This window comes from Hemicordylus capensis, chromosome 2 (genome assembly GCF_027244095.1).
Source record: "Hemicordylus capensis ecotype Gifberg chromosome 2, rHemCap1.1.pri, whole genome shotgun sequence".
NCBI lineage: Eukaryota > Metazoa > Chordata > Lepidosauria > Squamata > Cordylidae > Hemicordylus > Hemicordylus capensis.
The window spans coordinates 269,181-379,759 of NC_069658.1; the positions used below are offsets into that span (position 1 = coordinate 269,181).

General features: G+C 60.7%; 3 protein-coding genes across 4 annotated transcripts; 1 reads left to right on the forward strand and 2 right to left on the reverse strand.

Moving 5' to 3' along the window:
• Positions 1–4,917: 4,917 nt before the first annotated feature.
• Positions 4,918–83,489, reverse strand: TLN1 (talin 1). 2 transcript variants are annotated; one of them, XM_053289778.1, is made up of 57 exons: positions 83,416–83,489; positions 63,480–63,652; positions 54,159–54,256; positions 53,907–54,036; positions 53,548–53,700; positions 53,290–53,432; positions 52,965–53,092; positions 51,596–51,656; positions 51,136–51,240; positions 50,750–50,905; positions 50,475–50,576; positions 49,158–49,234; positions 48,712–48,892; positions 48,130–48,243; positions 47,661–47,978; positions 46,503–46,601; positions 46,312–46,362; positions 45,219–45,386; positions 44,636–44,930; positions 37,902–38,068; positions 37,334–37,462; positions 37,102–37,215; positions 36,269–36,382; positions 36,017–36,151; positions 35,631–35,759; positions 35,418–35,520; positions 30,412–30,620; positions 30,210–30,329; positions 29,206–29,403; positions 28,763–28,902; positions 28,511–28,604; positions 28,306–28,395; positions 28,065–28,187; positions 27,771–27,914; positions 27,057–27,218; positions 18,213–18,353; positions 17,942–18,123; positions 16,875–17,007; positions 16,456–16,557; positions 14,953–15,123; positions 14,648–14,797; positions 13,897–13,998; positions 13,670–13,789; positions 13,408–13,554; positions 12,946–13,112; positions 12,667–12,850; positions 12,439–12,564; positions 12,165–12,281; positions 11,889–12,074; positions 11,344–11,451; positions 9,734–9,839; positions 9,126–9,250; positions 7,430–7,555; positions 7,266–7,328; positions 6,787–6,969; positions 6,012–6,140; positions 4,918–5,872 (listed from the first exon to the last, which is right to left on the reverse strand). In XM_053289778.1, exons 2-57 carry the CDS (start codon positions 63,607–63,609, stop codon positions 5,741–5,743), a joined length of 7,680 nt encoding a protein of 2,559 aa, XP_053145753.1. In that variant the 5' UTR covers positions 63,610–63,652; positions 83,416–83,489; the 3' UTR covers positions 4,918–5,740. The 2 variants fall into 2 exon arrangements, with proteins under 2 accessions (XP_053145753.1, XP_053145754.1); XM_053289779.1 differs by lacking the exons at positions 46,312–46,362; positions 83,416–83,489.
• A 1,239-nt stretch (positions 83,490–84,728) lies between these two features.
• Positions 84,729–97,190, forward strand: CREB3 (cAMP responsive element binding protein 3). Its single transcript, XM_053302921.1, has 11 exons — positions 84,729–84,750; positions 85,253–85,776; positions 86,494–86,742; positions 86,854–87,172; positions 91,536–91,630; positions 91,755–91,847; positions 92,373–92,479; positions 92,702–92,770; positions 93,045–93,129; positions 93,303–93,387; positions 94,456–97,190. The coding sequence occupies exons 1-11, from the start codon at positions 84,729–84,731 to the stop codon at positions 94,842–94,844; spliced, it is 2,037 nt and encodes a 678-aa protein (XP_053158896.1). The 3' UTR covers positions 94,845–97,190.
• A 6,612-nt stretch (positions 97,191–103,802) lies between these two features.
• Positions 103,803–108,481, reverse strand: LOC128344528 (avidin-like). Its single transcript, XM_053294802.1, has 4 exons — positions 108,228–108,481; positions 107,734–107,944; positions 106,856–106,976; positions 103,803–104,140 (listed from the first exon to the last, which is right to left on the reverse strand). The coding sequence occupies exons 1-4, from the start codon at positions 108,348–108,350 to the stop codon at positions 104,107–104,109; spliced, it is 489 nt and encodes a 162-aa protein (XP_053150777.1). The 5' UTR covers positions 108,351–108,481; the 3' UTR covers positions 103,803–104,106.
• Between the last annotated feature and the right edge of the window lie 2,098 nt (positions 108,482–110,579).

A 110,579-nucleotide genomic window follows, 5' to 3' on the forward strand; every position in this document is an offset into this window, starting at 1 on the left:
TCCTGCTGATCTGCTGCAGCAGGCCTCAAGCCACCCCCTGGACCCCTGCCTCACCCCACCCCACCCCCCGCCCGCCCGCCCGCCACTGGGTAGTGGAGCTGCCTGCCTTCTCTGTAAGGCCCGGGGGGCTTCCTTGGCAAAGGGGTGGCTGTTGGAGGGCTGCCTCCCTCTCCCCCCCCCCCGCGGCACCTAGAGGGGCAGCTGCCAAGCCCTGGGCTCCGGGACGGCCTGGCAGGCGGGACTGGCCCAGATGCCCTTCCTCAGCACCCTGAGGCCCCCCTGGCAGAAAGGTGGTGCTTCCGACCCCACCTGCATCCTGCCTGCCAGGAGAGACGGGCCCCAGGAGCAAACCGCTGCTCCTCACTGCTGTGCTGCTGTGACATTGGTGGCCGAGATGGGGGCCCTGTGGGCTCATCCTGGCAAGGGTGTAGGAGAGGCCGAGGCAGTGGTGCCAAGAGGCCCGACGTGGCGGCATTCTCGTGGGGCTTGCAGACCTTCCCTGCATGGCTAATGGGGGGGGGTGACTCGGGGGGGGCATGGCGGGCAGGCTGCTCACCTGGCCCCAGGGTCCTTCAGTGCCACAGGATGCAAAGAGGCCTTCGAGACACCAAGCCCGGCCTGGCTCTCAGTTCATGGGCTGGGCCTCGTGTCCGGACTGCTTGTCCCACCCGTGTCCCAACTGTCTGCTGCTTCGCAAATGGTTTAGACAGAAAAGCGGCACAAACAGCACTTCAAGGAACAAGGAGGAGCAGCCATGCCTCTTGGCTTGCCTGCTGCCTGCCCCCAGAGCGACACCTGAGGCAGCTCATGGTTGGAGCCAGGCAGCGGGAGCGGGTTCCAAGCACGCCTCTTGCTGCCTGCAGTGCTTCCAGGGTCCTTCTGCCCTTGACACAGGCCCTGGTTCCGCCTGTGTGCTGCTGCTAGCCCCACCTGGACAGCTCTCCTCCTCGAGGGAGGTGGAGGGGGGACTGGGCCAGAGCACCCCCGCCCCATGACAAGCAAAAGAGGTGGGAAGATTTCTCGCCAACTCTTGGGTCTGCAGTGGCAGACACTTCCAGAGCTTTTGATCTCCCACCAGGAGATCGCCATTGCTTCTGGCTCCTGCTGCTGCCGGCCCAGGATGGCAAGGCTGAGTGAGTCACCCCTGCCAGGAAGGCCATCGGGGCCACCTCTCTTCTCTGCCCTTGTTCACCATGGCCTGGCCTGTGTGTGTGCCCAGCTGGGGCGCTTTGCAATGGGGGCAGGGAAGGCTCCAAGCAGCACCCCCTGCACTGCCTCAAGGCAGGGGCCCCGGGATGTCCAAGCACCTGCGGCCCACTGGTGGAGCTCGAGGCTGAGCCTCAGGCCTGTGTGTGTGTGTGTGTGTGTTGGCACTTAGGACCGGGCTGCCTGTTTCTCCAGCCACAGCCTGAGCTGCTGCCCCGCTGCCCCTCCCTCTGCTGGCTGGAGATGGCTGGGGACAGAGTTTCCCCCACCAGGTTAGCTGACTGGCCCAGAAGCAACCTCCCTCCTCTCCCCCGAGGAGTCCTGAAGTGGGGAGGAGAGGAGCCTTTTTAGGAGCCCTGAGTCATGCCGAAGGAAGCCCTCGATGACAGCCGCTGCTGGGCTTAGCCAGGCCCACTGAGCACTGATGGGACAGGCTGAGCCTGCCTGCCTGGCATTACAAGCCAGTGGTGATGTGCTCAGCATCAAGGCCAGCGGCCTTGCCGAGGGGGTGGCCCCCCTGCTGCTTGCTCATACTTAGGGGCACGTGGTCTTTCTCCCTTGAACATCCAGCACATTCTACCAAGGCAAGAACATCTGTGAGGACACCCACTCCAACGACACCCGAAGCACCAAGAGGAGGCCACGGAAGCCAGCAGGGCACACTCAGCCCTGCCATAGGAACCCCTTTCCTGAAGGGCAGGAGGGGGCCAGGGGGACCACCCTGGGGGGGGGCATGGGTGAGAGGCCCCAGTCTGGAGGATGCAGGCAGCGGCTGCAGAAGAGACAGTGCCGCCCCCGCCACCAGGCAGTGCCCTCAGCAGCCAGCAGGTGTTGGGTTCTGGGAGGGGGTCCTCTGGCCCAGGCTGGAGCTGGGCTGCAAAGGTCACAGCCGGGCCCCACGGAGGCTCCCTCGCTGCGCCAGCCCTGCGCCGGCTCCAGCCATTCGCCTCGTTGCCGCTGCAGCAGCTGGACCGACCCAGAGTCAGCTGGTCTGGAGGGCACTGAGGCCAGCCTGCCTGCAAGGACCAGCACCCACCTCTGCCTGCTTTGGAGCATGCGGTGGGGCACGCAGGCCTGCTGGTGGCTGGGGCTGGCGGAGTCCGTGGGGAAGCCCCTCCACCACCACCCCCGGAGATGCTCAGCTGCTGGGGACAAGTGGCAGCCTCTGCCCACAGCCACCTCTTGTGCCTCTGCAGATGGAGGAGCTCCCAAAGTCTGCTCGGGATGCAGAGAGGACCCGGTGGACCCTGGTGGGCCAGAGACCTCCTCGCGCCCCCTTTGAGCTCCAGGGCGCCGTTTGGGAAGCACCCCAGTGGCACTGCCCGGCGCCCCTTCGAGCCGCGCCAGCCGAGGGCCTCGCCTGTGCGCAGCAGCCCCGCCGACGCAGCGCTGCGCGGCCCCCCCTTCTTTGCTTGCAGGCTGCTGCCTCGGCCGTGCCCTCCGCTGCGCGATGATGGGCCAGGAACAGGTGTGGGGCAGGGGCAGGGGGCGCCTTTCCCACCGGCCGCCTGCCTGTCAGGTTGCTCCCTGGGGGCTATTTCTGGCTCCGGGCTGGCAGCTGGGGATTAGGGGGGCCTCGGCACGCCAAGAACGTCGCCCTCGGAGCCTCGCGTGCTCTCGCCGCCTGCCGCTCCCGGGCCCACCACACTCAGGAGGGGGAAATGGGGCAGGCGCCTCCCTCCCTCCCTCGCTCCGGGCTGGCTGCCGCTGCTGCCGCGATCCTGGGGCGAGCTCTCTGGGGCGGCGGCGGCGGCGGCCACAGCGGCAGGGAGAAGCCGGGCCCGCCCCCGGGATGGCGCAGCAGAGGCGCCTCCAGACGGGCTCGCCGTGCCCCCCCCCACCCCGGTGGTGGCTGCTCTCCTGCGGCGCCCTCCTCGCCTGCCGCGCGGGCGCGGACCCTCCCGGCTCCTGCGGTCTCTCCAAAGAAGGCCGGAGCAGTCGCGCTGGCTAGACCCCCCCCCCTCCTCACTGGGGCGGTTCGTGCGCGCAGAAGGTGCCGCCTGGCAAGGGGAGGGTCACGTGTCCTTCCGCCCCCGCCCCCCCGCGGTGCCACCAGCCTGCGGCCAATCTCCTTCGGAAAGCGGGTGTGGGCCGGGTGGGGCTGCTGGTCCAGCCCCCCCGAGGAGAGCCTCCGTGTTGGGCATCTCGGGGAGAGGCGCCGGGGTGAGAAGCGGGCGGGCGGGCGGGCGGGGGGTCTTCGGCTGCACTGCAGTATCCCCGGGGCGCAGCTGCGGCCTCTGCGCTTGTCAGGCGAGACAGCCGCTTGGCCCAATGCGCACCGACCTCCTGGTTGGCAGGGTGCCCCCCCCCCCGCGATGGCAGGGCCCGGCAGCAGAAGGGAGAAGAAGCGGGGCAGCGAGGGGAAGGGGGGCCCTCTTCACCCCTCTGCCTGCCTGGCGGCCCCTCGAAGTGAGGGAGATCATGCAGAAAATGGGGAGCGGGGCCCCCCGTCCATGGGGAGACGCCTCCGGGCAGGGCTGCTGCCTGCCCGCCCGCCCGCCCGAGCCTCCTCGCCGTGGCCCGAGAGGCTCCCGGGACTGGGGGGGGGGGGCTCGGCCACCCTAGGACGGGCTCCTCCTCCCCCCACACAGGGCCTGCTGAGGCTGAGGCTCCCGCCGGCCGGCGGGCCTTGCAGGCAGTTGGGCGCTCCGCGAAGGGAGCCCGGTGAGGTCTCCGCGTGAGATTCGGCCTGGCATCCCTGCAAGAGCCTCCGAGGTGCGGCCCGCCCGACAGGGTGCCTCAGCCGGGCCGCCCAGGGGGGCTGGTGCCGCGCCCAGTGGCTCCCAAGGCGGGCTCACACAGCCGGGGAAGCCCCCTCGCCGACTGCACACCATGCAGTCCGGGGGGGGGCAGCGCCACACAACACGTGCCTGGGGAAGACCAGCCCTCACGTATGGAAGGCAGGCTTGGGAGAGGGCCAGCCGCCGATTCTGGCCGGGCTCAAACCAACCCCAAATTTCACAGCTCCTCTGCACACCCCCGACTTTGGCAGAAGACCTCACGAGAGATGCAGCTTTCGATGCAGAGAAGGGGCAGCGATGGCCCACAGGGGACCTTGATGGAGGGAGGGTAGGCTGCCAACCAGGGAGTCCCCCTCCGGAGAGTCAGGCCAGCCTTTTAGGGGGGGCAGGGCCTGGGTCTCTCTGTGACCCACCCTGGTGGGACCAACTGAGGGGCAGGTCCAAGACGGGAGAGCAGGAAGGGGGCCGGGCGGGTCAGGGGCCACTGGTCTGCCTCATCGACAACCATCCCCGTCTCCGCTGGGGGGTGATCCTAAAACTCCCCAACCCGTCTCTATGGCAGCAATGGAGAGAAAGCAGGCAGCCTGCCACGGGGTGCAGTTCAGGGCAACCACCCCCTGCACGCTCTGGCCAGACGAAACCTGGAACTTGGGTCACAGCAGGGAGCCACCCAGGGGGCCTTGCGGAAGAGGGCAGCCAGGGCCACCCAGAGGAAGGCAGGAAGCCCCCCCCCCCCAGGAAGGCCCCTCCTGCTGCGGGAGGAGCTTGCCCAGGTGCCCAGAGCCTGGGTGGGGCCCCGAAGGACAGACCTCTCCTCCTCCTCCTCCTCCATCCCACCAGCTGAAGGGCTGCCAAGGGTGAGGGGGCTGCAGGGGGAGAGGGGGCAAAGCCTCTCCCCCAGGGGACCCGCCCCTTCCTCAGCCCCATTGCGAGAGGGAGCCCCCCTTGTTCTGCCAGAGACACACAGACGTTGCAGGGAAACCAGTTTATTGGAGCCAAGCCTGTTCCAGGAAGGCCGGGTGCTGAGCCCTCCCTGCCTGCCTGGGGTTCCCTGACGAGAGTTTGCACAGGCAGCGGCTTAATCGTGTATCAAAATTACAAAAGGTGAGAAGCCACAGCGAGCGAGCGAGTGAGCGGGGGGGGGGGGGAGCCTGCTTCCAGGTGAGGCTGGCGGTGGCAGGAGCAGGAGCAGGCACCCAGGCAGGGCGGTTCTGGGCCCGGTGCAGGAAGGCACTTGGGAATAATAAGAAGGAGCAGCAGCAGCAGCAGCAGGGGTGGGGTGGGGGGGGAGGAGACCCGCAGGAAGGAGGGGATCTCCCCCCAGGACCTGTGGAGGAGGACTGCCCCCCCCAGTCCGGAGTGGGGGTGCTCAGCCCCGCTCCATTAAGGCACGAGAGACCTGAGAGGAAGGACCCCCCCCCGCCCACTCACTGCCAAAAGCAGCCACTTTCCTCGGGGGGGGGGGCACCGACCCCTCCAGAGCCCCCTCGGAGCAGAACAGGCTGTAGGGCTAAGGCACAAGGAAGTTTCCTGACAGGAAGGGGAAGGGGGGGCTTTTGCCCCAGGCCCAGCTGCGCCCCCTCCCCAGAAAGGCCACCCAGAGCGTGGAGTGGGGGCTGCAGGAGCTCCCCCCCCGTGCAGTGAGCAGGAGTTGCTGATGCAGCAGCAGCAGGCGGTGGCGGGCAGGCCTCTGCAGACGGGAGGAGGCCTGGCCTGTCCGTGCTCGGGAAGGGCGGGCCTTAAATAAGGAAGCGGGTGGCGGCGGCGGCGGCAGCGGCAGCCGGGCCGGTGGCTCAGTTCTGCCCTTCGTCCCGCAACTCCGAGGGCAGGAACTTGTACTGCTGCTGCCGGATCATGGCCAGCTTCTTGCGCGCCTCCTCCAGCTCCCGCTCTTTGCGCAGCATCTCTTCCTGGGCGGCAATGATCTGGGGGAAGAAGCGGGGCAGTCAGAGAGACGGGGCGGGATGGGCCAGCGCCCTCCCTCTGCTGCCGGCGTGAGGAGCCGGAGCGCTCACGCCTGCAAGCGGCACTGCCCTGACCCGGCCGGCCGGCCAGCCGCCTCACCTGGGCAATCCCGCCAACCATCTTCTCCTTCACGACCACCGTCTCGTTCTCGTGGTCTTGGAAGGCGGCTGCTTTCTGGGCGGCCTTCACGAGATTGTCCGATGCCCTCTTGACAGCGTTGCCAGCAGCCTGCAGCAGCAGGAGGAGGAGGGAGAGCATGTGCCCACTGGAACGGGCAGGGCGGCCAGCGGCTGAACAGGCAGGCGGGAGCGCCAGGGCATGGCTGGCCTCAGGAGCCCTTCCCAGAGGTGGGCAGAGAGGGAGCTGGGCCTCCCCAAGGCACCAGCCACACAGGAGGGGACAGGTGGCAGAGGACCGCCCCAGGGCAGGGTCTGGAGCCCCAGGCCTCGGGCAAGCCGGGGCAGCTGCCTGCTTCTGCAACGGACGGGGCCCCTGGCGGCTGATTCGGGGCCCAGGCCACAGCTGCCCAATCCGGCGGGGCCCCTTTGTCATGCCGGACCGTGCTGGAGCCTGGGCGGCACCACCTCCCGGTGGCAGCAGCAGCCACAGAGGACCCTGTGCCAGGCGGAAGCCGCTTCCCCCTCCCGACCGGGCCCTGTGGGCATCAGAGGGGCACCGTGCAAGGGCTGACAGGGGGGTTGTGGCAGGCGGAGCAGTGCTCGTGGAGGCAGCCAGCATTCTGTACTGGGGTGCGTGTGTGGGAGGGGGAGACGCCCCTCCACGTCTGGAAAGCTCATGGGCAGGATCTGGGCTCAGGCGCCCCCGGCAAGGCAAGGGGGCAAGGCAGGGGGGCCAGGGGCCACCGCTCACTCACCTGCAAGCGCTTCATGGCCTCGGAGTCCTGGTCAGCCTTGACCTTGCAGGCCACCAGCAGCTGTGCCGTGGAGGCCGCCACCTGCTTGGCTGAGGAGATGAGCTTCTCCTCGCTGGCGTGGCCCTGGACGGCCGCGTTGGCTGCTTCGCACAGGTTGTTGGTAGCCGCTGCGACCATCCGGGCCTGGGGTGGCAAAGAGGATGAAGGCAGGGAAGGCTCAGCCCCAGCCCCGGACACAGCCGGCCGGCAGGAGGGCCCAGCGGAGCCTTGCCCCGGGGCCCGAGTGAGCGCCAGCCCTCTCCCCTGGCTGGCCGCCGGCCCTTGCGGCAAGGGCTGCCCCTGCCACGTCTCAAGGGGCCACAGCAACCGGGCCTCCCCGGGGCGCTCAGAGCTGGGCCAGGACCGTGGCTCCCCGGCCGAGAACCGCCACTCCCACAAGGCGCCTCTCTGCTCCGTTAGCAAAGCCCTCCCATACTCACGGCAGAAATGAGGCCTTGGGACCACTGCCCGTCGTCCAGGGCGTTGGCTGGGATGGCCCCCACCTGGCCAAAGGAGAGAGGAGGAGGAGGAGGAGGAGGAGGGGTGAGGCCTGGGCCCGGGGAGGCCCGAGGGGCTGCCCCCACCGGCCCGGCCCAGGCCTCACCTTCCCCTGGGCCACCAGCTCTCTCTGGGCTGCAGAGGCTGCCTTCACCAGGGCACTGGTCGCTGCCGCGATGGACTTGGCGGCCTCCAGGATCTGCTCCTCGAAGTTGAGGCTCTCGTCAGCTTGCTGGAAGGAAGGCGGGCAGAGATCACCACCTCGCCAGGGAAGGGCACCGCCCTCCGCCTGGGTCTCCCCCCCCGCCTTGTCCCGGGCACTGTGGGGGGGCCTCTGAGCCGCGGCCCCCCCCCACTCCCCTTCTCCAGAACGGCTCCAGCAGAGTCATGGCTGACGCCCGGCGTGGGAGGCCTTGGCCGGCTTGCTTAGTTGCCGGGGGGGGGGTCGGGGGGGTCCGAATGGCCGTCCTTCTGGACCGCCATCTCCCAAGTGGGCCTTGGAGGCTTCTCCAGACCATTTTGTAGCCCCCAGCCCAGAAGGGCTTGCTCCAAGCCCAGCCACAGGAAGCCATGGATGGACACAGACGTCACACCCAGTTATTCCGTCTGGCAGGGCCAAACGGGCACCAGTCAACGAAACACAGTTTATTCCATCCAGCCACCATCCGGACCCCAATCCTGCAAGGGGTTAGTCCAGCTGGATGGTCACAATCCTGACCTCATGTGGGGTCCAAACCTGCAGTCTTGGCTTAGGCTTGGTGGGCTGGCCTCCTCCCACCCACGCAGGGCTTTTGCCCAGAGGAGCTGGGCAACACAGGCCGGGCCTCTTGCTGGCCCTGGCCCCCAACCCTGGGGCCGTCCCTCCACTCTCGGCCGGGCCTAAGTGGCGCTCAGAGGATGCCTCTCCCTTCCTGGCCAACATGGAGGCTTGGCGCATGGAGACCAACACCCTCCCCCAAACCTCCGTTTTAACGACCTCCACGGCAGGTGGCAGAGAGAGCTTCTGGCAGGCTGGCAGCCAGGTGTGTGTGTGGGGGGGGGGAAGGGGTGCCCTGCCCCTTCCTTGGTGTGCAGGAGGCATCCCGGCAGAGGCAAAGGTGGCAGGTGGCATCACCCACGCACCAGACCTGCGAGCCGGGGGGGGGGGAGGGGGGTGCGTTTCCCTGGGGAACCGGCGGCAGAAGAAGAGCAGCAGCAGCAGAGCCCCCAGCAAGCGCCTGATGCCCAAGAAGCCCTGGAGAGGAGAAGGGAGAAACGGCGCCAGCAACACCACGCCAGCCCCCCCCCCCGGAGTCTCCGGGTCCGGTGCTCCTGCCCCAGGCTGGGAGAGGGCTGGCGCCTCCCCGCGAGAGGCTTCTGCCAGCACGCAACGCCTCCCCGAGGGGCCCAGGGCGAGCAGCAGCTGCTCCAGCTCCAGGATGTCCCGAGGCCGGCAGGAGGGGCTGGGCCTGGGGGGGAAACGGGGGCAAAGGGGCCTGGCCTCTCCCTGCAGGTGCCCCCGCCCTGCTGAGACACCAGGAAGTCCTGAAAGCAGATGCAGATACAGCTGTCCAATGGGGGGGGGAGAGACAGAGAGGGCGGGAGTCCTGGCCCCCTCCTGCCTCCCCCCGCCCCCCCCCCCGCGCCATCCCAATGAGCAAGCAGGGAGGACAGTCAGTCCGGCAGCCACTGGGCAGCCCTGGGACTCATGCACTTCCAGCGGGGAGGAAGCAGGACAGAGCCGAGGAGGGCGGGTGGGCGGGCAGGCAGGCAGGCAGGCAGGCGGGCAGGGCCCCCAGGGCCGTCTGGGGAGGAGAGCCCACCTTGGGCTTGGCCCGCGGCTTCAGCTGCTCCAGCTTCTTGGCCGCAGCCTCAATGGCAGCAGCTGCCCCCAGAAGCTCGTTCTCTGCGATGACGGTGGGGTCCTCGGGGTCCACCCATTCGGTTCCTGGGGGGGGGGGAGAGACGTGAGGAGGGGGGAGGCAGAGCCCTCCTCTGATAGGAAGCTGCCCTAGACTGAGTCCGACCCCATTGGTCCCTCTGGCTCAGGATGGTCTACCCAGGCGGGCAGCAGAGGCTTCTCCCAGGTGGCAGGCAGGAATGTCTCTCCTCTCCGCCCCGTCTGGGAGATGCTGCCGCCAGGGAGGGAACCGGGAACCTCCTTCTGCTCTTCCCAGAGTGGCGGCCCCATCCATCCCCTGAGGGGGGGAATCTCTTGCAGGGCTGCTCACACTTCTACTCTCCCCTTCAGATGCCACCAGGGTGGGCCCTGCTTAGCTCAGGGGACGGGCCCTGCTGGCTGCCACCAGACCAGCTCTCCTCCCCGACTTCCCCCCTGCCTAGGGATGTGCCCAGTGGGCAAGCAAGGCCGCCACAGATGCTGCTGCCAGCCCCCTGCCCCTACCCTGCGTGGGCACCCCCCCCCCGCTACCTTTCATGGCCTCAGCAGCCTGGATGAGTTCCGTCACCGAGCCGGCCACGCGCTTGGAGAACCCGGCCAGCTGCTGCTTCAGCTCATGGCTTGGCTTCTGCAGGATCTGGAGCAGGAGCAGGAGAAAGGGGCAAGGGCCCAGCCTGAGCACGCCAGCCGCAAGCCGGGTGCCCGGCCAAGGTGCCCCTCAGAGGCTCCCCAGGGAATCAGAGAAGAGGGCGCAGGAGGGAGGGAGGGAGGGAGCAGGAGAGGCAGCCAGCAGAGGGCCGGGGAGTGGGGGCGCTGGGGAGGGGCCCGGAGGCCCTTCACGGGGGGGGGGAGGCCCCTGAGCTCCAGCAGCTGCCCAGCATGGGGAGCTTGGCAAACCGCCTCCCTGGCAGCTGCTCCAGATGCCGCTGGAAGCCCACAGGCAGGAGTTGAAAGGGACATGTCCGCTCCCCTGCAACTGGGACTCAGAGGCATCCTGCCTTGGAGGCTGGAGGTGGCCTGTAGCCCTCTGACTAGTAGCCGTTGATAGACCTCTCCTCCGTGAAGTCATCCAAACCCCTCTTAAAGCCATCCAGGTTGTTGGCTGCCACCACATCTTGTGGCAGAGAATTCCACAAGCCGATTATGTGTTGTGTGAAAAAGTACTTCTGTTTATTGGTCCTAGATTTCCTGGCAATCAATTTCATGGAGTGACCCCTGGTTCTAGTGTTGTGTGAGAGGGAAAAGAATCTCTCTCTCTCCACTTTCTCCACACCATGCATGATTTTATAGACCTCTATCATCATGTCTCCCCGCAGTTGTCTTTTTTCTAAAGTAAAGAGCCCCAGGTGTTGTAGCCTGGCCTCATAAGGAAGGTGCTCCAGGCCCCTGATCATCTTGGTTGCCCTCTTCGGCACCTTCTCCAGTTCTACAATATTCTTTTCTAGATGTGGTGGTGACCAGAATTGTACGCAGTACTCCAGGTGTGGCCACACCATCGTTTTGTATAAGGGCCTACGAGGCTGGAGGTGGCCTCTAGCCCTCCGACTAGTAGCCGTCAAAGGCTCTTGGCCTTCTCTAGCCGAGGGCTCTGCATGCTCTGCTCTCACTGCGAATGGGGAGCCTGCATGTGTGTGCATAACCGGGGAGCTTCTCTGGGCCAAGTTCTCAGCCACCTCCCTAACCCTGCAGCCCTGCTTCTTCAGCCCAACTCCTCCCTCCTAGGCGGGGAGGCCACGGCCAGGCAAAGGCGCCCCCCCATCGGGTGAAAGGTTAGCCACTCTGCAGCCGGACCAGGCCTCCAGCTGCTCTAGCCCCCACCCCACCCCCAAGGCACAGCACTGCACACCTGCACAGGCAAACGCGCACCTCCATGCAGGTGAGTCTGCTGCCCGGGCCTGGCACTCCCCGAGGCCTCCTTTCCCCTCCGTGTCCAGGCCCCCCCCCCTGTGCACACACACAGCACCTGGCACACACTCCCATGCAGGACACGCCATACTCACCGGCTGCCCAGGGGAGAGAAGGAGAGAGAGAGAGAGAGAGGTGAGGAGGGGGAGGGGGGCTGCTTGGGGGCACGAGGAGGCAGGCCGGCCAGGCCCCAAGGCTCAGGCCACGGGGCGGGGGGGGGGGGGACGGGCACTCACCACCAGCACCTGCTCCAAGAGCTCCAAGTAGCCATCGGCGCACTCCCTGCCGAAGTGCAGGGCCCGGTGCCGGACCTCGGCGCTCACCTCCGGGTGGTAGGCAGCCTCCTGGAGACCCCCAAGGGGCGAGAGCGGGGGGGGGCTCAGCAGCAGCAGGGCCAGGGGCAGCCCTCCTAGCCCCACCTCTGGGGCTGACAGAGGCCCCCGGGCTGGCTGGAGCCAGGGAGAGCCACCAGGGCCCGGCTCGGAAGGAGGCCGCTTCCTCCGCCCCCAGGAGGTTCCCAAGCCCAGGCCAGGTCCGGACAGGCACAGCCTGGCCCCCCAACCCAGCCCCACTTGGAAGGCTCCTGCACGGCAGGGCCCGCCCTGAACACAGGAGACACACCCACGGCTGAGCTCTGTGGGGCCCAAGTTCCGCTGCTCCCCAGGGCAGCCCACGGACGTGCCCCAAAGGGCTGAGTTGGGCCTGACTGCCCCTTTGCCCGCCCCTCAAGCCCCCCGGGCGCTGCAGGTGGGCTCCTCTGCGCCCCTCCCCGGCCCCACACCTTGCAAGAGCGCAGCATGTCTGCAATGGCCCGGCGGCTCAGGTTGGCCGTGGCAATCACGTCCTCCTGCCGACAGGAGTTGCCGGCGGCCACGGCCTTGGCTGTTGCCATGGTGATGCCTTTCGTCATGCGGATAAAGTCCTCCGGCGTCGAGGTCTTGGCTGGGGGCACCTGGGAGCTGAACACCTGCAGGAGACCGCGGGGGGGGGGGGCGGGGGAGTCAGGCCAGCGGGCCGGGGGAGCCGGCCGGCAACTTCCAGTCCCCCTCACACTCACCGCAAGCTCCTGGCGGATGTGCTCGATGGTGGCCTCCAGGGCCCGGGTCCCCTTGGTGGCCTCGTCCTCCACGGCCTTCACCGTCTTCAGTAGCGACGTGACGTTGGTGACCATCACCTGCCAAGCAACCAGCCCAAGAGCAGCTCAGCCTCGCGGGTAGGGCGGGGGCCGGGTCACTGCCCGCCGGAGGGGCAGCTGTTCCTTCCGGCCCGGGCGCAGTGGGCTCCCCGGGGCCCTCGGTCTGGCTTCCCCCCACCCAGCCCGATGCCCGCACCTTGGCCGAATTCTTCAGCTGGTAGACAGCAGGGTCATCCCCCGACTTGCCGGCCGCCGCCTTGGTAGCACCGATCAGGTCACCGAGCGCTTTGGCCACGTCCTTCACGGCATTGATCAGAACCACCTGGGGGCAAAGCAGAGGAGAGGCGAGGAGAGGCGAGGCTGGGTGGCGAGGCCAGGAGGGAGCCCGGCGGGGGGACAAGCGCAGAGCCGCGGCGGTCCTGACCTGAGTCTCGGGGTCCTCGGAGCCCAAACTAGCAGCTCCCAGTTTCACCACCTCAGCCAGGCGGGTGATGGTGGTGACGGAGGACTGGGCGGCTTGCGCCAGCTTCTCCTGGCTGGCGGTGGCATTCTGCACCAGCACCTTCGTATCCTCCACCAGTGCCTTGGCCGTCTTCAGGATGCCCTCTCTGCCAAGGAAGGGAGACGCACAGGTGGGCACAGGAGGCAGCCGGGCGCTGCCAGCCTGCCCCCCCTGGCCCCTCAGGACTGCTGGGGCCGGTACCTGTGGTCAGCAAAGGTCTCTGCATTTTCACGGTTGAGGGTCCCAGCTGTGGCAAACATGATGGTGGTGTCCAAGTCCGCAATGATGCCAGAGACGGCACTGGCTGCTGTGATGCAGGCCTGGGTGCCCCGGTTGCCAGCCTGGAGGGCTGCCAGCACATGAGAGACCTGGGAGTGGGGGGTGGAGAGAGAGAGAGAGAGAGAGAGAGAGAGAGAGAGAGAGAGCCCCCCCCCCACACACTTGGCTTCCAGTCTCCCAGGCCTGTCCTTTGGGCAGGCAACTGGGAGGGGGAGACCAAGCTTTTGAGGTCTCTTCAAGTCAATTCTAGGCCCCCCTCCAAGTGCACACAGGGCACACTTCTAGCCCGTCTTCCGTAGTGAAACGTTAAGGAGGCCCCCGCACACGCGGACCCGCCCACAGCCCCACAGCCCCCTTGAGCCGGGCTCCGGCCCCGGCAGGTACCTTCTCGGAGACTCTGCGGGCGCACTCGATCAGCTCCTTCTTGGTGTAGGCATCGCTGGGGCTGCACTGCAGCGCTCCGGCCTTGGTGACCAAGGCGGCACAGCCGTGGCCCAGTTCCTGCACCCGGTTCTTGATGTGGGAGCCAATCTGGGGGCAAAGGCTGGCTTGGGACCGGAGTGGGGGGAGCCACCCCAGCCCTCCCCACAAGGCCCGCAGCGCCCCCCCAGAGCGCCCCCTCCTGCGCCCGCCCCAGCTTGCTCACCTCCTCGTTCTCGGCAGTGATGGCGGCTGGCTTGGCCTCTTGGGCCAACTGGCCGTACTCACTGGTGAGCTGGCTGGCCAGAGAGCCCAGCTCGTCCGGATTGGTGGTAGACTTGGTGACCTGCAAAGCGGGGAGGGGAGGGACGGGGCAGTGAGCAGGGGCGAGGCGGGCCCCAAGGCCTCCCTCCTAGCCCTGCTCCCAGCCCCACAGCCCCCCTCCCCACTCACCATCTCCTGGACCGTCACAGCGATGGCCTTGGCAGTCTTCACCATGGTGGTCTGGTAATCCACAAAGGTGCCCTCCGGCTCTCCCACTGGGCCCTCATCCAGCTGCACGGAGAGAAGATTGCTCCCATGGGCGCCCACTTCCCTCCCCAGCAACCCACCAGAAGAGGGGAGGGGCCGCAAGGCACAGCCTCCCCCCCCCTCCGCCCCCCAGCCCCACTGCTGGCCCTAGGAGCAGCAGGGGCCTCTGCTCCCCCCGCTCTGCTCGGCTGCACCTGCACCAGCCACCAGCCACCCCCTGACTCGTCTGCCCAGCTCCTGGACGTTGCTGGGGTCACCCCTGTGAACGGAGCCAAGAGGCACCTGTTTCAATTCTCTTTGTTGAGTGGGGGAGAGCAATTGGCCCTCTCCGTCCCCAGGACAGCACCACCCCTCCAGTGGCTGTTGCCTGTCATGTGTTTCTTTTTAAGACTTTGAGCCCTACTCTGGGGCCAGGGAGCCAATCTTATTGACTCATTTATGAGTATCCATGTAAGCTGCTTTGGTTGAAAAGCAGCATATAAATATCTGTGGCCTTCGTATCCGTGTGGCCTGTGTAGGACCGCCCAGGCATGAAGCACCCGACACCCACGGGTGTCACCGCAAGGGAGAGGAGCACCCGCCATGCCCACAGAGCCCCCTTGGGAGCCCCTGGCTGCACCCCCGCCCCCCTCCCTTGGGAGGCCGGCCTTGCCCGCGCTGGCTGCCCACTCACCTGGCTGATGGCTTGCGTGATGGAGTCCACCATGCCCCCCACGACCCCTGCAGCGCTGGCGGCCTCGTTCAGCGTGGCGCTGAGGTCCTCCACAGCCTCCCGCATCATCTGTGCGGCCTCCTCCAGAGCCTCCTGGGTGTGAGCCGCTTGCTGTGGAGAGAGGCAGGCGTCGCGTCCTGGCAGGAGGCCGCCCAGCACCCCAGCAAGCCTCCCCCCCAGCGCTGAGGGGCAGCACACGTGCTCCTTGCGGCTCCACGCCCCCCCCCCGAGACACAGGTGCCCCTCCTTCCTCCCCCGGCCGGCACCTTGGGGTTGCCCCCGGCCTCCTTGGCCGTGTAGAGCATCTGCAAGGCAGACTCCGCCAGGGTCTTGGTCTGGTCCAGGAGGTTCATCTGCTGCTGGTGGTTGAGCATCTTGGAGGCGGTGCCCACGGCTGCCAGCACCAGGGGCTCAAAGTACTGCGCCAGCTGCGAGACCTGCCAGGCGAGAAGGAGGGCTGAGCTCCCCAGAGCGGCTCTCTGCAGGAGGCTGGAGCTGCTGGCAGCCCTTGGCCGAGGGGCCCCAGGAGACGCTGCGGCCAGCCGGGCCCTGCTCACCACGCCCCTTGGGAAGCCAGCGCTCTGGGGCGACTAGACCAAGCACAGGCCGCCCACCGTGTCTTGTGCCAGCTGAGCGACAGGCAGACACCCAGAGGGTGGAGCTCCCCCCAGCACTCGGGGACTGGAACTCGTGCAGCTGAAGGTGCAGGCGGAAGAGCAGCAGGTGCCGCGTCCATCCGTAGATGCTAGCTCAAGTGGCCCCTACTGAACGTCTGCCTGGCGCACACAACTCCTCCCTCACAGGAGTGCAACGCTGGCGGGTGGGAAAAGCCAGGCAGGAGCCCTGAGGCCGAGCACTTGTGAGGTAAAATGAAATAAAATTAGAATATGCACAACACAACAGTACTGGAGTTATTTGTACGAATGCTGCCACGGTTAGGGACAGAGACAGGTTTCTCGTCTCACAGCACCCCGCACACCCGCTTTCCGTCGCTTCTTTCCCTCAGGGGGGCACACAGATACTCTTCCCTGCGCACTTTCGGGTTGTGTGCTCTAAACCACGGCCGGAAAGGTCATTCTTTGAGCTCACCGGCCAGGCCTCGAAGGGAGACCGGCACTCGTGAGGGGTGGGGTGTGTGGGGGGTGGGGGGGAGAAGAACCGACAACTCTCGGGTGGGAGCTGAATCGCTTCGTCTGGTGAGGAGTCCATGAGGACTCGAATGTACGTTAAGCTCTATTTAGAGCTGCTCGTGGTTGATGGCGTTTGTACTGCGGCCGGTCTCTGGCCATCGTGACCTCAGGGAGGCCTCCCTTCGGAGTCCAGGGCCGTGGGGAGGCCACCGGCACGGCCAGCCACAGAACTCCCCTCTGCTCAGAGCGGAAGGCCGGGGCCAGAGCCCAAGGCGGCCCTGAGGCCTGCGAGGTGGACGGGAGGCCGAGGGGGAGGCAGGGGGCGGGCTGCTGCCCACCGGGCTCGCTCTCGGGGTCCGAGCCAGGGGCCACCCCACTCGCCTCCTTCCCCAGAGGTGGCTGCGGCTTCTCCTTGCTGCCGTGCCACGGGCAGAGCAGGCCTGGGGCCCACACGCTCCTCTGAGACAGCAGGCCCAGCCAGGGCCGTCCTCTGGCAGACCTCCCCCCCCCCACCCGGGGATGGCGCCTGCCTCCCAGCCTCAGTCAAGCCCCTCGCAAGGGAGCCACAGGCCTCCTCTGGGGCCACCCCCAGCACTTGGGCTCCTCTCCCTCCTCCCCTGCCCCACACCGCCCTGTCACCTTGTGCCCAAGCTGGGAGGCCTCGGCTCGAGCGGCACCGGCCACCGGCTCAATGAGGTTGCTGATCTCCTGTACAGCCATGATCATCTGGTTGTGCAAGGCCTGGAGAGGGAGGGAGGGAGGGAGGGAGGGAGGGAGGGGGAGGTGGTCTCTTGGTCTGTGGGGAGCCACCTGCCAGCCCACCCGGCAGCACCCAGCAGCTCCGAGCCCGGGAGGACCCCCCTCTGTACAGGGGCACGGAGGGGGAGGGGGTGCCCCACACGAGAGCCCTCCCGCCTCGACGGAGCTGCTTTCAAGCGGAAGCCGGCGGGCTGCACAGGAGGGCCGCGACCCATCCATCCTGCAGGCGCTGGGCCCTGCTTCGGCGCCCAGGAGGCTCCCTTGGTCAGCCCCAGGCTGCCTGCCTGGCACACACTCACCTCCTGAGAGATGCCCTCGCGGGGGGCCAGCTGCTGGCTGATGGCTGCCAGGGAGGCCTGGTCCACGTCCCGGATGCATTTGGCCAGCACGTCAATGGCCTCGTCGCACTCCTGCTGGCCAGGCGCCTTGTCCCTGAGGAAGAAGCCCCCGCTGTGAGCTGGCTGCGCTCCCCCCCCTGCCCCCCAGCAGCCTCTCCTCCTCCTCCTCCTCCCACCCTCCTTGCAGCCTGCTCAGCCCCTCCGCCAAGAGGGAGGCACATCAGACGCCGCATCTGCCCAGCGGCCACATTCCAGCCGCCAAGCCCCAGCCCAGGCGGGACCCAGAGGCCGCTCCTGCGTCCCGGCAACCCAAGCCAGCAGTTTGGACTCTCTGGGCGCCCGCTGGGCCTCGCTTATTCCACACTCTCTGCTGTGAAGCACAAGTCACTCGGGCTTCGCGGTCCTGCGGAGGGGCCAGGAGCAGGGCGGCCGTAGGGCAGAGGCCGAGCCCCCTGCCCCCCTTTCCCGGGGAGTCCCAGGCAAGAGGGGAGGGCGTGGGGCCCCCTCTCCTCCGGCGGCTGCTGCGGCTCCCTCCCTTCGCTGCCTCGGGGCCTGGGGGTGGCCCATCGCCGGCCTCCCTGGGAACTTGCCCCTCTGGGGGATCCCGACAGCCCACCCTGTGCCCAGCTCCGCCGGGGGGGGGGGGACGACCACGCAGAGGACTGAGTGCCCAGCTCAGCTGTGGCCAAGGTGGCGCTGGAGGGAATCCTGCCGGGGGGGGGGGGCGGCGGCGGCTGGGGGCAGCCCTCCCAGGCTACCGAGCCTGTTCTCCCCCCCAGAGCCTCCTCCTCCGCCTCCTCCTCCTCCCCCCCTTCTGGGCTGGGTCCCAGCAGCACTCCCCGCCCCGCCCCGCCCCGCCCTGCCCCTTGCGCACACAGCTGCCTCCTCTCCAGGCAGCCCAGTCCCAGCCGCCACGGACCGGCCACAGGATCCGCCCCTCGGCCCCAGCAGCCGGGAGCGAGCGGACAGCCCTCCGAGGCACCGCTGCGGGAGGAGACGCGGGCTCCGTCCCCACGGCCCCCGCTCACCTCATGTTGGTGATGAGCTTCTTGATGGAGTCCGAGACGGTGCGGGAGTGCCCGGCCAGCACCGACCACTTGGGCGGGTCCTTGGGGTTGACGGCCAGGGAGCGAGCAGTCTGGATGAGGCCCGAAGAGCTCTCCAGCATGGTCTTGGCCGAGGAGAGAATGGGCTCCATGGCCCTGCGCCCCTGCAAAGGCAACGGCCGGTCCTGGTGAGCCCGGAGGGGCAGCCCCCCGCGCGAGCAGAAATCCCACCTTCTGCAGGCCCCCCGCTCACCTCGGGGCTTATCTGGGCAGGAACGGTGGCAAATTCAGGGTTGGCGGCAAAGGCAGTCAGGTTGTCCACGGCCTCAATGAGGGGGGCTGTGGCTTCCCGGCAGCGCTCACGGTTGTCTGGGGTGAAGGCCCCATCCAGAGCCTGCAGGGAGGGAGAGAGACACGCCGCCTGCCTTGAGCTCCCTCCACCCCACCGACGGACCCCGCAGGCCAAGGCCCCTAAGCAGGGCAGAGCCCGAGAGGCGGCACCCAGAGGAGGGACGGCCACCTCCCGAGGTAGCCCATTCAGCCCAGCTGCTGCGGTGCAAAACCAAGCGGCCGTCGCAAGAACTCAGCGCCCTCCTCCTACCGCCAGCCATCTCTTGCTCTTGGCAAGAAGCTTTCCCACTTGAACGTGGTGCTCATTGGGCAAGGTGTGGGGAGAGCGTGGGGGCAGCCCTGGATGGATCTGGATCCGGGACGGAAGCTGCCTCGGTTGCCCTGGTGGATGACCCACGCCGGGAGACGGACAGGGGGAGAGCAGCTCTGTTGATTCTTCTCCTGGACCTCTCAGCAGCTTTCGATACCATGGGCCACAGTATCCATCTGGGGTGTCTCTCCGGGTTGGGACTCGGGGGCACAGTCAGACGGTGGCTCCACTCCCACCTGGAGGGTGGTACTCAGAAGGTGGTGCTGGGCTGCGGTGCCACCCATATGCTGATGATATCCAGCTCTACCTAACTTTTAAGTCAGCAGCCAACAGGGAGGCAGTGGATGCTCTGAACCATGGTTTGGAGGCTGTTTTGGACTGGATGGGGGCACACAAGCTGAAACTTAATCCAGAGAAAACCGAAGTGCTCTGGGTCGGTAAAACTGATCATCTGAGTAAGGAGGTAAATCTGGTCTTAGATGGGGTCACACTCCCCCTGAAAGACAATGTCCGCAGCTTTGGGGTATTTCTGGACCCGACGCTGTCCTTGGAGGCGGTGTGCAGAGGTGCTTTTTACCAGCTACGGCCCAACTTGGAGAAGTCGGACCTGACCTCAGTCACTCATGCTTTGACAATGTCTAGATTGGACTACTGCAATGCACTCGACATGGTGCTGCACTTGAAGACAAGAAGCTGGTTTTGACCTTTAAAGCTCTTAATGGTTTAGGCCCTGGATATCTGATGGACCGCCTGCTCCCAAAGGTTTCTGCCCACTTGACAAGATCATCAGAGGGGGCTCTGCTTCATGTGCAGACAGTGAGAGCGGCTTGGCTGTCGTGCACACAGGACGGGGCCTTCTCAGTCATTGCCCCCAGCCTTTGGAATGCTCTCCCAGCTGGCATCCGCTCCTCAGCCACCATCACAGCTTTTAGAAAACAGGTAAAGACGTGGCTCTTCACCTAGGCTTTTAAATCAGAGTATAGTAGTTGCTGCTGCTGTTTTGTGTTTTATGTATAACTAATTTTATATAGGTTTTTATACTTTTAAATATGGCCGACCAGCTCCAGGCAGTCTTGGAGGAAACTGATTATCTAGACGCATTTCAAACTGGCTTTAGAGCTGGCTATGGGGTTGAGACAGCCTGAGTCGGCCTGATGGATGACCTTTACCGGGGGAATCGACAGAGGGAGTGTGACTCTGCTGGTTCTTCTGGATCTCTCGGCAGCGTTCGATACCATTGACCATGGTATCCTTCTGGATCGCCTGGGGGATTTGAGGATAGGTTGCACTGCCTTGCAGTGGTTCCGTTCCTATCTCTCGGGTAGATTCCAGATGGTGGAGCTTGGTGACAGTTGCTCCTCAAAACAGGAGCTGTTATATGGAGTCCCTCAGGGCTCCATTCTGTCACCAGTGCTTTTTAACATCTACATGAAACCGCTGGGTGAGGTCATCAGGAGGTTTGGTGCTGGGTGTTATCAGTATGCTGATGACACCCAAATCTACTTCTCCTTTTCATCTTCAGGAAATGGCACTCATTCTCTAAATGCCTGCCTACAGGCAGTAATGGGCTGGATGAGGGAGAACAAATTGAAGCTGAATCCAAGCAAGACGGAGGTGCTCATTGTGGGGGCTCAGAATCTGAGGGGTGAGTTAGATCTTCCTGTGCTGGATGGGGTTACACTCCCCCAGAAGGAGCAAGTGCGCAGCTTGGGAGTACTCCTGGACCCAGGTCTCACCCTGGTATCTCATGTGGAGGCCATGGCCAGGAGTGCTTTCTATCAGCTTCGGCTGATTCAACAGCTGCACCCATTCCTTGAAGAGGATGACCTCAAAACAGTGGTGCATCAGCTGGTAACCTCAAGGCTTGAATACTGCAATGCGCTCTACGTGGGGCTGCCTTTGTACATAGTTCAGAAACATCAGTTAGTTCAAAATGTGGCAGCAAGATTGATCTCTGGGGCAACCCGGAGAGACCATATTATGCCTGTTTTGAAACAGTTACACTGGCTGCCGATATGTTTCCGGGCAAAATACAAAGTGCTGGTTATTACCTTTAAAGCCCTGAACGGCTTAGGTCCGAGTTATCTAAGAGAGCGCTTTCTTTTACATGATCTCCACCGCACGTTAAGATCATCTGAGGAGGTCCGTCTCCACTTGCCACCGGTTTGTTTGGTGGCGACTCAGAGGTGGGCCTTCTCTGTAGCTGCTCCCAGGCTGTGGAATGCACTCCCAGCAGAAATTTGTGATCTTAATTCCTTACTGAACTTCAAGAGAGCCCTTAAAACCCATCTGTTTGGCCTGGCCTTTCAGGGTTTTTAATTAGTTTTAATTGTTTTAATGTTAACCTGGTTTACAGGGTTTTAATTGTTCTGATAGTTTAATTATTTTTTAAGATGTTTTTAAATTGGTGTTCATATTTATATTTGTTTTAATTGTTATTGGTTTTAATGGTTTTTTTAAAATTGTAAACCACCCTGAGCCATTTTGGAAGGACGGTATAAAAATTGAATAAATAAATAAATAAATAAATAAAATAGATTTTTTTTATTTTTAAAAGCTGTACTTTATCTTTTAATTGTGCATTGTTTTCATTATATTATAAACCACTTTGAGATTATTTTAATGAAAAGTGGTATAGAGATTGAAGAACAAAAGTCTGGTTGACAAATAATAATTCTTTGTTGTTTTCAAATAATTATATTAAAATATGGAATACAGTAAAAATTGACTTGCAAAGATGTTCTAGAATGAACTTATCTTTAATGGGAAGAATTTCAGTTGTGAAAATGAATGTTTTACCTAAAATGCTGTTTCTTTTTCAGACTATTCCTATAATTAATACTTTAACTTGTTTTAAGCAATGGCAAAAGGACATAACTAAATTTGTTTGGCAGGGTAAAAGACCAAGAATTAACTTTAAAAATTTAACAGATGCTAAAGAAAGAGGTGGTCTTACCCTGCCAGACTTAAGGTTGTATTTTGATGCTGTCTGTTTGACGTGGTTAAAAGAATGGATAACATTAAGAAATCCTAGAATACTTGAGCTGGAAGGATTTGATAGAAGGTTCGGATGGCATTCATATTTGTGGTATGACAAAAGTAAAATACATAAAGATTTTCTGAATCACTATGTAAGAAGGAGTTTAATGAGAGTGTGGGTAAAATATAAAAAATGGCCGGAACCTAAAACTCCGTTATGGTTATCCCCGATTGAAGCTTTAGTGCATAAAGAGATAAATATGCAATCGCAATGGGGTACTTGTAGGGATTTGTTGTGTTTTCAAGAAAAGGGCTGTAAGTTAAAAAATCTAATTGAAGTACAAAATCTGGTTGGTAATTGGTTTCAGTACCATCAGTTAAATGAAGTTTTTAAGAAGGATTTCAAACTTGGATTTGAGGATCAAATGTCGAGATTTGAGAAGGAGTTATGTGAAAACGATGAAAAACTAGTGCCTAAGATGTATAGGCTGTTGCTTTTGGAAGAGACAAGAGATGAAGTGGTCAAAACGACTATGATAAAATGGGCTCAAGATGTGGGTCATAATATAGATATGGCAGCTTGGGAAAAATTATGGAAAACTGATTTAAAGTTCACTGCATGTTACACTTTAAAAGAAAATTATTATAAGATCATGTACAGGTGGTATTTGACGCCTAAAATTTTTTCGATAATGTATAAAAATGTTTCAAACAAATGTTGGAAATGTGGACATTGTGAAGGAACTTTTTTTCATATGTGGTTGTCTTGTAGGAAGGTAAAGGCCTTTTGGGACATGATACATAATGAGTTAAAAAAAATTTTTTTAAATGACATTTCCTAAGAGCCCAGAATCCTTCCTGTTGGGAATAACGCAAGGAGAGTTTTCCACAAGCAATTTAACATTCTTCATGTATGCAACTACGGCGGCCAGAATAGTATATGCACAGAAATGGAAGGACAATGAACTGCCCACAAAAGAAGATTGGCTGATAAAAATTTTGGAATATGCGGAGATAGCAAAACTTACAGTACTGATAAGAGATCAAAATTTGGAAGCTTTTAAAGAAGATTGGAAACCATTCTTACTGTACCTAAAGAACTATTTTCCTAATATTGATTTTTCAACAGGGTTTGAAATTTAGTAATATTAGCAGGTTGAGTAGACTAAAATCGAGTTTGGTAAGATATAGGTTGTATGTTTTGAATTATTATAGCAAGGGTTAATTGTATAGTTAGTGATTCACGCGGATTGGTGAGCTGGAAGTCAATTTTTGTTTAATTGAATGTAATGAGATGTTCAAGATATTGTTAAAATCAATAAAAAAAATTTAAAAATGTAATTTTAAGTGTGGTTTCAGCTTGGTCTTAACTTGTTTAACTTCATTAGTCTTATTTTACACAGTATCTGTTCTAATAATGTTGTGAGCCACCCCCAAGCAGTAATGTCCTGGAGGATGGGGTAGAACTATTCTAAGTAAATAGATGGCTAAATATTGCTTCTGGCAAAGGGAAAAGAAAACCCAGCTGGACATCTATCACAGCGGAGGTCTTTGCTCCTGGCTGGAAGAAGCCACTGGCCTCATTAATTACTCACCTATTAAGCCTCCTCTGATGCCTGGGGTACTAACCGGTGAGTTTGCTCTCTCGCCAGCAGAGGGAGCTCTGGGCCGCCTCTTCTACTTCCAGCTGTGCGCCTGGAGGGCCTTAAGCACAGGATTGCAAGGGAGACCGGCTGGGACTCCAGAATCACCGCACCCAAATTGTGGCCTTTGATAAAAGGCCCAAGATCGGCACTTGGTCTATAGAAGGGCACAAGACGGAACAGGCTCCTTGTTTTAAAGACCGGGAGGCGGTCCGGCATTCCACTGGCACTAGGAAGACCCCTGGGGACTGAGTGGCACTATCCTGAAGTTTCTCTGGACAAGAGGTGGCCGTTATAGACCCACAGTGCTTAAATGGCAGCCCAGCTAGGCCCCTTTCCCAATCTTGCCCCACTGGAGCGTGTGCAATCAAAGTTCCTAAGAGCATCCTTCAAGTTCCAAGATGCGTCTCGAAGGCCACCTTGCCACTGGAGACAGGCTGGATGAAAGTGGAGGCCAGGGTCTGGATTAGGGGTGTGCACGGAACCGCCACACTGCGGTCCGGCACTGGGGTGGGGGGTAGCTTTAAGAGCGGCGGGAGGGTTTACTTACCGCCGCTTTCCTGCTCTGGTGCCGTAAAGTTATGAGTAATTGGGACGGCAGGATACCTCCCTACCGCCCCTTCCCCAATGTTGCTATAAAAAAAAAAATCCAAGTAGTCCTCTGAGTCTCTGACATGCGCCCGCGCAAAGGACTCCTGGGAGGTTTTTTTAGAGCAACGTCGGGGAAGGGGCGGCAGGGAGGTATCCTGCCGCCCCAATTACTCGTAACTTTATGGCGCCAGAGCAGGAAAGCGGTGGGAGGGGTAAGTAAACTCTTAAAGCTACCCCCCCACCCCCGAACCAAACCACCCAGGTCCGGACCGGTCCGGGCCCATCCCTAGTCTGGATGACCACACTTAACTCTTGGCTTAGATGACCTCTCTGTCCCTTAGGCCTTGCCGCCCCTCTAGCCCTGAGTGATGACTTCCAATCCAGCTGGAAACAGTCAATGAGGACTAAAATATTGTCCCTGGGCCTATCCCCCCCCCCTTAGTTAACATGGGCTACAATTCGACCAAGGCTCTTATCAAGCAGCGTATTACAGACACAGAACGCCAGTCTGATATAGGCAAGGCCCCAGATTTCCTCATCAGTGAAGGACTCGGGGATACGGCCTCTCCGGTGGCAACTGGAAGCCCCGAAACACAGGCGGGCCTTTGCGCTGGCGCGTTGCCATGTTCTTCCCCCAGCCGTGCTTGAGGGATGATATAGGGAGATCCCACTCTCGGAACGTCAAGGCCCCTGCGACTCAGGGCAAGCTGAAACCACCGGGCACGTCCTCCTCCAGGGTTGGTACTACAGGGACATCTGTGCCACCCTCATTCTACTGTCGTTATTTAATTAATTTATTTAAGAAATGAATGTAATGTAATTTATTTATTTCTGTATGTAAACAGCTTTGGGAACTTTGGCTGAAAAGCCGTATACAGATATTTGTCATGTTGTACTGTATTATATGTATCCTGATCATACGGACCAATTTCACACCTCTTGACTGCTTTCTGATCGCAACGCCGCCGCCACTTAGCAGCGTTGTCAGGTTCTGCACGGCAGCAATTAAAATCCAGCGGATGATGACTTCTTGCTCGTGCCAGAACCTAAGGGGTATACTCGTGGGTCAAATGGGCCGTAACCCAAAGTTTGGCTTTAAAAAAGCCAAACCTGCCAACCTTGGCGCCGCCGCCCAACTTTAGGGTCTACCTCAAGCACACCTTCGCCTGCTGCCTCCGAGTGCTTCATGGCAGCCCGGAGCTCCTGCAGATCTCCTGGCCCTACGGGGCTTTTTATCTTGCCCTAAATTGATAAAACTCTTACTATGCCTATAGTTGCCCTTGTATGATTTTATATGTCCTTTTATGCCTCCACATTTTTCATATAACTTTTAAATGCATTCCTGCTTCCCTCTTTTATGGCTTTTTAAAAAAAAATGATGTTTTTATGATGCCTTTTTATAAATATTTGGACCCATTTTTTTTTACCATTCTTAACTACAATGTTCAGGTCTCAGCCATTAAAAGACATTTAGCTTGCGGTCTCGCTTTGTTTTAGACAGCCATCATTTTATTTTAAATTTTACTTCTATTTCTGATTTTTATAGTCTTTTAGAATAGTCCTTCAGTATATTGCACACCCCATGGCTTTTAATATCTACTTTTATCTTTTATAAGTAATATGTAATTACCCCTTATACTTTATGCTGGTCTATGACCATAATAAAGCCACCTAATGGTGCAGCAGGGAAATAACAATAATAACAAGCCAGAGGTTGCCGGTTCAAATCCCTGCTGGAAACACCTCTATTGGGCACCAGCAAGCAATATAGGAAGGTGCTGAAAGGCATCACCTCATACTGCGTGGGAGGAGGCCATGGTCAACCCCTCCTGTATTCTACCAAAGACAACCACACAGGGCTCTGTGGGTACCAGGAGTCGGCACTGACTCAACAGCACACTTGACCTTACTTTATGACCGTAATAAGGAGTGATTTGATTTGATCACTTTTAGCTGCTCTTTGCTAGAATGAGAGGATTACCTTCCTTGGAGGCCTTCAGGAGAGTGTGAAAGACCCGCCTTTTAGCCTGACTTTTAATCATCTCTAGTTTTAATTTTGATTTTAATCTGGCTTAAAAGTGTTTTTATTTTGTTTTATGATTTATGATGCGTTTTCGATTTTAATGTCAGGCCTCCCTGAGCCACTCTAGGAAGGGTGGCATACAAGTCAAACACACACACACACCCCTCTCTGACACACACAGATTGCCCGACTGCGTGGAGGAGGCCGGAGTTCCACTTTGCAAAGGAGGTTCCAACCTTTCCACAGTGGGAGCTCCATCAATGGGAGTGGAGGGTGAAAAGCAAACACCCTCGTGGGCTGCACGAAAAGAGGTCACAAGAAGCCATCACTCCACTCTACTCTGGTCGAGCCTCACTTGGACTCCTTGATAATAAGCTGGAAAAAGTTCCGGGGAGGGCAGCTGAGGTGGAGACAACTCTGGCAGTCCTATGAGGAGTGAATGCTTGAGCTTGCTGCTCGGGACTTGTAGCCTCCAGAAGGGGGGACTCGGGGGGGGGGGCAGGAGAGATCTGGAGGGCAGTCACACAGGAGGAGGAGGAGGAGGAGGAGCAGCGGGCTGGTTCTCGGGGGCGCCTGGGGACAGGAGGAGAGCTGATGGGTGGAAGGGGCCCGGAAGCTGCTTTGGGCTGGAGGGGAGGAGGGACTCCTGCTGCGTGTAAGAGCTGCTCGGCAGGGGAGCAGTGCGCTGCACACCGTGGCGGGCTGGGCTCTCCTCCTCCAGAGGTTTCCAAACAGAGGCTGGCTGGCTGGCCGGCCCTCTGCCAGGGATACGGCCACCCCTCCCAGCCCCAGGCAGGGCCAGAAGCAGTGTCCCCTCTAAGGTGTGCGTACACTCACAGATCCGTTTCTGGATGTCCGCTCAGTTAGTTTTAGACCCCGCTCAGGTTGAATCAAGAAAACCCCCCTCTGAATGCAGGGCCTTGATGCTGCCATTCCGCAGAGAGATGAAAAGAAGGAGAGAGACCCTGGCCAGAAGGGCCTCCATCCCCCCTCGGAGGCTCTCTCATGCTGCCAGCAGATGCCTCGCTCTTTGGCCTCAAGCGCGGGGGTGGCGCGGACAGGACAGCCCCAGTGAGGCTGACTCTCGACCTCCCCCCCCCCGCTCTTCTGTGAGGAGTCCCGGGGCGGAGGGGAGGGGAGGGGAGGGGAGGGGGGGCGGAGACCTCCACCCGCCCCAGGGCCCTGCTCCTCGCTCGGTACCTTGATGGTCTTGACCAGGTTGGCAGTGCTGTTAGCCACCTCCTTGGCAGACTGGACAAACTGCCGCTTGGCAACCGGGTTGGCCGTGCGGGAAGAGGCCAGGCGGCAGGTGTTGCAGAGGGCAGAGGTGTGCTTCGCCACGATGGTAGCAGCCGACAGGACCTGCGGGAGGCAGGCACGGGCGTGGGCGGGAGGCAGGCACGGGCGTGGGGGGGAGGCAGGCACGGGCGTGGGGGGGAGGCAGGCACGGGCGTGGGGGGGAGGCAGGCACGGGCGTGGGGGGGAGGCAGGCACGGGCGTGGGGGGGAGGCAGGCACGGGCGTGGGGGGGAGGCAGGCACGGGCGTGGGGGGGAGGCAGGCCCACGCTGCGGAGGCTCTTGCTCTCCACCCCAAGCCTCGCCACCGAGGGGAAGGAGACCGCCCCCCCTTCTCCTTTCCCGCGGGAAACCAATCTGACCTGCCCGCCAGAGCCTGCTGCCGCTGCTGGCTGGTCTGCAGGGGCCCCTGCCTAGCCTGAAGGCCACCTTGAGTCCCTGGAGGGCCGGCTTCTGCCCTTCTGCTGCCGGTCTCCATCAGGCCAAGGAGACCTCCTGCTTGCCCCATGCTCTGGGACTGACGGAGCTGCCACCTCTGCCCCACACCAGGAGGCTTCCCCTGGGCTGCCCCCCGCCCTCCCAGCACCGGTCCTGCCTGCTCCGGCCACTGGAGCTTACCTGGGACTGTGTGCAGGCCGGGTCAGTCAGGTTTTGACAGGCCATCTGGATGGCTTGGTTGGCCCTTGCGAACTGGGTGGGGTCCACCAGGCCTTGCTGCCCTGCCTGGCTGTTGGGATCGGAGACACCAACCAAGTAGGCGGCCTGGAAGCAAAGGCAAAGCAGAGAGAAGGTGGAAGCATCCCGGCGGGGGCGGGGGGGGAGCACAGCCAGGCGGGGGGAGGTTGCTCCCCCCCTCCCCCAGGAGCGCTGCCCTGGCCAAGGCCACAGGGGCCTTCGGCGGGGGCTCCTCACCTGGGCAGCTGCTTCTGTGAAGCCACAGAGGGCCTTGGAGGCGGTGCTGATCGACTCGCCAAACTCCGGCAGCTTGCTGTTCTTGGCGTTCTGAGAAATGCCAGCCATGGCCTCACCCAGGACCTGCAGGGGACAGCAAGGCAGGCGCTAGTGGGCAGCCGAGAGCCACCCCCCACCCCCGGCAGGAGCCTGGTCCCGGGGGCCGCCACAGGGGCCCTGCCGCCCCGACCCCCCCCCTCACCTTGGAGTTCTCCATCACGCTGTCCAGGCAGTTGAAGTACGACATGTCATTGACCGCCTGGGTGGGGTTCTCCAGCAGCTCTCGCACCGTCTGGGGAGCAAAGAGGAAAGGCCACTGCCGCCGGCGCTCGGCTCGCAGCCCCCGCCACGGCCTTCCCCCGCCGGGCAATTCCCGCGACCCTCCCCTGCTGCCCCAGGGAGCTCACCTCCAGCTCCCGCAGAGCATTGTCGCACTCCTTCTGGCCGGGGGCCTGCTGGGTGCACATGGTGATCAGCTGGTTGATGCTGTCGGTCACAGCCCTGCACAGCAGAGAGAGGCCGGAGGTCAGCCCCGCCTCGCCCCCCAGGGAGAGCGGCCAGAGGGGGCTGCTGCAGGCTGCCGTGCTCCGCCCCAGACGCGGGGGCCAGGTCCAGAATGGGAGCCCCCACCCCCCCCACCCCTGCCGGGGGGGCCCTACCGGGCAGCAGCTGCCAGCTGGTTCTTGAGGCTGGGGGCTGCAGGGTCAGCCGAAAGCGCCTTGGCGGCCAGCAGCAGCTTGCTGGAGGACATGGAGATGCTCTTCAGGTTGGACACCACCTGCGCCTGGGCTTCCTTGGACTGCGGAGAGAAGGGGCCACAGAGGTCTAGCCTAGCCTCGCCTCCCTTCCCTGGGGCAAATACTTGCCTAGAGTTGGCAAACAGGAAGACGCACGAGCCGAGATGAACGGGACGGAGAGGAGTTGCAGGCCAGCCCCAGAGCCCCCACCCTGCAGGCAGAAGCTCCGGGCAGCCTCTCCAGCGGAAGGATCCGCGCGCAAGGGAAGGGAAGGGAAGGGCCCCCCTCTGCCCAAGGGCCACCAAAGCCCGGCCGGACCGGGGAGAAGGCAGCGCCCGGGCCCCCTCCCCCTCCCCCGCTCTTACCGGAGACTGGCCGGCCATCTCGACGCCAGCCTGCAGGAACTCGTGGAAGTCTTGGCCAAACTTGCCAGAGGCCTTGGCCAGGTCCTGCGGGGTGCCCCGGGAAGCCTGCACCAGCTCCGTGGCCGCCTGGTTCAGGCCGGCGGCTGCCCGGTTCAGGTGACTCTGCGCCTCCTGGAAATTCTTGCTGCTGGGTGGGAACTAGAAGCAAACCACGAGAGAGGGTCAGGTGGCAGGCAGGCCCCGTGCCCAAGAGCCCCCGTGGCAGCCTCTGCCTCTCTGGCCACAGTTGCAATGGGGCGGCGGCTGGAGGGGGGAGACCACGCCGCTCTCCCTGCCTCCCGCTTCCTCCAGCCTTGACAGCCTCCCCCAGTTCCCACTGTACAAGCCTCGGGGCATCCATCCCCGTGTGCAGACTCCCCACACAAAGGGCAACCGAGTCTGCTGTGGACAGGGGGCGGGGGCGGGGGCGGGGGCGGGGGCAGGGGCAGCCCAAACGAAGCCCAGAACAGCCTCCCAACCCGCCCAGTGACCAGAGCCCCTGGCAGCCCATCTCTGCTCTGCGCCAGCCTGAAACTCCCTCCAGACCCGGAGGGGCCAAGCCACGCGGGGCAGGAGGAGACGGGAGCCTCCCACACAGAGCACCGCAGTGGCCACCGAGCACGGCCTCAGGCTGCACAGCTCAGGGCCGCCTTCTCGGGGCTGCTCGATTCCAGCTCAGATGAGGAGGGGACTGCTGGCCTTTGTGAAACACTCGGCAGGAGGAAAGGGGGAGCCGGCGGGCCTCATGCCAGCCAGGGCCCGGCCCCCATGGCGCTGGTCCAGTGGAGGGACTCGGCCCAGGACCTTTGGCCGCACAGGGTCCTCGCCCAGCCTTAGCTGGCCTCTGGCTCCAGCGGCACCCTCGAGCCGGGTCTCTGCCCAGCCAGGCAGCTCCTGCTCCCGCCCCCCCCCCCCGCATCAGCCTGGGGGCTCCCCACCCCACCCCACCCCCGGAGGAGACTCACGGAGCCCGCCAGGAGCCTCTTGCTGGCCTCGCCAACAGTGCGGATGGCGGCGTCCACGTCCCGTTGCCCAGGCAGACAGTTCACGCAGCGGTTCAGGGCCTGCGACACGGCCTTCGCCACCTGCCGGGGGAGGGCAGAGCCAGTCAGCGTGCCCCTCCTCAGGGAGTGCAGCCCCCCCCTTCCCCAGGAAGGGGCCCCTCACCTGCGCCAGGCGCTGCTGGTTCTCGGGGTCGCCCGGCTTGGCCACTGCCCTGCGGGCCTCCTCAATCAGGTTGCCGGCCTTGTCCATCACGTCGCCGGCACACTCCAGCATGGCCGCCTGCACCAGAGGCTCTTCCGTGTTGGCTGCCACCCCGCGGGCAGCCTGGCTGAGAGAACGCAGGGCGTGCGCCACGTCGCGGGCAGCAATCCCTGCAGGTCGCCAGAGGAGGAATCAGTGGCCGGGGGGGGGGGGCGGCCTGCAGAAGCACCGGCTCCCCCTAGCCCAGAGAATACGCTCCGCTTCCCCAGCAGGTGGCAAGTGAGCCCCTGCCAACTGGGCCAAGAGGCACCTTCTTTGAACGTGGCGATTCTCCTGATTGAGCAGAGGGAGAGCCACTGGCCCTCTCCCCCCCAGCCCAGCATCCCTCCAGGGACCGTTGCTGGTGTCTGTCTGGTGTTTCTTTTTAGACTGTGAGCCCTTTAGGGACAGGGAGCCCTCTGGTTTATTTGTTGTTTCTCTGTGTAAACCGCCCAGAGCCATTTCTGGAAGGGCGGTATAGAAACTGAATGAATAAATAAATAAGAAGTGGGGGGATGGGGGAGGAACTGTACCTGGTGGCATGTGGGAGGGCGAAGCTCTGCCATCAGGCCAGGAGGCAGCCTGTCCCTGGGTGAGGACGGCCCCCAAACCTTCCCCTCGGGGACTCATCATGCCTAGGCTGCAGGGAAGAGGGGACCTGCACACCTGCCACCATGCTGCCCAGCACAACGGAAGTGTCCTTTCCACACAAACAAGGGAGAGGCTCTCGCACACATGCACGAGTTGGAAGCCGACTCTGGGAAGAGCAGACGCAGCTCGAGGGGGTGAGCAAGCTTTTCTAAACAGAACACCATCTAGCTTTCCCCCCCTTCAAACTAACTAACAGGAAGAAGAGAGATTTTGAGGGGCTGGTTTCTCTTTAAGGGATAAGTCCTAGTCTCTCTCTCTGTGTGTGTGATTTGCCAGGGCTAGCATTTGCCAGGTCTAGCAAACTCCAGTGTTTTTGTTTGTCCCTGCCTGGAGGGAGTGGAGTCAGCTAGGGCTGGAGGAGGCCCCACATTCCTTTGACCCACATCCTGTGTCTCAGTTGGAAGCCTACTCTCTACATAAGAGGTGAAAGCCCGAGAGCATAGCCAACAGGGATAGCAAACAGGATGTTGGAGTTTTGCAGGAGTTAGGCGGGAAGTGTGTGTGGGAGCCTGGAACAAGCCCCGGTGATCACAAGGAGCCTGGTGGAGAAGAAAACCTAAGTGCAAATCCCTCCCTAATATTTTAGAGAAAGGCTGACTGGATAGTTAAATGGCTGACCATTACAGCTAAGACCTATCCTTCTAATAAGCTTTCTCAGAAGCTTGTGCCAGCTGGACAAAGAGTCAAAAGAAAGATAGCAGACACCAGGGAAGAGATTCAGCATATAGGTGCTTATATGCCAATGCCAGAAGCCTCCAAGCCCGGATGGGTGAGCTGGAGTGCTTGGTTGCTAACACAGAAATAGATATAGTGGGCATAACAGAAACATGGTGGAACAGTGAGAACCTGTGGGACACTGTTATCCCTGGATATAAACGCTATAGAAAGGACAGGGAGGGGCGCCTTGGAGGTGGAGTAGCACTGTAAGTTAAAGAAGGGATAGAATCTCACAAGCTAGAAAACTTAGGTGGACTGGAGTCCTCCACAGAAACCCTGTGGGTGACAATACAAGGCCGGAAAGGGAACGTGCTACTGGGAACGTGCTATCGCCCTCCTGATCAAAACGCTGACAGTGACTAGGAGTTGCAGCAGGAAGTCAGAGATGTGTCAAGGAGAGGCAGGGCTGTAATAATGGGTGACTTCAATTACCCACACATAGACTGGGTAAATTCACAGTCAGGTCATGACAAAGAGGTCAAATTTCTAGATAGGCTGAATGATCGTGCCCTAGAACAATTGGTCATGGAACCAACCAGAGAGAAGGCGACCTTGGACTTAATCCTGAGTGGCACCCAGGACCTGGTGCGTGATGTCAGTGTCATTGACCCTTTAGGGAACAGTGACCACAGTGCCATCAAATTCAGCATACATGCGGGGAAAGAATCACCAAGGATGTCTAACACAGACATTTTGAATTTCAGAAGAGGAAACTTCTCCAAAATGAGGAGTATGGTGAAAAGGAAGCTGAAAGGGAAAATCAGGAGAGTCACTTCGCTCCAGAATGCATGGAGTTCACTCAAAACCACAATACTAGAAGCCTGGTTAGACTGTATACCCAAAAGGAAGAAAGGTACCACTAAGTCCAGGAGGATGCCAGCATGGCTAACAGGTATCGTCAGGGAAGCCATAAAAGGGAAGAAGACTTCCTTCCAAAATGGAAAAAGAAATGCAAGGTGACAATAAGGGAGGCAAAAGGAAAGTGTGAAGAACATTTAGCTAAAACTATCAAGGGGAATAACAAAAACTTCTTTAAATACATCAGAAGCAGGAAACCTGCCAGGGAGGTGGTTGGACCTTTAGACAATGAGGAAGTGAAAGGGATTATTAAGGAGGATATGGAGGTTGCAGAGAAGCTAAATGGGTTTTTTGAGTCTGTCTTCACGGCAGAGGATACTGAGCATATACCTGTTCCAGGCTTTTTAGGGATGGAGGCTAAAGAACTGAGTCAGATAGAAGCGACAAAAGAAAATGATCTAAACTGTCTGGAAAAACTGAAAACTAACAAATCACCAGGGCCGGATGGCATCCATCCAAGAGTCCTCAAAGAACTCAAATGTGAAATTGACGGCCTCCTTGCTAAAATATTTAACTTATCCCTGCAATCAGGCTCTGTACCAGAGAACTGGAAAGTAGCAAATCTAACACCGATTATCAAAAAGGGATCCTGGGACGATTCGCAAAATTACAGGCCAGTTAGCTTAATGTCTGTTCCAGGCAAATTGATGGAAAGCATCCTCAAGGATCTATATATATAATTCTCCTGAGTGTGCCAGGGAAAATACGTCCCAGCAGCCCAGCTAATTGCCTGGCACACCCAGGAGGAAGAGAATTGGCTGGCTGCGAGGCATGGCCGCTGGCGGGCCCGGCCTGGCAATGGGTAGTGGCCGCAGGCCCGGCCACGGCGAAGACGTGGCGGGCCCAGCCGAGGGCCGAGGTGGTGAGGCAGCTGGGTGGGCGGTGGGCGGCCAGCCCCGATACTGGGTCAGAAGGTGGGGGTGGGGGGGAGAGGTGGCTGGCCTGCCGCTGGCCGCAAAGACTGGCAAGCGGCAGCAGCGGGCACGGCAGGCCGCAGAGGCGGCACTTGGTGTGGTGGGCCCTCGGCCAGGCCAGGAGGAGCCAGTGGGAGACTGGGGTGGGAGGGAACCCGCTGGCGGGACTTTCCTGTTTGCCACCCGGGAGGAGGAGCGGTGGCGGCGGCCTGGTAGGTAGAACCTTTAAAAATGCAGGGGGAGGGGGGCAGGGGGGAGGGCAAGAGGGAGTGGGGCATGGGGGTGGGAGGGAGGGGAAGAGAGGCAAGAGTGTGGGGCGGGAGGGAGGGAGGGAGAGTGGGGCAGGAGGGAGAAGGGAACAGCCAGCCCCAAAGAGCGCACAGATGCTCTGTGCGGGTTGGCTAGTAAAATTCTAAAGCACCTAGAAGAACAAGTCCTGCTAGGAAAGAACCAGCATGGCTTCTGCAAAGGTAAATCTTGCCTGACCAACCTTTTGGAGTTCTTTGAGAGTGTCAACAAGTGTGTGGATCAAGGTGATCCAGTTGACACAGTATACCTGGACTTCCAAAAAGCTTTTGACAAAGTTCCTCATCAACGACTCCTGAGGAAACTTAGCAGTCATGGGATAAGGGGACAAGTACATGTGTGGATTGCTAACTGGTTGAAAGACAGGAAACAGAGGGTAGGGATCAATGGAGAGTTTTCGCAATGGAGGGAAGTTAGAAGTGGGGTCCCCCAGGGGTCTGTACTGGGACCGGTGCTTTTTAATTTATTCATAAATGCTCTAGAAGCAGGGGTAAGCAGCGAGGTGGCCAAATTTGCAGATGATACCAAACTCTTCCGGGTAGTAAAATCCAAAGCTGATTGTGAGCAGCTCCAAAAGGATCTCTCCAAACTGGGGGAGTGGGCGACAAAATGGCAAATGCAGTTCAATGTTGGCAAGTGTCAAGTGATGCACATTGGGACAAAGAACCCCAACTTCAAGTATACACTGATGAGATCTGAGGTGAACGTCCTGCCCTGGAGCGAGCATGGGATGATAACCCAGGGAGTTGTCCTCACACAGCAGCCTAGAATGGGGTGGTGGTGGACAGCTCATTGAAATGGTCAACTCAATGTGTGGCAGCTGTGAAAAAGGCCAATTCCATGCTAGGGATCATTAGGAAAGGGATTGGAAATAAAATGGCAAATATTATAATGCCCTTATACAAAACTATGGTGCGGCCACACCTGGAGTACTGCGTACAATTCTGGTCGCCACATCTTAAGAAGGACATTGTTGAACTGGAGAAGGTACAGATGAGGGCAACCAAGATGATCAGGGGCCTAGAGCACCTTCCTTACACGGCAAGGCTACAACACCTGGGGCTCTTTAGTTTAGAAAAAAGACGACTGCGGGGAGACATGATAGAGGTCTATAAGGTCATGCATGGTGTGGAGAAAGTGGAGAGAGAGAAATTCTTTTCCCTCTCACACAACACTAGAACCAGGGGTCACTCCATGAAATTGATTGCCAGGAGGTCTAGGACCAACAAACGGAAGTACTTTCCCACACAACGCATAATCCACTTGAGGAGAGTGGGCATGCCCTCAACTCCTGCCCAGCAGCATCTGGTGGGCCACTGTGTGAAACAGCATGCTGGACTAGATGGGCTTCCTTGGGCCTGATCCAGCAGGGCTGTTCTTATGTGTGTGTACACACACACACACACACACACACACACACACACACACACACACACACACACACAGCTGCTGCCAGGAACTAGGAGGAGGACCACCAAGTACCTGTGTAGTTCTCGTTGCCCTGGGCCACCTCTCCCAACAGCTGGGCAATGGCAGAGCTGACAGCCTTGGTGCTGTTCCCCAGGTCCTGGGCACATTTCTCCATCTGTGACAGAGGCGAAGGCAGGGTCAGAGGCTGCCCCCTGCAGGAGGAGTCCTCCAGCCCCCCCAGCCCCCTCTCCTGCTCCACGGCCATCCCTCCGGCCCGCCACTCACCGTCTCCCCTGGAAGCGGCTGCAGTTTGCCGTCCCGGGCCGCTGCCTTGGCTTCCTGCAAGTCTCTCTCCAGGCTCTGCACCAAGCTGAGGGCCGAGTCGATCTCCAAGGGCCCACAGGCCTCTTGCGCCTGCCCAGAGAGAGGAGAAGGTCACCCCAGCCCCGTCGCCAGGCGTCTCCTGTGCAGCCCAGACTGCACCTGTGGGATGAGCTGCCAGGCTCCCGCAGAGGGGCCTCTCAGCAGGCATCAGCCGGGCTGGCCACCAGGTGGCGTCTGCTTGCCCGGACCCCCGTTGCTGGGGAGGCTCAGAGACTCCCATAGGGCTGGCCACGGTGGATGGGGCTCCACGGGCCGGTGGACCTGACCCTCCCGGCGTGACTTTGTACCTTCTGGGCCGCAGTGCGCAGTTCGGCCAGGGCCGCGGCCAGGTTCTTGGCACACTGGCTGAGCTGCATGGCAGAAGCCTGGTCCGAGATGGTGGGCACCGTGGCCTTGGCAGCAGCCACCATCTTCCCGCCGGGCTGCAGGAGGGGAAGAAGCAAGAGCCATGAAGGGCAGCTGGGCGGCAGGCCAGGAGCCCGGCAGGCCGCTGGGCTCCGCTCCACCTTTGCGGGGGGCTCAGCAAGGCCTCTCCTTACCTGCAGGAAGTTCTGGCTGGCAGCAATGAGGGACAGTTGGGCACTGGGGCTGTCGGGCTGGGACTGGCTGCCACGGACGCCTTGCACCAGCATCGGGATCTGCTCGGCCACCACCTGGAGCAGGAGCAGGAGCAGGAGCAGGAGCAGGAGCAGGAGGGGGGCTGGGCCTGCCGCCCCAGACACGCTCACCCACATCTCCACCTCAAGCTTCCTGGGGCCTGGAGGGCGTCCGCAGGCCAGCGGCTCAGGGCACTGCTCCTCTGCAGCCCTCGGGAGCTGGAGGCCTCGCTGCCCAGATGCCCTCCAGACCGCCCGCCTCCCTCCCTCCTGGAGGCCTCTCTTGCTCCAAGCAGCACACAAGCTCGGCCTGGCCGGGCTTCGGGGGGCAGCTCTTCTGCCAGGGCAGGCAGCGAGGCTCCCCACTCAGCCAGCAGACACGCAGGACCTCGGCACCGGGGCTGCAGCCATGTCCCCAGAGGACGGCCACGGGCCCTGCTGCTGCTGCTGCCGCTGCTGCCGCCGCCTCCGGGTCCCAGTGCCAACCGGCCTCCTGCTCCTGGAGCCGGGGACGGCCAGCCAGTGTCCCCTCGGAGAGGGCTGCATCTCCAGCGGCCACAGCAGCCAGCCAGCCGCAGGGCAGGCCCTGCACTCTTCCGTCTTGGAGCAAGGCCCAGCTGCTTGTGCTCCTCGGCCACAGAGAGGGCGTGCCAGCGAGGGAGCCTGGGCCATGGGCCAGAGGGGAGGACCACCTCTGCTGAGGCCCGGGGCACTCCCCCACTGCGGGGCAAAGGGGCTAGTGGGGCAGAACAGCAGGCCCAGCCCCAGCGGCTTACCTTGCAGCTCTGCACCAGCTGCTGCTGAGCCGAAGGGTTCTTGTTGGCCGTGGCGGCGTGGTGGGCAGCGGCCACGGTCTGGGTGGCCGCCGCGGCCGCCTGCTTGGCTGCGTGCTGGGAAGGAGAAGAGGAGGCGGGTGAGGGCAGGCAGGCGCTTGCTCTCAGCCCGGCCCGCCACCGGGAAGGGAGCGGGCAAGGCCCCAGCCCACCCCAGCTGCCCCCAGACACTCACTTCCAGCCTGTGGACCAGCTTCTTCTTGATGGCGTTCTGGGCGGCGGCGTTGGTGGCCATGCGGAGCCCCTCGGCTGCCTCCCGCAGGCGCTGCTGCTGCTCCTCGCTGTCTGGGTGGGCTGCAGCCCCCTGCAGGGGAAGGCCAGGGATGCTGGCACAGCAGCCTCTGCTCTGCCGGGCACGCGGCCACCTCCACCCCACTGCGGAGGTCCCTGGCTAGGGGGACGCTTCCCAGTGGCCCCAGAGCGCCCCCCCACCCCCCGCAGAAGGCCCCAGGCTCCGTCCCAGGAAGGCTGAGGAAGCCTCTTCTCCTCCAAGAAGCCCGGAAAGGAGGCGCCAGTCAGGACTGAGCGGAATGAACCGGCAGCAGCTTCCGAGGGCTGGTCTCTTTCCCCACTCCGGTGGAGGGGGAGGGATGGATCCGGGGGTGGGGGGTGAGGGGAGGGATGGATCCGGGGGTGGGGGGTGAGGGGGGGGGATCCGGGGGTGAGGGGTGGGGTGGGGGATGGATCCGGGGGGGGCAGGCCCTACCTGCCACTGACCCCATGTCCCCGCCACAATGCCTGACCTTGGCTGCCTCCACCATCTTGGCCGTGGCATCTGCCAGAATCTTGGCGGCACTCAGCAGCTTGCGCGAGTTCTCCAGGTCTGTCTCCCCTTCGGCATCTGCCTTGATGGCATTCACCAGGTCGGAGGTGGCCTGGGCTAAAATGCGAGCCTGACGTACCATTTCCCCTGAAAGAGGAGAGCCCGTGCTGAGGAGGACACCCAGCTCGGCTCGCCCTTCGCGGTGCCAGTCCTGAATGAGGCCGAATCAACTTAACCCAGTTAAGACAAGGGGCAGTTATGACTGTGGGAGGATATGCCTGTGCGGGAGGGAGAGGGCCACACGGCCAGAAAAGCGAAACTTCATGGAGTCATGCTTAGGTCTGAGTAGCAAAGCAGAGGGATGCCACAAGGAACTGGACAGGAGACGCCCTGAGAGCGTGGCCTGCAGCAGCCGCCGGTGACCCGAAGGGCATTCCCTGGACGACCCGACTACTCCGGCAGGGGGTGGGGAGCGCCGGCTGCCGACTGATTGGACGCTGGCAGCCACACGCTTGTCTCAGGAGCATCGCCACAAGCTACAAAGCAACTGCTGCTGAAACACATTCGGTGGCTTTTTAGAAAACGTGGCTATTTTAGTGTATCGGAATATAGAAGTGTCGGAGAATCCGCCAGGCAGAGCTGCCCCCACAGGGAAGCGCAGGGAGCTCCAGGGTTTGTCCTGATCAGGCGGGGGAGGAAAGAGACCCCGACACACCCACATGGAGGCACGGTCCCTGGCCGCCCCGCAAAAGACCACGAGGCCTCGCAGGAACAGGAGCAGCTCTTGCGAGATCTGCTGACGGGATCTGGTGAGATTTGACCCGGTTGCTAGGGGCTCTCGAAGGGAGCGGAAGGAGCCCTGGAACTCCGGCTGAGCAGTGGGGGTAGCCAGGCTGGGGCAGGGCAGGGCAGGGCAGGGCGGGGCGGGGCGGGGGGACGGAACACGCCCTGCCCGGAAGCTCCCCCCGGCGGGAATCTCCGAGGCCAGCAGAGGGCCAGACAGCCAGCCTGAGCAGGTGCTAAGAAGGGCTTGATCTCTGGAGTGATACAGCAAGGAACATGGGCACTCTCCGTGAAGGCTTCTTCCTGCTGGTGTAGAAGAGGTCACCCAAGCTTGGGGATTACGTGTCCCACAATGCTCCAAGAGGCAGGAAGTATGACTGGCTGAAGATCCTTTGCCCAGAGTCTGTGGGCGGATCCTCCCAGTCCCTTAAACAGCTCGAGCTTCAGAAAATTAGCCTAACAATACTATCATGTGGCTAACAGAAGATCATACACCCAGTGAGAGCAAGACAGACAACAGAGGGGCAGCCAGTCCCAGCAAGGAGCTCCTTGAGGCTTGCCCTCCATAAAGAGAGAACGTTTCGTGGGGGAAAGGCGGGCAGGAAGAACAAGAGGTGCCTGGCCTGCCCCTCCCCCCCAGCATGCCAGATCCAGCCAAAGTTTCCTCTCTCGGGTGGGCCTTCAGTGACCTCTCCTACACCAGCAAGGGGACACCTTCACAGTGAGTACCAATGTTCCTCGGCTGGATCTATCATCGGCCGGGGGGGGGGGGCTGTCAGGGCAGGACTCTCTGCAGGACCCTGCGCCCAACACTGCCCTAGTGGCTGCGTGCTCCTCCAGCTTATAGTGTCTTGAGAAGGCAAAAGGAGAGCTCCAGGTGGCTGCCTTGCAGATCTCCTCCAACGAAGCTGGCGCAGAGAGTGCTGCTGAGGTGGCCGCTGACCTAGTCGCATGCGCAGTGATCTGGCCCAGTACTGGAAGTTGTTGGGCCTCGTAAGCTACCACAACGCAGGAGTGCACCCAGCGTGCGAGAATGGCTGCTGATACCTTCATCCCCATCTCGGAAGTGCTGAAGTTCACGAACAGGGCGTCCGACTTGCAAAAATCCTTGGTCCTATCGAGGTGCCCCTTAAGGGCCCTCCTGACGCCCAACCTGTGCCACTCCTCCTCTGGCGGGTGTTTTGGGTCTGGGCAAAAGGATGGCAAGTAAATGTCCGCTGATCTACAGAAGGCCGAGTTCACCTCTGGTATGAAGGAGGGCTCCGGTAGGGTAGGAGTCTGACCGAGTCCTTCGAGAACATGCACAGGCTGGCCTTTATCGATTGGGCCTGTAGCTCCGACACCCTTGGCGCTGAAGTGACGGCCGCCAGCAACGCCACCTTCCAGGGCAGGGTCTTGAGGGGGATAGTGGCTCGAATGGCGGGAACTGCACGCCCCTGAGAACGATACGTAGGTCCCAAGAGGGGAAGCAATGGCAGACTGGGGGAAACAGTTGGGTTGCCTCCCTCAGGAACTTTCGAAGAAGCAAGTGGGTGCTTGGCTAGGGAAGAGCATCTGAACCAGGCAAGCTGCCGGGTGTTTCAGTGTGCCCGCTTTCAAACCCTGCGACAGACCTTCCTGGAGAAACTCCAATAAGTCACCCAGCTTGCACTTTTCCAGCCGTTTGGAACGTCTAGCAGCCCAGCGTAGAAGCCTCTGCCAGGTCGACTGGTGTATCCAACTGGCCAAAGCTTTTCTCGGTGCCAGAATGGTATCTGTCACCCTTGAGGACGGCTTTTCTCTGCAGAAGGGCCCTCTCAGCCTCCACGCAATTAACGGCAACCAGTCCAGATCTGGATGGAGAACCGGGCCTTGGGCGAGCGGCCCCGCTTTGGCCAGCGCGACTATCTCAGAGCACCACGGTCTCTTGGGCCAGAAGGGAGCGATTCCAATCAGGTACACCCAGGAGGACTGCAGTTTCCTCAGACAGCGAGATAGCAGTGGCACAGGAGGAAACGCGTACAGTAGATATGGTGCTGACAGGGCATCCGTGGCTTCCACCCTGAACACCGAGTAGAGTAGAACCTGTGTAGTCTGGCATTCTGTGGCAAGGCAAAGAGGTCTATCAGGGGCATCCCCAGGCGATCAGTGACCCACCTGAACACCTGTGGGTGCAGACTCCATTCTGACGGGTTGATCTCTTGGCGGCCCAGCCAATCCGCCTGGATATCGCCTACGCCCCGCACGTGGTGAGCCAATATGGACTGGAGGAGCCTCTCCGACCAGGATAGCAGCTCCACTGTCTGTTGATGCAGGGACCAAGACCGCGTCCCCCCTTGGCGGTTTATGTGTGCCTTTGCTGACGTGTCATCCATGCACACCAGTACATTCTTGTCCTCCAGGACCGGATGGGAGTGCTTCAGGGCTAGGAGGATAGCCCACAACTCCAGCCAGCTGATGCTGTGAAGTGCCTTCTCCACTGACCAGCGGCCCTGTGCTGACTTGTTCCCACAGTGCGCCCCCCATCCTGCCAGGCTCGCGCCCATGGTCATGAGGATCCTGTCTGGTTCCAGGAGCAGCTTTCCCTTGTGGAGGTTCTCCAGTTGAGACCACCATAGGATGGACTCACGTAGGCCTTCCGAAATTGCCAGGCGCCTGTCCCGCCTGAGGGCAATGCTGATCTGGAAGGAGAGCAGCTCCCACTGGAGGTGACGCAGGTGGAATCTTGCCCAAAGGACTGAATCCATGGCTGCCCCCATGAGCCCCGTAGCCTTGCCGCCTTCAGTGTGCCTGTGGTTCTCTTCAACACGACCTCCCTTGCCAGGGATGAGAGGACCTCCATCCTGTCCTGTGGATGGAACAGCCTGCACCCCCCAGTGTCCAGAATCACCCCGAGGTGGCGAAGCCTGCGCTTCGGGGTGAGGTGGCTCTTCCCTTCGTTGATCAGGAAGCCGTGGGCACAGAGGGTCTTCTGTAGAGCCTCCTGGAAGCTTGCTCAGATCAGCAAATCGTCCAGATAGCAATATAGGTGCACCCCCTCCATCCGCAGTTGTGCTACCAGTGGGATCAGGGTCTTGGTGAAGATGCGGGGTGCCAAGGATAGTCCAAAGGGTGGCGCCCTGTACTGGAAGTGCTCCCCCATGTAGCAGAAGCGCAGGAGGTGGCAACTGCTGGGATGTATGGGTATGTGGAGGTGTGCATCTTGAAGGTCTATTGATGCCAAGTAGTCCCCGGCCTGAAGAGTTTCGGCAATGAAGCGGAACGTTTCCATTCTGAATCTCTTAACCACATACCTGTTGACGGGCCGAAGGTTTAGGACCGCCCTTGCTGAACCATCCTTCTTCGGAACAGTGAAGATGACTGAGTACATGCCCCGGCCCTTCTGACACTCGGGGACCAGCTCTATGGCATCTGTTTCCGATAGGTGCTGAATAGCGGCAGTCCGTGAGTGGCACATTAAGCATCTCCAGGGTCCCTTCGTCAAAATTATAGTTTATTAGCCACTGCTGACATCTTCTTGGTCGCAGAGATAGAGGCCCATTCCTCCTTAATGGCATTGGTGAAGCCCTCCAGCATCACTCCCTTTGTCTGGGAAACCTTGGGTGAGGGGTGGACCAAGACCCCCCAGAGACTGGTGGGCCCTGCTCAGCCAGTGGCAGCTTGAGGTCTAGCGCCTCAGTCGATTGTTTGATAAGGGGCTGGGTGTCTTCCATCAGTGTCAGCCTCCGAGCATGGGCAGTGTGCATGGAGTCTACATGCAACTCATGCTCCCCAGGACAATGAATCATTAGTGGGCTCCCCGAAGTCAGAAGGGACCCCATCCCCAATGGGGTGGAGAGAGTCCTATGAGGACCTCCCCCCCCCATTCCCTAACAGGATGTGCTATCTCCTCATAGTGGCCTCCTCCTCAGATTCCAATGAGAAGGCAGATGCCCCGGTCCCCCTGCAGGGACGGGTTGGCTTGGTTTTAAGGGCAGTAGCCAGTGATTTTTGTACTGTGGCCTGAATCCAGCCCATCCAGGTGGCTGGATCAGGGGGCCCTCAAGGTTCCCCGTGGGGGTGGATCCATAGGGGTCTGCGTCCTTGGGTAGTGCCTCCGCCAGCTAAGAACATTAGAATAGCCCTGCTGGGTCAGGCCCAGAGAAGCCCATCTAGTCCAGCACCCTGTTTCGCACAGTGGCCCACCAGATGCCGCTGGAAGCCACAGGCAGGAGTTGAGGACATGCCCTCCCTCCTGCTGTTGCTCCTCTGCAACTGCTACTCAGAGGCATCCTGCCTTGGAGGCTGGAGGTGGCCTGTAGCCCTCCAACTAGTAGCCAATGATAGACCTCTCCTCCATGAAGCTGGGTCGGATCTAGGCCACCCCCAGCCCCCGCAGGGCCCAATCCTACTGCCTCTAGGTCTTCTTGGCCCTCAAGGTGCATGTCCCGCCTCCACTGGCCATTCAACTCCTCTCCCAGCTGCAGCTCCTTGCCCCGCCCTCCATTTGGGCCCATGAGGCCCGGCGCCCCAGCCCAGCCAGTCTCCTCACTGGGGAGCAGAACTCTCCTGTGGCGCTTTGGGCCGTCGGCGAGAGGGCGGGCAAGGGGGGAGCACCGCCACCACTGCTTCTTTGGGGCTGCTGGGGGCACAGCTGCCTCCACGACCACTGCGGAGGCTGCTGGGCACCCACGCTCCCTGTTCTGCTGCCGCCGCTTTTTTTGTTCGGGGCCCTGGGCCAGTTAGGGTTAGGGGGGGAGCCGCGGCACCAGTCACGCCTGGTCTCCCGGTGCCAGGAGGACCCTCCCGGGCGGCCGCCATCTTCTCCGCTCTCCTCTTGCCTTCCCACGACTTTGCCAGGAAGAGGCGGCAATGCTTGGTGCGCACTCTGAAGGCCAGGAGGGGCCGGCTGGGCTAAAGGGAAATGCGGAGGAAGACGAGAGGCGGAAGAGACGGAGCGCGGGCAAAGGCGGAGGGACAGAGGAGGCTGGGTGGCTGCTGTTGCTTTGAAGACATCGGTTAGAAATGACGTGTCGAGAAGGGAGTTCAAAGGGCTGATGACAAGAGAGGCGAAAAACAGAGGGAGGACTGAGGTGGTCCGAAACTGCACGAAGGGAAGGAAGCGGGCAGAGCGCGATGCGACCTCTTTGGCGCAAGGCAGGAAGCAGGACTGGGCGGATGCGCCTACAGGCTCTGGGTTAGGGATCTTCAGCCAATAATACTTCCTGCCTCTCGGAGCATTGTGAGACATCTAATCCCCACACTTGGGTGACCCCCTGCTCCAGCCGAGAACCCTATTCCAGTTACTCTTCCACCTTGGGGGTCTCCGCAGGGTCCCACCCTCTGGCACCCAGGTTCCTAGCTTGGGGGAGGCTCCCGGGCTCCCAGGGACTGGCTGTGGCCCTCGGCTCTGCTCGTGCCCGTTCTGCGGCCCACTGCCGTTCGCGCTTGGGTCTGCCCCAGCTCCAACTACGGCCACAGCCTGCCTTGGAAGGAGGCCGGGAAACTTCAGCAGGGCTTGGCGGGCTGCTGTGTGCCTGGAACAGCCCCTGCCCTGAAGGCCTGTCCGTGCCTGGACCCAGGTCAAAGGGCTGGCCTTAGCTTTGACGCTCGAGGTGCCGCCCGTCCAAAGCCCTGCCCAAACCAACCTCCGGGCTTCCACGGGCCTCTGGAGTCAAGAGCTGCTGACTCTCTGCCCAGGCAGACCTTATCAGCCAGCTGCGGCCAGAGGTAGCCACAGGCTTGATGGGGAAGGAAGGGCCAGAGCAGCTGTCGGCCTCCAGCACCGGCTTCGCCTGCAGAAGGTCCAGACTCTGACGGGAAAGCACCCCCTGCCAGCCAGGGCCAACCGTGTGGGGCTAGAAGGGCGGACTCAGCGGAGGGCAGCTGGGGGTGCCCCGAGCCCCTCCCCTGGCCCCAGCCTCGGCACTCCCTCCTCCTCCTCCTCCCCCTCCTCCGGGGCCAGGCGCTCACCAGCATCGCCCATGGAGCTGAAGATGTTCTCGGTGACATTGAGGATGGTATCCGTGGCTTGGTCGTAGCGGCCGATGGGCTGCCCCCCCGTGGCATGCCGCTTGATGTGCTCCAGCAGGTCGTTGAGGGCCTGAGTCACGGCTGTGGCCGCCACCCCCACTTGCTTCAGCAGCTGCTCCTCGGAGGTCGCGGCCTGAGAGGCATCCACGCAGCTCTCCACAGACTTGGCCACCAGCTTGCCGGCCTCAATGAGCTGTTCCTGGCACACGGGCGAGCTGATGGTGGGGGCCACCACCTGCCAGGAGGGAGGGAGGGAGGCCGCGGGTCAAGCTCCACCGCAGGCCTTGCCCGCCTGCCCACCCAAAGCCCGGCCGGGAAGGCCCCCTTCTCACAGGGCCTCCTGAGGGCAGAGAGCCTCGGCCCCAGCGCTTGCCAAGTGAGGGGCCCAACAGGCGCAGCCGCCGTGCCCACTCCCAAGGCAGCCTGGCCCAGAAAGGGGCGGCAGGGCCCAATCCCGGCCAAGCGGGCCTCTGCCTCGGCGCCTGAGCTGGACACAGAGGCCGAGAGGAGTGCTGCCACTTACCTTGGTGCAAGCCACCAGCTGGGAGGTGGAGAGCGCGCACTGGGTGGCAGCCGCGATCACCTGGGTCTGCAGCACCGAGTCCTCTGTCTTCTGGGCCACGTTCTTGGCCTTCAAGACCAAGGCGGCAGCAGCACTGGCTACCGCTTTGGCCAGCTGCATCAGCATGTCCTGGGTGGGGGGAGGGCGGGGGTCAGGACATCGCCTCCGTGGGCTGCAAGGCCACTGGGAGCTGGAGGAGAGGGGCTCCCGGCTCCCCCCTCCAGCCCCCCTCCCCACCCCAGACACGCCCCCCTCGTGCTCTCCCAGCACCATCCGCTCCGCTGAGCTCCAGCCAGACCCAGAGGGCTGCTCCCTTGGAGCCAGCCAGCTGCATCCTTGCTCCCCCCAGAGAGAGAGAGAGAGAGAGTGTCCCGCAAGCCCCCAACAACCAGCCTCAATCACAGGCTCAGAGCGAGGTCTGCACACCAAGCCCGTCACCAGGATCAAGCACCAAGAGCCAAGGCGTCCAGGGTGGGGTGGGGTGGGGTGGGGTGGGGTAGGGTGTGGGGGGCGGGAGCCGGTTTGGGTTAGGGTTGCTGCTGCTGCTGCTGCTGCTGCCGCTGCCTCCCCCCCCCCCGGCTAGCAAGTGCCCCAGGGGCGGGGGGTTGGCGACGGCCAGTGAGACCAGCCGCTGAATGCAATTGCTTGGAGGCTGGAATGGGATCTTCCGAGGCCCCCCCCCCACCTGGGACCCTGTTGGACTCCCGGGGCAGAGTTCCCCGGGACAGGGATTCCCAGCGGATGTGGACGGCTGCGTTCCTCATCCCCAGCCAAAGGTCACTGCAGCGGGGGCTGCAGTCAGCACCAGCTGGGAATCCCTGTCCCAGGCCACCCAGCCACGGAGACAGAGAGCCGAGAGGGCCTTTCCACCAGAGCCAGGCCACAGACGGGCCGCGGCGGGCAGAGCAGCAGCAGCAGCAGCAGCGGGAGTGGAGCACGAGACCGGCTCAGGGAAGCCCGCGAGAGAGAAAGCGTTGCCTCCGGCCAGCCCCTGATTGGAGACCCAGACCAGGCTCGATCCAGGGGGACTCAGCCCCTTGCGTGGCCCTTTTACCGTCTTTGGGTCAGGGGCGGGCAGGGTCCGGGAACGCCAGTGCTCCACCATCTGCACATGAATCCGCAACACAAGAGGAGACGTTACGAGCCCACCCTGGCCGTCCCGCGCCAGAGCCCTCTCCGGAGGCTCTTCTGCGGGAGGAGGCCTGCCTGCCTGCCTGCCGCTCTGGGGCAGGAGGAGAAACTCACCTGGAAACGGGGGTCAGTGTCGCTCTCCCCAATCTGCTGCAGCAGCTCTCCGCTGGTCTGCCCCACGGTGCCTGCCGCTTGCAACAAGCTCTGCCGTGGCTGGAAGACACAGCACAGGAGCCCGCTCAGTCCCTGCCCAGGTGCACTCCCAGGAAGGCCGAGGAAGCGGCCTCCGACCGAGTCCGACCGCTGCTCCAGTTGGCTCAGAGCTGTCTACCCAGGCTGGCAGAGGCTTCTCCAAGGCTCCAGTCCTCAGCCCTCTCTTGGAGCTGCTGCCGCCGCCGCCGCCAGGGAGGGAACCTGGGCCCTTGGGCATGCGAGCAGGCAGGCGCTCGTCTTCCCAGAGCTATGGCCGCGTCTCCTAAGGGGGGTCTCTTACAGGGCTCGCAAGCAGTCTCCCATCCAAAGGCAAAGCAGGGCAGACCTGGCTTAGCCAAGGGGACCATCCAGGACCAGCTCTCCTCCCAGACCTTTGGACAGCGCCCCCAATCCCCGGCCATCTGCTCTCCTGCTCCCAGACTGGCCACCCCGTCACCCATCAGCCACTGCTGCTGCCGCCAAGAACCCAATCCCAGCTCCCAGTGGCGGGTCTCAGGATACCTCCTCGTTCCCCACCCCCCACCTCGAGCTAAAGCGGGGCCTGGGGGGCTGACAGCTAAGCAGAGCCCGTCAAGGCGTGGCAGCCCCCAAGTCGTCGCTGCCGCCTGGCACTCGACTGGTGCGCGAAGTCCTGGCAGGCCGCGTCCCTCCCTCGGAGGCGTGCGCATGGGCGGTCTGCTCAGGTCATTTCCGGTCTCGCTCGGGCTGACTGGGGAAGGCCCCACTCCAGCGGGGAGCGCACACACTGCCTGGAACTGGCCACCCAGAACAGTCATACGGCACCCCTGACAGATGGGAGGCTGGTTTCTGGTGCAGCTTCACCCCCCCCCGAATCCGTGAGATCCTGACCCGGGGTGGGGGGGGGCTGGGAGTGGCGAGAGCGGAGGGGAGCCAGCCAGCCGCCGGGGAGGGAGCCGTTCTTCCGACGCACCCGGAGGGGGCCAGGGAGGCTCTGCTGGGACTTGCCAGGGAACCGGGGCCAGGGGCGCCCCTCCCGTGCCAGCCCGTCTGGGACCCGGTGGGGCTGGGCAGGGGGCAGGCGTCCGGCCCCTCCCTCACCTCCGCGCTGGCAGGCTGCGCCGTCTTCAGCAGCTCCGAGACGGCCCCGGCCAGGTTCTTGGCTGCTTGGAGGAGCTGCCGCCCGTTGCTGCCCTCGTCCTCCATGAGGGCCGCCAGCAGCTTGACGCCCTTGGACATCTCCGTCAGGTTGGAGGAGATGGTGGTGACGGCGCAGCCCACGGCCGTGTAGTCCGTCTCGGCCGGATCCCCCGCCGTCAAGTTCACCACGGAGGCGGTGCCTGCGGTGATGGCGTCCACCTGGGAGTGGATCTCGTGCTTCGACTCGTCCATCTTGTTCTTGCGCCACGCCTTGGAGGCCTGAGGAGGGAGGGAGGGAGGGAGGGAGGGAGGGAGGGAGAGGAGGGGGCCGGTGACGGCGGGACTCCACTCCAGGCCCCCACCCCACCCCCAGGACTCTTTCTGCCCCCCCCACTCCCCACCCCCCCCCCGCCCCACCACTCTCACTCACCGCATCCTGGCCCAGGGGAGGCAGCGTCTCAAAGTCCTCCAGGTTGGACTGGGCAGCGTGCACGGCCTGCATGCTGGAGTTGATGGTGCCCGTCAGAGCCTGCTGGGCAGACGTCTGCAAGACAAGGGGGAGGAGATGGGCTGGGAGCTGGCCGGGCGGCCCCAAGGCCCGGGGGAGGCAGGAGCCAGAGGACGCCCCGTGGGTGGGCGGACGCTGAACATGACACACAGCCTGAGCCTCACCTCATGCTGAAGCAACTCCGAGAGGAGGAGACGCCCGAGGAGTTGCCAGAAGCAGAGGCCCAGGAACCCCCGAGGGTGCCCCCGGGCAGAACTGTGGGGGCCCCAGCCCATGCGCCACTCCTGAGGCATAACCTTCAGGGGCCCAAGAAACACCTCCCCACCCAGAACCAGGGAGGGAGGCAGGGAGGGAGGGAGGGGGCAGCAGAGGGGCCCTCAGCGGCTGATGCAGACCAGCCCTTCCACTCCCGCCAGGTGACATGCGGGCACCCCCTGCCTGCCCCAGGGCAGTCCAGCCCTTGGCTCGGGCATGCGGAGCGGAGCGAGGGCTTCGGCGCCTTACCAGCGGGGGCATGTGTCCACGGTGCATCTGACCACTGGTGACCTGCTGCTGGGCCTGGGGCATGGTGCCCATCTGGAAGTTCTCAGGCCCGCCAGCGCCCGGGCGGATGATGGCCGGAAGAGCCACTGAGCCGTGCTCCATCTTGTTCACCTGGTTGAACTGCTGCTGCAGAACGGTCGACCTACAAGGCAAGGGGGGTGGGGGGGGGCAGGAAGCACCTCCAGCACTGTGGAAACCGGCCGCTCTGCCGGCTGAGGCCAGCCCCCCCCCCGCCCCCCGGCAGGCTTCCCTCTGCAATGCCTCTTCCTTGGCCGTCTGGCCCTCAGGGCTCCCAGCCTCCTCGGACCCAGCAGCACGGACCAGGAATGCCACCACAACTCTGGCTCCAGAGGGTGCAGGGCACGGGTGTGCCCCCAAAGGCCGGCCCTCCCTCCCACCGTCCTTACTTTTTGGGGGACACGGAGTCTTCAAGCATGGTGGATTCCTCATCTCCCTCCAAGCCAAAATGGTCTTTGCTCTTTTTCTGTCGGTCAAAGAGTCAGGCAGTCAGCAACTCCATTGCTCAAGGGGACCAGGCCCAGCGCGCCTTCCCAGACCCTTTTGCCGGCTCAGTCCCTGGGGAGGGGCAACACCCCAAGGAGAAGGCAACTCGCCTCCCTGCTGTTGTGCGGGTCACAGCACACAAGCGCGTGTGCAGCCTTGCAAGGGAGGGACTTGTCTTGGGCCTGCCGGCCCACATTATCGTAAATTGTTGGGGGGGGGGGCGGACAGAGGGAGTGCCGATTCAATTTGCAGATCACACAAAGGTGAAGGGTCGCTCATACCTGAGAAGACAGAATCAAGACTCAATCTGAGCTGGAGAGCCTAGACTACTGGGCCAAACCAACAAGATGACGTTCAGGATAGACCAGGGTCAAGTCTGGCATCTCAGAAAGTCAAACGCACAAGTACAGGGTGGGAAGAGCTGCCCTGGCAGCAGCCCTGTGGAAAGGACCGAGGTGTCTTCGTGGTCTACCAGCTGAAGAGGAGCCAGCCACGTGGTGCAGCGGCTCAAAGGGCGAATGCAGGCTTAGGCTGCATTAAACCAAGGCATTAACCGGGTCCAGATCACAAGCAGCAACGATCCCACTTCATGCTGCGCTGATCAGAGCTCGCTTAGAAAACTGAGCCCGGCGTTTTAGGAAAGGCATGGATAAACCGGAGTGGGCGCAGGGGAGGGTGACAAAGACGGCGCCTGGGTCTGGAAGCCACGTCCTGGGAGGAGCGGCTGAAGGGCGGGGTCCATTTCAGCTGGAGAAGAGAAAACTAAGGGGAGGCACGAGAGCCCTCTTCCAATATCTGAAGGAGGGTCACGCCGAAGAGGGAGGAGGCCCGTCCACTGTGGCTCCCGAGGGCAGGGCGAGAGCTGGCACGCCAAGGGAGCCGGCCCAGGCTGGACAGCCAAGCGGCCAGAGCTGTTGCGCGGCAGCAGAGCAGCCTGCCTTGTGCAGGGCCGGGCCCCCCTTTGCTGGAGGGCCCCAACCAGAGGCCGGTTAGGGTTAGGTGGAGGCCAGGGATGCTGGAGCAGCGGGTGGGCTAGAACACACTCATGCTGGGCTCCTGCTATTGGCCTCAGGGCCAGACCAAAGTGCCCCCTTTCTAGCGGTCTCCCTTCCCCTCGGGCTGGTCCTGGGCATCCAGCCCGCTCACCCCGCGGAGGCAGCCATGGCCTTCCATGCCCAGCTCACGCGGCCGCCCACCCAAAACAAAAGAAAAGCCAGCACCTTCTTCAGGATGATGTCAATGTAGCCAGCAATGAGCTGGGCAATCTGCTCCCCTTCCGTGGTCTGCACAGAGTAGTAGCCGTCCTGGTAATCTCCAAAATCCTGCGGGGGCAAAGCAAAGGTGGACGGTGCAGAGAGAGGAGGGGGGAGAGGTGGCCCCGGCAGCCGGCCCCAGGACAGCCCCTCTTCTCCCCACTCCCCGGAGGTGGTGGGGCAGGCCTGCAGCCAGGCCAGTCACTGGGGGGTGGGGGGCGCCGCGAGGGGCCGGGGATTACCAGGGTGAAGCTCTTGGGGGAGGCCGCCCAGCGCTTGATGTTGGTGAGGTTCCACTCCTGAATGACCTCCTTGGTCTTCTCATCCACACGCATCACACATTCCTTGGTGATGCCCAGCAGGCGCGGGACCAGCTTGTTCTTCCCCTTCATCTTCTCCTAGAGGCCACAGCGGCGGAAGCGGGGAGGGGTCACGCGGGGGGCCATCCCAGGGCTGGCCCACCCCCAGGCCCGGCCGCAAGCCGCGGGCTCCGTCACTCCAGGCCGCAGGCACTCGCGAGCAGCAAGGGGCAGCGTCCGCTCAGAGGCGGCTTCCCAGACCAGCGCGGGGGGGGGGAGGCGGTCCCCGCGGACAGGCCAGCCAAGGCAGGGCAGGGATCCCCGCTCACCTTGACTAAGAAGAAGGAGACCCCGTAGGTCTTCAGAGAGCGGGCGAGTTTCACATAGCGAACTTTGGCCTCAATCTCGCTCATGTTGCCGCAATTCTTGTGGGCCTGAGAGGAAACCCAAAGGCCAGTTACTGCCCCGCCCAGGCCCCCGGCTCCCCCAGGGACAGCCCTCCAGCCCCTCAGCCCCCGTCCCAGCTTGCTGAACCCAAGGCTCTTCTCCCTGCTAGGCTGCTGCTGCTGCTGCACAGGGAGGGGCCCCAGTCTTGGCATTTCTAGGCCGACGCATGGAAAACTCAAGCCACCCCCCACCCCCCACCCCCCCGGGTGAACCAGTCCTCGGGCTCCTGCCCCAGCCACCACCCAGGCGGAGGAGAAGAGCCAGGCCAGGCGAGGGGGCAGGAGGCGGCGGCAGCTTGTGGGCCCCGCGGGGAGGGAGGCCATCTCCCCATCTCCTACTCACCATGAAAATCTTGCGCTCACCCTTCTGTTTGATGTATTCCTTGGGCAGAAAATCCTTCAGGCTGTAAAAGGGGAAGGAGATGAGCAGGAGCGACCCACAAAAAGGGGGAAGCCCCCAAGCCGAGATCCCTTGGGGACCACCCAGCTCGGCTCAACTGCCAACATAAAGGGCCTGCAAAGCCCAGCCCGCTCCCTCCGTGGGCAGGCGGCACGAGCCAGGCTGTCGGTCATTTTTGTATCCCGCCCAAAGTGCAAGTCTCTGGGCGGCTTACCACAAATACAAAGGTTAACCGATTACAACAATTCAAAGTATAAAAGGTGAGAACTATTAAAAATCAAACGGTTACAACAGTAGCTAAATTAAAAGCCTGGGTGAACAAATGTGTCTGAACTGCCTTTTTAAACGCTGTCGGAGTTGGGGAGGCTCTTATTTCAGCAGGGAGCCCAATCTCAAGCCTCCGGGCAGCAGCGGAGGGGGCCCGTCCCCGAGTAGCCGCCAGACGAGCCGCCGGCAACGGGAGACGAACCTCTCCCGATGATCTCAATGGATGGCCTGGTCCACAGCGGCTCATCACTCTGCCAGGCCTTGGCAAATGTCCTTTGGACCTAGGTGTCAGCCTGAAAACTGAGCAGCCAGCCAGCCAGCCAGCGGACCCTTGAGAAAGCTACTGGGGAACGGGCTTCTCTCGGCCCCTTTTGCAAGCAGCCTTCTTGGCTGCCGGGGACAAAGACACTCTGCCTCGGAAGAGTCTCGCGGAGGTGCCACAGTGAAAGAATATGAAGGCGCACAGCAGTGTTCCTTCCCAGGCGTGCGCACGCTCACAAGTTTCCCTCCGTTCATTTAAGAGCCCGCTCAGGGGGAATCAGGAAGGCCCCGTTCTGGATGCACGTGGAGCGCGCACACCCTGCCTGGATCCTGCTGCCGCCCAGAACAACACTCGTTCTGCACAGAGGTGGGAAAAGGTAGAGGGACGACTGGCCCGGAGGCTCCCTGGGGCTCTCCAAGCCCGGCACTCAGCACCCGTAAGGAGAGCTGGTCTTGTGGAAGCAAGCAGGAATGGTCCCCTGCGCTAAGCAGAGTCCACTATGGTTTGCACTTCAAGGGGAGACAACATGGGTGAGCACTGCACGCTATTCCCCTTAAGGGATGGGAAGAGCATCCCGGTTCCCTGTTCCCTCCCTGGCAGCAGCATCTCCAACTTAGGGCTGAGAGAGAGACTCCTGACCCAGGGTCTGGCTCCGTCTACAGCAGCTTGCTCTGAGGCTCTCCACCCACCCCCCCTCCCCACTGCTGCTCTGCAAGGGACAGAGCACCCCCCTCCCGCCCTCCCTCCCTCCCCCGGGTCCTCTGCAGAGGCTGCCACACTCACTCCAGGAAGCCGGGCTTGTGCTTCTGCTCGTTGTGAGGGCCAAACTGGATCTGGCACTGGTACCCAGCAAACTCACAGGCCTTGTCGAAGGAGACGGGGTGGGAGCCGTTCAGGATGTCGTCACGGGCCTGCGGGCGAGAAGGGCCAGCGGAGTCAGCAGACACCCCTCCCTCCCTCCCAGGGCTCTGGGGGACAGAGAAAGGCCGCCGGCGGTGGCGGCGGCGGCAGCAGGGGCTCCCCTCCGGACCAGCCCCAGGCCAGCTTGCGAGCCAGCCTCTTCTTCCCGCCAGGGCCCCCCCCCCAGACCCGCGTGGGCGGGGCACACCTGGACATAGAGGAGGTTGAGCTGCACAGGGTCCCGGGAGTCCACATTCTGGTCAGAGTAGAAGAACTTGCGCCGGAGGAGGAGCGTCTCGCTGTCGTCGATGCCCTGCTCACGCAGTGTGCGCCCGTGGTCCAGCCAGTTCACTGCCCGAGGAGGAGGAGGAGGAGGAGCGCTCAGCGGGCCCGCCCATGCGGTGAGGAGGAGGAGCCCGAGGGCCGGCCCTCCCCGCCCCCGGGGCCTGGCTCCTGCCACACTCACGCTCATCGTCTGTGTGCAGCTTCTGCTTCAGCTTCTCCATCTTCTTCTCGTCCCGCAGGAGGGTCTTGTCCTTCTTGAGGGTGCCCGTCTGCTCCTCCTTCTTCTCCTCCACTATCTCCCTTACCAGAGAGTATTCATCATAGTTGGTGATGCCTGCAGGACAAGAAGCCCCCTTGCCACGAGGGGCAGGAGGAGCAGAAAGCAGTGGCTGCAAAGTCACGGGAGGGAAGCAGGGAGGGAGGGAGGGCTGCCGCCAGCCTGGAGCCAAGCATCCCTCCCGCGGCTGCTGGTGGGAGAGAGCGCGCCCCCCTCTCCCCACCCTCCCTCCCTCCCGACACAGACGCTTCAGCGCCCCTCACCAATTCGGGCACAAATGGTCATGAGGATGTCTGTGACCGTCTTGGAGTCGTCCACCATGACGGTCTTGACGGTGCCGTCCAACATGCGGATCTTGAGGGGCCGCTGCTTCTTCTTGTACTCCATGGTGTCCTGAGGGGGGGCAAGAGCGATGAGGAGGAACAGCCCCACTGCCAACCACAAGCCAGCCGGGGCCAGGCAGGCAGGCAGGCAGGCACCCAGAACGCAGTGGGCCATGCCCACGGCGGACGTACCCCATTGCGGAGCATGTAGTAGTCCAGAGCCTTCCCAGCTTCCAGCCAGATCCCTTTCTTTGGGTCTTCGTCCGACAGGAACAGGCCAAAGTCGTTTGCTGAAAAACAGCAGAAGCTCACTGACTGACTGACTGAGCGAATGACTGGCTTGGCCGCCCTTGCGGGAGGTCACGCGAAAAGGCCAGCAGCCCACGAGGCCCCAGAAACAAATCCCAAGGCCTGAGAAGCCTGGCAGGCGGCTGCCGGCAGGCATCGCGCCCAACCCAGGAAGGCCCCGTTCTTCCCTCCGGCGTGGGAAGCTGGACGCCGCGCACAGGCCAGTCGGTGGGGGTGCCGCGGCCCCGTCCCTGGCTGGCTACAAGCAGCCACGCCGCCTCGCTGGCTGTCCGCCTTCTCCCTCCTCCCTCGGCTCCAGCGCGAGACCTGCCTCTTGCCCCCGTTGGCTCGCTCGGGGGACACACCAAGCCCCAGCGAAATGTCTTGCCCTCTCCCTGACTCGAGACCGGCCACTGCGAGGGCACAGCAGCCTCGAGACGTTCGGTGTTTCTGCCCGTGAAAGAAGACTGCCTGCACCCACCCACCCACCCCCCGTCACGGCAGGCGGCAGCAGCAGCAGCAGCAGCAGGGTGCGACTCCCCTGCCCAGACGCTCCCCTCGGGCTCCCTGCCAAAGGCCGTCTGAGAGGCAGCAGGAGAGGGCCCCCAGGAGAGGTGGGTGATGTAAAGCTACAGAGCTCCCTATTTCCAGGCAGCTTTCCTTGGGACGGGCTCTCCAACCTTTTTGATACTGGGGCCCCCTAAAATAATATATAAAGCTACATCACCCACCACACACCCACCCAGCCCATGATTAAAGCCATTGGCTGACCAGAAATGTGGAAGTCAACACACCAGAAAGAAAGAAACAACCAAATACAGTAAACACAATCCATTTAAAAACTTGTTTAAAGTCAGTATTAAACGTCAAATTTAAAATTCCTGAGTGAACAGAAAGGTCTCTACCCGGTGTCTGAAAGAAGCAAGTGATGAAGCCAGGCAAACCTCAGCGGGGAGGCTGTTCCATACACGGGGTGCTGCTGCCACCAAAAAGGCCCTCTCCCTAGCAGCCACCTGCCTCCCTTCGCTTGGCAGAGGCACTCCCAAGAAGAGCTTGAGGTCTGGGTCAGGACATATGGGGCAAGGCTGTCTCTCGGGTAATCCGCTCCCCAGCCATTGAGAGCTTGAAAGGTGAAAGGAACACCCCCACTTTGTCAGTCACAAGCTCAGCCATTGATCTGATCAGGCCGAGAGAAAGACCTTCACCTCTTCAATGGGCAGGACTGAGTTTTCCAAGCCTGGGCTTTATGTCTGAGCCTGCCCATTTAACTTCAGGCACCATCTGCTCTTCGTAGCAGCCACTGCTGAAAACTCTGATGCACACAAGTAGGAACTAAGCAAAGGGAGTCAGTATTCTCATAGTGCTCTCACAATTTGTTGGGCTCGGCTTGCACACCAGTCCAAAACTCAGGAAGAGACAAGAGAGGCCTTGGCTTCTCCAAGGCACGGGGAGGCGGGCAGGGAGACAGGAGCTGGAAACTACCCGCCCCATCACTGCTCACACAGCCGAGGCACTTATCTGGCCACTGCTAGATGATCTCTAGCGAGTCTCTCTCTCTCTCGAGGGAACTCTCCCCCGGCCCACCAGCCCAAGGAGGGCCTCTCCTTGGCTTTGTGAGCGGCCCAGGAGGCGGGTGGTGGCCTCGGTCGCTGCCTGCCTCCCATCTCATCCCCAACTGTCTTCACCCCTCAGAGAGGTCAGGTACGGTTCCCGCCCTCCTGATACCTGACTCCCCTTTCAGTTGTTTGGGGCCACCTGGGGAGTCCCACCCCCCACCCCCAGTCTAGGCAGTTTACAAAAATGAAAAGGGAGACCAGCTCACAACCCTGCCTGGGCCCACGCTGTGCCCTCTGGGAGCGCCCCAAGAGGAGCCCCGCTGCCAGGAGCGGCCAAGAACGGGCACCTGGTTTGGGCCCAGTGAAGCCCTTTGCACCAACAGCTTGCTGGTTTCAGAACTGAGGTGGGAAAGGAGCACTGGTCACTCACCGTGAAGGCTCCTTCTGGCTGCCGGTGTTGAGGACCTCTCACGTGGGTTATCCTTGCCCGCACGCTCCAGAGGCAGGACAACCAATTAAGCAAAGCCTTTTAAAAGTGGGGAAGGATGACCCCTCCCAGTTTTGTTTAGTCTAGCTGAGCTGCTAAGGAAGGTATAAGAAAAGAGTATAGCTAATCAGGCCCCTCAGGAAGAAAATACAGAGAGTGCAGAACCAGTAGGCGTAGACGATCTGGGTGGGTCGAGAGGTCCTCAACACCGGCAGCCAGAAGAAGCTTTCACGGTGAGTGACCAATGCTCCTTTCTCGGCTGCCGGGTGAGGACCTCTCACGTGGGACATGCCACAGCGGAAGACCCTGCGTGGGAGCGTCGTAGGCTACTGGGGCGGAAGAACCTGCTGAAGTACCCTCCTGCCAAATGCAGCTTGGGCTGATTTGAAGAGGTCTAGTTTATAGTGTCGTGTGAATGTGGACGGGCACGACCAGGTAGCCGCTCTGCATACTTTGTCCAGTGGTGCACTGGTCGAAAAGGCTGCAGACGTGGCGGCAGAGCATGTAGAGTGAGCGGTGAGTCTGAGAGGAGGAGGAAGAATGTGTTGCACCTCATAGGCCAACGCAATACATGCCTTGATCCACCGAGCCAGAGTTGATGAGGAAACCGGGCGGCCCATGGAGGCCGGGAGAAAGGACACAAAAAGGGATTCAGAGGACCTGAACGAAGCAGTCCTGGAAACGTAGGTCTTTAGGCATCGACGTACATCGAGTTTGTGCCATTGTTTTTCCTTCCATTAGAAGGGTTAGGGCAGAAAGACGGGAGCAGAACATCCTGGGATCTATGGAAGATCGAAGGGACCTTAGGTAGGAAGGACGGGTCGGGAATTAGACGAACGGAGTCCTGAGAGAAAATGCATAGCTGCGGATTGGCAGAGAGGGCTTTGAGTTCTGAGATCTGACGTGCGGAGGTGATTGCCACTAGGAAGATTAGTTTGTACGACAGGATCCGGAGCGGAATGGATTTTATCGGTTCAAAAGGTGGAGTGTGGAGGACTCGCAGCACTTTGTGGAGCTCCCAGGATGGGAACTTGTGGACCACAGGTGGGGAGGAAAGAATGGCGCCCTTCAGGAAGCGACGGAGGTGAGTCTGAGACTGAGAATCACGCTGAACGGAGGGAGAGAGAAGGGGAAGGAGTGCAGCCGCATGTCTCTTAATAGTATTCGCTTTGAGGCCTTTGTCTAGGCTGTCCTGAAGGAAATGGAGTAGTTCTGGCATCCGACATCCGAGTAGTTCTGGCATCCGTTGGGAGGAGTGCCAATCTTGTTGCACCAGCGGAGGAATACCCTCCAAGTAGATTGGTAAATGCGGTTGGTAGAGGCCTGGCGAGAGGCCAATATCGTAGACAGGACTTTTTGCGTGTAGCCTCTCTTGCTCAGTCGGAGCCGCTTAGCCTCCAGGCGGCAAGCTGGAACCACGTGGGATCTTGGTGGAAGAGTGGGCTGAGGAGGTCTGGGGCGGGAGGCAGGAACCAGGGACCTTCCACGGCGAAATGGAGTAACTCTCTAACCAGGGGCGCCTCGGCCAGAAGGGAGCCACTAGGATTACTTGTGCGTGGAGAAGGTGGACACGGCGGAGAAATCTGCTGAGGAGAGGTATTGGAGGAAAGACATAGAGGAGCTCCCTGGGCCAGGCAGACGAAAGTGAGTCCACTGCCTCCACTGCGGAGCACGGGAACCGGGAGAATAATCTTGGGAACTGGGAGTTCGCTGGGGATGCAAAGAGATCCACTGAGGGATGGCCTAGGCGGCGAGAGAGCTGAAGGAAGATCTCAGGTTTGAGTCCCCATTCTACCGGGTGAAACTCTTGTCTGCTGAGCCAGTCGGCCTGGGTATTCAGAGAGCCGCTGATGTGATGGGCCAGGATCGACGTAAGGTGTGCTTCCGCCCAAGATAGGAGAAGGACCGCCTCTGCATGAAGAGATTTGGATCTGGTGCCCCCTTGGCGGTTCACATGGGCCTTGGAGGTTGTGTTGTCTGTTCAAATCAAGATGTCATGATGTTGAAATCTGGTGCTTGAAGGCTAGGAGCACCAGGCAAATGGCCCAGAGCGCAAGCCAATTGATACTGTGATTGGCTTCGGATGGGGACCAGGAGCCCTGGGCCGAGAGATTGAGCACCCCAGCCCAAGAGGCTGGCATCGATCGTGATGATGAAGCGGGGAGGGTCCAGGAAGGGCCGCCCCTTGGTCAGGTTGGAGTCCAGAAGCCACCAGTTCAGAGAGACGTACTGGTGGGGGGAGTTCCACTCTCTTGCAACTCCGCAGGGCAATGGCGGCCTGACATGGAAGCAGGAACCATTGGAGGGAGAGGAGGTGAAGGCAAGCCCAGGGAACAGCTTCCAGGGAGGAGACAATCAGATCTAGGAGTTGTGCCAGGGAGAGCAGTTGAGTTTACTTGGAACAAAGGATTTGGTGAATCAGCAATTGGATCTTGGTGATCCTGTCCTGGGGAAGGAAGAGGCGATCTGAGAGGGTGTCTATGACCACCCCAAGATGCTGTAGTCTGTTGGAGAGAGTCAGATTGCTTTTGGAGGTGTTCACCAGGAAGCCGTGTGCATCGAGGGTGGAGAGGGCGCGGTCCAGGTCTGTTTGGGCTGACTGAAGGGAGGGTGACTGGATCAATATGTCGTCCAAGTACCAAAAGATCCTTATCTTCTAGAGGCGCATATGTGCTAGTAGAGGAGCGAGGATCTTTGTAAATATTCAGGGGGCGGAGGAGAGACTGAATGGAAGGGCGGTGTATTGGTAGTGGGAGCCATTGTAGGAGAAACGAAGAAAACGGCAATGATCTGGATGAATTGGGATGTGCAGGTATGCCTCTGTCAGGTCGACTGAGGCTAGAAAGTCCCCGTGGTGTAAGACCTCTGAGATGGAACTGACCATCTCCATGCGGAATCTGTGACATTTGACGAATTTGTTCAAAAATGTTAGATCGAGGAGAGCGTGCAGTGAGCCGGTTGGGTTAGGGTTAGGGTGACGGTGGGGACGGTGAATAAGATGGAATAAATGCCGTGTCCCTTTGGAACCCGTTCTATGGCTGAGATGTGAAGGAGGTGGAGTATTGCCTGCAGCAGAGCTGAGTGTCTGCGGTGACACCGGGACCGAGGGGTTGGAAGGAAGCGACTTCTGGGACATGAAGTGAATTCGATCTTGCACCCGTTTTTGATGGAGTCCGGTACCCAACAATTGGTGCGCTGGTTCGAGGGACGGAGTTTGAAGCAGTTCATCCAACCACAGGAGGGCTGCCCTGGAAAGAATGGAGGCAGCAACAGAGGCCTTGATGGAGATCGATATGGCGTCAGTGTTCTTGCGCAACTGCGCTTCCAATTTTCTTTCTGTGGGGTCCGTAAGGGAAGACTCCCCATCTCTTGCCAGAATGGCCCCAGAGGTAAGGGCGGCCACTGGGCCATCGACTGAGGGGGTCTGAAAAAGGGCTGTTGCTGAAGGAATGAAAGCATACTGCTTAGAGACGATAGCCGCCGTTTTCTTGGAGGAAGCGGGGGCTTGCCATTCTTGTTTCACTACCTCTGAAAAAGTCTCAGGAAGAGGAAAAAGAGGTTGGTTAGACGCAGCAGTAGGAAGCACCAAAGATTCTCTAGAAGATGGAAGAGCTTCCTTAGGAAGGTCTGAATGAAGGCCCAAAGTGTGCAGGGCTTTCAGGAGGAGCTGAGAAAACTCTTCGGGCGGCAGGAGCCTGCAGGAGGATTGGGATGAATCCGGTTGCTGGTCACTTGCCCTCTTCGCTGGGGGCAGGGTCCTGAATAGGGATTCCTGAACCCGAGGCGGGTGGTAGTTGAGATGAAGGCCTGGCCAAAGGGGCCTGTAGTGGTAAAGTGGGAGGGAGTTCCACCAGCACTTCCGAGGGGGGGAGGCGAGGGTCCAGGGAATCATAGCCAGCGATAGCAGAAGAGTGTGGATTAGAATGGCGGTGGCCACGTTTAGATGTTCTTTTGGATTTTTTTCCTTGCTACGTTTGGATGCCCTCTTTTTCCTTTTAGACCTGTGGGACCGCTTAGGATTGCCATGGGTCTCTGATGAGGAAGAGGAAGAATCCCCAGAAGAAGAGGAAAACGTCTCTTTGCATTTGCACTTTTTATGCTTTGCCTGTTGGGGCTTGAGGCTCTCCAGTGATGCATGCATTGCCTCTACAAACCAGGCTTGCCAGGCCATGGGCATGTCTTGGGGAAGGTCTAGGCTCACTGGGGCAGAAGGAGCGGAGGGGAGCCTAGCAGGATTGGATGGGCCCGGGAGAGGGCAGCCATGAGGCACAGGACTCACCGGTCTGGCTGGATGGTGGCTGTTGGCCTCCTCCTGAGTAGGTGTAGCCGCTGACTGGTTGACGGTCGCTGCTGAGGCCTGCCGCACGGGAAGGATCAGCAGGAGAGAGTCAGACTGGCCCACTGCTACTGGGCCGGCTGGCCGCATCGTGGAGGGGCCGCCTGCCGAGGAGCCCAGGACGCTGGCGATAGAGGAGGCGGGCAGCAGCATCTCCCTCTCCAGCGGCCCCGGGGGGGGGGGGCGGCGGGGGGCTCAGCTGGGTGGCGGACGGCCTCGGCGTCTGAGGAGGAAGCCTCCTCCAGCTCCACAATCTCGGCTACCTGAAGAGCGGGGTCGGGGGAGAGCGGGCGAAAGCACTTCTGCGTCCTGGTGAGGGACGTGAGCTGAGCTTCTGCAGCGCTCCTCGGAGCTCCGTGGCCGTCCCACCCCAAAAGAGAGGCCGGCGCCAGCCGTGGGGGCTGCGGCGGATCCAAAGGCCCGGCATGGACTTGAGGGACCCGGATGGTCCGTTTCGGCTGCGTTTGCCGAGTTTTCTTTGCCTTGTGCACGCGAACATGCACAATGCCCGGATCGCTCTGCTCCATAAGAAAGGGGAGGAGGAGAGGGAGGGGGGAGACCGAAGAGTAGAGGTCTGAAAGAATAAAGCCTTTCCTTTTTTCTTTTAATAGATTAGACAAGAAATACAGGCAGAATGGACAAGGTGGGAATGGAGAGACCGAGGAAAGAAATAAGGGAGAAAAACGCTCGGCTGAAGAGACGCAAGGAAGAAGCAGCTAGCTAGGAACGAGCTTCTCTGGAGCGAGGCAGGACAAAGAGAACCGGGAGGGGTCCTCCTTCCCCGCCTTCTAACGGCTTCGCTGAATTGATCGTCCTGCCTCTGGAGCGTGCGGGCCAGGATGACCCACGTGGGAGGGCCTCGCCCGGCAGCCGAGGAGAGCCCTTTGCTGAGGCTTCTCTTCTCCAAGACTTCCGGGGGTCCTGCTGCAAACACCTGCCTGGAACCGCAACTCCGCCCGCTGACCGTTAAGTGGGGGTGTGTGTGTGTCTCCAAGTAAGACCGCTGCTGCTGATCTCTCTCGAGTCCCGCAGCCTCTTCAGCAAGGCCAGCCGGGCCTTGGGTAAAGCATGCTGGCCCAGCAGCTAAGAGCAGCGCCTCCCTCACAAGAGGGCCAGGGTACACATGCTCCCTGGCCAGGCGCTCAACGCAGCCGGGCTACTGCTGGCCAAAGCCTCGGGAGCCTTCAGGGCCGCAGCCTGGCCACACGGAGGGGCACAAACAGGCCCCTGCACACCGGGTTCGGCTGCAGCTCCCCACAGGGAAGGGGAAGGCAGCGTCTTGGCCACGGCACTGCCCGCTCCCACCGGAGGCAGGAGGCCTGGGACTGGAGCAAGCTCCCGGCCGGAGCAGCCTGCCCTGAGGGCTGGGCGCTGGAGAACCTGCACGCTGCTGCCCCATGTGGCAGCCAGTGGGACGGCGGCAGCCTTGCCAGGCAGGGAGTCCGCAGGCCCTGGACGGACCCCGGCCAGCCAGGCAGCTCGCTGGCTCCTTCCAGGACGGGACGGAGATAAAAGGCGGCTTCCTGCCGGTGCCTCCGTCTCCAGCTCTCCCTGGCCTGTGCGCCTCCATCCAGCTCTGCTTGCCTCCGCTGGTCTGGACTGATTCTCCGCTGGTCAGAGTTGACCTTTGGCTCCCACGCTGACCCAGCTCCCCCCCCCCCCCCGATCCTGCTTTGACTGCTCGGCTCTGGCCCGGCCTCGACTCCCAGCTCCCGGCCCGCTCCCCAGTCCTGGTCCTCAGGCCGAGAGCCCGCCTCCTCCTCCTCCCCCCCCCCCCGGCTGCCCACTGCCCAAGGCTGACACACCCGGGCAGCCCCACTCTGGCCCACCTCGCTGGCCACCCCCCCAGGTGCAGCAGCTGCTACTCTCTCGGCGGTCCTTTGCTCTCCACAGGCAGTTCTCCAGCAGGAGCAGAGGAGAGAACTCTCTACAGACCCAGGGCAATGCAGCCAGCAGCAGCAGCAGCAGCGCCCAGCTGATTCCCTGGGGGGCTGCCACCCACCCCTCTTGCTCCAGGCAGGCCCCTGCAGCCTTGCCAGCAGAGAGTGGCACAGAGCAGGTGGAGTCAGGCCAGACACCAGCTGCCCCTCTCCTGTCTTGCGACTCACAAGGGGGCAGGAGCCAGGCCTCTCTTGGACTGGGGCTGCCCCACAGGGCTAGGGCTCCCTGCAGAGCAGGTGTGCTCCTGGCGGACAGAGCTGCGTCTGCGGGGGCAGCGCCGAGCGCTTCAGCATGCCTCCCGCTGCGGCCGGAGGGCCAGAGAGCTGCTCCGTGGGCAGTGCCCTGTGGGGCTGGGAGCGGCGGCAGCAGCAGCAAGAGGCCCCTTTCCGGCAGAGGAGTCCTTCCCTCCCCTGGTCCTGGGAAGCCTGCCTGCACCCCCTGGGAGCAGCGCTGAGGGGAAGAGCATCCCCCGTGTGTGGAGAAGTGGCCCCCAGCGCACGGGGGGGGGGCAGGGGGGCTCCTCTGCTCCGCCCCGGAATTGCAGCGTTCCCTTAACTCCCCGCTGGGCTTCCCTTCCGGCTGGTGGAAGAGCGAAGAGACGCAACAAGGCCAATCAGTTCCAGGTAGCGATCCGGGCTTTTCAAGCAACGTGCCACACAAGCTGGGGCTGGAGTCTGAAGGGAGCACAAAGAACTCCCCCCCCCCGCCAACTCAGGCCTGATCCAGCGGCAGCCACAGGGCTGGCTTCAACCTCCACCCCCAGCAGGCACTTCTGGCTTCCAGGGACAGGCGCATGTGGGAAAGTGAAGCAGGCACGTCAGGCGGGGGAGAGGCCCCGCGCGGCTGGCCCGCCTCACAGGGAAGGAGGCCTGAGAGGGGTGCCCTCCCGCCGGCCATGCACTTACGCTGGCCCATCTGTGCCTCGGGCACTCGCTCCCGGATGATCCGGCAGGCATCGTACACCATGGTGGAGGGCTCAAACTGCATCGTCTTCACCACGTTGCCGATGCTGATCTTGAGCGATAAGGCAACCATGGCGGCGGCGGCGGCGGCTGAGGAGTCCCCTCTCCTGATGCACCTGCGGAGAGAGACAAGACATCGCATCATGACTGGGAATCTGGCGGGGGGGGGAAGGGGGAGGCAGGACACGGTCCCCAGGACTGGGTGCTCCTCAGTCTTCTCACTGCCTGCCACCATGTGTAGAGATGAACCACTGGCCACAAGGAAAGAGGCCGCCATCCTCCCCAGAAGGGCCCCGACCCCCATCCTCTGAGGCTCTCCCGTTGCAGGGGGGGGTCCATCACCCTCCCAAGCGGCTTGGATGTCCCTCGTGCAGCCGCCTGAGCTCTGCTGAGACAAGAGCTGCTGCTGCCTGTTCCAGCAAAAGGGCGTCTTCACCTGTCCAAGCAGAATCCGGCCTCCACGGCTGGGGAATAACTGGGGCTGCTTACAAGACTGCATCTGATGGACAGCAGCATCAAGCGGGTTTCAGAGAGCAGGAGGGAGGCTCCACAGCGGTTGGTAGCGCTCTGAGACCGGGGGGGGGGCCTTTCCAATATACCCTCCATGTCAGTGGCTATTGGTCTCTGGTGGCTATGGGCCAGCTCCAGCCTCAGAGGCAAGACGTCCCTCAATCCCGTTTGCGGGGGGGGGGGTGCGCATGCCCCTGCCTCTTGCCTGTGTGTGAGGCCTCCTTGGGGCTGATCCCACGTGGCAAAGGCAAGGCAGGCCGCCAGCCGCAGCCCCCGCAGCTGAGAAGGGCCCAGCTCTGGCCCTGGCGCGCCACGCCCCCTCCCGTATCGGCCGGCCGCAGCACTTCCCTCCCCGCCACTCAATGTGCTGGGCCAGCCTCTCCTTCAGGAGGGCGCCAGGGCAGGCCCCGAGGCAGCAGGGCGGGGGGGGGGGTGGCCAGTGGCAGCAGGGCAACCTCCGGGCTGCGCCAGGAAAAAACCCTCCAAGGCCACGGGGGGGGGGCAGGGGGGGCCCTCGTGACAGCCCTCCCCCCCACCAGAGGAAGGCCGTGGGCAGGGAGCCTCTGCTGATAAGCGCAAAGAGAAGCATGTTAAAAATACACCCCAGGGCGGGGCGGCTGATGACACAGAAGCCACAGGAGGGAAGTCCCAGGCCACCCCTGCTTAGCCGATGCCGCCTGGCCGGCCAGCTTAGGTCCCCTGCTCAACTCTCAGCAGCTTTCCTTCTTTCAGGGCATCCCTTTGCCCTCCTGGACTCCTGCTTCTGTGAAATGGATCCCACTCACGAGCACGTGGGCCCCAGTTTACGCCCGGGAGTCTTGGGGTGCGTCTCGGCACCCACACCCCCTGCCCGGTCACCTCAAAGACAGCAAGTGGCCAGGAATCCACCCCCACTTCCCAGGGCCAGGCGAGAGGGGTCACCTGTATCCAAAACAGACCTGCAAGCCCCCCCCCCAAGAGGCCCTCCAGGCAGGGGGGCCGGCCAAGGAGTGCCCTGGCTGCAGGGATGCCTGGCCTGGCGCTGACCGTGTGGCAGACGCCATGTCGTGAAGGGGGGAGGCAGCAGGGAATCCTGGCCCCCGAGAGCGAGAGGCAGGCTAGGAAAACCGCGAGGACGTGGGGCTGGGCCGGGCCATTGCTGTAAGTGGGCCCCAGGCGCTCTGTGTGGGGTGGGCAACTGAAGCCCACGATCCTCTCTCCAACGCTGCACCGCGAGGCGCTCCGGATCCGTGGCACAGCCTTCGCCGCCCGCCGGTCCCCAGCTCCAAGAGACAGCCAGGCCTGGCCCAGAGCAGGGCCCTGCCTCCGTGGCTTCCCCAGCCCAGCCCCAGCAAGCGTCCCCTTGCTCTCCGCAGTGCATCCCCAGCTGGGCACCCCCCGCGGCCGGGCAGGCTGGCAAGGGGGAGCCCCCAGGCAAAGGAGCTGCAGGCCCCCACCCCCCGAAGCCTGGGGAAGGCGGCATCCGGCCCGCTCAGCTGGGCTCCTGGGCGCCTGCCCCCTCCTCGGCACCCCAGCCACACCTTCCTGCCCAGCTGCTGCTGCTGCTGCTGCTGCTGCTCTTCGTATCCTGTCCAGAGGCAGCTGCTTCTAGAGCGGCGGCGGCAGGGCTGGGAGCTCCTTCCACTCCAAAGGCAGGGAAGAGCCCTCGAGCAGCCCTCACTCCCGCCCCCGAGTCAGGCAAGCTATTTTGACGCGTTTCCGGTGGCAGAACCACACACACACACACACACACACACACACACACACACACACACACACACACAGAGACAGCCCTTCTGGGCTTCCGGCTATTGATTTCCCAGCCCCTTGCAGAGTCACTTCCTCCCCCCCCCAGCTCCCTCCTCTTGGCCGTTCTGCTGACCCCCTTTCACAGGGGCGCTGGACTGTGCCGTGGCCCCACTGACAGCTCACAGGCCAAGGGAGATTTCCGTTGCCAAAGGGCCACATTCTGGCCTTCAGGCCATCCCAGGGGCACTGGGGACGTCCCAGAAGAGGGGGCATCTCCGTTCCCTGCTCCCTTGCCCCGGCAGGCAACTCGGATGTCCTGGCCACCTGGGCAAAGGCCCATGGCGTCAAGGGGAGCAAGCCGCCCAAGGGCCCCTGAGACACACAGAAGCTGGCCTCCCAACACATGCCCGCCCGCCCCACACGGCCTTTGCCCCACAGACTGACATGGCTCCTCTTGTGCAGCCAGAGCAAGAACCAAATGGCCGGCCCAAAGCCGCCTCCCTCTCCGCCATTCACACCGATTGGTTCTCGTCCTCCCCGGGAAGGAAAAGGGTCTTCTCTTCTCCGAGCCCCCCTTAATATCAGAGAATGGCTGCCACGAGAAGAGAGTCTGCGGCAGAGGCAGGAAGGGAAGAGGCAGCAGGAGACCTCGTGAGAGGGGTGCGCTAGGGAGCCGAGCAGAAGAGGCCTTCTCAGTGGCGCAAGAGGCCCGGAGGTCTCCAACGGGGGAGTCTCTGCGCCACTTCTACGGGCTGAGGGGCCTCTCGGACACCCTCACAGGCCTCAGCCACCTGCCTCGACGGATGTGGGCAAGCGGTGGCCAGCCCCCCCCCCCGCCGAGAGCAACTCTCCTGGAGAACAGGAGGCCACACCTCAGAGTATGGCGGGGAGGAGGGGGCCGGAGGGGAGAGAAGCTCCAGCCGCGGGCCGGGCCCGTCTCCCTCCTGTCCATCTGGCCAGTCCCAGCAAGGGCTCTCCCGCTCCCCCCCCTCCAGCTAGCACAGGCACCTGCTGTCCCCCCCCCGCCCACTGACCCACAAGAGCAGTTAACATTGCTCTCCTCCAGACAGGGCCGAGGGGGGCACTCCCCGAGGAAGGAAGGCAAAGGGGACAGGCCTCTTCTTTCCGGCTCGCCCTTGCCTTTTTGGAAGGGGACACACACACACACACACGCACACACACACACACACACACACACCTCCCTCCCACTGAACAGGACAAGTCCCTGTGAGTTCCAGAGCTCCTCTCTGCTCTGGCCGTAGGGGGGTGGAGACGGACTTGTGTGCTCTCCAGTGGCCAGTGCCCCAAAGGCGGGGGCGGGAGGCCAGGGCTTGGCTCCCCTCCGTTGCCGCCGCCTCCCCCCCCCCCCGCCGCGGAGACATTCCTGGGCCGCATTCCTGGAGAGTTCGGCAATGCTCCTGCTTGCAGCAGCACATTCAGAGGCCCTGGCTTCCCATTGGCTGGCAGCGCATGGCGGTGCGGACAAGGCATGAGGCGTCGCCGACCTTTTGGTTCCGCCAGAAGCATGTCTGGGAAGGAGGGAGGGGAGGGCAAGCAGAAGCCGGCGGGAGCTGGTGGCATTTGCAGGCCAGGGCAGTCCCGGAGGACCAGGAGCCCCAGCCCCCCCTCCCCCCCCTTTCCAGGCCCCACACAATTCCAGGCACTGGCCTGTCGCGCCCTCTCGGGACGGCGCTGCCACCACTGCAGACACACACCACCCGCCGCTGCCCCCTCTCAGCCCAGCCACCAGCCTCCTGGCCTGGAAGCCGCCCACAACTGCTCAAGCCCAGAGCCGACAGACAACATCGCCGCTAATGCACTCGCTGCCTAGGGCTGTAGCCTGCAAGCCACCCTGAGGGGCAAGGAGGCCACAGCCTGCCCCCCTGGCCCCACAGGCAGATTCCAGCCTCACCAACAGGAAGCCCAGCAAGAAGCGCTCTCCTGCCCCTCGCCGGTATCAAAACAAGCCAGGCAGACCTTGCAAGAGGAGAAGGGGCGGAGAGGGAGAAGGGAGAGACCCCACACGTGCCCCAAGATCCGCTTCTCCCATCCTCGACCAAGAAATGCACTGGAGGGAGACACAAGACCAGCTTCACTGGGGGAGACCCTGGTGGGTCCATCCCATCTGGTCTCCTCTGGGAAGCCCACAAGGGAGGCGATGGCGTCCCCGTTGTCTGTCCCCAGAGGGATACTATCTCAGGACATGGAGTCCCCATGTTAAGCTCTTAGGTGCTTTCATGTGCTTTCTCCACTAGGACTTGGCCAAAGCGCTCTCAACTCGTCGGAAGCGCTGGCTGGTCCTCTTCCCTGCCTTCTCCACGGTTGCAGTAACTCTCCCTTTGCCATCATCCAAGCCCCCCGATCACCAGAAGAACATCTCCTTCCCCCTCTAATGCACACTAGGAACAGGCCAAAGCAGCAGAACTATCCCACCCAGCAGGCAGCGTCCAGAGCCCGCATCCTTCAGAGGGGGGGGGTCATCTGTTGGAGAACTGGCATTGCGTCCTGGCTCAGCTTCTTGTGAGGCCACAAGGGCCCACGCCCCATGGAGTGTCCTCCAGGCAGAGGGGCTTAGGAACCCCGCCCCCCAATTGCAGTCCCCACGGGGAAAGAGGAGGCCTGGCCAGCTCTTCAGAACGGATGTGACCAGGTAAGGCCATCAATGACCTGGAGTTAGGGACAAAGGTGGCCAAGCGTACAAACTACTCAGGGCCGTAAAATCAAGACAGACAGAGAAGACTTCCAAAAGCACCTCTCCAAACTGGGAGGGTGGGCAGAACAGGACACTATGGGCCTATCCCAAAGGGTCTCGGGACCGACGCACATTGCAGGTCACACGCTTGATCTGGTCATTCACTCTGATCAGGGTGGTGTTCCATGGGTGGGGACTCCCCCTGGGAGAACACTGCTCATGACACCAGAAAAGCATCTCTCCCCCGCCCCACCTTGTATGGTGGTCATCTGTTGACGGATGGGTTGTGCATCCAACTTGCTCGTTGGAAGGCAGGACTGAGCTCAAACTGAGGCTAGCTTCCTGGCACCAGAGGGCCCAGCCCCTGCCTTGGTCGAGCTTGCAGGTCTGAGAAATGGCTCCTGTGCTCCATTGGTATGTTCAGGCTAACCTTTCAGTGTTTTCTCTCTCCTCTGCCGCCTTCTTTCCCTTTCCCCACCTCTCCTATTGTGCATGGGCGGAAAGGGATCCATTTTACTTTATTTGCAACAACGCTAAATGCTTTTTTTGTTCCTCAATTGGGCTCACTGGACTTTCTGTTTTGATTTCCCTTGTTTTGTTAGTATATACTGGGCTTTCTTCCTCATGGAGCTTGCCCATATGGGGGAAGTGCTACAAGGTTCCCTCTCTGAGGGACTTCAATTGGAGAAAAGAGGCAGGCCTCTTAAACAAAAATGACCCCACTCAGCCTCGGTGCCCTGCCCGCCACCCACTTCATCTACAGCCGATCTGGGATGGTCAGTGGCCACAGCACCACCAGCAGCAACCCCCAGGAAAGCCTCTAGGAAGGCCAAGCATTGCGAGGGCACGCCTCACTCAAAAAAGAATCCTAAAGTGTCCTCAGTAAGGCTGAGTGAGCAGCTGCTCATACGGGGGATTTGCAACCAACACCAGCTTCAACGACTACCACCTTCCCACAAGGAGACTGGTGGTCCATGAGACTTCCGCTCCAGCTAGCGCCCTAACAGCGCAAAAGTCAATGATTCCTGGGTCTCCCCTGGCAGGAGATGTGGCTCAGCTATGTAAATCCCTGAACCTCAGCCTCAAACTCCTACTAAGGAAATAATGCTGCCGCCTGGAGACAGCACAGAAGTGGAAAATCCAGACGACAGTCTTCCCGCCCATTCTCGTCTGTCCCTCAATCCAACAGATGACAATGACTCTCTCCCGGTAGGTGGCAGGCTTCTACACTTTGCTCCCCACTAGAGGACCATGACCCAAGACCACTGGGTATTGGCCACAGTCTCTAGCAGTTATTCCCTCGATTTCATAAGCACGCCTCAGGACCATTGTCTCCCCCAGGTCCCCAAATCCAGAAAAACATCTCCAGATGAATAAGGAAATCCTTCATCTTCTCCAGATTCACGTGATCGAAACAGTTCCCTTGACAGAAAGATGGCACTATCTTGTTTTTGGTGCCAAAGAGGGGCAGTTCCTGGAGGGCTGTGCTAGACTGCAAACGTCTCAATAAGTTCATCCGGAAGTACAGGTTCCATATGGAGTCGTTGCACACAATCAAGGAAGCGATATGCCTCAGGGATTATCTGGCATCTGTGGACCTCTCCGAAGTGTATCTTCACATCCCTATTTTACCGAATCACAGACATTTCCTCCAATTTGCTTACAACCACCACTACCAGTATCGGGTGTTGCCATCTGGCCTGTCATCGACGCCGCACGTTTTCACCAAAACCACAGAGGCGCTGATAGCAGATTTGCGCCTTTGGGGACTGCACGTCCACCCGTACCTAGATGATCTCCTCATCTGATCCCCATCTTCTCCTGAAGCCCAGTGGGACCTCCGTCTCACCCTCAACTGCCTTCACAACCATGGGTTTCTTATGAACTGGGCCAAAAGTCATCTCTACTTATGCCAGTCTCTTCAACATCTTGGGGCACTGTTTGACACAGCACAGGCACCTGTCTCTCTCCTTGCAGAATGCAGAGAAAGGATCATATCGCTTCTCCTCCCACTCCTGGACCAGCACTCTGTGGACCTGATGCTCCTGTCACAAATTCTGGGCTCCGTGATCATGTGCCTGGAGTGCACACCATGGGCCAGATGGCACACCCATCCGCTCCAGTGGCTGATTCTTCCATTCCAGGACCTGATCATGTCACACATTCACAGGAAGATTCCCCTCCCACTGAAGATCCGCCAGTCATTCCATTGGTGGCTATCTCCGGCTCTTTGCAGGGGCCTTCCTCTGGTGGATCCTGATCAGATTGTGATCACCACAGATGCCAGCCTGGTGGGCTGGGGAGCCCACCACAAGGAAGCGGAGAAGGGCGAAGTGAGCGACACAAAGCTCCAGCCAATTGATATTGTGCTGAGCCTCGTCTGGGGTCCAGTGACCTGTGCATACTGTGGACCCCATCGCTGGACCCTGGAGGAGGCTCAGCACAATATCAATTGGCTGGAACTTCGTGCCACTTGCCTCACTCTTCTCTACTTCCTTCCTGCAGTCACGGGCTGAAGTGCTAATCCACACGGACACTGTCAGTGCCAAGTTTCGTATAAACCACCAGGGTAGCACCAGGTCTTACACCCTGATACGAAAGTCAGACCTACTCTTCCAATGGGTGGAAACTCACATTGCCTCAATCACAACAGAACATCTCAGCAGCATTGTCAGTCTCCAAACAGACTGACTCAGCTGTCAGACAGCAGACCCGGCTGAATGGTCTCCTCATCCGGAGGTCTTTCTCGACCTAACAGCCCATCTGGGAGTTCCCAAAGTCGATCTCTTCATCTCCGCAGCAAATCACCAGCTTCCACGCTTCTTCACTCAATTCCTTACACTCCGTGCGGAAGCAACAAGCAACGCTGACAGCCTCCAGGCCTTCTGTACACCTTTCCCCCAATGGTGATCATCCCCAAAGTAATCAGAAAGTTGGTCTTGGAGAGGGCAGAACTGATCCTCATCGCCCCACACTGGCCCCACAGGCCATGGTTTTCTGACCTCGTGACACTTTCAGTCCAACCACCACCTTGGCATCTACCACTCAGGAGATATCTTCTCCCTCAGGGTCCTATCCTCCACCCCAACCCAGAGTGGCTCTGCCTCTGCATGTGGAAATTGAGCACTCGAAGTTAGCTAGCAAGGGCTACTCCTTGGCGTTCCAAGACCCTATCTTGGCGGCCCGCCATCCGTCTACTACACATATCTATCAGGCAACTTGGGCAGCCTTCTCAAGCTATGGCCACAGAAAATGTCTTGATCTGCGGTCCACCAGCATAGCAGAGATACTCTTTTCTAGAGGCCGGGCTGGATCTCCACCCAGCACGCTTCAACGCTAGACTTCAGCTCTCTCATCTATCTGAATCTCTCCTTGGAGGACATCTTTACCCTGCATCCACATATTCAAGCCTTCCTTAGAGGTGCTTCTTACCAAGCTCCTCCTCCCGTTCCTTGCTTCCTGTCCTGGAATCTGAACAAAGTCCTCAGAGCCTTGACTGGGGAGCCCTTTGAACATATCCCTCTCAAGTTCCTATCTTACAAAGTCCTCTTCCTGGTCGCAATCACATCAGTGCACAGGGTTTCCGAATTAAGTGCCCTCTCCATATTTAAGGAGCTCTGCATTTTTCAGGCAGACTCAGTAGCAAAACCTGGACCCTGTCTTTCTCTCTAAAGTCAATCCCACCTTTCATAGGTGTGGCATACTCTTGATGTTCGCCTGTCTCTGATGTACCAGGGACCTTAGCCATTCTGACTCGTTCTTTGTTTCTTTCCTTCTGCAGAACTAGGGTCAACAAGTCCACTCTGGCTGGTGGATTCGCTCGTGTATCACGCTTGCCTACAAATTCCTTTGTTTCCCGACCTCAATGGGTATTACTAAGCACTCCACTAAAAGCACTTCCACTTCTGCAGCATTCTCTTCCAATGCTCCTCTTCTGGATATCTGTAGGGCCACATGGTCCTCCATTACTCCCTTTATCTGCCACTATAAGATTGCTTTCTTCCAATCTGATCAGGCAGCCTTTGGGCGCCGGGTACTGCAACAGGTCATCTAAATCCATCCTTCCCACTTGACAGTCAACACTTGGGCACATCCCGTCAGTCAACAGACAACCTCCATATGGGGCAGGAAGGAACAATGGACTCATCATGAAGGGTTCTTCTCCCCCCAACATATGGAGATCATTCAACCCTCCCTCGGATGTATACAGTTCTTGGGGCTGAGCCTAGAGTTCTGGATGGCCCCAGCTCCCAGGGTATTACAGTTTTGTAAGTTGGTTTATTCCTACTGTGTTCTCTTCTCTGTTCTTTGGGTGTGAATGCCATTTTGCCTTCCTCCCCGCCTGCCCCCCACCCCCATGTATGCATGACTCTTCGCCAGCAGCATCTGGTGGGCCACTGTGCAAAACAGGATGCTGGACTAGATGGGCCTCCTTGGGCCTGATCCAGCAGGGCTGTTCTTATGTTTGCATGAGTCCCGGAACTGGGGCTGGGTGCCCTCTGGTGCCAGGAAGCCAGCCTCAGTTTGAATTCAGTCATGCCTTTCAACAAACAAGTTGGATGCACAATCGGTCAGTCAATGGATGACCTCCATATGCAGAGGGAGAACCCTTCACAGTAAGTCCAATGTTCCTTCTTGACCAGGGCAGGAACTGGGGCAAGTCACAAGGGGAGCCCCAACTGCATCCAGGCAAGAGCAAATGCTGGCAGCTCGCTGCATGGGGACAGCTGTGGGAGAGGGGAGAACCAAAGCCACACTCGCCTTTTTCATGACTGGCCAGTAATAGCCATGCCAGAAGCAAAAGCAGCCTGCCTCAAGCCCATAACCGCCCGACCCATGCAGCAGCTCCCTGAGCACCCAGCCGCAAGAGCAGACCAAAGACAGACACGCCATGGATGTCTTGCTGTGTCCTCCTCCTGAAAGCCCCTTTCCTTCACTCGTGGGCAAGGGGACGCGGGCGTGAGCCGTGGATCTCCCTCCCACGGGAAAAGGCAGGGAGGGCTCCCGACAAGCCTGTAGGAGCGCGCCAGGGAGGGGCCAGTCGCCTGGCTCTCGCCCCACATGGCTCCCCTTGTGCTCCAGCCATCCCACCTATCGCTCACCCCCTGCTCTAACTCTAACCTCTAAGTTCCCTCTCAGGCGTCTGCACACTCACAAGTTTTGTGATGTCCACTCAGTTCATTTTAGTTCCCACTGAAACGGAATCAGGAAGGCCCCATTTTAACGCACTGCCTTGATACTTCCGCTCAGAACAAAACTCATTCTGCACACAGATGAAAAAGACTAGAGGAAACTCTGACCCCAACCCTATCAAAATTTAATAAGAGTTGCTACTGGAAGAGGAATCTCCTCCCTCTAACCAGCAAAGCTTTTTGTTCTTTTTTAAACACTAGATGTTGAGGCAGGTTTGCATTCGAACTACATTATCTTCTTCCTTTCAGGGCAAACTTTCCTTCTTCTCTCTGATCTCATCCTGTTAATTTCCTTGAAAAAACCTTGTCTTCTTTTATTGTCAGCTAGATCAGCAACACTGGGGGGGCAGAGGGGTGTCCTGGCTAACACTGAGAACCTGAGAGCCAAACTAGAAGGTAAGTGGGTCTCTTAGGTTTCTTGCAAAAGCGGGGGGGGGGAGCAAACTGGATTGGGACCGTGTCCCTGGGGCAGAAGGGGTGCAATCCTCTCTCCCTGTGCCGTTTCCCCAGCATCAACTGTTCCCTGACGCCGGAGGAGGGAGGGGGGATTATGGCACGGAAGGCAGAGGAATCGCACTGCTCTGAAAACCACCTTCTTCTGAAGCCGCAAGCTGTTTTAGTGCTATCAGTTTCACGGTCTGTGATCGCCTCGGATGTCTGCTGTCCTACAAATGAACTCAGAGCACTTGGGGACCTCCTCCTGGGTGCCCTGAGAAGTCACCCGGCGCGCCTTCTTCACCACGGACCGGGGCCTGCAAGGCTGCGGGGCGGGGGGGGGGGGTGCTGTGAGGCCCGTTTCCGACAGGAAGTTGTGCAAAGCAGTGTGGTCGGGGTTCAGCCCAGCCGCCTTGCAGAGCCAGGCGCAGCCTGCCGTTCTTCCTCCCCCAGTCCCCACCGCCGTTACAACTCTGCAGAGTACATGGCAGGAGGATCCACCGGCTGGGCACCCCCGAACAAGCAGCACCGGGAGCCCAAAGCTCCTCTGCAGTGCGCCGGAGGCAGCCCCGGGGCTCCGCTGGTCCAGGCAACCTGCAGTTCCGCAGTGCAGGCCACGCAGCCGCAGCAGCAGCCGCCCCCCCCCAGCCGCCCCCCCACTTCCTCTCCTCCCCGGCCCCTCCCCCGCCATGCACTCTCGCACACAGGCCAGCAAGGGCAGGAGAAGGGCGCGCACAGCTCCAGCCCCACGCCTGGCCCGGCCCACGGAAGAGACTCCCTTTACTCCAGGCGGCGGGATTCAGCATCCGGCAGCAGGCAGAAAGGCTGGCAAGGGGGCCGCGTATCCCCTGGCACCCAATGCCTGGTGAAGGCTCCCTCACTTCTGGGGCACAGCAGCAGCTGGGGCCCCAAATCCAAATCCTGGAGGATCAAGAGGGTGCCATCCCTCCCAAGAAGGGCGGGGTGGGGGGAGTCAGGACCCCACCCACCATGCCAGGCTGGGAGAGGCCCTTGTGCCAACCCCTGCAAGCCATGGACAGCCCCAGGTACCAATCTCTGCGGGGGGGAGGGGTCGAGCCCCTGATTAGCCCCCAGAGATGTGGGGTGGAAGGTTTTCCAGAAAATCCCCCCACACTCTAGTTTTCAGTGGGAAATCCTCCTTTGCAGGCCTGCAGCTGGGCCAGCTCCCAACGCCGCCTGCTGCTGCTGCCGCCTTGCGTGGGGGAAGGCAGCAACTCGGAGCCTCGCCAAAATGCCTCCCTCGGGGACATATTTTAGTGGTGCACTGGGGGCTAGTTCAGAGGGAAGGGGAGACTGGACAAAGCTGCCCCCCATCCCGGCAGCAGCCACTGCCAGGACCTTGTGCTGGTCCCCGCACAAAGCCAGCCCAGGCCGCCAGCTCTGCTGCATAACTACTACTACTACTACTACTACTACTATTTATAGACTGCTTTTCAACAAAAGTTTCCAAAGTGGTTTACATGGAGAAATAATAAATAAGATATAAAGATGGCTCCCTGTCCCCAAAGGGCTCACAATCTAAACAGAACCATGAGCTAGACACCAGCCACAGCCACTGGAGGGGTGCTGTGCGGGGGGTGGAGAGGGCCGCTTGCTCTCCCCCTGCTCAATAAACAGAATCACCACATTTAAAAGGTGCCTCTTGGCCCAGCTAGCAGGGAATAAGAACCACGAGTAACCCTGAATGGATGCTAATGCAAGATTAGCAAATTCAGCCATTTCAAGGTGGCAATTAAAGTTTTCCAGGCGATTATCCCTAGAACATGTGTAAGAAGGTACATACGTTTCACTTATTTATTGCGTATCCCAATAAAAAAAATATTTCCACATAAAGCTTTGAATGTTTCACTATAACAATTAAAGCATATCAAATGTCTTTATTGTTCCCCCTCCCCACCCCCCCACCCCAATATTTCAGTTCAGCTAACTTGGAAAGCTTTTGAGATACCGTGTGGGAAATTAATATGGTGAAGGCGGTGGTGTTTTTTGTTTTGTTTTTTTACTGTATAGATAGGTCAAACAACATGCCAAATTAGCGCACAATCTATTTAGAGCATCAAGAAAAACTGCACACTAATTTTTGGCAATTGTGGGGAGATTCGAATGGGAAATTGTTCCAGAAAGCCAACATCTCTCTCTGCTCAGAAGGCCCCAGGGAGCCGCAGCTGTGGCGGGGTGGACCAATGTTCCGACTCCCTAGGAGGCAGCTTCCTGTGCTCCATCTTTCCCCTTCCCCTGCAGGCCAAAAAGTCCCAGGAACTCAGGAAGCGGCCTCCTCCCAAGTCAGAGCCTGGGTCCATCTAGCTCAGCCTGCTCTACCCAGGCTGGCAGCAGCTTCTCCCAGGCTGCAGGCAGGAGTCTCTCTCAGCCCGATCTGGAGATGCTGCTGCCAGGGAGGGAACCTGGGACCTTCTGCAAGCCAGCAAGCCAGCCAGCCCGCCCTCTTCCCAGAGGACCCCTTTCTCTCCTCGGGGGAACCCTCTCTGGCAGTGCTCCCACACAGAGTCTGCCGTGCAAATGCAAGCCAGGGCAGGCCCCGCCGAGCACAAGGGGGCAGTTCATGCTTCTTGCTACCACCAGACCAGCTTGGGGGAAGGACGGGCTCCCAACCAGCCCCACCGTCTTCTTCCCCAGCAAAGCACCAGCCGCTCCCCGGGGAAGAGGCTGGACGCGGGCGCAGCCACTGCCCCTCACCCCCAAGGCCACTCCTCGGAATGGGGAGGGGAGGGGAGGGGGGCGCTCAGAGAGAGGCGCCGCTGCGTGTCTCCCAAACCTCCCCCTCCCCAGCACACACTTCAACCCCACACACAAGTCCTGGGGCACAGAACAAAAATATCCACCCACGACCCACATATATAAGCGGGGGGCGGGGGCGGGGGGCATGCTGAAAGCACAAGGAGACGACCGCTAGGAGGGGCTGGGCTGAGGCACCTTCCTGGAGCAGCTCTGAAGGCAGGAACGCCCCCCCCCCCGCAAGATCAGACAGTGCCCCACCTCCAAGGGGGTGCAATATCTCCCCCTTAGCCAGCCTCTGATCCACAGCCAGGGGGCGGCACAGGCCATGGCAGCCACACGCAGGCAGCAGGGCAGCTTGGCGCTGCCGGTGGAGACAAGAGGCCAACCAGGCGCAAGCCTCCCTGGGCAAAACCAGGGCTTCGCAGCTCGCTGGAAGAGCCGACTCCGGGCGGCAGGCGCAGCAGCTGTGGGCCGGGCCAATTCCACGCCAGGGAGCATGAGGAAGGGGGCTGAGATGCTGCTGCTGCTGCTGCCGCCGCCGTGCAAAGGCACTCCTGGCCACAGCTCCCTCCCGCCTCCAGCCACACACACACACAGCCCCACACTCCCCAGGAGGAAGGTCTCCACTGGACGGCCCACTTCCTGCTCTGAGCACCTTGCAGACACCAGGCGGGACCCGCTGGAAAGGCAGCCGCAGCTGGGGCCAGCCCGCCTGCTGGTGACTCTGCCCCTCAAGGCCTCTGCTCCCCCCGCCCAGCCTGTCTACATACAGTTAGGCAGCATGGGAGACCAGGTGGAGCCCCCCACCACCACCCGCCCCCCCCAGCTCCTCCTCCTCCTCCTCCTCCACCACAGTCTGACCACTTGGACTGGCAGTGCCCCTGCCCTCCCACAGGGGCAGCAGGAGGCCTGCTAGGACGGCCCACCTGCCGAGTAGGGGGCACTGCAAAGGCCTCCCAAGAGCCCCCCCCGGCACAGCTGGCGCTCCCAGCAAAGCCCTCAGCAGCCACTCTGTGGGGCAGGAAGATGACTGGGCAGGCAGCGTGGCGGCTCCTCAGCAGCTCTCCCCATGGAGGAGGGCTTCCTGCTCACGTCCGCGCTCTGCAAGAGTACGGGGGGCTGTGAAGCAGGAGGCAGGCCAGTGGCAGGACCCTCCAAGCTGCTCCAAGCAGGGCCTTGGCCACCGAAGGGAGGTCGGGACAGCCCTGCTGGGTCAGGCCCCGCAAGGAGGCCCATCCAGTCCAGCACCCCGTTTCCCCCAGGGACCCGCCAGATGCCGCCTGTGGGGAGCCCACCGGCAAGGGGGCAGGGCGCGCTCTCTCTCCTGCCGCGGAGGCTCCCCTGCCCCTGGGACTGAGATTCCAGAATGTTACTTTGGGGTGAGTTTCGCTTTGTTAGCGGAGACCGGGCTGCATGGCCCCCAGGAGCGTCCAGTCTACCACGATGAAAGCTTTTCTTTCCTAAACCGAAACTTAAGACCTCGGATCTACTGAGCCTCCTATCCAACACCAGAGAGGAAGAAAGGTACCTCACTTGCACATTTTAACTATTTTGTTTTGTTTGCCTGTAAACTGTCCTGATTTTTTAATATTTACTTCAATAAACTAGCTTTTGATTGTTTTAATCTTGATCTGGGCTAGAAACCTGTTCTGCCTCCTTGCATGCCTGCTCTGGCTTACACACTCTTTGAGAGGTTTTAAGGCATTTTGCCATAATTTGAGCCCCCCGGCTCTAGACAGGACAGGGAAGATTTGAAAGGTTGTCTGTCTCAGAGAAGACGGGTGGCAGCTCGGCCGGAGGACGTCCAGGTCAGGAGACCCTCTCCCGCTTCGCCACAGCCTTCGATGCGCTCAGCGGGGCTAGACCACCGAGTTACTGCCCCTCCCTCCAGAGGCAGTGCCTGCAGTTCTCCATCACGCACTGTGACCAGCATAATGGTTCAGCCCAGCCGGGAAAGGTGGGTGGGATCCTGACTCCCTGGGTGCTCTCAGGCTTGCACCACTGTAAACTGTGTGCCGCTGAACAGAGCCAAGAGCTGACTACTCAGCCTGCTCAGCGGTGGTGGCGCTGCCGCCGCCAGAAGCACGACTTCTTCGCCAGCACGGCATTCCCGAGTGCCCTCCAAGGCAGCTTTTGGGAGCCATTCAGAGCCCTTGGCAGTCTGGCCCACAGGAAGATGTGGCGGAACTCCCAGAGACATGCTGTGGCACGACTGCTAGGAAGATCACCGACGGGCACAGCCCGGCCATCCACCTTTCTCAACGGAGTCTGTGTCCCCGTCGGGACTGTGCGACCCGGCAAGTCTCTGAGAACTGTGCCAGCATGTCGAGGGGTCCTTGCCCAGAGCCGCCTGGGCACCTCCACCAGTGCGGCTTGTGGCCAACTTCCCAGCAGCAACAGCTTCTGAGGAACAGAAACAAACGGAGGAGCACTGTCAGGGGTCAGTCTGTCTCTCCTGCCTGCCTGGACCGAGACGAAAGCCTCCGGCCACTGCGGGTGGAATGCTTCTGGTCCTCAGCACGCCTGGACAACGGGCAGGTGTCAAAACACCCTTTCCATGGTGCGAGAGGAGTATTTTTAGAAAGGGGAGGCACTTCATCTTGAAAAGTGGCTGCCGGAAGTTCCCTGCCACTGGATGACCAGCTGGGCCCACAAGGCAAGAGACTCCTCCCCATGAGAGCAGGGGGCTCTGGGCCGGGCCCGACCCCACCAGCAGCCTGGCCGGGCTTCCCACGCAGCTGTGGGAGGGACTCCTTGCTCCTGGGAGGACAAGGCAGGGCTTGGCAAATCCCAGGCATGTGGTGCCTAAGCTGGGGTCTTGGGGGTCTCTGGGAGGAGAGCTGGTCTTGTGGCAGCAGCAAGCAGGAATGGGCTCCTTTGCTGAGCAGGCTGGCCTGCGTTTGGACGGGAGACTGACTGTGGCCAGCTCCTCTGGGAGGAGCCCCTGAAGGCTCCAAGGGCCCACCCTGGCAGCAGCATCTCCAAGTGGGGCTGAGAGAGTCCTGCCTGTGAGCTTGGAAAGGCCGCTGCCAGCCGAGAGGGACCCAGGGTCTGGCTCAGTCTCGGGCAGCTTCCCAGGTTTCTCTGAGCTACAGCTGCTTGATAAAATCTTCATTTGTTCCACGCAGCGCGCGCCCCCCCCCCCCGTTTCTTCTCTAGGTCTGCTCCTTGTAAAGGGTTTGCGGAGAAGCCCATTTCTCTGCCCCCTCCTCAGCGACAAACTAGGTTTGGTGATCTGGTCAAGTGGAGCTGGTCCCTTGATCCAAAGAAAAACTGGGGGGGAGGACGCCTAAGTTGGCCCAGCCAACCCCACCAGCAGGGCCTGAAGGGGGCAGCAGCCACCCACCCACCGCCTGCTGCCTCCAAATGTGGAAGCTCGGCTTAGCCAAGGAGGCGAATAACTGCTGATAGACTTGCCTAACCCTTTTCAAAAGCTATCTGGTGGCAGTGGATTCCATATGCTAATTATGCATTGTGCAAAGGTACTTTGGCAGTCCTGAAGCTTACAACTGGAGCCCTGAGGGCTGCAGTGAAGACAGGAGGTGAAGTGGCTCCCTCACCACACCCTTCATAGCCCCAGGAGAACAGGCAAGCTGGCGGAAGCCGGAGGTCAGGAGGTCAGCAGCAACTCTGCAGAGGCTCCAGCGAGGAGCTGCTGAGCCAAAGACACCCCTTCATGGAGACGGCGAGGAGCAAAGCGTGCGCCGGGGGGGGGGGGAGTGTGCGCCTTGTGCAACAGGAAGCCGCAGCTCTGAGTCACTGCCCAGGCGCCTGCCTTGCCTGACTCCGAAGGGCCTCTGGGGCAGCCATTGGTGCCCGGAGAAAAGGAGAACCCAGTGAGCCCCCAGAGCCCACCTGCTGCCAGGCCAGCCGCTGGCACTGCAGGGACTGGGAAAGCCTCCTGAGGGGCGATGCAGGCTGCTGCTGGGGCTGCAACTTCAGGACTTCTTCCTGAGAGCCAGAACTGGTGCTGGCGGGAGGGGAGGGGGCAGGGGACGGACCCCACTGGCTGCCTGGCACCCAGGTCTACGCGGCTGAGCAAAGAGGAGGGGTCCAAAGGAACATGGGAGGACTCAAGGCGTTGCTTGAGATGCCGCCCCCCCCCCCGCCGCTTCACAAGTCTCCAACTGCCCACCCTGACCGGCAGGGGCTCGCTGGGGTTTCGGCCCGGGAATGGCCTCTCTGGCCAAGGATGGAAGCTGGGCCGGCAGCGGGAAAAGGAGGAGGGCTCTGTGCCCTGGAGCGACAGCCCTTCTTCCCGCTGATGTCTGGAGGAAGGCCCAAGCCCACCCCTGCAGTGAAGCCTGCAGCTCCACGCCCCCCCTCCTCCTCCTCCAGAGCCCCTTAGCTGGGGTGCAGCTGCTGGTCTCTCTGGGGTGCCACTTCGGCAAACCGCCTAAGCAACCGAGCAGCACCGGGACAGGTCCTGAGGAGCCGACAGTCAGAAGTCCCCAAGAGGCAGGAAAACCGCGGCCGGCCGTGGGGGAGGCCGAGAGACCCGCCGGGCTGCCCAGGCGCCTCCCCACTCCCACCTCAGCCGCCGGGACAAGGAGGCGTCTCGGACGGGCAGGATTCTGCGAAGCACCCCAACTGCCCCGAGAGAGAGAGCGAGAGCGAGAGCGCGCCAGGGGCTCAGGCGGCTTTACAAGGGATCACGCTCAGGAAGGCAGCAGGGAAGCCCTGCCTCGGGCAGAACTTCCTGCAGGGGGGAAGGGGCGCCACTTTGCTCGGCTAGGCAGGGCAAGCGCTCACCCACACAAGCGCACCCACACGGCTCCCCCCGGACCCCTGCAGGCCGCCCAGCCCAGCCCAGCCCAGCCCAGCCTCCTCGCAGCCCTGCTTTTAATCAGGCCAGCAGCAGATTCCAGCAGAGAGAGAGAGAGAGAGCGCACTGCCGTGGAAGTATGCGCCCTCCCCTCCACCACCACCACCACCACCCCCCCCCCCCTGCGCCGCCAAGGGGTAAACAATAACTGCTACCAAATATGGAATTTGTAGCCAGCCACAGTCCAGGCCTTCAGGCCTCCTCCAGCCGGCGGACGCAGCAGAGGGCCAAGGAAGGGGGAGGCACAGGCGGCTCCCAGCAAGAAGCCTCCAGCAGCAGCAGCAGCAGCAGCAGCCGCCGCCGCCTGGGCTGCTCGAAGTTGCGCTTCATGCGGGGAAGCAACTCCTGGCCCCAGCAAGCACGGAGGAGCAAGCACGGAGCAGCCACCCCGCCTGCCACAGGCAACGTGCAGCCAGGTCCAGACACCTGCAGCGCTCCAGAGCAGACTGAGCCCCTTTGGCGGGCCAGAGGCTCCCCCCCCCGTCCCACCAGAGGTCTCGTTCCCTGGAGGGCTCCCCCACCCTAACTGCAGGCCAAGCCCCTTCCTGGAAGGCTCAGAGCAGCCCCCTGCCCCACACTTCCCATGCCCCACCGGGCCTGCCTGCCTGCCTGCCTGCCTGGCTCACAGCCCCACAGACCCCGCCTGCTCTGGCCCAGCACGCCAGCCCAGGCAGACAGGATGGCCCCGGCCCTCAGCCAGGCGGGCCCCCACCGAGCAGCCGCCGCGGCGAGGCGAGGCGTGCCGGTGGCACAAGGCTCCGCTCCTTCCCAGCAGAGGCCCGAGCCGGGCAGGGCGGCCGGCTGCAGCCCCCCCCCCCTCCTCCCCCCCCCGCCGGGGCTGCCTTGTGCTGCGGGGCTCGGGAGGGAGGCTGAGCCCGGGAGGGAGGCTGAGCCCGGGAGGGAGGCTGAGCCCGGGAGGGAGGCGGCTCCAGCGGGGCCGAGCAAGGCCAGCTTGGGAAGCGCGTCTCCCGCTCTGCCTGTCAGAAGACGAAGAAGACGAGGACAGGCGGGGGGGGGCCGGGACTCGAACGCGAGACCGGCCAAGGGGACCGAGGGACCACCCGGCGGCCGCGCGTGCCTCCCTCCCGAGCAGCCGCATCTCGCTGCGAGGCCGCCGCCCACCGGCAGCCCCCTTGGGACGCAGCCCCACAGCTGGCCGGGGTGGCACAGCCGGCGGGCCGCCTCCTGCTCCTCCAGCTGGCCCCCTCGCGCAGGGAGCCAGCCCGCCCGGCCCGGGGCCGCCCCAGCAGCAGCCAAGGCGCCTGAGAGCCGGGCGGGCGGCGGGGGCACCCTCAGCCCGCCCTCCCGCGGCCAGCGCCAAGACCGGGCAGCCTCCAGGCTCCAGCCCGGGGCGGCCGCGAGCACCCTGGAGAGACAGGCAGGCAGGGACCCGCCCCGCCCCGGGGGACTCCCAAGCGCGGCCCGGCCCGGCCCGGCCCGCTTCCTGCCGGAGGCTCGGCGCTCTGCAGGCGGGCCGGGGACACACGCACACACACGCACACGCACCCGGGCGGGGCCGCGGGAGGCCAGCGGGGCCCGGGGCGCCAGGGCCGCCTCCGCGCCCGGGAGCAGCCGCAGCCCAGGAGGAGCCCCGGCCCCGCCGAGGCGCAGTGGCGGGAGGAGGTGGCTGCGCCGCGCCCGCAGCCGGGGTGGGGGGAGAGCGGGGGACTCCCTCCCCCAGGCAGGGACGGGGGACACCGACCCCACCCCCGCGGGGCCCCCCAGCGCCGGGCTCCCTACCTGGGGGACTGGCGGCGGCGGCGGCGGCGAGGAGGAGGCGCGCGACTCTGCTGCTCGGGGGGGGGGGCGCGAGGGGGAGGGGCCTCCTTCCCGCCCACTGCCGGCCCCGCCCCCTCTCCCAGTGCGCATGCCCGGCTCCAGGCGGAAGCCGTCGCCGGCCTGGCCCTCTGGGGGCGGGGCAGCAGTTCCGCTCCGCCCCTCCGCTCCCCCGCCGGCGCTGTTGCCGCGCCAGACCGAGGAGCGCGGACTAGTCGTCCGACAGATGCGAGGCTTCCAGGCAGCGGCGGAGGAGCCCCTCGGCCGAGCGCCTCCAGGCGGGGGGGGCGCGGCCCGGGTCGGGATGAAGAAGCGCCCCCGCCGGCCGCCGCCTCCGGCCTGTCCGCCGCAGGGCCAGCGGGAAGCTCGCGCTGCTGCCGAAACCCTTGCGACTCGCGGGGGCGGCGGTGCACAGCCTGGCATAGTTCTCTGACCTTTATTGCATTTATATCCCGCTCTTCCTCCAAGCAGCCCAGATGATGATGATGATGCGCACGCACACTCGCCCCCCCCGCGAGCAGCAGCAGCAGCAGCACTCGGGACCACACACACACACACCCCGCGCCGCTCCCCTTCCCCCCCCCCCCGCAGGCGGTGTGCAGCCTCCTGCTTTCCCTCTCGGGCCACCACCCAGCAGAAGAACCTGAAGTGTCCGGCGGGACTTTGCCCCCCCAGCTGCCGCCCGCCACTGCAGGCACCGCTCACTCACCCCCCCGCCCTGCTCCCGCCAAATCCTCCCTCCGGTTTCTAACTCGTACACATATGAGCCATTGGGGGGGAACAGACACCCCCCCACCCTCCTCTCTAACTGGAAACCTACCGGTGCGACGCGCAACCAAGGGGCTGAGCTCAGCAGGGAGAGCGGCGCCTGCGATACATGCAGAACATCCCCGCTTCAATCCCTGGCGGCAGCGGCGGCAGCAGCAGCAGCATCTCCAGGAGGGGCTGGGAGAGACCCCCCCCATCCGGACCCCTGCGGGAGAGCTGCTGCTGCTGCTGCTGCCAGTCAGTGCTGGATGGTGACGGCCCAAGGGTCTGACAGGTCATCGGCAGCTTCCTGTGCCCTCTTCCTCCTGGCAGAGCCCATCTGCTTTGCATGGTGAGGGGGGCTCCCCCCAGGGGGCTCAGTCCCTGGCTCGGGCCCTCCAAGTAGGGCAGGGGAAGGAGCTGGGAAGGCCCGGCCAGCGGGCTGATAAGGCGCTTTCTTTGCTAGGTGCCTCCTGGTGGCACAGCACACCCACCCCCCCACCCCCTCGAGAAGTGGCAGCACCCTGTGGATGGAACAGCCTCCCCGGGGAGGTTCGCCTGGCTTCATCACTCTGCTCTTTTAGGGGGGGGCTTTTCAGATCAGCCCTGCTGCCACGGGGCCATGTGGCATCTCTGAAGGGTGCTTTGGCCCTTGTGACCCCGCAGCCTATGCTGACAGCAGGGTGCCCTTGTTTTGAATGGAAGCGCTGAGATCATACAGGGCTAGGAGGACGTCGTACATCTGCCCTTTAAAAGTTGCTGTTTTTTCGGGGTTCTCAGTTTCTCTTTCGAGACGGCTGCTCGCCCTGCTGTTTCCGTTTTGAAAGCGACTTGCCTGAACGGAAGCATTTTGCTGCTGTTGAGTGGCTAGCATGGAAAGCACCCAGGTACAGACCCTTTTGTTCACTCAGGCCTTTAAAATTTAAAATGTTGATTTTTAAAATTGATTTCAAAAACAGATTTTTAAAAAGTTTTAAAATTGTTTCATATTGTGTGTGTGTGTTGTAATTTAATGTGTTACGACTACTTGGTGTCTTAATGCTTGTGTTATGAGCCGCCCAGAGAACCAGTTGTGAGCGACCTGTCACCCGGTGCTGGAGAACCCGTATTTCCAGTGCTGTAGGGGGGCCAGAGGGAGCGACTTCGTCTCCTCTTTCCGAAGGGCGAAATCCCACGCAAGCCACGAAGCGGGCGGTAGGGAGGGAATCCGGCCTGCAGCCCTGCGGGGGCCAGGCCGGGCGAGGGGCGACTCAGGCGCCGCCGCCGCCGCTGCCCCTGCGGAGCCCACCCGGTCCCGGCCAGGTCTCAGGGCTGCTGCGGAGGCCGAGCGAGCAGCCCGTGGGACTGCCCCGCCCTGACGCAGGAGGCCACGCCCCACCTGCCGCGGCAGAGGGGATTTCCCGGGTCGAGCGACAGGCGTCGAAGCCAACGGGGCGTCTCCCTGGGCCGCTACGCCAGTCAGGGAGCTGGAGAGGCGGGTCCACGTCGTTTCCGGGGTTCAGCTACGTCAGCTTTGCTGTGTTGGAAGTTCGGGCGGGCGGCGGCGGCACAACAGGGGGCGGCGAAGGCGGGGGCGCGGTGAGAGCCCGGGCCCCGCGCGCCGGCAGCGGGGGAGCAGCGCGGAATCCCGGGCGGAGGCTGAGCGAGGCGGGGCAGCCGGGAGGGGGGCAGCCAGCGGCGTCCGGGCTGGGGCGGGGCGGGGCGATCCAGCCGCTCCAGCCCCGCCTGCCGCTGCCGGGCAACTGGGGGGGCTCGCGAAGCCCAGAGGACCACCGCAAGGCGGGTGCGGCCGAGCCTCCACGTTCAGCGGCACTATACCCCTGAGGATGCAGGGCCCGGTTGGGGCGACGGCGGCCGCCAGGACGTGGGGTTGGCCGGGACGGGGCTCTTGGGCGCACCCCAGACCCTGGAGGGCAGCGGGCAGCCGGCTGGGAGGGGGCAGCAGCAGGAGAGAGAGCCCGCCCCCCCCCCCGCTTGCCCGTGGGCTCCCCAGAGGCATCTGGTGGGGCCCTTTGTGGAACAGGGTGCGGGACTGTGGAGGCCTCCTTGCTTGGAGGGGGGCTGCCGTCCCCTGAGTCAGGCCCTCGGTCCATCTCGCTCAGTCTTGTCTGCACAGACCGGCAGCGGCTTCTCCCAGGTTGCAGCAGGCAGGAGTCTCTCCGCTCAGCCCTCTCTTGGCGAAGCTGCCGCCAGGGAGGGAACCGGGAACCTCCTGCTGCTCTTCCCAGAGCGGCGGCTCCATCCCCTGAGGCGGGTCTCTTGCGGTGCTGCTCACCCTTCTGGTCTCCCCTGCAGGTGCAAGCAGCCGGCCTCGATCTCCTAGGCAGGAGGACAGCCAGCCTTGTCTCTTCGCAGAGGGGTGACGCTGCTCTCCCTCCCTCTGGCCAGCAGATGCTCTGCCCCGAGGAGATGACCGCCCTGGCAGAAGAGGAGGACCTGCTGGACTTCCTCCTGGATGAGACCCCAGCAGCAGGAGCAGCAGATCATCTCCTGGGCAAGGGGGACTCCCTGCTGGAGGACTGGGGCCTTCTGGGGCCTTCTCAGGTGAGTGCCCTTCTGGGGCAGGGGATGGAGAGCTGCCGCTGCCCCCCCCCGCGTGTGGCACTGGCAACCTCCCTCCCTCCCTCCCTCTCTCTTTCTCTCTGGCCCTTGCAGGTCTTGGGGGAGGAGGAGGTGGAGCAGTTCCTCGCCTGTCTCCTGAGCCCCTTTGTGGACGAGGCCAGTCACTGGCTGAGCCCCTCCCCGCCTCCCAGCAGCCTTTCCGAGGGGGGGCAGGGCTCCGCCTGCAGCCCCCCCAGCAGCTGGGACACAGCCTCCCCTGGCAGCCCACCCCCTGCTGGGAGCGTCCAGTCGGATCACAACTACTCCTCCTCCTCCTTGCATCATCGAGAGCAGCAGCCCGAAGGCCCCCCCGTGGTGCTGGAGAGAGCACCCTCCCAGGAGATGGGCGAGGGGGACGTGGCCATTGACCTGGGTGAGTGCTGGGCTCTTGCGGGGGGGGGGAGGCACGGGATGGGGCTGGTGCCCTGGATCAGGCCGGGCGGAGCTTCTGCCAGCAAGGCCGGTAGGTGGTGGGTTCTCTGGGGGTGCCTCCTCTGCGGGACAGGGCTTGTTTGGGTCAGGGCAGGAGGGACTCACTCATGGCAGAGGTGCAACAGCAGTCTTTTTTTCTTTGCCGCATGTGGCACCGCTGACGTGCTGGAGTGATTGGAGCCTTTGCCGCGACATGGCTCCTTTTTTTATAGGAACAGAGGAAGCTGCCTTCTACTGAGTCAGGCCTTTGGTCCATCTAGCTCAGTATTGTCTACACAGATTGGCAGCAGCTTCTCCAAGGCTGCAGGCAGGGGTCTCTCTCAGGTGTATCTTGGAAATGCCGCCTGGGAGGGAACTTTGAACCTTCTGCAAGCATGCAGATGCTTTTCCCAGAGTGACCTCATTCCCTCAGGGGAATATCTTACAGTGCTCACACGTGTAGTCTCCCATTCAAATGCAAACCAGGGCAGAACCTGCTTAGCAAAGGGGACAATTTATGCTTGCTATCACAAGACCATCTCTCCTCCTTTCCTGCCTGTGCTGGAGGCAGGGTGGATAAAAACCAATAGTTGTTTAGGGTTTTTTAAACTTAATTTTAATTTAATTTTTTCTTAAAACAATGTGGAAAAAACCAAACACCTAGATAAAACATATCACCATGAATAGTAATTATAATTTCTCCCTATATTTCCCCCCTATATTCTGTAAACATACTGCCCACAGCCTTTGGATGGGGCGGTCTAGAAATGTAAATAGATAGATAGATAGATTATAAGTATATGGAGTTGAGAGATGACAGCCCTGATCAAGTCTAGATAAGACCTGATGTCTTATTCTGCGTGGTTTCCACGCACACAGTCAAGCCCTTTCCTTCCTTCCTTCCTTCCTTCCTCTCTCTCTCTCAAAGTGCAAAGACAATGAATAGAGGATTGTGGGGGATGGAGTTCTGAGCAAGGAGGAAGAGTCTGGATATAAATGCAAGGAACGGGGAGGGGAATAGAAAGTGAAACCAAAAGTGAACAGAGCCTATTCATGCAGTCCTGAGGAAACATCTTCTGAGTACATTGCAGGGCTAAGTGAAGCCAGTTCAAGAAATAGGTTTGCTGGTGAAGTTTTCAAAGAAGGGCATGCCAGTGCATCAGTGGAAGTCGCTTAAACATTTTTATTTATTTATTTATTTATTTATTTAAAATATTTATACCCCACCCCTCCAGTGCAATACTGCTTGGGGTGGCTTACAACAATAACATAGATGCAGATACAATAATTTTAAAAAAAGTCAGATTAAAAACAATTATTAGGTTCAAATTAAAACTAAAAATTATAAAAAGCTAAAGAACCTACCAGATATTTACTTACACTTCAGTTTCTGTACTGCCTTTCATAACAACTTTTCCCAAGGCGGTTTACAAAAATTAAAATATAACACTCCACACAAATCACATTAAAATCAGTTAAAACAATAACACCAAAAACAACCACCATAAAAGGAGCTGAAGAACCTGGCAGCCCCTAACGGGTAAAAGCCTGAACAAATAAAAAGGTCTTCAGTTTTTTAAAAGCAGCCACACTTTTACATCCCAAGCAGTGATGCTTTTAAAAGCAGATCACAGGTGGGTTTGGAGACCACTGACGTGGTAATCCAGCTTTTAACCACAGTACCCTTGTCTGAAGGTGTAGAGAGAATTTTTCTTCATTTGATTCTAAATTAAGAAATTTGAGAGCTGAGGAAGCAGGAAAGCTTGTCTGTCTTTTTTAGACTATGAATAAACAGTTCAACAGAGGTGAAGAAGAAGGCTGAGTGAAATGGCCTGCCCAATATTTTTAAGTTTTTCATTTTGTCTTGGCTGCAATTGCCGACTGAAGTTCATATTTTTTTTAAAAACTTCACACTTATAACTGACTTCGTTAACCATTCAAAAATACATGTCTGTTCTTACCGGAGCTCCCACGGCGGTGTCTTCTGGGGCTGATGGAGCTCTGGGGCCAGGCTGCCACCCAGGAGGATCACTTCATGGAGGAGCGGTCTGTCAGCGGCTCCTAGTCGGAGGGCTGTGGGCCACCTCCAGCCTCCAAGGCAGGATGCCTCCGAGTACCAGTTGCAGGGGAGGGACAGCAGCAGGAGGGAGGGCCGGCCCCTCTCCACTCCTGCCTGTGGGCTCCCCAGAGGCGGCATCTGGTGGGCCACTGTGCGAAACAGGATATGCTGGACTAGGTGGGCCTTCTTGGGTTGGATCCAGCAGGGCTGTTCTGATGTTCTTAGGAAGCAATGACCCGGCAGCCCGAGCGAGGCACTAGCGGCTAGGGGTGTGTGCACGGAGCCCGTATTCCAACGCGGGCGCGGCTTTAAGGACGGGGGAGGGTGCACTCTGCAGATATAGTCCCGCGGGGCGGCACTGTACCTCCCTGCCGCCCCATGGCTTCTGAGACCGGAAGTGCCCTGTGGGCGTGCACATGTCACATGCAGGACATGCATGCGTCCCCTGCAACGTGCGCATGGCACTTCCGGTCGTGGAAGCCATGGGGCGGCAGGAATTAACGCTGCCTCCCCACGGGACTATTTATCTGCAGAGTGCTGGAGGGGGAGGCATGGGGGGGGAGTGCACCCTCCCCGGTGCTTAAAGCAACCCCCACCCCACCATCGGCTTGAAGGGAGCTTGATCCATGCGCATCCCTACCAGAGGCCATGGGAGACACAGACAGCCGGGAGGCTCCTGGGAAGGGAGACCCGGCACAAGGACGGAGGAGGAGGAGACTCCGCGAGGTGCCTCCAGCTTGGAGGGAGGGGGGCATGCTGCAGCTGGAGATGTGCCTCGTCAAGGGGGGCAATGAAGGGCAGATGGAGTCGTTGCGCAGCTTGTGAAGGAGTGTCTAGAAAGGGAGGTGGCAGGGCCCGCGGGAGAGGGGGCATGCCCAGACCTCTTGCCTGCGGGCGCCCCAGAGGTGGCATCTGGTGGGCCACTGTGGGAAACAGGAGGCTGGTCTGGATGGGGCCTCCTTGGGCCTGATCCGGCAGGGCTCTCCTGATGTTCTTCTGATGAGAGGAGGAGCAAGAAAGAGTCGCAAGCCTCCCAGGAGGAGGCTGATGAGGAACCCCCTCCTCTGGCCTTCTGAGGCCTGACTCTCCTTGCAGCCGGGGCAGACCCGGTCGGACCCTCGTTTCATGGAAATCGTTTTGTTGGTGGCTTGTTGAAGAAAAGGATCCAACAGGGGTGTAGCTATAATTGAGCAGATGGGTCCGAAGAACCCGGGCCCACCCGCTGCACCCCTCCCTCCTTTCTTCATTACCTCCCTCACTCCGAGGGGCTGCCAGGGAGGGGGGCGGGCATGAGCCCCCTCTGCCCCAGCCCTGCCCCCACAACCCAGAGGAAGCCAGCCCCTTAGGACCGTTTAAACGCCTGGCGGCAGCTCTCCTCACACCTCCTGCTCCCCCTCCTCAAAATATCCTCCAGAGAGCCAGGACTGGTTAGAACTGGAGCTGGTTTACCTCCGAATGATTTCACAGCCCTGTTTCTGCTTTGGGACTAAATGAAATGATGAACTCCTCATCCCACTTTTGGATGAAAATTCCTCTGAAAACACTGAAAGCAGCACTTCAGAATAAATATAATCTCTTACGTTTTGAAGAATTTCTGTGAAATAAAGTCATACTTCTAGATAACATAACAGATAAATTTTACATACACTGCCCTGCCACTGAAATTTGCTGAATGCACAACTTTTTACACTAATTCTGAATATCATCATCATACTTTGTCTATTACTGCTGCACAAGTTTATAAAGCAGAAAAATAATAACTAAATAAGATAGTTTCCTGACCCAAAAGGGCTCACAATCTAAAAATAAGGCAGACACCAGCAACAGCCCCTGGAGGGATGCTGTGCTGGGGCCGGATAGGGCCAGTTGCTCTTTCCCTGCTAAATGTAAGAGGTTTGTTTTCAACAGATTTTTAATACTCAGTAATCAGATCAATAATTCCAAAATGCTGTTGTACCCAAGAGAAGCAGAAGATCTTTCTCAGAGTCAAATTTACTGTAATTCACACTTTCTATGTATGGTCATTATTCCATAAAATGAATGTTTGAAGTTGAATCCTATACATTTCAAACTGTTCTTTGAAATGGGGACAGGGGACCCTCTTACTTGATACTTATCATTCTACGTAACCCGCTTTGAGAACAGTTGGAAAGTGGTGTCGATGCCTTCACGGCAGTAGTCTTGGGCCCCTTGTGGGGGGGGGACTGGAGATGGGCTGGGCGTGGGGGGCCCTTCCCGCTCCAGCGGCTCTTTTTCCCTCTTCCAGAGATGTGGGGCGAGATAGCAACCCCCGAGGATTCCAGCTCCAGCCTCCCTGTCACAGTTTCCATTGAACAGCCCTTGCCAGGATTGGACCTGCAGGTACTGGGTGTGGCCTCCCCCCCCCTCAGCAAGGGTGGGGCGTCTTGGTTTGCCCCTCACTCCCCCTCCTGCAGAGAAGCCCAGCCTCTTCTCTCAGCCTGGTCTCTTGGGGGGGCTTTTTCAGTTGGATTTCCCTCCGCTGATCCTGACCGAGGAGGAGAAGCAGCTGTTGGAGAAAGAGGGCCTCTCCATGCCCTCCCACCTGCCCCTCACCAAGGTAGGTGCCATGGGCAGCAGACTGCCTCTCCCCCACCCACCCCCCACCCCCCGGAGTTGCGTTCTGGTAAGCGGGGGGGGGGGCAGGAGGGAGGCGCCCTCTGGATTCCAGCTCCTGAGACTCCGCCATGGGGCAGGGAGGGCTGCCCCTCCACCTCCCCCCTGGGGGGGCCCTGGCCAGCCACCATGGGGCCTGGGCCCGGATGCTCCGGGGAAGTGGAAGGGGGAGGAGCCAAGAAACCCGCCCCGGACTCAGCCAGCCCCTCCTCCCACCTGAGGCGGCTTCTGGGGGGCCTCCCGGGATCTCTCCCCCGCCCCAGTCAGGATGGGAGCCGAGATTAGTGGGCTTGGAAGAGACAAGCCCGTTCTGGCTGCTGCCGCCCTGGGGATGGACCGTTCTGCTGGGCTGCCGGCCGAGTTGGCCCTGAAGGGCAGGGGGGCTCTTGGGCTGGGCTCTGGCATGGAAGCCGGTGGTGCTGCCCCGCCAGGAAGGACTCACCCCCCCCCCGGGGTCTGTGTGCCGCAGGCGGAGGAGAGGGTCCTGAAGAGGGTCCGGCGGAAGATCCGCAACAAGCAGTCGGCCCAGGACAGTCGCCGCCGGAAGAAGGTCTACGTGGACAGCCTGGAGAGCAGGCAAGGCCAGGGGGCTGGGCGGGGGTGGGGGGAGGCTGCTCCCCTTCTCAGCGCCTGCTGCTTCCCTGCCTGGGCGGGGGGCAGCAGCCTCCCCCGGCCTCCTGACTCACCAGGGATTGCTCGGGGAGCGGGGCGGGGCTGCTTTCCGTGACCGCTTGCAAGCCCCTCTGTGCCCTGGGCCCCAGGCCTGACTCCTCCCCTCTCTTCTGCCCCGCACTGCAGGGTGGTCGCCTGCACAGCCCAGAACCAGCAGCTCCAGAAGACGGTGCAGCTGTTGCAGACGCAGAATCTGTGAGTTGTGTGTGTGTGTGGGGGGGGTCTTGCAGGTTGCCAGGGGCTGCCTCCCCCCTCAGTGCGCTGTGTTTCGCAGCAAGCTATGAGATGCTCATCTGCAGACTGGGAGAAGTGGGGCCAAGCTGGGGCCGGGCCCAGGCTCTGTGGGGCCTGTGTGTCTCCTGCCAGCCCTGAGCTCCCCAGCGGGTGCTGAGCCTCAGGTGACGCTGCCTGCACGGAGAGGGGGCTGGGGGGCTGCCCCCTGCTGACCGGCACTTCTGCTTGGCTGCAGGTCGCTGCTGGAGCAGCTGCGGAGGTTGCAGGCACGGGTCCAGCAGGCGTCCACCAAGACCACCACAGCCGGCACCTGCGCCATGGTGAGCGCGCTCCCCCCCCCCCGGCAGCCCCCTGGCCGATGAGTAGCTGCCCCTCCCTCCCTCCCCCTCCACTGGGGGGTGGGGGGCTACTTCCATGTGCTCGTGGAGGGTCTGCGGGGCCCCCTCCCGTGGCGCTTCCTGGCCGGGCTGAGCCCCATCTCGCCTCTCCCCAGGTGCTGCTCCTGTCCTTCTGCCTGCTCCTCTCGCCCAGCTTCTCTCCCTTTGCCAGCCAGGAGCAGCAGCGAGAGCTCCAGGGAGGTAAGTCTCCCCAGACCCGGCGCGCTGAGGGGGCCTCGGAGGGAGCCTCGGGATGCCAGGCGGGCAGAGAGGCCCCCTCCCCGCTTCCCTGGGCTCTGGAGCCAAGATCGCAGCCGCCGCCGAGCAGAGCCACCTGGGAGGCTGGCCACGGGCCACGTTCTCTGGCCCGGCATCTGCTTGCCCACCGCTGGAGCCTCCTGGGCCAGATCCGGCCGAGGAGTTCCTGGCGGCGGAGCCTGCAGCCTCTGCGCGGTTGCAGACGGGCTTGGGCAGAGAGAAGAGAGAAGAGCCGCCTGCCTCTTGGCTCCGAAGCCAGCCCCGCTTTGTTGGCTTCCGTGGGGCTTACTCAGCCAGCCTGCCTCGGAGCGCAGCCTCGCTCGCCCTCCTCCTCGGCTCAGGAGCCCCCAGCCGCTCTTCCCCCGGTGGGGCTGCTGCGGAGTGCGATGGCCCAGCCGGGCTCCAGACACGGGAGCTCTGCTCGCCAGCCAGACAAAACCCGCTGACGTCTTGAGCGGTGTTGGTGCAAACTCCGCCGCCCGGGCAAGAGACCCCAAGAGGTGCTGGGGGAGGGCACTGTGATCTCTCTGGGGCGATGGGCCAGTCCTGTTATGGGCTCACCCCTCCGCTGCTGGGCTGAACCACTGGACAGCCAGTGAAGCGCTCCATGGAGGGCTCTGCGTGCACACGCGCACCCCCCCCCCCCGGTGCCGAGTTCAAGAAATACATAATGCTCAAGAGAAATGGAAACGGAGCTCCTCGGGGGGGGGGGGCGGCTTCCAGAGCAGTGCTGCCATAACTCGATTTCTCTAAGTGGCCTTTCCTGGGGGTGGGAGGTTTGCCGCCTGGGGCAGCGAGCAGACCCATTGGGAAGCCAAAAGCACTGGAAACGGGCCGTGTGGACTCGTTTCAGGCGGAGTACAGCCGAAGAGGGCAAAGCTGGCCCTCCCTCTCGACTGAGCCCAAAGGAATGGAAATTGGCCCCTGCAGGGAGGATGGAGGGGAGCCTCGGCTTGGGGGCTGGGGAGACCCCCCTCCCTCCCTCGCCCTCATGCCCTCGTTTCTTTGCAGTCCTCTCCCGGAAGCTGCGCCAGTTCCCCAGCGACAGCGGTGGCCGGCCCGTGGCTGAAGGCTTCCGGCTTGCAGACAGGGGGCCCCTGCGGCAGCTCCTGGAGAAGGCCGTGTCCCGCGAAGGCCTGCCGCCCGCAGGGAGCCTCAACCAGTCTCTGCAGGGCCCCCAGCGCCCCCCTGAGGCCCAGCCTGCCTCTGGCCCCGCCAGGAGCAGCAACTCCTCCTCGGATCCCTCCGCGCTGCCCACGGGGCTTCCCCCTGCAGAGCACTGGCCCCCAGCGCGGGACGTGGCTCTCCCGCCTGCCTCTCCTGTGGCCCAGCAGAAGCCGAGCTGGGGGGGCCCCACCACAAGCGTGGTCATTCCGCCGCGCCACTCCGATGAGATGTGAAGCCGTTGGGCCCGGCAAGCTGCAGGGCCCCCTTCCCTCTTTCCTCCCTCCTCTTCCTCCCCCTTTCCTCCTCTTCCTCCCCCTCTTCCTCCTCTTCCTCCCCCTTTCCTCCTCCCTCCCTCCCCCTTCCCTCCTCCCTCCCTCCTCTTCCTCCCTTCCTCCCCCTTCCCTCCTCTTCCTCCCCCTTCCCTCCTCTTCCTCCCCCTTCCCTCCTCTTCCTCCCCCTTCCCTCCTCTTCCTCCCCCTTCCCTCCTCTTCCTCCCCCTTCCCTCCTCTTCCTCCCCCTTCCAGCTTCAGGCAGGGCAGCACAAGGAGGGGAACCAGCAGCTTTCCCTGGGGTGGTGGGAGCCCCGCACCTGGGCAGGCCCCCCCCCCCCAGCATGCAGCCCAGTGAGCTGTGGCAGGGCCCGTCTCTGGCCCACTGCACGCAGGTGCCAGGGGGCAGCAGAGGGGCCTGCCAGACCCTGGAGTGTCCTTGTCCATTGGGGCTCGTGGCCCTCTTCCTCCCCACCTCTCGGGGCCTCTTGCTGTGTGTCTCTGCCTCTGCTTGACAACTGGCAAACCACAGTTGCGGTGCCCACCAGACTAGGGCAGAAAGGAAAGGACTCCTGCTCTGCTCTGCAGAGGGTCCCTGCGCCCCAGAGCAGATCTCCCTCCCCCTGCCACGGAGATCCTTGGCGCAGACCCTCTGGCTCCTGCACACTCCTGAGTCCCAGCCCCATCCGCATGCACCCCGCGAGCGTCTTATTTCATTGCCTAGACCCTTCTTGTATGTTCAGGAGCTTCGAGATGTCCCTGAACATCCTGATGTTGGTGCCCAGGAGGCAGGGTCTCCTTTCTCTTCCCCTGGGAGAAGAGTTGGTGCCTCTGGCCCTGCTGGCCAGGGAACAGAGGCTGCTCTCCTAGAGATGGGGGCAGAAAAGGAAGTGGGGGGTGGGGGTGGGTGGGGGTGCTGGTTAAGAACATAAGGACAGCCCTGCTGGATCAGGCCCATCCAGCCCAGCATCCTGTTTCCCACAGAGGCCCACCAGATGCCTCCAAGAAGCCCACTGGCAAGAGGGGAGGGCATGCCGTGCCTCCTGCTGCTGCTCCCCTGCAGCTGGGATGGAGAGGCATCTTGCTTCTGAGACTGGAGGGGGCCCACAGCCACCAGACTAGTAGCCATTGACTTAAAAACAGTTTTATTCAAAGCAGTAGGTTTTTGGAAAATTTAGTACAAAGAAAATATCAGCCGTATAAGTATAAAGGAACAAATAAAATGGGAGTATTTAGTCTAACCTGCACCGAATACTGTATCTTAACCTGGTGTCCTCCTGAGGAGTTCTCTTACAATCAGCTTCTGCAGCGAGCCTGGCTTTCTCCCTTCCTCAACCCCAGGCCTTGCTTTTTCTCTCCCCTACTGGTGGAGTCAATTCCAGCCTGTTCCTTCAACTGCTTTGAGGGTGATTCAGGTCTCAAGAGTTCTCAGCTCTGTTTTCAGCAGCTCTTCTCAACTCACCTGGCTCTCCAAGACTACCTCAACTGCCCAAATCCATCCCTTTTTTGTACATGTGACTCCACCCACTTTTTTTGGAGGGGGGCGGATTCTCAAATCTGAACTAACAAAAACCAAACTAGTTTAACAAAAACTTTGAACTGTTGACCTTAGAACACGAGCTGTTAGAACACACAGTGGGGTTTTAGAACATAAGCAACAATTCATAATGTTAAAAATCCACAAAATGGAATATTAACCTTAATCCTTCACACGGGGAAAGGGTCCCCGAGGAATTCCAGACAAAGCAATAGTTACAGGATCTGGCTGCTGTGGCTCATGGCTTGGTGGCCTCTCTGCTGGGCTCCTGCTGCAAAGAGCTTTCTTGCCACAGGGCTGCCTCTGAAGAGTATGCAGAACTCTGAAGATCTGGTGGGGCGCGGCACCCCCTCTCCGAGCATCTCCCTGCTTGCTGGGATGTGCCTGGGCACCCCCACTTGGCACCCCAGTCTTGCCTTTGAGGGTGCAACAGGGAGTTGAGCCTGGTCTCCAAAGCAGCATCTCCCGATCCCCTGGAGAAGCCCTATGACTTCCACCGTCTAAGGCGGGGCCCTTGGAAGGAGGGCCTTTCCCCTGGAACTCCTTCCTGAAGAAGTCTGGGCTGGCCAGTTCCCTGCCCTGGTTGGAACCTTCCCTCGGAGTCTGGCCCTGAAATAGAGGACTGCCTGCTGCTTGGCGTTGATTCGGTGTCTGTTGGCTGTATTGCACTTGCTTGCGTCTGTTTTGTGCTTGTAAACTGCTTTGGGGGGCCATAATTTTTGGCTCAGAAGTGGAATGTGAATGTCGATAATAAAGAGCTAGCATGAATTGTGGGAAGGGCCTCCTGAGTTCTTCTAGTCCATCCCACCTCCCGCTCCGTGCTGTAAGCTCCTACAGGCTCCCTGGCGAATGGACACCCATCCTCTGGTTGCCCTCTCCAGCTTCAGTCTAGGATTTGTGCAAGAGGACCTGGTAGCATTCCACCCAGCACTTCCCTCCAGAGTAATATGGAGCCATTGATGAGCACCCACTGGCCTTGAGCACCCTCGGCAACTCACCTAGCCTGCCTCGTACTCTCTTGCTTTCCGAAATCTTCCCATCTCGCGGGCACGCTTTTTCTCCCTTAGGCTTTCAAGCCATGGGATCCTACCTAGTTTTTCTCTCCACTATTTAAAGTCAGTGGCTGGGGAAATGACTCAAAGTAGTCCAATTGGAATGCCTACTTTGTTCTTTTAATTGAGTAATTTCCCTCCGGTCAACCAGTTTTCTTGCAATCCAGGGTGTTCCTGTGGTTTCCCCTCCCCTTGATACTGTGAATTCCAAGATGGCTGCTCCCCCCCCCACTTTCACTTCATCAGCCCATCCTCCCCTCTTGGTGAAGGGACCAAGTCGAGGGCAGCCAATCCCTTGTCTTCCACTGGACCATCTGGGGTACAGTAGGACCCTGCCCCACTATTGCTCTTTAGATCTTTTATCAGAGCAGTTTCGGGGGGTGAGCAAGCTTTTCTAATCAACAACATCTAGCCTTTCCCCCCTTTAAACTAACTAACCTGAGGTGGGGAGACTTTGAGGGGCTGGTTTCTCTTTAAGGGATAAGTCCTAGTCTGTGTGTTGTTTGCCAGGGCTAGCAGATGCCTGTGTTTTAGTTTGTCCCTGCCTGGAGAGAGTGGAGTCAGCTAGGGCTGGAGGAGGCCCCACATTCCTTGGACCCACATCCTCTACATAAGAGGTGAAGGCCCAAGAGCACAGCCAACAGGGTTAGCAAACAGGATGTTGGAGTTTTGGAGAAGTTAGGTGGGAAGTGTGTGAGGGAGCCTGGAACAAGCCCCTATGATCACAAGGAGCCCGGTGGAGAAGAGAAGGTCAGTACAAATCCCTCCCTCATATTCCTGAGAAAGGCTGTTTGGACAGTTAAATAGCTGACCATTACAGCTGAGACCTATCCTTCAAATAAACTATCTCTAAATACTGTAAATCAGGGTTTCTTAACCTTGGGCCCTCAGATGTTGGACTACAACTCCCATCATCCCCAGACATGGCCTTTGTGGCTGAGGATGATGGGAGTTGTAGTCCAACAACATCTGGTGGCCCAAGGTTAAGAAACCCTGCTGTAAACAGCCAACAAAACCACTATGAAGCTAGAAAGCCAGCAGGAGAGGAGGCACTTTGCCAGTCTAGGTAGACAATACGCCGCTAGATGGACCAAGGGGCTGACTCGCTATATGGCAGCTTCCTATGGCCCTAGTACTTGGTTTTCTACTTCGCTTGGGGCTTTCGTCTCCCTCCGCCACAGGATTGTGTTAAAAGCCCTTCATTTAAAAGAACCAACCAGTGGCACACGGGTATTATCCCTGGGTAGAGACTCACCCAAAAGGATGGGGAGGGGTGCAGTGGGAGGGAGTGGCACTGTCTGCTCAAGTCACAACACAGAAAACCTAGGAGGACCAGCAGTCCAGGGGACCATGCCAGTAAATGACCAGGGACATGCTATTCCCTTCCTGACTCAAATGAGGAGGCTGACCTGGAGGTAGAGAAGGCAATCGGAGAGGCAGAGCTGTGATACTTTTTGCTGTAAACCGCCTTGGGATTGTTTCAATGGAAAGGGGTATCTAAATAAATAACATGATTTTTTTGGCTTCTGTTGTTTATGCGTCCTTGGTGCTTCAGACGTGTCTTGGTTTGTCTGGGGACGGGGAGACAGGGGGCGTGTCCACTGACTCGTGGGGTGGCTATTCCGGTGGTGGTAGTAGTGGTGGTGGTGGAGAATAGAGGAAGTACAGTTGGCAGGTCAGCGTGTCGGTACAGGGGAAGGGAAGTCAGAAATCTATCAGCTGCTCCCCTTCCGGCTGCCCTGCCAGCCCCTTGACCTTGGGGAGCAGAGCCAACCTCCCACAGAGCCTCACCTTGCTCCTCTGTAATGCCAGGTCTGCCCAGAATAAGTAGGAAACCATCCAGGATCTGATTCTGGATGAAGGGGCAGGCCTGGTATGTATCACAGAGACTTGGTTGGGGGAGGCTGGCGGCCCAGTCTGGGCCCAGCTTCTCCCTCCAGGGTACTCTGTAGAGGAGCAGGTAAGGGAGAGAGGGAGGGGAGGTGGAGTAGCTGTGGTCTTTAAGGATAATATCTCCTTGTCCAGGATCCCTGTGGAAGTGTCTGACCATACTGGATGTGTGTACCTAAGTCTGGGAACCAGGGATGGAATGGGACGTCTCTTGGTGTACCAATCGCCCTGCTGCCCGATGGAGTCCCTAACTGAGCTGACGGACTTGGTCTTGGGTTGGTGTTGGAGTCTCCCAGACTTGTGGTGCTGGGGGACTTCAATGTCCACTTTGGGGCCAATTTGTCTGGGGTGGTTCAGGTGTAGGCATGTGCCCGAAACATTTCAGAGGCCATTGCAAAGGCCTCCGAAACATTTCGGCGCTGGGGCAGTATTCGGTGCTTCGGCACCGGCGGGGGGTAGTACTTCAAGGGCAGGGGAGGGTGTACTCACCCCCCCGCCGCGTTTCCCCCGCCAGCACTCCGTAAATTTCAAGCCCCTTGGGGCGGCAGCGTTCCTCCCTCCCTCCCGCCCGCCCCCCCCCCTCAGCCGGAAGTGGCCAGAAGTTCCGGCTGATGGGGGGGGACGGGGCGGGAGGGAGGAACGCTGCCACCCCAAGGGGCTTGAAATTTACAGAGTGCTGGCAGGGGAAACGTGTGTGGGGGGGTGAGTACACCCTCCCCTGCCCTTGAAGTACTACCCCCGCCAGTGCGAAGACCATTCGTGCACATCCCTACTCAGGAGTTCATAGCGGCCATGACAACTATGGGCCTATCCCAAAGGGACCGACGCACATTGCAGGTCACACACTTGATCTGGTCTTTCACTCTGATCAGGGTGGTGTTCCGTGGGTGGGGACTCCTGTGATTTCCTCATTGTCATGGACGGGCCACCATCTGGTTATGGTTGGATTCACAGTCATACACCCCCTTTGCAGGGGTGAGGGGCCCATTAGAATGGTCCACCCGAGAAGGTTATTTGATCCAATAAGGTTCCAGGAAGCTTTGGAAGGATTTAGTGTTGGCTCTGCTGGTGATCCTATTGATGCCCTGGTGGAGAACTGGAACAGTAAGGTCAGTAGGGCTGTAGACATGATCGCACCTAAGCATCTTCTCCAACCTGCTTCAAAATTGGCCCCTTGGTATATGCAAGAACTATGTGGCTAAAGCGGTGAGGTAGACAACTGGAGCACAAGTGGAGGAAGATTCAACTCGAACCTGACAGATTACAACATCGAGCACATTTGAAGATCTATGTTCTGGCTATACGGGTGGCAAAGAAGCGATTCTTTTTGGCCCATATTGCATCCGCAAGTTCACATCTGGCATAGTTGTCCAGGGTTGTGAGAGGGCTAGTGAGTGCCCCTCCTCCCTTGAATCAGAATTTGGAACCATCTATTATCCGCTGTGATGTGTTTAATTATTTCTTTGTGGATAAAATCTCTTGTATCCCAGCCGACTTGGATTTAGACCCCATAATTACTGCAGTGTCTGAACTGGAGGTGTCCAGTGACTCCTCTTATGTGGTTAAGCTGGATCATTTTCAGTTTGTGACTTGTGAGGATGTGGACAAGCTGCTTGGAGCGATGCGGCCTACCACCTGTTCTCTTGACCCTTGCCCGACGTGGCTTATACTATCTGGCAAGGAGGTTGTCGTAGAAGGCCTGGCAGAGATCATAAATGCTTCTCTGAGGGAGGCCAGGATGCCTCCTTGTCTAAAGGAGGCAATTATTAGACCACTTCTGAAGAAGCCTGCCCTGGATTCCTCAGAGCTGAGCAAAGCTGGGCAAGGTAATTGAGAGGGTGGTGGCCTCCCAACTCCAGGCAGTCTTGGATGAAACTGATTATCTAGACCTGTTTCAGACCAGCTTTCTGGTGGGCTATGGGGTGGAGACTGCCTTGGTCGGTCTGATGGATGATCTCCAACTGGGAATGGACAGAGGAAGTGTGACTCTGTTGGTCCTTTTGGACCTCTTGGCGGCTTTCGATACTATCGACTATGGTATCCTTCTGGAGCACCTGAGAGGGTTGTGGGTGGGAGGCACTGCTTTACGGTGGTTCCACTCTTACCTCTCAGGCAGATTCCAGATGGTGTCCCTTGGAGACTGTTGTCCTTCAAAATCTGAACTTCGGTATGGTGTCCCTCAGGGCTTTGTATTGTCTCCGATGCTGTTTAACATCTATGTGAAACCGCTGGGAGAGATCATCAGGAGATTTGGTGCAGGTGCTATCAGTATGCTGATGACACACAAATCTATTTCTCCATGTCAACATCATCAGGAGAAGACATAACTTCCCTAAATGCCTGCCTGGAGGCAGTGATGGGCTGGATGAGGGATAACAAACTGAGACTGAATCCAGATAAGATGGCGGTACTTATTGTGCGGGGTTGGAACTCAAGAGATGATTTTGATCTGCCTGTTCTGGATGGGGTCACACTTCCCTAGAAGGAACAGGTACACAGTCTGGGGGTGCTTCAAACACAAAACTCTCTCTGGTGTCCCAGGTTGAGGCAGTGGCCAGAGGTGCCTTTTATCAGCTTCGGCTGATACGCCAGCTGCGTCCGTTTCTTGAGATCGATGACCTCAGAACAGTAGTACATCTCTGCTGGTCACCTCCAGACTTGATTACTGCAATGCGCACTATATGGGGCTGCCTTTGTACATAGTCTGGAAACTGCAGTTAGTTCCGAATGCAGCAGCCAGATTGGTCTCTGGGTCATCTCGGAGATACCATATCACTCCTATCTTAAAACATCTACACTGGCTGCCAGTTAATTTCCGGGCAGAGTACAGGTTTTGGTTATAACCTATAAAGCCTTAGCTTGGGCCCTGGGCACTTAGGAGAACGCCTTCTTGGCTAGGAACCCCAACGCCCACTGAGATCACCTGGAGAGGTTCCTCTGCAGTTGCCACCGGCTTGTCTGGCGGCTACTCGGGGACGGGCCTTCTCCGCTGCTGCCCGGAGGCTTTGGAACGTGCTCCCTGCTGAAATAAAAGCCTGCCCATCTCTGACCACTTTTAAAAGGGCCGTCAAGACGCATATGTTCACCCAGGCTTTTAATTAGATACTGTTTTAATTGTGTTTTGTTTGTGTTTGTTTTAATTGTGTTTTAACTTTTTAATTTTGATTGTTTCAATGTTTTAATCTTTTATTGGCTGTTTTTATTGTTTTGTAAACTGCCCAGAAAACGTGCGCTTTGGGTGGTATAGAAATCAATCAATCAATCATAGGAACAGCCCTGCTGGATCAGGACCACGGAGGCCCATCTAGTCCAGCATCCTGTTTCACATAGGCAGGCAGGCAGGCAGGCAGGCAGACGGCCAGGGGCTGCCCAGGGTCAGACAGCCGCGTGTGCTGGGCACTCAGACAGCCTTGCCTGTCCCCCCAGGGGTGGAGGAGGCACATCCATGCATCCCGCGGCATTCTGGGCAGTGCCTCCTGTGGCGTCTCCCACCCTAGCAAGGGCCCTGCTTATGCCCATGATGGGCAGGCATGCATCCAGGGAGGGTCTGCCCCCCACAGCCCCCAAACATAGTCAGGTGGTTGGTAGGGGCCAGGATCTCCCTCAGAGATGCGCGCACACGCACACACACACACACCCCGCCGCTCTCTGGCTGGCTTAGCAGGGAGGCCTGTGCCCACACACTTGTTCCCCCTCCCTCTGACTTGGCACCACCTCCCTGCTCCTGCAAAATTAACCAGTCCTCCACCTGATTGGTGGTGCCATTTTTGGAAGGGGCTCCACGCCCACCCCCCCAGCCCCAAACAGAACCAAAACACCCTCCACGCACCACCAGTTCCTCAATGGCCTCATCTGCACTCTACTCTGAGCCAGGGAACCTCCCTCCACATGGTGGTGCCTCACTGACTGGCCCAGTCCATGGTGGGAGGGCAGCGCCGTTTCTCGGGGGATACAGTTGCAGCGTGGTGGGGTGGGGGTTCTTTGGCCTTTTCTGGGGGAAAGGCTTGGCTTTTGCTGGGGCCCCCTGTTCAAAACTGGTGCCCCGCTGCTTCTGCTACAGAGGCAGATTTTCGTGACCAGTTGCTCCTTTTTTTGTTAGGCAATTAACAGTTTCACATCTGAATCATTTGAGAAATAAGTGGTTAAATTGCCAGTTTGCCTTCAAAATCCCTCTCTTCTTGTTCCCTCCCTCTCAGGCCATTCAGGGTTGGCCTCCACCCCCCCCCTTCCCCAGGGGATGCACAGAATCCTGGAGCCACTCAGCAAGCACTGCCCCCCCCATCACACACACACACACACACACACACACACACACACACACACACACACCCAGCAGCCCCTTTGCTGCCTCAGTCAGAGTCCAGCTGCCTCCGTTCCAGTCCTCAAAACCATTTACCTTGGTTGGCTGGGGGCGGGGGGTGTTACACATCCTCAAATTAACTCTTTGCTTGCTGTATTGCCAACTTTTATTGTGCTGGGGCTTGTGTGGCCCAGAGGCCAAAGCAGGCTTGTGGGTGGCCGGTGTGGCCTCTTCCAGTTCCCCCCACCCCGCCTGCTGCTGCTGCTGCTGCTGCTTTGCATCTCGTCCCAGGAGAGAGGGAGGCCTTGCGGCTGGCTGATGAGCAGAGCCCCGCTGAGATTCTGCTGGTCTCCTCTTAGCTGGTCAAGGGAATGTCTCTCTTGCAGCCGCCCGGCCCAGGTCCAGAAGAAGGAAGGGAGCCCTCCTGGCTGCCTGGCCGGCCTTTCTTTACTTGACACGGTGGAAGACATTCTTGCCAATCCTGCGAGGAGACAAAGAAGAATGAGGGCCCACCTGCACCTGCGGCCCTGAGCCTGACTTTGCTGGCAAGGCGGTGAACATTTCCCCAGGCAGGCGGTGACCCTCTCCCCGCAGCAGGAAATCGGGGGCCCTCAGGTCCACGTCCACCTCCCCTACCGAGGGGTGGCCTCCAGATCCCAGCTGCAATCAGAAGACTGCCCCCCTCCCCACCAAGTCCAGGAGTGCTCCAGGAGTGAGCAGCCACCGTTCAGAAAGTGCCCCCTCCCTCCCCCTCCCAGGATACATGGTGAATGTTGGTGAGTCATCATCAGGTGACAGAGAATCATTTAGTTGGAGGGGGTCTTGGAAGCCATCTAGAGCCAGCGTGGTGTAGTGGTTAGCGTGCTGGACTAGGACCAGGGAGACCCGAGTTCAAATCCCCATTCAGCCAGGAGACTAGCTGGGTGACTCTGGGCCAGTCACTTCTCTCTCAGCCTAGCCTACTTTACAGGGTTGTTGTGAAAGAGAAACTCAAGTATGTCGTACGCCGCTCTGGGCTCCTTGGAGGAAGAGCAGGATATAAATGTAAATAATAATAATAATGATAATAGATCTAGTCCAGCCCCCCACTCAGTGCAGAAAATCCAGAGCTGGAGCACCCCCAGCAGACCCCTGTCTGGCCTCTGCTTGAGCTCCAGTGAGGAGCCCCCACCCCCAGTATTTTGTTCCACTGCCCAGCTGCTTTTACCAGTTGAAAGAGTCCTGCAACTATCCAGTCACTCGCCATCCTGTTAAATCTAGTCCTGCCTTCTGTGACTGCAGAGAAAAGGAGCTTTTGCCCAATGGTGGGGGACTGAAGCATCCCCCCCCACCAGGCTTTTCCTTCTCTGGGCTAGGTAGACCCATTGCCTCCCTCTTTTCTTCCCGGGCCAATCTTCATGGCCTGTCTCTGAAGGGTGTAGGTCTCTGTATATCTCTGACAGCTCAGATCCCATCAGCATATACTTGAAGTTGGGGTTCTTTGTCCCAATGTGCATCACTTGACACTTGCCAACACTGAACCACATTTGCCACTTTTGTCACCCACTCACCCAGTTTGGAGACATCCTTTTGGAGCTCCTCACAATCAGTTTTGGATTTCACTACCCGAAAGAGTTTGGTATCATCTGCAAATTTGCCCACATCGCTGCTTACCCCTACTTCTAGCTCATTTATGAATAAATTAAAAAGCACCAGTCCCAGTACAGATCCCTGGGGGACCCCACTTCTAACTTCCCTCCATTGCGAAAACTCTCCATTTATCCCTACCCTCTGTTTCCTGTCTTTCAACCAGTTAGCAATCCACACATGTACTTGTCCCCTTATCCCATGACCACTAAGTTTCCTCAGGAGTCGTTGATGAGGAACTTTGTCGGAAGCTTTTTGGAAATCCAGGTAGACTATGTCAACTGGATCACCTATGGTGCGACCACACTTGGAGTACTGCGTACAATTCTGGTCACCACATCTTAAAAAGGACATTGTTGAACTGGAAAAGGTGCAGAAGGGGGCAACCAAGATGATCAGGGGCCTAGAGCACCTTTCTTATGAGGCTAGGCTACAACACCTGGGGCTATTTAGTTTAGAAAAAAGATGACTGCGGGGAGACATGATAGAGGTCTATAAAATCATGCATGGTGTGGAGAAAGTGGAGAGAGAGAAATTCTTCTCCCTTTTCCATAACACTAGAACCAGGGATCATCCCATGAAATTGATTGCCAGGAGGTCTAGGACCAACAAACGGAAGTACTTTTTCACACAACGTGTGATCCACTTGTGGAATTCTCTGCCACAGTGGATGTGGTGACAGCCAACAACCTGGATGGCTTTAAGAGGGGTTTGGATGACTTCATGGAGGAGAAATCTATCAATGGCTACTAGTCGGAGGGCTGTGGGCCACCTCCAGCCTCAAGGGCAGGGTGCCTCTGAGTACCAGTTGCGGGGGAGTAATGGCAGGAGAGAGGGCATGCCCTCAACTCCTGTCTAAGGCTTCCAGTGGCATCTGGTGGGCCACTGTGCAAAACAGGATGCTGGACTAGATGGGCCTTGGGCCTGATCCAGCAGGGCTGTTCTTATGTTCTTATCCACACACTTGTTGACACTCAGTTGTTAAGCCATCTGATGGAATCATCATCTAGTCCACATCTGACCAATTTGCTGACAAATATATCATGGAGAACGTTGCCAAATACTTTGCAGAACTCAAGATAAGTTACACCCACTAAGCCAATAACCTGACCAAAAGGGGAGACGAGATTTGTCTGGCAGACATCATTCTTGAATAATCCGTGTTGACTTCTTCTACCAACCAGGACACACATTTGAAGAGTGTTCACTGTTAGCTGCTGCCATTTCCACCTCAAGGCCTCTTTGGAGATGTGTGCACAAATGCTCAAAATAACTCCAGCAAAGGGCAGCCCAGCTTGAGTGGGGGTGGGTTACTGTACGGTGGTAGTGAGGACCCAGCCGCTCACTTGTTTTTGAACCAGAACACTTCTGTGGAGAAGGTGCACAGCCGGGCAATGTTGGTCAGGCATCGAGGGGATTGTTGGGGGGGGGGCGTTTGTGGGGAGGCAGCCCTGCTGGGAATCACCACTTTTGACTTGTTGGCTTGAAGGGCTGAGCACCTGCGTGCCAGAGGGAGGACGGTCTCCATCCACACCCATCCCGCCCGCCCGCCCCCCCGCCATCTGCTTACCGGGTTGCTTTCCAGGCGTCCGCCCGAGATGCCACCTCCTCCTGCAGAAGCCAGGTGGTTTCCAGGGTCTCCTGCCCACTGGCGTCCACGAAGCATTGGCCCACAAAGACAGTGGTGGAGTCTGGAGGGGACAAAGAGGGCCTCAGCGGGGCTTCCTCCTCACACAGTCCCGGGAGACATGGTGTGGGGGGGGGGCAGGTGATTGGGGCAGTGCCCAAGGAGATGGCCCCTTTCCATCCAAGATGTCGCACAGCAGCCCTGGCCTGCCCCCACCAGTGCTCCCCCTCACTGGGATTCCCAGTTGTTGTTCACGACTGCAACTCCCAGCATCCCCCTCAGCTGCAATGGCCTCTGGCTGGGGATTTGGGGAGTTGTAGTCAACAACATCCGGGGATCCCTGTGAGAGGGAACACTGGTCTCCCCCCCACCCCCCACCCCCACCTGAGCCTTGCTGGGCTGCAGATCTCTTCACCAAGGCCCTGCTGTGGCTTCCCCAGCTGGGCCCATGAACCGGGAGCGAGAGAATCTCTCTCTTTCTCACTCTCTCTGTATACAGGCACAGATTCAAATCCCGAGAATTTGCTGGGGAGACACCCCAGCCCAGCCCAGCGTGTCCTGGCTATGAATGGTGATCAGTAGGGTGGAGGGAGCCAGAGTGCCGGGGGCCATCCTGTTTCTCTGTGGGTGTGGGAGGCAGATGGATGGCTCCTCTCAGGGTCAGGACAGGAGAGGGCCAGCTATGAGGCCAGGCTCTGGGCGGGCGGAGCTTCTGCTTCCCTTCAGCTGCTGCTCCTGCTGCTGGAGGCTCCGTGCTCCGCCCACGCCCCCCCTGCAGTCCGGGGACCCCCAAGCCTCAGCTGGCTGGCTGGCGCCCTTACCCGAGAAGGCCCACTGGACGGTGAAGCCAAAGGTGGGCTGCGCCCGCCGGTTGGTCTGGTGATGGCTGCCCTTCAGCTTGGACGCTCGGATGGGCTTCTCAGAGGCCGACACCGCTGTCAGGTAGGAGCCGGAGAAGTGGCCTGCTGCGTTGCTGGCCGAGAGCACCATCTGGGAGCCCAGCTCGTTCACCCACGTCCCGGCGAGGGTGCACTGCAGGGGGCGGGCGAGGTCAGGGGCGGGGGGCACAGCAGCGAGGCTGCCGCCGCCGCCGCCGCCGCCTCCTTCGCGAACCCGGAGCCCGTCAGAGCCCCGCGGCGGCGGGAGGGAGGGAGGAAGTAGGTGCCGTCGCTCGAGGCTGACCCTCCCGCCTCGCCCACCCACAAATGCGCGTGGCCCCTTCTGTACCCCCCCCCGCGCTTGTGGCCAAGCCTTGCTCTGGCTGGCCCAGCTCCCTCCCTCCCTCCCTCCCTGCGCCAGCCCCGCCCGGCTGTACCGGCCCTTCGGTCTTGTTCGAGGTTCGGCCTGGCCCGTCGGCGGGCAGGACCAAGGAGCCCCGGGCGCAGGAGCCGAGGAAGGCGCACAGCAGCGCCGCGGCGGCGGCCACTCGGGGCACCATGCTGCTGCCGCTGCTGCTGCCGGCGGGACGGCGAGCGACTACGTCGGGAAGGCCGGGCGAGGCGGCGGCGGCGGCGGCAGCCGGAGCTCCAAGACAGCCGCGTGGAGAAGGCGCCAGGCACACACGACGCCCCCGGCGGCTGCTCTGCCCGGCCGCCTCTTATAGTTCGCGCCGGGCGGGCCTTGGGCAATCCTCGGCTGCGGGAGGGGGGCGGGCAAGCAAGCACTTCTCGGAATCTGCTGCCGGGGTTTCCCCAACCGCGAGGCTGCCCCGCCGCCCCCTCCGCGATCCTGACCGGGGCTCAGGATTGCCGAGAAGGGGCCAGCTGTCGAGGCAGGCGGCAGCTCCTGGCAGAGGCGGGGCTCCTGGCGGCGGGGGGGGGCATGGTGGGCACCTGGGGAGCGTCTGCCTCCCGCCCTCCGTGTCTCCACCGTCTGGGGCGGTGGGCCAGTCTGCGTCCCACTTCCCTGGGCGTGGAGAGGGGGGCGGCCGCGGCTGATCAACTTCAGGCAGGTTGGGAGGGAGAGACCGATGGCGACCTCGACCCCCCCCCCGCAACTGGCGTTAGAGCGGGCTGCTGCGGGCCGAGTGGAGGCCGCCGCCTTGGGGGCCTGATGGGTGATCTTCTCTCCCAAGGAGGGGCCGGAGGGAGGGCGACGCCCCTGTTGGGTCTGTCGAGACCATCGCCCCCCACGACGGTATCCTCCCGGATCGAGGGATTTGGGACGTGGTGGTGGGGCTGGACAGTGGCGCCTGCCTCCGCCGGCCCGCGCGCCCCACCTCTCTGCCAGCACCTAAGGGGCACAGCGCACCTTGAGACCTGTGGCAGGCCAGCGCCCCCCCCCCCACACACACACCGCCAGTCTCGTGGACGCGCGAGGAGGGGCCGGCGGCCCCCCAGGCAGGCAGGGCGGAGGCGGCTCTGCCGAGGCTCAGGCCAGGCCGACTCGCGCCCAGCAGCCGCTCGCCACGAGTCGGGGTCGGCGGGCTCGTCTTCCCCCGGGCTTGGGGCGGAGTCCCGAGCCTCCACATCCGCGGGGCCCTCCATATCTTTGGCTGGTCCCGGGCCGGCTGGGGTCGCGGCTGGCCCACAGTGTGATCATGACCTGCGCGGGGTGCTTGAGAAAGAGGGAGGGAGGTGGTGTGTGTGTGTGTGGCGGGGGGAGAAATATGTGGCGGGATGAGAAAGGGGGGGCGATCACCTTCCCACGGGCCGAACCGCCGCTCTTTTGAACCAGTTCGGGGGCCTCCCAGTGGGCTCGGGGCCCATCGCGATCACTCACCGCCTGCCAACATGGCTTTGGGGCATGGCCGGCGGCGGGGCAGAGATGCCTGGTGTGGCTGCATTTGGGCTGGGAGCGATACATCCCCCGTTTCAGGCAGGATCGAGTGTCCTGAAGGAGCCATGCGGGCCAAGGTGCCGCCCGCCCGCCCGCTCCCCACCTGGAACATGCCACTTCTCCAGCAAGGCTGGCCGAGGTGGCCAGCGGCTTCCCCCTGCAGAGCCCAGCTGTGGCCCCACACGCTTGGCGGGGAGCAGCGGGGCTTCTGCATCCCAACTGCCTCTGCCAGCCTCCAGGGCCGCGGTCCAGCTCAGCACAGCCAGGGCTGTTGCCCCCCAGGGCGCAGGTGCTCTCCCCCCGGCCCCCCCGCTGGACCCTGAACTTTGCCCGGCCTCAAATGGAGGGGCTGCATGGCGGTGGGGGGGGGCCTTCTCTCAAGCCGGAGGGGGGTCGTCCACCTCAGGCCTCCCTCACTTGGCTCGGTGGCCAAGGGGGGCTGCTCCGTCTCCCCAGGGCAGGGTCTGCGGGAGCAGCTCAGCGTGGGGCTTCGGCTGAGCGGGACAGGAGGGAGCACAGCCCAGGCCCCAAAGGCGGCGGCCGACTGCAGCACCCCCTGGATCAGCAGAAGGGGGGCGGAGGGCAATGGAGCTGGCTGGGGGTGGGGAGACGTCCATCCTCGTGAGAGGCATCAAGGGGGCAGCAGCAGCAGCAGCAGCAGCAGCAGCAGACTCCAGGCCTGGGGGGGGGGGGGGCAGCTCTGGGCGGAGCAGGGCCGGGAGTCTGCCTGAAGCGCACGCAGAGCTGAGCGACAGACGGCGGGCCAGGCGTCCACCCATCGCCTCCCCGCAGCCAGAGGCCCCACCGTCTCATTCCCTGCGGGGAGGGGAGCGGCTCGGCGGGGACTCTCGCTCGGCAGGGCTGCCGGTCAGCAGGCTGGCAGGCGGAG

Bases quoted from the DNA above. Each gene is read 5' to 3' on its own strand.
- CREB3 (XM_053302921.1), top strand. From the start codon at position 84,729: ATGGAACAGCCTCCCCGGGGAG. The intron at 87,173-91,535 runs GTGAGTGCTGGG...TCCCTCTTCCAG, and splicing joins GGACGTGGCCATTGACCTGG to AGATGTGGGGCGAGATAGCA. The intron at 91,848-92,372 runs GTAGGTGCCATG...TGTGTGCCGCAG, and splicing joins CCCACCTGCCCCTCACCAAG to GCGGAGGAGAGGGTCCTGAA.
- TLN1 (XM_053289778.1), bottom strand. From the start codon at position 63,609: ATGGTTGCCTTATCGCTCAAGATCAGCATCGGCAACGTGGTGAAGACG. The intron at 37,463-37,901 runs GTCAGGCATTGT...CTTCCCCTGCAG, and splicing joins AGATGGTGGAGGCAGCCAAG to GGGGCTGCAGCCCACCCAGA. The intron at 9,840-11,343 runs GTGAGTGCCCGT...CTCCTGCTCCAG, and splicing joins TCTTGGAGCAGGTGCTGGTG to ATCCTGCAGAAGCCAAGCCA.
- LOC128344528 (XM_053294802.1), bottom strand. From the start codon at position 108,350: ATGGTGCCCCGAGTGGCCGCCGCCGCGGCGCTGCTGTGCGCCTTCCTC. The intron at 107,945-108,227 runs GTACAGCCGGGC...CGCCCCCTGCAG, and splicing joins CGAACAAGACCGAAGGGCCG to TGCACCCTCGCCGGGACGTG. The intron at 106,977-107,733 runs GTAAGGGCGCCA...TGTCCCCTCCAG, and splicing joins CGTCCAGTGGGCCTTCTCGG to ACTCCACCACTGTCTTTGTG.